This window comes from Phalangium opilio, unplaced genomic scaffold, assembly GCF_054372755.1.
Source record: "Phalangium opilio isolate 3A_F unplaced genomic scaffold, DU_Popi_V2 ptg000391l_1, whole genome shotgun sequence".
Lineage (NCBI taxonomy): Eukaryota > Metazoa > Arthropoda > Arachnida > Opiliones > Phalangiidae > Phalangium > Phalangium opilio.
In genome coordinates, this window is record NW_028324235.1 from 706,947 (window position 1) to 851,125 (window position 144,179).

General features: G+C 43.0%; 1 protein-coding gene across 1 annotated transcript; it reads right to left on the bottom strand.

Annotated features, from left to right (window-relative positions):
• Positions 1-81,703: 81,703 nt before the first annotated feature.
• LOC149594045 (uncharacterized) lies at positions 81,704-82,483 on the bottom strand. Its single transcript, XM_089861598.1, has one exon. It carries the CDS (start codon positions 82,481-82,483, stop codon positions 81,704-81,706), a length of 780 nt encoding a protein of 259 aa, XP_089717724.1.
• Positions 82,484-144,179: the final 61,696 nt, after the last annotated feature.

Sequence of the window (144,179 nt, forward strand, 5' to 3'; positions counted from 1 at the left end):
GGGATTTGAATCGTGCCTTGGGGGCTACTAGTATCTGGGATTTTAAACGTGCCATAGGGGGCTGCTAATACCTGGGATTTGAAACCTGCCGTTGGGGAATGTAAATATCTGGGATTTGAAACCTGCCGTCGGGGGCTGTGAATATCTGGTATTTGAAACGTGACGTTGGGGGCTACTAGTATCTGGGATTTGAAACGTGCCATTTGGGGATGCAAATATCTGGGATTTGAAACGTGCCGTTGGTGGCTTCTAATATCTGGGATTTGATCACCTGCGGTTGGTGGCTTCTAATATCTGGGATTTCATCACCTGCGGTTGGTGGCTTCTAATATTTGGGATTTCATCACCTGCGGTTGGTGGCTTATAATATCTGGGATTTCATCACCTGCGGTTGGTGGCTTCTAATATCTGGGATTTGATCACCTGCCGTTGGTGGCTTCTAATATCTGGGATTTGATCACCTGCCGTTGGTGGCTTCTAATATCTGGGATTTGATCACCTGCGGTTGGTGGCATCTAATATCTGGGATTTGATCACCTGCCGTTGGTGGCTTCTAATATCTGGGATTTCATCACCTGCCGCTGGTGGCTTCTAATATCTGGGATTTCATCACCTGCGGTTGGTGGCTTCTAATATCTGGGATTTCATCACCTGCGGTTGGTGGCTTCTAATATCTGGGATTTCATTACCTGCGGTTGGTGGCTTCTAATATCTGGGATTTGAAACCTGCCGTTGGGGGCTGTGAATATTTGGTATTTAAAACGTGGCGTTGGGGGCTACTAGTATCTGGGATTTGAAACTTGCCTTTGGGGGCTACTAGTATCTGGGATTTGAAACGTGCCTTTGGGGGCTACTAGTATCTGGGATTTGAATCGTGCCTTGGGGGCTACTAGTATCTGGGATTTTAAACGTGCCTTTGGGGGCTACTAGTATCTGGGATTTGAATCGTGCCTTGGGGGCTACTAGTATCTGGGATTTTAAACGTGCCATAGGGGGCTGCTAATACCTGGGATTTGAAACCTGCCGTTGGGGAATGTAAATATCTGGGATTTGAAACCTGCCGTCGGGGGCTGTGAATATCTGGTATTTGAAACGTGACGTTGGGGGCTACTAGTATCTGGGATTTGAAACGTGCCATTTGGGGATGCAAATATCTGGGATTTGAAACGTGCCGTTGGTGGCTTCTAATATCTGGGATTTGATCACTTGCCGCTGGTGGCTACTAACATCAGGGATTTGACCACCTGCAGTTGGTGGCTTCTAATATCTGGGATTTGATCACATGCGGTTGGTGGCTTCTAATATCTGGGATTTGATCACCTGCCGGTTGGTGGCTTCTAATATCTGGGATTTGATCACCTGCCGGTTGGTGGCTTCTAAAATCTGGGATTTGATTCCTGCCGTTGGTGCCTTCTAATATCTGGGATTTGATCACCTGCCGTTGGTGGCTTCTAATATCCGGGATTTGATCACATGCGGTTGGGGGCTTCTAATATCTGGGATTTGTTTCCTGCCGTTGGGGGCTTCTAATATCTGGGATTTGTTTCCTGCCGTTGCGGGGCTTCTAATATCTGGGATTTGATCACCTGCCGTTGGTGGCTTCTAATATCTGGGATTTGATCACCTGCCGTTGGTGGCTTCTAATATCTGGGATTTGATCACTTGCCGTTGGTGGCTTCTAATATCTGGGATTTGATCACTTGCCGTTGGTGGCTTCTAATATCTGGGATTTGATCACCTGTCTTTGATGGCTTCTAATATCTGGCGTTTGAATCCTGCCGTTGGGGGCTTCTAACATCTGGAATTTGATCACCTGCCGTTGGTGCCTTCTAATATCTGGGATTTGATCACCTGCGGTTGGTGGCATCTAATATCTGCGATTTGATCACCTGCCGTTGGTGGCTACTAATATCTGGGATTTGATCACCTGCCGTTGGTGGCTTCTAATATCTGGGATTTGATCACTTGCCGTTGGTGGCTTCTAATATCTGGGATTTGATCACCTGCCGTTGGTGGCTTCTAATATCTGGGATTTGATCACCTGCCGTTGGTGGCTTCTAATATCTGGGATTTGATCACTTGCCGTTGGTGGCTTCTAATATCTGGGATTTGATCACCTGCCGTTGGTGGCTTCTAATATCTGGGATTTGATCACCTGCCATTGGTGGCTTCTAATATCTGGGATTTCATCACCTGCCGCTGGTGGCTTCTAATATCTGGGATTTCACCACCTGCGGTTGGTGGCTTCTAATATCTGGGATTTCATCACCTGCGGTTGGTGGCTTCTAATATCTGGGATTTCATCATCTGCGGTTGGTGGCATCTAATATCTGGGATTTGATCACCTGCCGGTTGGTGGCTTCTAAAATCTGGGATTTGATTCCTGCCGTTGGTGTCTTCTAATATCTGGGATTTGATCACCTGCCGTTGGTGGCTTCTAATATCCGGGATTTGATCACATGCGGTTGGGGGCTTCTAATATCTGGGATTTGTTTCCTGCCGTTGGGGGCTTCTAATATCTGGGATTTGTTTCCTGCCGTTGCGGGGCTTCTAATATCTGGGATTTGATCACCTGCCGTTGGTGGCTTCTAATATCTGGTATTTCACCACCTGCGGTTGGTGGCTTCTAATATCTGGGATTTCATCACCTGCGGTTGGTGGCTTCTAATATCTGGGATTTCATCATCTGCGGTTGGTGGCATCTAATATCTGGGATTTGATCACCTGCCGTTGGTGGCTTCTAATATCTGGGATTTCATCACCTGCCGCTGGTGGCTTCTAATATCTGGGATTTCATCACCTGCGGTTGGTGGCTTCTAATATCTGGGATTTGATCACCTGTCTTTGATGGCTTCTAATATCTGGCGTTTGAATCCTGCCGTTGGGGGCTTCTAACATCTGGAATTTGATCACCTGCCGTTGGTGCCTTCTAATATCTGGGATTTGATCACCTGCGGTTGGTGGCATCTAATATCTGCGATTTGATCACCTGCCGTTGGTGGCTACTAATATCTGGGATTTGATCACCTGCCGTTGGTGGCTTCTAATATCTGGGATTTGATCACTTGCCGTTGGTGGCTTCTAATATCTGGGATTTGATCACCTGCCGTTGGTGGCTTCCAATATCTGGGATTTGATCACCTGCCGTTGGTGGCTTCTAATATCTGGGATTTGATCACTTGCCGTTGGTGGCTTTTAATATCTGGGATTTGATCACCTGCCGTTGGTGGCTTCTAATATCTGGGATTTGATCACTTGCCGTTGGTGGCTTCTAATATCTGGGATTTGATCACCTGCCGTTGGTGGCTTCTAATATCTGGGATTTGATCACCTGCCATTGGTGGCTTCTAATATCTGGGATTTCATCACCTGCCGCTGGTGGCTTCTAATATCTGGGATTTCACCACCTGCGGTTGGTGGCTTCTAATATCTGGGATTTCATCACCTGCGGTTGGTGGCTTCTAATATCTGGGATTTCATCATCTGCGGTTGGTGGCATCTAATATCTGGGATTTGATCACCTGCCGTTGGTGGCTTCTAATATCTGGGATTTCATCACCTGCCGCTGGTGGCTTCTAATATCTGGGATTTCATCACCTGCGGTTGGTGGCTTCTAATATCTGGGATTTGATCACCTGTCTTTGATGGCTTCTAATATCTGGCGTTTGAATCCTGCCGTTGGGGGCTTCTAACATCTGGAATTTGATCACCTGCCGTTGGTGCCTTCTAATATCTGGGATTTGATCACCTGCGGTTGGTGGCATCTAATATCTGCGATTTGATCACCTGCCGTTGGTGGCTACTAATATCTGGGATTTGATCACCTGCCGTTGGTGGCTTCTAATATCTGGGATTTGATCACCTGCCGTTGGTGGCTTCTAATATCTGGGATTTGATCACTTGCCGTTGGTGGCTTCTAATATCTGGGATTTGATCACCTGCCGTTGGTGGCTTCTAATATCTGGGATTTGATCACCTGCCGTTGGTGGCTTCTAATATCTGGGATTTGATCACTTGCCGTTGGTGGCTTCTAATATCTGGGATTTGATCACCTGCCGTTGGTGGCTTCTAATATCTGGGATTTGATCACCTGCCATTGGTGGCTTCTAATATCTGGGATTTCATCACCTGCCGCTGGTGGCTTCTAATATCTGGGATTTCACCACCTGCGGTTGGTGGCTTCTAATATCTGGGATTTCATCACCTGCGGTTGGTGGCTTCTAATATCTGGGATTTCATCATCTGCGGTTGGTGGCATCTAATATCTGGGATTTGATCACCTGCCGTTGGTGGCTTCTAATATCTGGGATTTCATCACCTGCCGCTGGTGGCTTCTAATATCTGGGATTTCATCACCTGCGGTTGGTGGCTTCTAATATCTGGGATTTGATCACCTGTCTTTGATGGCTTCTAATATCTGGCGTTTGAATCCTGCCGTTGGGGGCTTCTAACATCTGGAATTTGATCACCTGCCGTTGGTGCCTTCTAATATCTGGGATTTGATCACCTGCGGTTGGTGGCATCTAATATCTGCGATTTGATCACCTGCCGTTGGTGGCTACTAATATCTGGGATTTGATCACCTGCCGTTGGTGGCTTCTAATATCTGGGATTTGATCACTTGCCGTTGGTGGCTTCTAATATCTGGGATTTGATCACCTGCCGTTGGTGGCTTCTAATATCTGGGATTTGATCACCTGCCGTTGGTGGCTTCTAATATCTGGGATTTGATCACTTGCCGTTGGTGGCTTCTAATATCTGGGATTTGATCACCTGCCGTTGGTGGCTTCTAATATCTGGGATTTGATCACCTGCCATTGGTGGCTTCTAATATCTGGGATTTCATCACCTGCCGCTGGTGGCTTCTAATATCTGGGATTTCACCACCTGCGGTTGGTGGCTTCTAATATCTGGGATTTCATCACCTGCGGTTGGTGGCTTCTAATATCTGGGATTTCATCATCTGCGGTTGGTGGCATCTAATATCTGGGATTTGATCACCTGCCGTTGGTGGCTTCTAATATCTGGGATTTCATCACCTGCCGCTGGTGGCTTCTAATATCTGGGATTTCATCACCTGCGGTTGGTGGCTTCTAATATCTGGGATTTCATCACCTGCGGTTGGTGGCTTCTAATATCTGGGATTTCATTACCTGCGGTTGGTGGCTTCTAATATCTGGGATTTGAAACCTGCCGTTGGGGGCTGTGAATATTTGGTATTTAAAACGTGGCGTTGGGGGCTACTAGTATCTGGGATTTGAAACTTGCCTTTGGGGGCTACTAGTATCTGGGATTTGAAACGTGCCTTTGGGGGCTACTAGTATCTGGGATTTGAATCGTGCCTTGGGGGCTACTAGTATCTGGGATTTTAAACGTGCCATAGGGGGCTGCTAATACCTGGGATTTGAAACCTGCCGTTGGGGAATGTAAATATCTGGGATTTGAAACCTGCCGTCGGGGGCTGTGAATATCTGGTATTTGAAACGTGACGTTGGGGGCTACTAGTATCTGGGATTTGAAACGTGCCATTTGGGGATGCAAATATCTGGGATTTGAAACGTGCCGTTGGTGGCTTCTAATATCTGGGATTTGATCACTTGCCGCTGGTGGCTACTAACATCAGGGATTTGACCACCTGTAGTTGGTGGCTTCTAATATCTGGGATTTGATCACATGCGGTTGGTGGCTTCTAATATCTGGGATTTGATCACCTGCCGGTTGGTGGCTTCTAATATCTGGGATTTGATCACCTGCCGGTTGGTGGCTTCTAAAATCTGGGATTTGATTCCTGCCGTTGGTGCCTTCTAATATCTGGGATTTGATCACCTGCCGTTGGTGGCTTCTAATATCCGGGATTTGATCACATGCGGTTGGGGGCTTCTAATATCTGGGATTTGTTTCCTGCCGTTGGGGGCTTCTAATATCTGGGATTTGTTTCCTGCCGTTGCGGGGCTTCTAATATCTGGGATTTGATCACGTGCCGTTGGTGGCTTCTAATATCTGGGATTTGATCACCTGCCGTTGGTGGCTTCTAATATCTGGGATTTGATCACTTCCCGTTGGTGGCTTCTAATATCTGGGATTTGATCACTTGCCGTTGGTGGCTTCTAATATCTGGGATTTGATCACCTGTCTTTGATGGCTTCTAATATCTGGCGTTTGAATCCTGCCGTTGGGGGCTTCTAACATCTGGAATTTGATCACCTGCCGTTGGTGCCTTCTAATATCTGGGATTTGATCACCTGCGGTTGGTGGCATCTAATATCTGCGATTTGAGCACCTGCCGTTGGTGGCTACTAATATCTGGGATTTGATCACCTGCCGTTGGTGGCTTCTAATATCTGGGATTTGATCACTTGCCGTTGGTGGCTTCTAATATCTGGGATTTGATCACCTGCCGTTGGTGGCTTCTAATATCTGGGATTTGATCACCTGCCATTGGTGGCTTCTAATATCTGGGATTTCATCACCTGCCGCTGGTGGCTTCTAATATCTGGGATTTCATCACCTGCGGTTGGTGGCATCTAATATCTGGGATTTGATCACCTGCCGGTTGGTGGCTTCTAAAATCTGGGATTTGATTCCTGCCGTTGGTGCCTTCTAATATCTGGGATTTGATCACCTGCCGTTGGTGGCTTCTAATATCCGGGATTTGATCACATGCGGTTGGGGGCTTCTAATATCTGGGATTTGTTTCCTGCCGTTGGGGGCTTCTAATATCTGGGATTTGTTTCCTGCCGTTGCGGGGCTTCTAATATCTGGGATTTGATCACCTGCCGTTGGTGGCTTCTAATATCTGGGATTTGATCACTTGCCGTTGGTGGCTTCTAATATCTGGGATTTGATCACCTGCCGTTGGTGGCTTCTAATATCTGGGATTTGATCACCTGCCATTGGTGGCTTCTAATATCTGGGATTTCATCACCTGCCGCTGGTGGCTTCTAATATCTGGGATTTCACCACCTGCGGTTGGTGGCTTCTAATATCTGGGATTTCATCACCTGCGGTTGGTGGCTTCTAATATCTGGGATTTCATCATCTGCGGTTGGTGGCATCTAATATCTGGGATTTGATCACCTGCCGTTGGTGGCTTCTAATATCTGGGATTTCATCACCTGCCGCTGGTGGCTTCTAATATCTCGGATTTCATCACCTGCGGTTGGTGGCTTCTAATATCTGGGATTTGATCACCTGTCTTTGATGGCTTCTAATATCTGGCGTTTGAATCCTGCCGTTGGGGGCTTCTAACATCTGGAATTTGATCACCTGCCGTTGGTGCCTTCTAATATCTGGGATTTGATCACCTGCGGTTGGTGGCATCTAATATCTGCGATTTGATCACCTGCCGTTGGTGGCTACTAATATCTGGGATTTGATCACCTGCCGTTGGTGGCTTCTAATATCTGGGATTTGATCACTTGCCGTTGGTGGCTTCTAATATCTGGGATTTGATCACCTGCCGTTGGTGGCTTCTAATATCTGGGATTTGATCACCTGCCGTTGGTGGCTTCTAATATCTGGGATTTGATCACTTGCCGTTGGTGGCTTCTAATATCTGGGATTTGATCACCTGCCGTTGGTGGCTTCTAATATCTGGGATTTCATCACCTGCCATTGGTGGCTTCTAATATCTGGGATTTCATCACCTGCCGCTGGTGGCTTCTAATATCTGGGATTTCACCACCTGCGGTTGGTGGCTTCTAATATCTGGGATTTCATCACCTGCGGTTGGTGGCTTCTAATATCTGGGATTTCATCATCTGCGGTTGGTGGCATCTAATATCTGGGATTTGATCACCTGCCGTTGGTGGCTTCTAATATCTGGGATTTCATCACCTGCCGCTGGTGGCTTCTAATATCTGGGATTTCATCACCTGCGGTTGGTGGCTTCTAATATCTGGGATTTCATCACCTGCGGTTGGTGGCTTCTAATATCTGGGATTTCATTACCTGCGGTTGGTGGCTTCTAATATCTGGGATTTCATTACCTGCGGTTGGTGGCTTCTAATATCTGGGATTTGAAACCTGCCGTTGGAGGCTGTGAATATTTGGTATTTAAAACGTGGCGTTGGGGGCTACTAGTATCTGGGATTTGAAACTTGCCTTTGGGGGCTACTAGTATCTGGGATTTGAAACGTGCCTTTGGGGGCTACTAGTATCTGGGATTTGAATCGTGACTTGGGGGCTACTAGTATCTGGGATTTTAAACGTGCCATAGGGGGCTGCTAATACCTGGGATTTGAAACCTGCCGTTGGGGAATGTAAATATCTGGGATTTGAAACCTGCCGTCGGGGGCTGTGAATATCTGGTATTTGAAACGTGACGTTGGGGGCTACTAGTATCTGGGATTTGAAACGTGCCATTTGGGGATGCAAATATCTGGGATTTGAAACGTGCCGTTGGTGGCTTCTAATATCTGGGATTTGATCACTTGCCGCTGGTGGCTACTAACATCAGGGATTTGACCACCTGCAGTTGGTGGCTTCTAATATCTGGGATTTGATCACATGCGGTTGGTGGCTTCTAATATCTGGGATTTGATCACCTGCCGGTTGGTGGCTTCTAATATCTGGGATTTGATCACCTGCCGGTTGGTGGCTTCTAAAATCTGGGATTTGATTCCTGCCGTTGGTGCCTTCTAATATCTGGGATTTGATCACCTGCCGTTGGTGGCTTCTAATATCCGGGATTTGATCACATGCGGTTGGGGGCTTCTAATATCTGGGATTTGTTTCCTGCCGTTGGGGGCTTCTAATATCTGGGATTTGTTTCCTGCCGTTGCGGGGCTTCTAATATCTGGGATTTGATCACGTGCCGTTGGTGGCTTCTAATATCTGGGATTTGATCACCAGCCGTTGGTGGCTTCTAATATCCGGGATTTGATCACATGCGGTTGGGGGCTTCTAATATCTGGGATTTGTTTCCTGCCGTTGGGGGCTTCTAATATCTGGGATTTGTTTCCTGCCGTTGCGGGGCTTCTAATATCTGGGATTTGATCACGTGCCGTTGGTGGCTTCTAATATCTGGGATTTGATCACCTGCCGTTGGTGGCTTCTAATATCTGGGATTTGATCACTTCCCGTTGGTGGCTTCTAATATCTGGGATTTGATCACTTGCCGTTGGTGGCTTCTAATATCTGGGATTTGATCACCTGTCTTTGATGGCTTCTAATATCTGGCGTTTGAATCCTGCCGTTGGGGGCTTCTATCATCTGGAATTTGATCACCTGCCGTTGGTGCCTTCTAATATCTGGGATTTGATCACCTGCGGTTGGTGGCATCTAATATCTGCGATTTGATCACCTGCCGTTGGTGGCTACTAATATCTGGGATTTGATCACCTGCCGTTGGTGGCTTCTAATATCTGGGATTTGATCACTTCCCGTTGGTGGCTTCTAATATCTGGGATTTGATCACTTGCCGTTGGTGGCTTCTAATATCTGGGATTTGATCACCTGTCTTTGATGGCTTCTAATATCTGGCGTTTGAATCCTGCCGTTGGGGGCTTCTATCATCTGGAATTTGATCACCTGCCGTTGGTGCCTTCTAATATCTGGGATTTGATCACCTGCGGTTGGTGGCATCTAATATCTGCGATTTGATCACCTGCCGTTGGTGGCTACTAATATCTGGGATTTGATCACCTGCCGTTGGTGGCTTCTAATATCTGGGATTTGATCACTTGCCGTTGGTGGCTTCTAATATCTGGGATTTGATCACCTGCCGTTGGTGGCTTCTAATATCTGGGATTTGATCACTTGCCGTTGGTGGCTTCTAATATCTGGGATTTGATCACCTGCCGTTGGTGGCTTCTAATATCTGGGATTTGATCACCTGCCATTGGTGGCTTCTAATATCTGGGATTTCATCACCTGCCGCTGGTGGCTTCTAATATCTGGGATTTGATCACCTGCCATTGGTGGCTTCTAATATCTGGGATTTCATCACCTGCCGCTGGTGGCTTCTAATATCTGGGATTTCACCACCTGCGGTTGGTGGCTTCTAATATCTGGGATTTCATCACCTGCGGTTGGTGGCTTCTAATATCTGGGATTTCATCATCTGCGGTTGGTGGCATCTAATATCTGGGATTTGATCACCTGCCGTTGGTGGCTTCTAATATCTGGGATTTCATCACCTGCCGCTGGTGGCTTCTAATATCTGGGATTTCATCACCTGCGGTTGGTGGCTTCTAATATCTGGGATTTGATCACCTGCCGTTGGTGGCTTCTAATATCTGGGATTTGATCACCTGCCGTTGGTGGCTTCTAATATCTGGGATTTGATCACTTGCCGTTGGTGGCTTCTAATATCTGGGATTTGATCACCTGCCGTTGGTGGCTTCTAATATCTGGGATTTGATCACCTGCCATTGGTGGCTTCTAATATCTGGGATTTCATCACCTGCCGCTGGTGGCTTCTAATATCTGGGATTTCATCATCTGCGGTTGGTGGCATCTAATATCTGGGATTTGATCACCTGCCGTTGGTGGCTTCTAATATCTGGGATTTCATCACCTGCCGCTGGTGGCTTCTAATATCTGGGATTTCATCACCTGCGGTTGGTGGCTTCTAATATCTGGGATTTCATCACCTGCGGTTGGTGGCTTCTAATATCTGGGATTTCATTACCTGCGGTTGGTGGCTTCTAATATCTGGGATTTGAAACCTGCCGTTGGGGGCTGTGAATATTTGGTATTTAAAACGTGGCGTTGGGGGCTACTAGTATCTGGGATTTGAAACGTGCCTTTGGGGGCTACTAGTATCTGGGATTTGAAACGTGCCTTTGGGGGCTATTAGTATCTGGGATTTGAATCGTGCCTTGGGGGCTACTAGTATCTGGGATTTTAAACGTGCCATTGGGGGCTGCTTATACCTGGGATTTGAAACCTGCCGTTGGGGAATGTAAATATCTGGGATTTGAAACCTGCCGTCGGGGGCTTTGAATATCTGGTATTTGAAACGTGACGTTGGGGGCTACTAGTATCTGGGATTTGAAACGTGCCATTTGGGGATGCAAATATCTGGGATTTGAAACGTGCCGTTGGTGGCTTCTAATATCTGGGATTTGATCACTTGCCGCTGGTGGCTACTAACATCAGGGATTTGACCACCTGCAGTTGGTGGCTTCTAATATCTGGGATTTGATCACATGCGGTTGGTGGCTTCTAATATCTGGGATTTGATCACCTGCCGGTTGGTGGCTTCTTATATCTGGGATTTGATCACCTGCCGGTTGGTGGCTTCTAAAATCTGGGATTTGATTCCTGCCGTTGGTGCCTTCTAATATCTGGGATTTGATCACCTGCCGTTGGTGGCTTCTAATATCCGGGATTTGATCACATGCGGTTGGGGGCTTCTAATATCTGGGATTTGTTTCCTGCCGTTGGGGGCTTCTAATATCTGGGATTTGTTTCCTGCCGTTGCGGGGCTTCTAATATCTGGGATTTGATCACCTGCCGTTGGTGGCTTCTAATATCTGGGATTTGGTCACCTGCCGTTGGTGGCTTCTAATATCTGGGATTTGATCACTTGCCGTTGGTGGCTTCTAATATCTGGGATTTGATCACCTGTCGTTGATGGCTTCTAATATCTGGCGTTTGAATCCTGCCGTTGGGGGCTTCTAACATCTGGAATTTGATCACCTGCCGTTGGTGGCTTCTAATATCTGGGATTTGATCACCTGCGGTTGGTGGCATCTAATATCTGGGATTTGATCACCTGCCGTTGGTGGCTACTAATATCTGGGATTTGATCACCTGCCGTTGGTGGCTTCTAATATCTGGGATTTGATCACTTGCCGTTGGTGGCTTCTAATATCTGGGATTTGATCACCTGCCGTTGGTGGCTTCTAATATCTGGGATTTGATCACCTGCCGTTGGTGGCTTCTAATATCTGGGATTTGATCACTTGCCGTTGGTGGCTTCTAATATCTGGGATTTGATCACCTGCCGTTGGTGGCTTCTAATATCTGGGATTTGATCACCTGCCGTTGGTGGCTTCTAATATCTGGGATTTCATCACCTGCCGCTGGTGGCTTCTAATATCTGGGATTTCACCACCTGCGGTTGGTGGCTTCTAATATCTGGGATTTCATCACCTGCGGTTGGTGGCTTCTAATATCTGGGATTTCATCATCTGCGGTTGGTGGCTTCTAATATCTGGGATTTCATCACCTGCGGTGGGTGGCTTCTAATATCTGGGATTTCATCACCTGCGGTTGGTGGCTTATAATATCTGGGATTTCATCACCTGCGGTTGGTGGCTTCTAATATCTGGGATTTGATCACCTGCCGTTGGTGGCTTCTAATATCTGGGATTTGATCACCTGCGGTTGGTGGCATCTAATATCTGGGATTTGATCACCTGCGGTTGGTGGCATCTAATATCTGGGATTTGATCACCTGCCGTTGGTGGCTACTAATATCTGGGATTTCATCACCTGCCGTTGGTGGCTTCTAATATCTGGGATTTGATCACCTACGGTTGGTGGCTTCTAATATCTGGGATTTGAAACCTGCCGTCGGGGGCTGTGAATATCTGGTATTTGAAACGTGGCGTTGGGGGCTACTAGTATCTGGGATTTGAAACGTGGCGTTGGGGGCTACTAGTATCTGGGATTTGAAACGTGCCATTTGGGGATGCAAATATCTGGGATTTGAAACGTGCCGTTGGTGGCTTCTAATATCTGGGATTTGATCACCTGCCGCTGGTGGCTACTAACATCAGGGATTTGATCACCTGCAGTTGGTGGCTTCTAATATCTGGGATTTGATCACATGCGGTTGGTGGCTTCTAATATCTGGGATTTGATCACCTGCAGGTTGGTGGCTTCTAATATCTGGGATTTGATCACCTGCCGGTTGGTGGCTTCTAAAATCTGGGATTTGATTCCTGCCGTTGGTGCCTTCTAATATCTGGGATTTGATTCCTGCCGTTGGTGCCTTCTAATATCTGGGATTTGATCACCTGCCGTTGGTGGTTTCTAATATCCGGGATTTGATCACATGCGGTTGGTGGTTTCTAATAACCGGGATTTGATCACATGCGGTTGGGGGCTTCTAATATCTGGGATTTGATTCCTGCCGTTGGGGGCTTCTAATATCTGGGATTTGTTTCCTGCCGTTGCGGGGCTTCTAATATCTGGGATTTGATCACCTGCCGTTGGTGGCTTCTAATATCAGGGATTTGATCACTTGCCGTTGGTGGCTTCTAATATCTGGGATTTGATCACCTGCCGTTGGTGGCTTCTAATATCTGGGATTCGATCACTTGCCGTTGGTGGCTTCTAATATCTGGGATTTGATCACCTGCCGTTGGTGGCTTCTAATATCTGGGATTTGATCACCTGCCGTTGGTGGCTTCTAATATCTGGGATTTCATCACCTGCCGCTGGTGGCTTCTAATATCTGGGATTTCATCACCTGCGGTTGGTGGCTGCTAATATCTGGGATTTCATCACCTGCGGTTGGTGGCTTCTAATATCTGGGATTTCATCACCTACGGTTGGTGGCTTCTAATATCTGGGGTTTGAAACCTGCCGTTGGTGGCTTTGAATATCTGCGATTTGATCACTTGCAGTTGGTGGCTTCTAATATCTGGGATTTGAAACTTGCCTTTGGTTGCTGTGAATATCTGCGATTTGGTTCCTGCCGTTGGTGGCTTCTAATATCTGGGATTTGATCACCTACGGTTGGTGGCTTCTAATATCTGGGGTTTGAAACCTGCCGTTGGTGGCTTCTAATATCTGGGATTTGATTCCTGCCGTTGGTGGCTTCTAATATCTGGGATTTCATCGCCTGCCGTTGGAGGCTTCTAATATCTGGGATTTCATCACCTACGGTTGGTGGCTTCTAATATCTGGGATTTGAAACCTGCCGTTGGGGGCTTTGAATATCTGGTATTTAAAACGTGGCGTTGGGGGCTACTAGTATCTGGGATTTGAAACGTGCCTTTGGGAGCTACTAGTATCTGGGATTTGAAACGTGCCTTTGGGGGCTACTAGTATCTGGGATTTGAAACGTGCCTTTGGGGGCTACTAGTATCTGGGATTTGAAACGTGCCATTGGGGGCTGCTAATACCTGGGATTTGAAACCTGCCGTTGGGGAATGTAAATATCTGGGATTTCATCACCTGCCGTTGGTGGCTTCTAATATCTGGGATTTCATCACCTGCGGTTGGTGGCTTATAATATCTGGGATTTCATCACCTGCGGTTGGTGGCTTCTAATATCTGGGATTTGATCACCTGCCGTTGGTGGCTTCTAATATCTGGGATTTGATCACCTGCGGTTGGTGGCATCTAATATCTGGGATTTGATCACCTGCGGTTGGTGGCATCTAATATCTGGGATTTGATCACCTGCCGTTGGTGGCTACTAATATCTGGGATTTCATCACCTGCCGTTGGTGGCTTCTAATATCTGGGATTTGATCACCTACGGTTGGTGGCTTCTAATATCTGGGATTTGAAACCTGCCGTCGGGGGCTGTGAATATCTGGTATTTGAAACGAGGCGTTGGGGGCTACTAGTATCTGGGATTTGAAACGTGGCGTTGGGGGCTACTAGTATCTGGGATTTGAAACGTGCCATTTGGGGATGCAAATATCTGGGATTTGAAACGTGCCGTTGGTGGCTTCTAATATCTGGGATTTGATCACCTGCCGCTGGTGGCTACTAACATCAGGGATTTGATCACCTGCAGTTGGTGGCTTCTAATATCTGGGATTTGATCACCTGCAGGTTGGTGGCTTCTAATATCTGGGATTTGATCACCTGCCGGTTGGTGGCTTCTAAAATCTGGGATTTGATTCCTGCCGTTGGTGCCTTCTAATATCTGGGATTTGATTCCTGCCGTTGGTGCCTTCTAATATCTGGGATTTGATCACCTGCCGTTGGTGGTTTCTAATATCCGGGATTTGATCACATGCGGTTGGTGGTTTCTAATAACCGGGATTTGATCACATGCGGTTGGGGGCTTCTAATATCTGGGATTTGATTCCTGCCGTTGGGGGCTTCTAATATCTGGGATTTGTTTCCTGCCGTTGCGTGGCTTCTAATATCTGGGATTTGATCACCTGCCGTTGGTGGCTTCTAATATCAGGGATTTGATCACTTGCCGTTGGTGGCTTCTAATATCTGGGATTTGATCACCTGCCGTTGGTGGCTTCTAATATCTGGGATTCGATCACTTGCCGTTGGTGGCTTCTAATATCTGGGATTTGATCACCTTCCGTTGGTGGCTTCTAATATCTGGGATTTGATCACCTGCCGTTGGTGGCTTCTAATATCTGGGATTTCATCACCTGCCGCTGGTGGCTTCTAATATCTGGGATTTCATCACCTGCGGTTGGTGGCTTCTAATATCTGGGATTTCATCACCTGCGGTTGGTGGCTTCTAATATCTGGGATTTCATCACCTACGGTTGGTGGCTTCTAATATCTGGGGTTTGAAACCTGCCGTTGGTGGCTTTGAATATCTGCGATTTGATCACTTGCAGTTGGTGGCTTCTAATATCTGGGATTTGAAACTTGCCTTTGGTTGCTGTGAATATCTGCGATTTGGTTCCTGACGTTGGTGGCTTCTAATATCTGGGATTTCATCACCTGCCGTTGGTGGCTTCTAATATCTGGGATTTGATCACCTACGGTTGGTGGCTTCTAATATCTGGGGTTTGAAACCTGCCGTTGGTGGCTTCTAATATCTGGGATTTGATTCCTGCCGTTGGTGGCTTCTAATATCTGGGATTTCATCGCCTGCCGTTGGAGGCTTCTAATATCTGGGATTTCATCACCTACGGTTGGTGGCTCATAATATCTGGGATTTGAAACCTGCCGTTGGGGGCTTTGAATATCTGGTATTTAAAACGTGGCGTTGGGGGCTACTAGTATCTGGGATTTGAAACGTGCCTTTGGGAGCTACTAGTATCTGGGATTTGAAACGTGCCTTTGGGGGCTACTAGTATCTGGGATTTGAAACGTGCCTTTGGGGGCTACTAGTATCTGGGATTTGAAACGTGCCATTGGGGGCTGCTATTACCTGGGATTTGAAACCTGCCGTTGGGGAATGTAAATATCTGGGATTTCATCACCTGCCGTTGGTGGCTTCTTTAATATCTGGGATTTCATCACCTGCCGTTGGTGGCTTCTGTAATATCTGGGATTTCATCACCTGCCGTTGGTGGCTTCTGTAATATCTGGGATTTCATCAACTGCCGTTGGTGGCTTCTGTAATATCTGGGATTTGATCACCTGCGGTTGGTGGCTTCTAATATATCTGCCGTTGGTGGCTGTGAATATCTAGTATTTGAAACATGGCGTTAGGTGCTACTAGTAACTGGGATTTGAAACATGGCGTTAGGGGCTACTAGTAACTGGGATTTCAAACGTGCCTTTGGGGTATACTAGTAACTGGGATTTGAAACGTGCCTTTGGGGGCTACTAGTAACTGGGATTTGAAACGTGCCTTTGGGGGCTACTAGTAACTGGGATTTGAAACGTGCCTTTGGGGGCTACTAGTAACTGGGATTTGAAACGTGCCTTTGGGGGCTACTAGTAACTGGGATTTGAAACGTGCCTTTGGGGGCTACTAGTAACTGGGATTTGAAACGTGCCTTTGGGGCTACTAGTAACTGGGATTTGAAACGTGCCTTTGGGGCTACTAGTATCTGGGATTTGAAACGTGCCTTTGGGGGCTACTAGTATCTGGGATTTGAAACGTGCCTTTGGGGGCTACTAGTATCTGGGATTTGAAACGTGCCGTTGGGGCTGCTATTATCTGGGATTTCAAACGTGCCGTTGGGGCTGCAAATATCTTGGATATGAAACCTGTAGTTGATGGCTTCTAATATCTGGCGTTTGAATCCTGCCGTTGGGGGCTTCTAACATCTGGAATTTGATCACCTGCCGTTGGTGGCTTCTAATATCTGGGATTTGATCACCTGCGGTTGGTGGCATCTAATATCTGGGATTTGATCACCTGCCGTTGGTGGCTTCTTATATCTGGGATTTCATCACCTGCCGTTGGTGGCTTCTAATATCTGGGATTTGATCACCTACGGTTGGTGGCTTCTAATATCTGGGATTTGAAACCTGCCGTCGGGGGCTGTGAATATCTGGTATTTGAAACGTGGCGTTGGGGGCTACTAGTATCTGGGATTTGAAACGTGCCATTTGGGGATGCAAATATCTGGGATTTGAAACGTGCCGTTGGTGGCTTCTAATATCTGGGATTTGATCACCTGCCGCTGGAGGCTACTAACATCAGGGATTTGATCACCTGCAGTTGGTGGCTTCTAATATCTGGGATTTGATCACCTGCCGGTTGGTGGCTTCTAAAATCTGGGATTTGATTCCTGCCGTTGGTGCCTTCTAATATCTGGGATTTGATCACCTGCCGTTGGTGGTTTCTAATATCCGGGATTTGATCACATGCGGTTGGGGGCTTCTAATATCTGGGATTTGTTTCCTACCGTTGGGGGCTTCTAATATCTGGGATTTGTTTCCTGCCGTTGCGGGGCTTCTAATATTTGGGATTTGATCACCTGCCGTTTTTGGTGCTTCTAATATCTGGGATTTGATCACCTGCCGTTGGTGGCTTCTAATATCTGGGATTTGATCACCTGCCGTTGGTGGCTTCTTATATCTGGGATTTGATTACTTGCCGTTGGTGGCTTCTAATATCTGGGATTTGATCACATGCGGTTGGTGGCTTCTAATATCTGGGATTTGATCACCTGCCGGTTGGTGGCTTCTAATATCTGGGATTTGATCACCTGCCGGTTGGTGGCTTCTAAAATCTGGGATTTGATTCCTGCCGTTGGTGCCTTCTAATATCTGGGATTTGATCACCTGCCGTTGGTGGTTTCTAATATCCGGGATTTGATCACATGCGGTTGGTGGTTTCTAATATCCGGGATTTGATCACATGCGGTTGGGGGCTTCTAATATCTGGGATTTGTTTCCTGCCGTTGGGGGCTTCTAATATCTGGGATTTGTTTCCTGCCGTTGCGGGGCTTCTTATATCTGGGATTTGATCACCTGCCGTTGGTGGCTTCTAATATCTGGGATTTGATCACTTGCCGTTGGTGGCTTCTAATATCTGGGATTTGATCACCTGCCGTTGGTGGCTTCTAATATCTGGGATTCGATCACCTGCCGTTGGTGGCTTCTAATATCTGGGATTTGATCACCTGCCGTTGGTGGCTTCTAATATCTGGGATTTCATCACCTGCCGCTGGTGGCTTCTAATATCTGGGATTTCATCTCCTGCGGTTGGTGGCTTCTAATATCTGGGATTTCATCACCTGCGCTTGGTGGCTTCTAATATCTGGGATTTCATTACCTGCGGTTGGTGGCTTCTAATATCTGGGATTTGAAACCTGCCGTTGGGGGCTGTGAATATTTGGTATTTAAAACGTGGCGTTGGGGGCTACTAGTATCTGGGATTTGAAACGTGCCTTTGGGGGCTACTAGTATCTGGGATTTGAAACGTGCCTTTGGGGGCTACTAGTATCTGGGATTTGAATCGTGCCTTGGGGGCTACTAGTATCTGGGATTTGAAACGTGCCATTGGGGGCTGCTAATACCTGGGATTTGAAACCTGCCGTTGGGGAATGTAAATATCTGGGATTTGAAACCTGCCGTCGGGGGCTGTGAATATCTGGTATTTGAAACGTGACGTTGGGGGCTACTAGTATCTGGGATTTGAAACGTGCCATTTGGGGATGCAAATATCTGGGATTTGAAACGTGCCGTTGGTGGCTTCTAATATCTGGGATTTGATCACTTGCCGCTGGTGGCTACTAACATCAGGGATTTGACCACCTAAAGTTGGTGGCTTCAAATATCTGGGATTTGATCACATGCGGTTGGTGGCTTCTAATATCTGGGATTTGATCACTTGCCGTTGGTGGCTTCTAATATCTGGGATTTGATCACCTGCCGGTTGGTGGCTTCTAAAATCTGGGATTTGATTCCTGTCGTTGGTGACTTCTAATATCTGGGATTTGATCACCTGCCGTTGGTGGCTTCTAATATCCGGGATTTGATCACATTCGGTTGGGGGCTTCTAATATCTGGGATTTGTTTCCTGCCGTTGGGGGCTTCTAATATTTGGGATTTGTTTCCTGCCGTTGCGGGGCTTCTAATATCTGGGAATTGATCACCTGCCGTTGGTGGCTTCTAATATCTGGGATTTGATCACCTGCCGTTGGTGGCTTCTAATATCTGGGATTTGATCACTTGCCGTTGGTGGCTTCTAATATCTGGGATTTGATCACCTGCCGTTGGTGGCTTCTAATATCTGGGATTTGATCACTTGCCGTTGGTGGCTTCTAATATCTGGGATTTGATCACCTGTCGTTGATGGCTTCTAATATCTGGGATTTGATCACCTGTCGTTGATGGCTTCTAATATCTGGTGTTTGAATCCTGCCGTTGGGGGCTTCTAACATCTGGAATTTTATCACCTGCCGTTGGTGGCTTCTAATATCTGGGATTTGATCACCTGCGGTTGGTGGCATCTAATATCTGGGATTTGATCACCTGCCGTTGGTGGCTACTAATATCTGGGATTTGATCACCTGCCGTTGGTGGCTTCTAATATCTGGGATTTGATCACTTGCCGTTGGTGGCTTCTAATATCTGGGATTTGATCACTTGCCATTGGTGGCTTCTAATATCTGGGATTTGATCACCTGCCGTTGGTGGCTTCTAATATCTGGGATTTGATCACCTGCCGTTGGTGGCTTCTCATATCTGGGATTTGATCACTTGCCGTTGGTGGCTTCTAATATCTGGGATTTGATCACCTGCCGTTGGTGGCTTCTAATATCTGGGATTTGATCACTTGCCGTTGGTGGCTTCTAATATCTGGGATTTGATCACCTTTCGTTGATGGCTTCTAATATCTGGGATTTGATCACCTGTCGTTGATGGCTTCTAATATCTGGGATTTGATCACTTGCCGCTGGTGGCTACTAACATCAGGGATTTGACCACCTAAAGTTGGTGGCTTCTAATATCTGGGATTTGATCACATGCGGTTGGTGGCTTCTAATATCTGGGATTTGATCACTTGCCGTTGGTGGCTTCTAATATCTGGGATTTGATCACCTGCCGGTTGGTGGCTTCTAAAATCTGGGATTTGATTCCTGCCGTTGGTGCCTTCTAATATCTGGGATTTGATCACCTGCCGTTGGTGGCTTCTAATATCCGGGATTTGATCACATTCGGTTGGGGGCTTCTAATATCTGGGATTTGTTTCCTGCCGTTGCGGGGCTTCTAATATCTGGGATTTGATCACCTGCCGTTGGTGGCTTCTAATATCTGGGATTTGATCACCTGCCGTTGGTGGCTTCTCATATCTGGGATTTGATCACTTGCCGTTGGTGGCTTCTAATATCTGGGATTTGATCACCTGCCGTTGGTGGCTTCTAATATCTGGGATTTCATCACCTGCCGCTGGTGGCTTCTAATATCTGGGATTTCATCACCTGCGGTTGGTGGCTTCTAATATCTGGGTATTCATCACCCGCGGTTGGTGGCTTCTAATATCTGGGATTTCATCATCTGCGGTTGGTGGCTTCTAATATCTGGGATTTCATCACCTGCGGTTGGTGGCTTCTAATATCTGGGATTTCATCACCTGCGGTTGGTGGCTTCTAATATCTGGGATTTCATCACCTGCGGTTGGTGGCTTCTAATATCTGGGATTTGATCACCTGCGGTTGGTGGCATCTAATATCTGGGATTTGATCACCTGCCGTTGGTGGCTTCTAATATCTGGGATTTCATCACCTGCGGTTGGTGGCTTCTAATATCTGGGATTTCATCACCTGCGGTTGGTGGCTTCTAATATCTGGGATTTCATTACCTGCGGTTGGTGGCTTCTAATATCTGGGATTTGAAACCTGCCGTTGGGGGCTGTGAATATTTGGTATTTAAAACGTGGCGTTGGGGGCTACTAGTATCTGGGATTTGAAACTTGCCTTTGGGGGCTACTAGTATCTGGGATTTGAAACGTGCCTTTGGGGGCTACTAGTATCTGGGATTTGAATCGTGCCTTTGGGGGCTACTAGTATCTGGGATTTTAAACGTGCCATAGGGGGCTGCTAATACCTGGGATTTGAAACGTGCAATAGGGGGCTGCTAATACCTGGGATTTGAAACCTGCCGTTGGGGAATGTAAATATCTGGGATTTGAAACCTGCCGTCGGGGGCTGTGAATATCTGGTATTTGAAACGTGACGTTGGGGGCTACTAGTATCTGGGATTTGAAACGTGCCATTTGGGGATGCAAATATCTGGGATTTGAAACGTGCCATTTGGGGATGCAAATATCTGGGATTTGATCACCTGCCGTTGGTGGCTTCTAATATCTGGGATTTCATCACCTGCCGCTGGTGGCTTCTAATATCTGGGATTTGATCACCTGCCGTTGGTGGCTTCTAATATCTGGGATTTGATCACTTGCCGTTGGTGGCTTCTAATATCTGGGATTTGATCACCTGCCGGTTGGTGGCTTCTAAAATCTGGGATTTGATTCCTGCCGTTGGTGCCTTCTAATATCTGGGATTTGATCACCTGCCGTTGGTGGCTTCTAATATCCGGGATTTGATCACATTCGGTTGGGGGCTTCTAATATCTGGGATTTGTTTCCTGCCGTTGAGGGCTTCTAATATTTGGGATTTGTTTCCTGCCGTTGCGGGGCTTCTAATATCTGGGATTTGATCACCTGCCGTTGGTGGCTTCTAATATCTGGGATTTGATCACCTGCCGTTGGTGGCTTCTAATATCTGGGATTTGATCACTTGCCGTTGGTGGCTTCTAATATCTGGGATTTGATCACCTGCCGTTGGTGGCTTCTAATATCTGGGATTTGATCACTTGCCGTTGGTGGCTTCTAATATCTGGGATTTGATCACCTGTCGTTGATGGCTTCTAATATCTGGGATTTGATCACCTGTCGTTGATGGCTTCTAATATCTGGTGTTTGAATCCTGCCGTTGGGGGCTTCTAACATCTGGAATTTTATCACCTGCCGTTGGTGGCTTCTAATATCTGGGATTTGATCACCTGCTGTTGGTGGCATCTAATATCTGGGATTTGATCACCTGCCGTTGGTGGCTACTAATATCTGGGATTTGATCACCTGCCGTTGGTGGCTACTAATATCTGGGATTTGATCACCTGCCGTTGGTGGCTTCTAATATCTGGGATTTGATCACTTGCCGTTGGTGGCTTCTAATATCTGGGATTTGATCACTTGCCATTGGTGGCTTCTAATATCTGGGATTTGATCACCTGCCGTTGGTGGCTTCTAATATCTGGGATTTGATCACCTGCCGTTGGTGGCTTCTAATATCTGGGATTTGATCACTTGCCGTTGGTGGCTTCTAATATCTGGGATTTGATCACCTGCCGTTGGTGGCTTCTAATATCTGGGATTTCATCACCTGCCGCTGGTGGCTTCTAATATCTGGGATTTCATCACCTGCGGTTGGTGGCTTCTAATATCTGGGTATTCATCACCCGCGGTTGGTGGCTTCTAATATCTGGGTATTCATCACCCGCGGTTGGTGGCTTCTAATATCTGGGATTTCATCACCTGCGGTTGGTGGCTTCTAATATCTGGGATTTCATCACCTGCGGTTGGTGGCTTCTAATATCTGGGATTTCATCACCTGCGGTTGGTGGCTTCTAATATCTGGGATTTGATCACCTGCGGTTGGTGGCATCTAATATCTGGGATTTGATCACCTGCCGTTGGTGGCTTCTAATATCTGGGATTTCATCACCTGCGGTTGGTGGCTTCTAATATCTGGGATTTCATCACCTGCGGTTGGTGGCTTCTAATATCTGGGATTTCATTACCTGCGGTTGGTGGCTTCTAATATCTGGGATTTGAAACCTGCCGTTGGGGGCTGTTAATATTTGGTATTTAAAACGTGGCGTTGGGGGCTACTAGTATCTGGGATTTGAAACTTGCCTTTGGGGGCTACTAGTATCTGGGATTTGAAACGTGCCTTTGGGGGCTACTAGTATCTGGGATTTGAATCGTGCCTTTGGGGGCTACTAGTATCTGGGATTTTAAACGTGCCATAGGGGGCTGCTAATACCTGGGATTTGAAACGTGCAATAGGGGGCTGCTAATACCTGGGATTTGAAACCTGCCGTTGGGGAATGTAAATATCTGGGATTTGAAACCTGCCGTCGGGGGCTGTGAATATCTGGTATTTGAAACGTGACGTTGGGGGCTACTAGTATCTGGGATTTGAAACGTGCCATTTAGGGATGCAAATATCTGGGATTTGAAACGTGCCATTTGGGGATGCAAATATCTGGGATTTGATCACCTGCCGTTGGTGGCTTCTAATATCTGGGATTTCATCACCTGCCGCTGGTGGCTTCTAATATCTGGGATTTGATCACCTGCCGTTGGTGGCTTCTAATATCTGGGATTTGATCACTTGCCGTTGGTGGCTTCTAATATCTGGGATTTGATCACCTGCCGGTTGGTGGCTTCTAAAATCTGGGATTTGATTCCTGCCGTTGGTGCCTTCTAATATCTGGGATTTGATCACCTGCCGTTGGTGGCTTCTAATATCCGGGATTTGATCACATTCGGTTGGGGGCTTCTAATATCTGGGATTTGTTTCCTGCCGTTGGGGGCTTCTAATATTTGGGATTTGTTTCCTGCCGTTGCGGGGCTTCTAATATCTGGGATTTGATCACCTGCCGTTGGTGGCTTCTAATATCTGGGATTTGATCACCTGCCGTTGGTGGCTTCTAATATCTGGGATTTGATCACTTGCCGTTGGTGGCTTCTAATATCTGGGATTTGATCACCTGCCGTTGGTGGCTTCTAATATCTGGGATTTGATCACTTGCCGTTGGTGCCTTCTAATATCTGGGATTTGATCACCTGTCGTTGATGGCTTCTAATATCTGGGATTTGATCACCTGTCGTTGATGGCTTCTAATATCTGGTGTTTGAATCCTGCCGTTGGGGGCTTCTAACATCTGGAATTTTATCACCTGCCGTTGGTGGCTTCTAATATCTGGGATTTGATCACCTGCTGTTGGTGGCATCTAATATCTGGGATTTGATCACCTGCCGTTGGTGGCTACTAATATCTGGGATTTGATCACCTGCCGTTGGTGGCTTCTAATATCTGGGATTTGATCACTTGCCGTTGGTGGCTTCTAATATCTGGGATTTGATCACTTGCCATTGGTGGCTTCTAATATCTGGGATTTGATCACCTGCCGTTGGTGGCTTCTAATATCTGGGATTTGATCACCTGCCGTTGGTGGCTTCTAATATCTGGGATTTGATCACTTGCCGTTGGTGGCTTCTAATATCTGGGATTTGATCACCTGCCGTTGGTGGCTTCTAATATCTGGGATTTCATCACCTGCCGCTGGTGGCTTCTAATATCTGGGATTTCATCACCTGCGGTTGGTGGCTTCTAATATCTGGGTATTCATCACCCGCGGTTGGTGGCTTCTAATATCTGGGATTTCATCATCTGCGGTTGGTGGCTTCTAATATCTGGGATTTCATCACCTGCGGTTGGTGGCTTCTAATATCTGGGATTTCATCACCTGCGGTTGGTGGCTTCTAATATCTGGGATTTCATCACCTGCGGTTGGTGGCTTCTAATATCTGGGATTTGATCACCTGCCGTTGGTGGCTTCTAATATCTGGGATTTGATCACCTGCCGTTGGTGGCTTCTAATATCTGGGATTTGATCACCTGCGGTTGGTGGCATCTAATATCTGGGATTTGATCACCTGCCGTTGGTGGCTTCTAATATCTGGGATTTCATCACCTGCGGTTGGTGGCTTCTAATATCTGGGATTTCATCACCTGCGGTTGGTGGCTTCTAATATCTGGGATTTCATTACCTGCGGTTGGTGGCTTCTAATATCTGGGATTTGAAACCTGCCGTTGGGGGCTGTGAATATTTGGTATTTAAAACGTGGCGTTGGGGGCTACTAGTATCTGGGATTTGAAACTTGCCTTTGGGGGCTACTAGTATCTGGGATTTGAAACGTGCCTTTGGGGGCTACTAGTATCTGGGATTTGAATCGTGCCTTTGGGGGCTACTAGTATCTGGGATTTTAAACGTGCCATAGGGGGCTGCTAATACCTGGGATTTGAAACGTGCAATAGGGGGCTGCTAATACCTGGGATTTGAAACCTGCCGTTGGGGAATGTAAATATCTGGGATTTGAAACCTGCCGTCGGGGGCTGTGAATATCTGGTATTTGAAACGTGACGTTGGGGGCTACTAGTATCTGGGATTTGAAACGTGCCATTTGGGGATGCAAATATCTGGGATTTGAAACGTGCCATTTGGGGATGCAAATATCTGGGATTTGATCACCTGCCGTTGGTGGCTTCTAATATCTGGGATTTCATCACCTGCCGCTGGTGGCTTCTAATATCTGGGATTTGATCACCTGCCGTTGGTGGCTTCTAATATCTGGGATTTGATCACTTGCCGTTGGTGGCTTCTAATATCTGGGATTTGATCACCTACGGTTGTTGGCTTCTAATATCTGGGATTTGATCACCTGCCGTTGGTGGCTTCTAATATCTGGGATTTCATCACCTGCCGCTGGTGGCTTCTAATATCTGGGATTTCACCACCTGCGGTTGGTGGCTTCTAATATCTGGGATTTCATCACCTGCGGTTGGTGGCTTCTAATATCTGGGATTTCATCATCTGCGGTTGGTGGCATCTAATATCTGGGATTTGATCACCTGCCGTTGGTGGCTTCTAATATCTGGGATTTCATCACCTGCCGCTGGTGGCTTCTAATATCTGGGATTTCATCACCTGCGGTTGGTGGCTTCTAATATCTGGGATTTCATCACCTGCGGTTGGTGGCTTCTAATATCTGGGATTTCATTACCTGCGGTTGGTGGCTTCTAATATCTGGGATTTGAAACCTGCCGTTGGGGGCTGTGAATATTTGGTATTTAAAACGTGGCGTTGGGGGCTACTAGTATCTGGGATTTGAAACGTGCCTTTGGGGGCTACTAGTATCTGGGATTTGAAACGTGCCTTTGGGGGCTACTAGTATCTGGGATTTGAATCGTGCCTTGGGGGCTACTAGTATCTGGGATTTTAAACGTGCCATTGGGGGCTGCTAATACCTGGGATTTGAAACCTGCCGTTGGGGAATGTAAATATCTGGGATTTGAAACCTGCCGTCGGGGGCTTTGAATATCTGGTATTTGAAACGTGACGTTGGGGGCTACTAGTATCTGGGATTTGAAACGTGCCATTTGGGGATGCAAATATCTGGGATTTGAAACGTGCCGTTGGTGGCTTCTAATATCTGGGATTTGATCACATGCGGTTGGTGGCTTCTAATATCTGGAATTTGATCACCTGCCGGTTGGTGGCTTCTTATATCTGGGATTTGATCACCTGCCGGTTGGTGGCTTCTAAAATCTGGGATTTGATTCCTGCCGTTGGTGCCTTCTAATATCCGGGATTTGATCACATGCGGTTGGGGGCTTCTAATATCTGGGATTTGTTTCCTGCCGTTGGGGGCTTCTAATATCTGGGATTTGTTTCCTGCCGTTGCGGGGCTTCTAATATCTGGGATTTGATCACCTGCCGTTGGTGGCTTCTAATATCTGGGATTTGATCACCTGCCGTTGGTGGCTTCTAATATCTGGGATTTGATCACTTGCCGTTGGTGGCTTCTAATATCTGGGATTTGATCACCTGCCGTTGGTGGCTTCTAATATCTGGGATTTGATCACCTGCCGTTGGTGGCTTCTAATATCTGGAATTTGATCACCTGCGGTTGGTGGCATCTAATATCTGGGATTTGATCACCTGCCGTTGGTGGCTACTAATATCTGGGATTTGATCACCTGCCGTTGGTGGCTTCTAATATCTGGGATTTGATCACTTGCCGTTGGTGGCTTCTAATATCTGGGATTTGATCACCTGCCGTTGGTGGCTTCTAATATCTGGGATTTGATCACCTGCCGTTGGTGGCTTCTAATATCTGGGATTTGATCACTTGCCGTTGGTGGCTTCTAATATCTGGGATTTGATCACCTGCCGTTGGTGGCTTCTAATATCTGGGATTTGATCACCTGCCGTTGGTGGCTTCTAATATCTGGGATTTGATCACCTGCCGTTGGTGGCTTCTAATATCTGGGATTTCATCACCTGCCGCTGGTGGCTTCTAATATCTGGGATTTCACCACCTGCGGTTGGTGGCTTCTAATATCTGGGATTTCATCACCTGCGGTTGGTGGCTTCTAATATCTGGGATTTGATCACCTGCCGTTGGTGGCTTCTAATATCTGGGATTTGATCACCTGCGGTTGGTGGCATCTAATATCTGGGATTTGATCACCTGCCGTTGGTGGCTACTAATATCTGGGATTTGATCACCTGCCGTTGGTGGCTTCTAATATCTGGGATTTCATCACCTGCCGCTGGTGGCTTCTAATATCTGGGATTTCACCACCTGCGGTTGGTGGCTTCTAATATCTGGGATTTCATCACCTGCCGTTGGTGGCTTCTAATATCTGGGATTTGATCACCTGCCGTTGGTGGCTTTTAATATCTGGGATTTGATCACCTGCGGTTGGTGGCATCTAATATCTGGGATTTGATCACCTGCCGTTGGTGGCTACTAATATCTGGGATTTGATCACCTGCCGTTGGTGGCTTCTAATATCTGGGATTTGATCACTTGCCGTTGGTGGCTTCTAATATCTGGGATTTGATCACCTGCCGTTGGTGGCTTCTAATATCTGGGATTTGATCACCTGCCGTTGGTGGCTTCTAATATCTGGGATTTGATCACTTGCCGTTGGTGGCTTCTAATATCTGGGATTTGATCACCTGCCGTTGGTGGCTTCTAATATCTGGGATTTGATCACCTGCCGTTGGTGGCTTCTAATATCTGGGATTTGATCACCTGCCGTTGGTGGCTTCTAATATCTGGGATTTCATCACCTGCCGCTGGTGGCTTCTAATATCTGGGATTTCACCACCTGCGGTTGGTGGCTTCTAATATCTGAGATTTCATCACCTGCGGTTGGTGGCTTCTAATATCTGGGATTTCATCATCTGCGGTTGGTGGCTTCTAATATCTGGGATTTCATCACCTGCGGTGGGTGGCTTCTAATATCTGGGATTTCATCACCTGCGGTTGGTGGCTTATAATATCTGGGATTTCATCACCTGCGGTTGGTGGCTTCTAATATCTGGGATTTGATCACCTGCCGTTGGTGGCTTCTAATATCTGGGATTTGATCACCTGCGGTTGGTGGCTTCTAATATCTGGGATTTGATCACCTGCCGTTGGTGGCTTCTAATATCTGGGATTCGATCACTTGCCGTTGGTGGCTTCTAATATCTGGGATTTGATCACCTGCCGTTGGTGGCTTCTAATATCTGGGATTTGATCACCTGCCGTTGGTGGCTTCTAATATCTGGGATTTGATCACCTGCCGTTGGTGGCTTCTAATATCTGGGATTTCATCACCTGCCGCTGGTGGCTTCTAATATCTGGGATTTCACCACCTGCGGTTGGTGGCTTCTAATATCTGAGATTTCATCACCTGCGGTTGGTGGCTTCTAATATCTGGGATTTCATCATCTGCGGTTGGTGGCTTCTAATATCTGGGATTTCATCACCTGCGGTGGGTGGCTTCTAATATCTGGGATTTCATCACCTGCGGTTGGTGGCTTATAATATCTGGGATTTCATCACCTGCGGTTGGTGGCTTCTAATATCTGGGATTTGATCACCTGCCGTTGGTGGCTTCTAATATCTGGGATTTGATCACCTGCGGTTGGTGGCATCTAATATCTGGGATTTGATCACCTGCGGTTGGTGGCATCTAATATCTGGGATTTGATCACCTGCCGTTGGTGGCTACTAATATCTGGGATTTCATCACCTGCCGTTGGTGGCTTCTAATATCTGGGATTTGATCACCTACGGTTGGTGGCTTCTAATATCTGGGATTTGAAACCTGCCGTCGGGGGCTGTGAATATCTGGTATTTGAAACGTGGCGTTGGGGGCTACTAGTATCTGGGATTTGAAACGTGCCATTTGGGGATGCAAATATCTGGGATTTGAAACGTGCCGTTGGTGGCTTCTAATATCTGGGATTTGATCACCTGCCGCTGGTGGCTACTAACATCAGGGATTTGATCACCTGCAGTTGGTGGCTTCTAATATCTGGGATTTGATCACATGCGGTTGGTGGCTTCTAATATCCGGGATTTGATCACATGCGGTTGGTGGTTTCTAATATCCGGGATTTGATCACATGCGGTTGGGGGCTTCTAATATCTGGGATTTGATTCCTGCCGTTGGGGGCTTCTAATATCTGGGATTTGTTTCCTGCCGTTGCGGGGCTTCTAATATCTGGGATTTGATCACCTGCCGTTGGTGGCTTCTAATATCAGGGATTTGATCACTTGCCGTTGGTGGCTTCTAATATCTGGGATTTGATCACCTGCCGTTGGTGGCTTCTAATATCTGGGATTCGATCACTTGCCGTTGGTGGCTTCTAATATCTGGGATTTGATCACCTGCCGTTGGTGGCTTCTAATATCTGGGATTTGATCACCTGCCGTTGGTGGCTTCTAATATCTGGGATTTCATCACCTGCCGCTGGTGGCTTCTAATATCTGGGATTTGATCACCTGCCGTTGGTGGCTTCTAATATCTGGGATTTGATCACTTGCCGTTGGTGGCTTCTAATATCTGGGATTTGATCACCTACGGTTGTTGGCTTCTAATATCTGGGATTTGATCACCTGCCGTTGGTGGCTTCTAATATCTGGGATTTCATCACCTGCCGCTGGTGGCTTCTAATATCTGGGATTTCACCACCTGCGGTTGGTGGCTTCTAATATCTGGGATTTCATCACCTGCGGTTGGTGGCTTCTAATATCTGGGATTTCATCATCTGCGGTTGGTGGCATCTAATATCTGGGATTTGATCACCTGCCGTTGGTGGCTTCTAATATCTGGGATTTCATCACCTGCCGCTGGTGGCTTCTAATATCTGGGATTTCATCACCTGCGGTTGGTGGCTTCTAATATCTGGGATTTCATCACCTGCGGTTGGTGGCTTCTAATATCTGGGATTTCATTACCTGCGGTTGGTGGCTTCTAATATCTGGGATTTGAAACCTGCCGTTGGGGGCTGTGAATATTTGGTATTTAAAACGTGGCGTTGGGGGCTACTAGTATCTGGGATTTGAAACGTGCCTTTGGGGGCTACTAGTATCTGGGATTTGAAACGTGCCTTTGGGGGCTACTAGTATCTGGGATTTGAATCGTGCCTTGGGGGCTACTAGTATCTGGGATTTTAAACGTGCCATTGGGGGCTGCTAATACCTGGGATTTGAAACCTGCCGTTGGGGAATGTAAATATCTGGGATTTGAAACCTGCCGTCGGGGGCTTTGAATATCTGGTATTTGAAACTTGACGTTGGGGGCTACTAGTATCTGGGATTTGAAACGTGCCATTTGGGGATGCAAATATCTGGGATTTGAAACGTGCCGTTGGTGGCTTCTAATATCTGGGATTTGATCACATGCGGTTGGTGGCTTCTAATATCTGGAATTTGATCACCTGCCGGTTGGTGGCTTCTTATATCTGGGATTTGATCACCTGCCGGTTGGTGGCTTCTAAAATCTGGGATTTGATTCCTGCCGTTGGTGCCTTCTAATATCCGGGATTTGATCACATGCGGTTGGGGGCTTCTAATATCTGGGATTTGTTTCCTGCCGTTGGGGGCTTCTAATATCTGGGATTTGTTTCCTGCCGTTGCGGGGCTTCTAATATCTGGGATTTGATCACCTGCCGTTGGTGGCTTCTAATATCTGGGATTTGATCACCTGCCGTTGGTGGCTTCTAATATCTGGGATTTGATCACTTGCCGTTGGTGGCTTCTAATATCTGGGATTTGATCACCTGCCGTTGGTGGCTTCTAATATCTGGGATTTGATCACCTGCCGTTGGTGGCTTCTAATATCTGGGATTTGATCACCTGCCGTTGGTGGCTTCTAATATCTGGGATTTGATCACTTGCCGTTGGTGGCTTCTAATATCTGGGATTTGATCACCTGCCGTTGGTGGCTTCTAACATCTGGGATTTGATCACCTGCCGTTGGTGGCTTCTAATATCTGGGATTTGATCACTTGCCGTTGGTGGCTTCTAATATCTGGGATTTGATCACCTGCCGTTGGTGGCTTCTAATATCTGGGATTTGATCACCTGCCGTTGGTGGTTTCTAATATCTGGGATTTGATCACCTGCCGTTGGTGGCTTCTAATATCTGGGATTTCATCACCTGCCGCTGGTGGCTTCTAATATCTGGGATTTCACCACCTGCGGTTGGTGGCTTCTAATATCTGAGATTTCATCACCTGCGGTTGGTGGCTTCTAATATCTGGGATTTCATCATCTGCGGTTGGTGGCTTCTAATATCTGGGATTTCATCACCTGCGGTGGGTGGCTTCTAATATCTGGGATTTCATCACCTGCGGTTGGTGGCTTATAATATCTGGGATTTGATCACCTGCGGTTGGTGGCTTCTAATATCTGGGATTTGATCACCTGCCGTTGGTGGCTTCTAATATCTGGGATTTGATCACCTGCGGTTGGTGGCATCTAATATCTGGGATTTGATCACCTGCGGTTGGTGGCATCTAATATCTGGGATTTGATCACCTGCCGTTGGTGGCTACTAATATCTGGGATTTCATCACCTGCCGTTGGTGGCTTCTAATATCTGGGATTTGATCACCTACGGTTGGTGGCTTCTAATATCTGGGATTTGAAACCTGCCGTCGGGGGCTGTGAATATCTGGTATTTGAAACGTGGCGTTGGGGGCTACTAGTATCTGGGATTTGAAACGTGCCATTTGGGGATGCAAATATCTGGGATTTGAAACGTGCCGTTGGTGGCTTCTAATATCTGGGATTTGATCACCTGCCGCTGGTGGCTACTAACATCAGGGATTTGATCACCTGCAGTTGGTGGCTTCTAATATCTGGGATTTGATCACATGCGGTTGGTGGCTTCTAATATCCGGGATTTGATCACATGCGGTTGGTGGTTTCTAATATCCGGGATTTGATCACATGCGGTTGGGGGCTTCTAATATCTGGGATTTGATTCCTGCCGTTGGGGGCTTCTAATATCTGGGATTTGTTTCCTGCCGTTGCGGGGCTTCTAATATCTGGGATTTGATCACCTGCCGTTGGTGGCTTCTAATATCAGGGATTTGATCACTTGCCGTTGGTGGCTTCTAATATCTGGGATTTGATCACCTGCCGTTTTTGGCTTCTAATATCTGGGATTCGATCACTTGCCGTTGGTGGCTTCTAATATCTGGGATTTGATCACCTGCCGTTGGTGGCTTCTAATATCTGGGATTTGATCACCTGCCGTTGGTGGCTTCTAATATCTGGGATTTCATCACCTGCCGCTGGTGGCTTCTAATATCTGGGATTTCATCACCTGCGGTTGGTGGCTTCTAATATCTGGGATTTCATCACCTGCGGTTGGTGGCTTCTAATATCTGGGATTTCATTACCTGCGGTTGGTGGCTTCTAATATCTGGGATTTGAAACCTGCCGTTGGGGGCTGTGAATATTTGGTATTTAAAACGTGAAGTTGGGGGCTACTAGTATCTGGGATTTGAAACGTGCCTTTGGGGGCTACTAGTATCTGGGATTTGAAACGTGCCTTTGGGGGCTACTAGTATCTGGGATTTGAATCGTGCCTTGGGGGCTACTAGTATCTGGGATTTGAAACGTGCCATTGGGGGCTGCTAATACCTGGGATTTGAAACCTTCCGTTGGGGAATGTAAATATCTGGGATTTGAAACCTGCCGTCGGGGGCTGTGAATATCTGGTATTTGAAACGTGACGTTGGGGGCTACTAGTATCTGGGATTTGAAACGTGCCATTTGGGGATGCAAATATCTGGGATTTGAAACGTGCCGTTGGTGGCTTCTAATATCTGGGATTTGATCACATGCGGTTGGTGGCTTCTAATATCTGGGATTTGATCACCTGCCGGTTGGTGGCTTCTAATATCTGGGATTTGATCACCTGCCGGTTGGTGGCTTCTAAAATCTGGGATTTGATTCCTGCCGTTGGTGCCTTCTAATATCTGGGATTTGATCACCTGCCGTTGGTGGCTTCTAATATCTGGGATTTGATCACCTGCCGTTGGTGGCCTCTAATATCAGGGATTTGATCACTTGCCGTTGGTGGCTTCTAATATCTGGGATTTGATCACCTGCCGTTGGTGGCTTCTAATATCTGGGATTTGATCACTTGCCGTTGGTGGCTTCTAATATCTGGGATTTGATCACCTGCCGTTGGTGGCTTGTAATATCTGGGATTTGATCACCTGCCGTTGGTGGCTTCTAATATCTGGGATTTGATCACCTGCCGTTGGTGGCTTCTAATATCTGGGATTTCATCACCTGCCGCTGGTGGCTTCTAATATCTGGGATTTCACCACCTGCGGTTGGTGGCTTCTAATATCTGGGATTTCATCACCTGCGGTTGGTGGCTTCTAATATCTGGGATTTCATCATCTGCGGTTGGTGGCTTCTAATATCTGGGATTTCATCACCTGCGGTGGGTGGCTTCTAATATCTGGGATTTCATCACCTGCGGTTGGTGGCTTCTAATATCTGGGATTTGATCACCTGCCGTTGGTGGCTTCTAATATCTGGGATTTGATCACCTGCGGTTGGTGGCATCTAATATCTGGGATTTGATCACCTGCGGTTGGTGGCATCTAATATCTGGGATTTGATCACTTGCCGTTGGTGGTTACTAATATCTGGGATTTCATCACCTGCCGTTAGTGGCTTCTAATATCTGGGATTTGATCACCTACGGTTGGTGGCTTCTAATATCTGGGATTTGAAACCTGCCGTCGGGGGCTGTGAATATCTGGTATTTGAAACGTGGCGTTGGGGGCTACTAGTATCTGGGATTTGAAACGTGCCATTTGGGGATGCAAATATCTGGGATTTGAAACGTGCCGTTGGTGGCTTCTAATATCTGGGATTTGATCACCTGCCGCTGGTGGCTACTAACATCAGGGATTTGATCACCTGCAGTTGGTGGCTTCTAATATCTGGGATTTGATCACATGCGGTTGGTGGCTTCTAATATCTGGGATTTGATCACCTGCCGGTTGGTGGCTTCTAATATCTGGGATTTGATCACCTGCCGGTTGGTGGCTTCTAAAATCTGGGATTTGATTCCTGCCGTTGGTGCCTTCAAATATCTGGGATTTGATCACCTACGGTTGGTGCCTTCTAATATCTGGAATTTGATCTCCTACCGTTGGTTGCTTCTAATATCTGGGATTTCATCACCTGCTGTTGGTGGCATCTAATATCTGGGATTTGATCACCTGCCGTTGGTGGCTACTAATATCTGGGATTTCATCACCTGCCGTTGGTGGCTTCTAATATCTGGGATTTGATCACCTACGGTTGGTGGCTTCTAATATCTGGGATTTGAAACCTGCCGTCGGGGGCTGTGAATATCTGGTATTTGAAACGTGGCGTTGGGGGCTACTAGTATCTGGGATTTGAAACGTGCCATTTGGGGATGCAAATATCTGGGATTTGAAACGTGCCGTTGGTGGCTTCTAATATCTGGGATTTGATCACCTGCCGCTGGTGGCTACTAACATCAGGGATTTGATCACCTGCAGTTGGTGGCTTCTAATATCTGGGATTTGATCACATGCGGTTGGTGGCTTCTAATATCTGGGATTTGATCACCTGCCGGTTGGTGGCTTCTAATATCTGGGATTTGATCACCTGCCGGTTGGTGGCTTCTAAAATCTGGGATTTGATTCCTGCCGTTGGTGCCTTCTAATATCTGGGATTTGATCACCTCCGTTGGTGGTTTCTAATATCTGGGATTTGATCACCTGCCGTTGGTGGCTTCTAATATCTGGGATTTCATCACCTGCCGCTGGTGGCTTCTAATATCTGGGATTTCACCACCTGCGGTTGGTGGCTTCTAATATCTGGGATTTCATCACCTGCGGTTGGTGGCTTCTAATATCTGGGATTTCATCATCTGCGGTTGGTGGCTTCTAATATCTGGGATTTCATCACCTGCGGTGGGTGGCTTCTAATATCTGGGATTTCATCACCTGCGGTTGGTGGCTTCTAATATCTGGGATTTGATCACCTGCCGTTGGTGGCTTCTAATATCTGGGATTTGATCACCTGCGGTTGGTGGCATCTAATATCTGGGATTTGATCACCTGCGGTTGGTGGCATCTAATATCTGGGATTTGATCACTTGCCGTTGGTGGTTACTAATATCTGGGATTTCATCACCTGCCGTTAGTGGCTTCTAATATCTGGGATTTGATCACCTACGGTTGGTGGCTTCTAATATCTGGGATTTGAAACCTGCCGTCGGGGGCTGTGAATATCTGGTATTTGAAACGTGGCGTTGGGGGCTACTAGTATCTGGGATTTGAAACGTGCCATTTGGGGATGCAAATATCTGGGATTTGAAACGTGCCGTTGGTGGCTTCTAATATCTGGGATTTGATCACCTGCCGCTGGTGGCTACTAACATCAGGGATTTGATCACCTGCAGTTGGTGGCTTCTAATATCTGGGATTTGATCACATGCGGTTGGTGGCTTCTAATATCTGGGATTTGATCACCTGCCGGTTGGTGGCTTCTAATATCTGGGATTTGATCACCTGCCGGTTGGTGGCTTCTAAAATCTGGGATTTGATTCCTGCCGTTGGTGCCTTCAAATATCTGGGATTTGATCACCTACGGTTGGTGCCTTCTAATATCTGGAATTTGATCTCCTACCGTTGGTTGCTTCTAATATCTGGGATTTCATCACCTGCTGTTGGTGGCATCTAATATCTGGGATTTGATCACCTGCCGTTGGTGGCTACTAATATCTGGGATTTCATCACCTGCCGTTGGTGGCTTCTAATATCTGGGATTTGATCACCTACGGTTGGTGGCTTCTAATATCTGGGATTTGAAACCTGCCGTCGGGGGCTGTGAATATCTGGTATTTGAAACGTGGCGTTGGGGGCTACTAGTATCTGGGATTTGAAACGTGCCATTTGGGGATGCAAATATCTGGGATTTGAAACGTGCCGTTGGTGGCTTCTAATATCTGGGATTTGATCACCTGCCGCTGGTGGCTACTAACATCAGGGATTTGATCACCTGCAGTTGGTGGCTTTTAATATCTGGGATTTGATCACATGCGGTTGGTGGCTTCTAATATCTGGGATTTGATCACCTGCCGGTTGGTGGCTTCTAATATCTGGGATTTGATCACCTGCCGGTTGGTGGCTTCTAAAATCTGGGATTTGATTCCTGCCGTTGGTGCCTTCTAATATCTGGGATTTGATCACCTCCGTTGGTGGTTTCTAATATCCGGGATTTGATCACATGCGGTTGGGGGCTTCTAATATCTGGGATTTGTTTCCTGCCGTTGGGGGCTTCTAATATCTGGGATTTGTTTCCTGCCGTTGCGGGGCTTCTAATATCTGGGATTTGATCACCTGCCGTTGGTGGCTTCTAATATCTGGGATTTGATCACCTGCCGTTGGTGGCTTCTAATATCTGGGATTTGATCACTTGCCGTTGGTGGCTTCTAATATCTGGGATTTGATCACCTTCCGTTGGTGGCTTCTAATATCTGGGATTCGATCACTTGAAGTTGGTGGCTTCTAATATCTGGGATTTGATCATCTGCCGTTGGTGACTTCTAATATCTGGGATTTGATCACCTGCCTTTGGTGGCTTCTAATATCTGGGATTTCATCACCTGCCGCTGGTGGCTTCTAATATCTGGGATTTCATCACCTGCGGTTGGTGGCTTCTAATATCTGGGATTTCATCACCTGCGGTTGGTGGCTTCTAATATCTGGGATTTCATCACCTGCGGTTGGTGGCTTCTAATATCTGGGATTTCATCACCTGCGGTTGGTGGCTTCTTATATCTGGGATTTGAAACCTGCCGTTGGAGGCTGTGAATATTTGGTATTTAAAACGTGGCGTTGGGGGCTACTAGTGTCTGGGATTTGAAACGTGCCTTTGGGGGCTACTAGTATCTGGGATTTGAAACGTGCCTTTGGGGGCTACTAGTATCTGGGATGTGAATCGTGCCTTGGGGGCTACTAGTATCTGGGATTTGAAACGTGCCATTGGGGGCTACTAATACCTGGGATTTGAAACCTGCCGTTGGGGAATGTAAATATCTGGGATTTGAAACCTGCCGTTGGGGGCTGTGAATATCTGCGATTTGATCACCTGCAGTTGGTGGCTTCTAATATCTGGGATTTGAAACTTGCCGTTGGGGGCTGTGAATATCTGCGATTTGGTTCCTGCCGTTGGTGGCTTCTAATATCTGGGATTTCATCACCTGCCGTTGGTGGCTTCTAATATCTGGGATTTGATCACCTACAGTTGGTGGCTTCTAATATCTTGGGTTTGAAACCTAACGTTGGGGGCTGTGAATATCTAGTATTTGAAACATGGCGTTGGGGGCTACTAGTAACTGAGATTTGAAACCTGCCGTTGGTGGCTTCTAATATCTGGGATTTGATTCCTGCCGTTGGTGGCTTCTAATATCTGGGATTTCATCACCTGCCGTTGGAGGCTTCTAATATCTGGGATTTCATCACCTACGGTTGGTGGCTTCTAATATCTGGGATTTGAAACCTGCCGTTGGGGGCTACTAGTATCTGGGATTTAAAACGTGCCTTTGGGGGCTACTAGTATCTGGGATTAGAATCGTTCCTTGGGGGCTACTAGTATCTGGGATTTGAAACGTGCCATTGGGGGCTGCTAATACCTGGGATTTGAAACCTGCCGTTGGGGAATGTAAATATCTGGGATTTGAAACCTGCCGTTGGGGAATGTAAATATCTGGGATTCGAAACGTGCCGTTGGGGCTGCTATTATCTGGGATTTGAAACGTGCCGTTGGTGGCTTCTAATATCTGGGATTTGATCACCTGCGGTTGGTGGCTTCTAATATCTGGGATTTGAAACCTGCCGTCGGGGGCTGTGAATATCTGGTATTTGAAACGTGGCGTTGGGGGCTACTAGTATCTGGGATTTGAAACGTGCCATTTGGGGATGCAAATATCTGGGATTTGAAACGTGCCGTTGGTGGCTTCTAATATCTGGGATTTGATCACCTGCCGCTGGTGGCTACTAACATCAGGGATTTGATCACCTGCAGTTGGTGGCTTCTAATATCTGGGATTTGATCACCTGCCGGTTGGTGGCTTCTAATATCTGGGATTTGATCACCTGCCGGTTGGTGGCTTCTAAAATCTGGGATTTGATTCCTGCCGTTGGTGCCTTCTAATATCTGGGATTTGATCACCTGCCGTTGGTGGTTTCTAATATCCGGGATTTGATCACATGCGGTTGGGGGCTTCTAATATCTGGGATTTGTTTCCTGCCGTTGGGGGCTTCTAATATCTGGGATTTGTTGCCTGCCGTTGCGGGGCTTCTAATATCTGGGATTTGATCACCTGCCGTTGGTGGCTTCTAATATCTGGGATTTGATCACCTGCCGTTGGTGGCTTCTAATATCTGGGATTTGATCACTTGCCGTTGGTGGCTTCTAATATCTGGGATTTGATCACCTGCCGTTGGTGGCTTCTAATATCTGGGATTCGATCACTTGCCGTTGGTGGCTTCTAATATCTGGGATTTGATCACCTGCCGTTGGTGGCTTCTAATATCTGGGATTTGATCACCTGCCGTTGGTGGCTTCTAATATCTGGGATTTGATCACCTGCGGTTGGTGGCATCTAATATCTGGGATTTGATCACCTGCGGTTGGTGGCATCTAATATCTGGGATTTGATCACCTGCCGTTGGTGGCTTCTAATATCTGGGATTGGATCACTTGCCGTTGGTGGCTTCTAATATCTGGGATTTGATCACCTGCCGTTGGTGGCTTCTAATATCTGGGATTCGATCACTTGCCGTTGGTGGCTTCTAATATCTGGGATTTCATCACCTGCCGTTGGTGGCTTCTAATATCTGGGATTTGATCACCTACGGTTGGTGGCTTCTAATATCTGGGATTTGAAACCTGCCGTCGGGGGCTGTGAATATCTGGTATTTGAAACGTGGCGTTGGGGGCTACTAGTATCTGGGATTTGAAACGTGCCATTTGGGGATGCAAATATCTGGGATTTGAAACGTGCCGTTGGTGGCTTCTAATATCTGGGATTTGATCACCTGCCGCTGGTGGCTACTAACATCAGGGATTTGATCACCTGCAGTTGGTGGCTTCTAATATCTGGGATTTGATCACATGCGGTTGGTGGCTTCTAATATCTGGGATTTGATCACCTGCCGGTTGGTGGCTTCTAATATCTGGGATTTGATCACCTGCCGGTTGGTGGCTTCTAAAATCTGGGATTTGATTCCTGCCGTTGGTGCCTTCTAATATCTGGGATTTGATCACCTCCGTTGGTGGTTTCTAATATCCGGGATTTGATCACATGCGGTTGGGGGCTTCTAATATCTGGGATTTGTTTCCTGCCGTTGGGGGCTTCTAATATCTGGGATTTGTTTCCTGCCGTTGCGGGGCTTCTAATATCTGGGATTTGATCACCTGCCGTTGGTGGCTTCTAATATCTGGGATTTGATCACCTGCCGTTGGTGGCTTCTAATATCTGGGATTTGATCACTTGCCGTTGGTGGCTTCTAATATCTGGGATTTGATCACCTTCCGTTGGTGGCTTCTAATATCTGGGATTCGATCACTTGAATTTGGTGGCTTCTAATATCTGGGATTTGATCATCTGCCGTTGGTGACTTCTAATATCTGGGATTTGATCACCTGCCTTTGGTGGCTTCTAATATCTGGGATTTCATCACCTGCCGCTGGTGGCTTCTAATATCTGGGATTTCATCACCTGCGGTTGGTGGCTTCTAATATCTGGGATTTCATCACCTGCGGTTGGTGGCTTCTAATATCTGGGATTTCATCACCTGCGGTTGGTGGCTTCTAATCACTGGGATTTCATCACCTGCGGTTGGTGGCTTCTAATATCTGGGATTTGAAACCTGCCGTTGGAGGCTGTGAATATTTGGTATTTAAAACGTGGCGTTGGGGGCTACTAGTATCTGGGATTTGAAACGTGCCTTTGGGGGCTACTAGTATCTGGGATTTGAAACGTGCCTTTGGGGGCTACTAGTATCTGGGATGTGAATCGTGCCTTGGGGTTTACTAGTATCTGGGATTTGAAACGTGCCATTGGGGGCTGCTAATACCTGGGATTTGAAACCTGCCGTTGGGGAATGTAAATATCTGGGATTTGAAACCTGCCGTTGGGGGCTGTGAATATCTGCGATTTGATCACCTGCAGTTGGTGGCTTCTAATATCTGGGATTTGAAACTTGCCGTTGGGGGCTGTGAATATCTGCGATTTGGTTCCTGCCGTTGGTGGCTTCTAATATCTGGGATTTCATCACCTGCCGTTGGTGGCTTCTAATATCTGGGATTTGATCACCTACGGTTGGTGGCTTCTAATATCTTGGGTTTGAAACCTAACGTTGGGGGCTGTGAATATCTAGTATTTGAAACATGGCGTTGGGGGCTACTAGTAACTGAGATTTGAAACCTGCCGTTGGTGGCTTCTAATATCTGGGATTTGATTCCTGCCGTTGGTGGCTTCTAATATCTGGGATTTCATCACCTGCCGTTGGAGGCTTCTAATATCTGGGATTTCATCACCTACGGTTGGTGGCTTCTAATATCTGGGATTCGAAACCTGCCGTTGGGGGCTACTAGTATCTGGGATTTAAAACGTGCCTTTGGGGGCTACTAGTATCTGGGATTAGAATCGTTCCTTGGGGGCTACTAGTATCTGGGATTTGAAACGTGCCATTGGGGGCTGCTAATACCTGGGATTTGAAACCTGCCGTTGGGGAATGTAAATATCTGGGATTTGAAACCTGCCGTTGGGGAATGTAAATATCTGGGATTCGAAACGTGCCGTTGGGGCTGCTATTATCTGGGATTTGAAACGTGCCGTTGGTGGCTTCTAATATCTGGGATTTGATCACCTGCGGTTGGTGGCTTCTAATATCTGGGAATTGAAACTGGCCGTTGGAGGCTGTGAATATCTGCGATTTGATCACCTGCGGTTGGTGGCTTCTAATATCTGGGATTTGAAACCTGCCGTCGGGGGCTGTGAATATCTGGTATTTGAAACGTGGCGTTGGGGGCTACTAGTATCTGGGATTTGAAACGTGCCATTTGGGGATGCAAATATCTGGGATTTGAAACGTGCCGTTGGTGGCTTCTAATATCTGGGATTTGATCACCTGCCGCTGGTGGCTACTAACATCAGGGATTTGATCACCTGCAGTTGGTGGCTTCTAATATCTGGGATTTGATCACATGCGGTTGGTGGCTTCTAATATCTGGGATTTGATCACCTGCCGGTTGGTGGCTTCTAATATCTGGGATTTGATCACCTGCCGGTTGGTGGCTTCTAAAATCTGGGATTTGATTCCTGCCGTTGGTGCCTTCTAATATCTGGGATTTGATCACCTGCCGTTGGTGCTTTCTAATATCCGGGATTTGATCACATGCGGTTGGGGGCTTCTTATATCTGGGATTTGTTTCCTGCCGTTGGGGGCTTCTAATATCTGGGATTTGTTTCCTGCCGTTGGGGGCTTCTAATATCTGGAATTTGTTTCCTGCCGTTGCGGGGCTTCTAATATCTGGGATTTGATCACCTGCCGTTGGTGGCTTCTAATATCTGGGATTTGATCACCTGCCGTTGGTGGCTTCTAATATCTGGGATTTGATCACTTGCCGTTGGTGGCTTCTAATATCTGGGATTTGATCACCTTCCGTTGGTGGCTTTTAATATCTGGGATTCGATCACTTGCCGTTGGTGGCTTCTAATATCTGGGATTTGATCATCTGCCGTTGGTGGCTTCTAATATCTGGGATTTGATCACCTGCCTTTGGTGGCTTCTAATATCTGGGATTTCATCACCTGCCGCTGGTGGCTTCTAATATCTGGGATTTCATCACCTGCGGTTGGTGGCTTCTAATATCTGGGATTTCATCACCTGCGGTTGGTGGCTTCTAATATCTGGGATTTCATCACCTGCGGTTGGTGGCTTCTAATATCTGGGATTTCATCACCTGCGATTGGTGGCTTCTAATATCTGGGATTTGAAACCTGCCGTTGGAGGCTGTGAATATTTGGTATTTAAAACGTGGCGTTGGGGGCTACTAGTATCTGGGACTTGAAACGTGCCTTTGGGGGCTACTAGTATCTGGGATTTGAAACGTGCCTTTGGGGGCTACTAGTATCTGGGATGTGAATCGTGCCTTGGGGGCTACTAGTATCTGGGATTTGAAACGTGCCATTGGGGGCTGCTAATACCTGGGATTTGAAACTTGCCGTTGGAGAATGTAAATATCTGGGATTTGAAACCTGCCGTTGGGGGCTGTGAATATCTGCGATTTGATCACCTGCAGTTGGTGGCTTCTAATATCTGGGATTTGGTTCCTGCCGTTGGTGGCTTCTAATATCTGGGATTTCATCACCTGCCGTTGGTGGCTTCTAATATCTGGGATTTGATCACCTACGGTTGGTGGCTTCTAATATCTTGGGTTTGAAACCTAACGTTGGGGGCTGTGAATATCTAGTATTTGAAACATGGCGTTGGGGGCTACTAGTAACTGAGATTTGAAACCTGCCGTTGGTGGCTTCTAATATCTGGGATTTGATTCCTGCCGTTGGTGGCTTCTAATATCTGGGATTTCATCACCTGCCGTTGGAGGCTTCTAATATCTGGGATTTGATCACCTGCCGTTGGTGGCTTCTAATATCTGGGATTCGATCACTTGCCGTTGGTGGCTTCTAATATCTGGGATTTCATCACCTGCCGTTGGTGGCTTCTAATATCTGGGATTTGATCACCTACGGTTGGTGGCTTCTAATATCTGGGATTTGAAACCTGCCGTCGGGGGCTGTGAATATCTGGTATTTGAAACGTGGCGTTGGGGGCTACTAGTATCTGGGATTTGAAACGTGCCATTTGGGGATGCAAATATCTGGGATTTGAAACGTGCCGTTGGTGGCTTCTAATATCTGGGATTTGATCACCTGCCGCTGGTGGCTACTAACATCAGGGATTTGATCACCTGCAGTTGGTGGCTTCTAATATCTGGGATTTGATCACCTGCCGTTGGTGGCTTCTAATATCTGGGATTTGATCACCTGCCGTTGGTGGCTTCTAATATCTGGGATTTGATCACTTGCCGTTGGTGGCTTCTAATATCTGGGATTCGATCACTTGCCGTTGGTGGCTTCTAATATCTGGGATTTCATCACCTGCCGTTGGTGGCTTCTAATATCTGGGATTTGATCACTTGCCGTTGGTGGCTTCTAATATCTGGGATTTGATCACCTGCCGTTGGTGGCTTCTAATATCTGGGATTCGATCACTTGCCGTTGGTGGCTTCTAATATCTGGGATTTGATCACCTGCCGTTGGTGGCTTCTAATATCTGGGATTTGATCACCTGCCGTTGGTGGCTTCTAATATCTGGGATTTGATCACCTGCGGTTGGTGGCATCTAATATTTGGGATTTGATCACCTGCGGTTGGTGGCATCTAATATCTGGGATTTGATCACCTGCCGTTGGTGGCTTCTAATATCTGGGATTTGATCACTTGCCGTTGGTGGCTTCTAATATCTGGGATTTGATCACCTGCCGTTGGTGGCTTCTAATATCTGGGATTCGATCACTTGCCGTTGGTGGCTTCTAATATCTGGGATTTCATCACCTGCCGTTGGTGGCTTCTAATATCTGGGATTTGATCACCTACGGTTGGTGGCTTCTAATATCTGGGATTTGAAACCTGCCGTCGGGGGCTGTGAATATCTGGTATTTGAAACGTGGCGTTGGGGGCTACTAGTATCTGGGATTTGAAACGTGCCATTTGGGGATGCAAATATCTGGGATTTGAAACGTGCCGTTGGTGGCTTCTAATATCTGGGATTTGATTCCTGCCGTTGGTGGCTTCTAAAATCTGGGATTTGATTCCTGCCGTTGGTGGCTTCTAAAATCTGGGATTTGATTCCTGCCGTTGGTGCCTTCTAATATCTGGGATTTGATCACCTGCCGTTGGTGGTTTCTTATATCCGGGATTTGATCACATGCGGTTGGGGGCTTCTAATATCTGGGATTTGTTGCCTGCCGTTGCGGGGCTTCTAATATCTGGGATTTGATCACCTGCCGTTGGTGGCTTCTAATATCTGGGATTTGATCACCTGCCGTTGGTGGCTTCTAATATCTGGGATTTGATCACTTGCCGTTGGTGGCTTCTAATATCTGGGATTTGATCACCTGCCGTTGGTGGCTTCTAATATCTGGGATTCGATCACTTGCCGTTGGTGGCTTCTAATATCTGGGATTTGATCACCTGCCGTTGGTGGCTTCTAATATCTGGGATTTGATCACCTGCCGTTGGTGGCTTCTAATATCTGGGATTTGATCACCTGCGGTTGGTGGCATCTAATATCTGGGATTTGATCACCTGTCGTTGGTGGCTTCTAATATCTGGGATTCGATCACTTGCCGTTGGTGGCTTCTAATATCTGGGATTTCATCACCTGCCGTTGGTGGCTTCTAATATCTGGGATTTGATCACCTACGGTTGGTGGCTTCTAATATCTGGGATTTGAAACCTGCCGTCGGGGGCTGTGAATATCTGGTATTTGAAACGTGGCGTTGGGGGCTACTAGTATCTGGGATTTGAAACGTGCCATTTGGGGATGCAAATATCTGGGATTTGAAACGTGCCGTTGGTGGCTTCTAATATCGGGGATTTGATCACCTGCCGCTGGTGGCTACTAACATCAGGGATTTGATCACCTGCAGTTGGTGGCTTCTAATATCTGGGATTTGATCACCTGCCGTTGGTGGCTTCTAATATCTGGGATTTGATCACCTGCCGTTGGTGGCTTCTAATATCTGGGATTTGATCACTTGCCGTTGGTGGCTTCTAATATCTGGGATTCGATCACTTGCCGTTGGTGGCTTCTAATATCTGGGATTTCATCACCTGCCGTTGGTGGCTTCTAATATCTGGGATTTGATCACCTACGGTTGGTGGCTTCTAATATCTGTGATTTGAAACCTGCCGTCGGGGGCTGTGAATATCTGGTATTTGAAACGTGGCGTTGGGGGCTACTAGTATCTGGGATTTGAAACGTGCTATTTGGGGATGCAAATATCTGGGATTTGAAACGTGCCGTTGGTGGCTTCTAATATCTGGGATTTGATCACCTGCCGCTGGTGGCTACTAACATCAGGGATTTGATCACCTGCAGTTGGTGGCTTCTAATATCTGGGATTTGATCACCTGCCGTTGGTGGCTTCTAATATCTGGGATTTGATCACCTGCCGTTGGTGGCTTCTAATATCTGGGATTTGATCACCTGCCGTTGGTGGCTTCTAATATCTGGGATTTGATCACTTGCCGTTGGTGGCTTCTAATATCTGGGATTTGATCACCTGCCGTTGGTGGCTTCTAATATCTGGGATTTGATCACTTGCCGTTGGTGGCTTCTAATATCTGGGATTTGATCACCTGTCGTTGATGGCTTCTAATATCTGGCGTTTGAATCCTGCCGTTGGGGGCTTCTAACATCTGGAATTTGATCACCTGCCGTTGGTGGCTTCTAATATCTGGGATTTGATCACCTGCGGTTGGTGGCATCTAATATCTGGGATTTGATCACCTGCCGTTGGTGGCTACTAATATCTGGGATTTGATCACCTGCCGTTGGTGGCTTCTAATATCTGGGATTTGATCACTTGCCGTTGGTGGCTTCTAATATCTGGGATTTGATCACCTGCCGTTGGTGGCTTCTAATATCTGGGATTTGATCACCTGCCGTTGGTGGCTTCTAATATCTGGGATTTGATCACTTGCCGTTGGTGGCTTCTAATATCTGGGATTTGATCACCTGCCGTTGGTGGCTTCTAATATCTGGGATTTGATCACCTGCCGTTGGTGGCTTCTAATATCTGGGATTTCATCACCTGCCGCTGGTGGCTTCTAATATCTGGGATTTCATCACCTGCGGTTGGTGGCTTCTAATATCTGGGATTTCATCACCTGCGGTTGGTGGCTTCTTATATCTGGGATTTCATCATCTGCGGTTGGTGGCTTCTAATATCTGGGATTTCATCACCTGCGGTAGGTGGCTTCTAATATCTGGGATTTGATCACCTGCCGTTGGTGGCATCTAATATCTGGGATTCGATCACTTGCCGTTGGTGGCTTCTAATATCTGGGATTTCATCACCTGCCGTTGGTGGCTTCTAATATCTGGGATTTCATCACCTGCGGTTGGTGGCTTCTTATATCTGGGATTTCATCATCTGCGGTTGGTGGCTTCTAATATCTGGGATTTCATCACCTGCGGTAGGTGGCTTCTAATATCTGGGATTTGATCACCTGCCGTTGGTGGCTTCTAATATCTGGGATTTGATCACTTGCCGTTGGTGGCTTCTAATATCTGGGATTTGATCACCTGCCGTTGGTGGCTTCTAATATCTGGGATTTGATCACTTGCCGTTGGTGGCTTCTAATATCTGGGATTTGATCACCTGTCGTTGATGGCTTCTAATATCTGGCGTTTGAATCCTGCCGTTGGGGGCTTCTAACATCTGGAATTTGATCACCTGCCGTTGGTGGCTTCTAATATCTGGGATTTGATCACCTGCGGTTGGTGGCATCTAATATCTGGGATTTGATCACCTGCCGTTGGTGGCTACTAATATCTGGGATTTGATCACCTGCCGTTGGTGGCTTCTAATATCTGGGATTTGATCACTTGCCGTTGGTGGCTTCTAATATCTGGGATTTGATCACCTGCCGTTGGTGGCTTCTAATATCTGGGATTTGATCACCTGCCGTTGGTGGCTTCTAATATCTGGGATTTGATCACTTGCCGTTGGTGGCTTCTAATATCTGGGATTTGATCACCTGCCGTTGGTGGCTTCTAATATCTGGGATTTGATCACCTGCCGTTGGTGGCTTCTAATATCTGGGATTTCATCACCTGCCGCTGGTGGCTTCTAATATCTGGGATTTCATCACCTGCGGTTGGTGGCTTCTAATATCTGGGATTTCATCACCTGCGGTTGGTGGCTTCTTATATCTGGGATTTCATCATCTGCGGTTGGTGGCTTCTAATATCTGGGATTTCATCACCTGCGGTAGGTGGCTTCTAATATCTGGGATTTGATCACCTGCCGTTGGTGGCATCTAATATCTGGGATTCGATCACTTGCCGTTGGTGGCTTCTAATATCTGGGATTTCATCACCTGCCGTTGGTGGCTTCTAATATCTGGGATTTGATCACCTACGGTTGGTGGCTTCTAATATCTGGGATTTGAAACCTGCCGTCGGGGGCTGTGAATATCTGGTATTTGAAACGTGGCGTTGGGGGCTACTAGTATCTGGGATTGGAAACGTGCCATTTGGGGATGCAAATATCTGGGATTTGAAACGTGCCGTTGGTGGCTTCTAATATCTGGGATTTGATCACCTGCCGCTGGTGGCTACTAACATCAGGGATTTGATCACCTGCAGTTGGTGGCTTCTAATATCTGGGATTTGATCACATGCGGTTGGTGGCTTCTAATATCTGGGATTTGATCACCTGCCGGTTGGTGGCTTCTAATATCTGGGATTTGATCACCTGCCGCTTGGTGGCTTCTAGAATCTGGGATTTGATTCCTGCCGTTGGTGCCTTCTAATATCTGGGATTTGATCACCTCCGTTGGTGGTTTCTAATATCCGGGATTTGATCACATGCGGTTGGGGGCTTCTAATATCTGGGATTTGTTTCCTGCCGTTGGGGGCTTCTAATATCTGGGATTTGTTTCCTGCCGTTGCGGGGCTTCTAATATCTGGGATTTGATCACCTGCCGTTGGTGGCTTCTAATATCTGGGATTTGATCACCTGCCGTTGGTGGCTTCTAATATCTGGGATTTGATCACTTGCCGTTGGTGGCTTCTAATATCTGGGATTTGATCACCTGCCGTTGGTGGCTTCTAATATCTGGGATTCGATCACTTGCCGTTGGTGGCTTCTAATATCTGGGATTTGATCATCTGCCGTTGGTGGCTTCTAATATCTGGGATTTGATCACCTGCCTTTGGTGGCTTCTAATATCTGGGATTTCATCACCTGCCGCTGGTGGCTTCTAATATCTGGGATTTCATCACCTGCCGCTGGTGGCTTCTAATATCTGGGATTTCATCACCTGCGGTTGGTGGCTTCTAATATCTGGGATTTCATCACCTGCGGTTGGTGGCTTCTAATATCTGGGATTTCATCACCTGCGGTTGGTGGCTTCTAATATCTGGGATTTGATCACCTGCCGTTGGTGGCTTCTAATATCTGGGATTTGATCACTTGCCGTTGGTGGCTTCTAATATCTGGGATTTGATCACCTGTCGTTGATGGCTTCTAATATCTGGCGTTTGAATCCTGCCGTTGGGGGCTTCTAACATCTGGAATTTGATCACCTGCCGTTGGTGGCTTCTAATATCTGGGATTTGATCACCTGATGTTGGTGGCATCTAATATCTGGGATTTGATCACCTGCCGTTGGTGGCTACTAATATCTGGGATTTGATCACCTGCCGTTGGTGGCTTCTAATATCTGGGATTTGATCACCTGCCGCTGGTGGCTACTAACATCAGGGATTTGATCACCTGCAGTTGGTGGCTTCTTATATCTGGGATTTGATCACATGCGGTTGGTGGCTTCTAATATCTGGGATTTGATCACCTGCCGGTTGGTGGCTTCTAATATCTGGGATTTGATCACCTGCCGGTTGGTGGCTTCTAGAATCTGGGATTTGATTCCTGCCGTTGGTGCCTTCTAATATCTGGGATTTGATCACCTCCGTTGGTGGTTTCTAATATCCGGGATTTGATCACATGCGGTTGGGGGCTTCTAATATCTGGGATTTGTTTCCTGCCGTTGGGGGCTTCTAATATCTGGGATTTGTTTCCTGCCGTTGCGGGGCTTCTAATATCTGGGATTTGATCACCTGCCGTTGGTGGCTTCTAATATCTGGGATTTGATCACCTGCCGTTGGTGGCTTCTAATATCTGGGATTTGATCACTTGCCGTTGGTGGCTTCTAATATCTGGGATTTGATCACCTGCCGTTGGTGGCTTCTAATATCTGGGATTCGATCACTTGCCGTTGGTGGCTTCTAATATCTGGGATTTGATCATCTGCCGTTGGTGGCTTCTAATATCTGGGATTTGATCACCTGCCTTTGGTGGCTTCTAATATCTGGGATTTCATCACCTGCCGCTGGTGGCTTCTAATATCTGGGATTTCATCACCTGCCGCTGGTGGCTTCTAATATCTGGGATTTCATCACCTGCGGTTGGTGGCTTCTAATATCTGGGATTTCATCACCTGCGGTTGGTGGCTTCTAATATCTGGGATTTCATCACCTGCGGTTGGTGGCTTCTAATATCTGGGATTTGATCACCTGCCGTTGGTGGCTTCTAATATCTGGGATTTGATCACTTGCCGTTGGTGGCTTCTAATATCTGGGATTTGATCACCTGTCGTTGATGGCTTCTAATATCTGGCGTTTGAATCCTGCCGTTGGGGGCTTCTAACATCTGGAATTTGATCACCTGCCGTTGGTGGCTTCTAATATCTGGGATTTGATCACCTGCGGTTGGTGGCATCTAATATCTGGGATTTGATCACCTGCCGTTGGTGGCTACTAATATCTGGGATTTGATCACCTGCCGTTGGTGGCTTCTAATATCTGGGATTTGATCACTTGCCGTTGGTGGCTTCTAATATCTGGGATTTGATCACCTGCCGTTGGTGGCTTCTAATATCTGGGATTTGATCACCTGCCGTTGGTGGCTTCTAATATCTGGGATTTGATCACTTGCCGTTGGTGGCTTCTAATATCTGGGATTTGATCACCTGCCGTTGGTGGCTTCTAATATCTGGGATTTGATCACCTGCCGTTGGTGGCTTCTAATATCTGGGATTTCATCACCTGCCGCTGGTGGCTTCTAATATCTGGGATTTCATCACCTGCGGTTGGTGGCTTCTAATATCTGGGATTTCATCACCTGCGGTTGGTGGCTTCTTATATCTGGGATTTCATCATCTGCGGTTGGTGGCTTCTAATATCTGGGATTTCATCACCTGCGGTAGGTGGCTTCTAATATCTGGGATTTGATCACCTGCCGTTGGTGGCATCTAATATCTGGGATTCGATCACTTGCCGTTGGTGGCTTCTAATATCTGGGATTTCATCACCTGCCGTTGGTGGCTTCTAATATCTGGGATTTGATCACCTACGGTTGGTGGCTTCTAATATCTGGGATTTGAAACCTGCCGTCGGGGGCTGTGAATATCTGGTATTTGAAACGTGGCGTTGGGGGCTACTAGTATCTGGGATTGGAAACGTGCCATTTGGGGATGCAAATATCTGGGATTTGAAACGTGCCGTTGGTGGCTTCTAATATCTGGGATTTGATCACCTGCCGCTGGTGGCTACTAACATCAGGGATTTGATCACCTGCAGTTGGTGGCTTCTAATATCTGGGATTTGATCACATGCGGTTGGTGGCTTCTAATATCTGGGATTTGATCACCTGCCGGTTGGTGGCTTCTAATATCTGGGATTTGATCACCTGCCGTTTGGTGGCTTCTAGAATCTGGGATTTGATTCCTGCCGTTGGTGCCTTCTAATATCTGGGATTTGATCACCTCCGTTGGTGGTTTCTAATATCCGGGATTTGATCACATGCGGTTGGGGGCTTCTAATATCTGGGATTTGTTTCCTGCCGTTGGGGGCTTCTAATATCTGGGATTTGTTTCCTGCCGTTGCGGGGCTTCTAATATCTGGGATTTGATCACCTGCCGTTGGTGGCTTCTAATATCTGGGATTTGATCACCTGCCGTTGGTGGCTTCTAATATCTGGGATTTGATCACTTGCCGTTGGTGGCTTCTAATATCTGGGATTTGATCACCTGCCGTTGGTGGCTTCTAATATCTGGGATTCGATCACTTGCCGTTGGTGGCTTCTAATATCTGGGATTTGATCATCTGCCGTTGGTGGCTTCTAATATCTGGGATTTGATCACCTGCCTTTGGTGGCTTCTAATATCTGGGATTTCATCACCTGCCGCTGGTGGCTTCTAATATCTGGGATTTCATCACCTGCCGCTGGTGGCTTCTAATATCTGGGATTTCATCACCTGCGGTTGGTGGCTTCTAATATCTGGGATTTCATCACCTGCGGTTGGTGGCTTCTAATATCTGGGATTTCATCACCTGCGGTTGGTGGCTTCTTATATCTGGGATTTCATCACCTGCGGTTGGTGGCTTCTAATATCTGGGATTTGAAACCTGCCGTTGGTGGCTTCTAATATCGGGGATTTGATCACCTGCCGCTGGTGGCTACTAACATCAGGGATTTGATCACCTGCAGTTGGTGGCTTCTAATATCTGGGATTTGATCACCTGCCGTTGGTGGCTTCTAATATCTGGGATTTGATCACCTGCCGTTGGTGGCTTCTAATATCTGGGATTTGATCACTTGCCGTTGGTGGCTTCTAATATCTGGGATTCGATCACTTGCCGTTGGTGGCTTCTAATATCTGGGATTTCATCACCTGCCGTTGGTGGCTTCTAATATCTGGGATTTGATCACCTACGGTTGGTGGCTTCTAATATCTGTGATTTGAAACCTGCCGTCGGGGGCTGTGAATATCTGGTATTTGAAACGTGGCGTTGGGGGCTACTAGTATCTGGGATTTGAAACGTGCTATTTGGGGATGCAAATATCTGGGATTTGAAACGTGCCGTTGGTGGCTTCTAATATCTGGGATTTGATCACCTGCCGCTGGTGGCTACTAACATCAGGGATTTGATCACCTGCAGTTGGTGGCTTCTAATATCTGGGATTTGATCACCTGCCGTTGGTGGCTTCTAATATCTGGGATTTGATCACTTGCCGTTGGTGGCTTCTAATATCTGGGATTTGATCACCTGCCGTTGGTGGCTTCTAATATCTGGGATTTCATCACCTGCCGCTGGTGGCTTCTAATATCTGGGATTTCATCACCTGCGGTTGGTGGCTTCTAATATCTGGGATTTCATCACCTGCGGTTGGTGGCTTCTTATATCTGGGATTTGATCACCTGCCGTTGGTGGCTTCTAATATCTGGGATTTTATCACCTGCCGTTGGTGGCTTCTAATATCTGGGATTTGATCACTTGCCGTTGGTGGCTTCTAATATCTGGGATTCGATCACTTGCCGTTGGTGGCTTCTAATATCTGGGATTTCATCACCTGCCGTTGGTGGCTTCTAATATCTGGGATTTGATCACCTACGGTTGGTGGCTTCTAATATCTGTGATTTGAAACCTGCCGTCGGGGGCTGTGAATATCTGGTATTTGAAACGTGGCGTTGGGGGCTACTAGTATCTGGGATTTGAAACGTGCTATTTGGGGATGCAAATATCTGGGATTTGAAACGTGCCGTTGGTGGCTTCTAATATCTGGGATTTGATCACCTGCCGCTGGTGGCTACTAACATCAGGGATTTGATCACCTGCAGTTGGTGGCTTCTAATATCTGGGATTTGATCACCTGCCGTTGGTGGCTTCTAATATCTGGGATTTGATCACCTGCCGTTGGTGGCTTCTAATATCTGGGATTTGATCACCTGCCGTTGGTGGCTTCTAATATCTGGGATTTGATCACTTGCCGTTGGTGGCTTCTAATATCTGGGATTTGATCACCTGCCGTTGGTGGCTTCTAATATCTGGGATTTGATCACTTGCCGTTGGTGGCTTCTAATATCTGGGATTTGATCACCTGTCGTTGATGGCTTCTAATATCTGGCGTTTGAATCCTGCCGTTGGGGGCTTCTAACATCTGGAATTTGATCACCTGCCGTTGGTGGCTTCTAATATCTGGGATTTGATCACCTGCGGTTGGTGGCATCTAATATCTGGGATTTGATCACCTGCCGTTGGTGGCTACTAATATCTGGGATTTGATCACCTGCCGTTGGTGGCTTCTAATATCTGGGATTTGATCACTTGCCGTTGGTGGCTTCTAATATCTGGGATTTGATCACCTGCCGTTGGTGGCTTCTAATATCTGGGATTTGATCACCTGCCGTTGGTGGCTTCTAATATCTGGGATTTGATCACTTGCCGTTGGTGGCTTCTAATATCTGGGATTTGATCACCTGCCGTTGGTGGCTTCTAATATCTGGGATTTGATCACCTGCCGTTGGTGGCTTCTAATATCTGGGATTTCATCACCTGCCGCTGGTGGCTTCTAATATCTGGGATTTCATCACCTGCGGTTGGTGGCTTCTAATATCTGGGATTTCATCACCTGCGGTTGGTGGCTTCTTATATCTGGGATTTCATCATCTGCGGTTGGTGGCTTCTAATATCTGGGATTTCATCACCTGCGGTAGGTGGCTTCTAATATCTGGGATTTGATCACCTGCCGTTGGTGGCATCTAATATCTGGGATTCGATCACTTGCCGTTGGTGGCTTCTAATATCTGGGATTTCATCACCTGCCGTTGGTGGCTTCTAATATCTGGGATTTGATCACCTACGGTTGGTGGCTTCTAATATCTGGGATTTGAAACCTGCCGTCGGGGGCTGTGAATATCTGGTATTTGAAACGTGGCGTTGGGGGCTACTAGTATCTGGGATTGGAAACGTGCCATTTGGGGATGCAAATATCTGGGATTTGAAACGTGCCGTTTGTGGCTTCTAATATCTGGGATTTGATCACCTGCCGCTGGTGGCTACTAACATCAGGGATTTGATCACCTGCAGTTGGTGGCTTCTAATATCTGGGATTTGATCACATGCGGTTGGTGGCTTCTAATATCTGGGATTTGATCACCTGCCGGTTGGTGGCTTCTAATATCTGGGATTTGATCACCTGCCGGTTGGTGGCTTCTAGAATCTGGGATTTGATTCCTGCCGTTGGTGCCTTCTAATATCTGGGATTTGATCACCTCCGTTGGTGGTTTCTAATATCCGGGATTTGATCACATGCGGTTGGGGGCTTCTAATATCTGGGATTTGTTTCCTGCCGTTGGGGGCTTCTAATATCTGGGATTTGTTTCCTGCCGTTGCGGGGCTTCTAATATCTGGGATTTGATCACCTGCCGTTGGTGGCTTCTAATATCTGGGATTTGATCACCTGCCGTTGGTGGCTTCTAATATCTGGGATTTGATCACTTGCCGTTGGTGGCTTCTAATATCTGGGATTTGATCACCTGCCGTTGGTGGCTTCTAATATCTGGGATTCGATCACTTGCCGTTGGTGGCTTCTAATATCTGGGATTTGATCATCTGCCGTTGGTGGCTTCTAATATCTGGGATTTGATCACCTGCCTTTGGTGGCTTCTAATATCTGGGATTTCATCACCTGCCGCTGGTGGCTTCTAATATCTGGGATTTCATCACCTGCGGTTGGTGGCTTCTAATATCTGGGATTTCATCACCTGCGGTTGGTGGCTTCTAATATCTGGGATTTCATCACCTGCGGTTGGTGGCTTCTAATATCTGGGATTTCATCACCTGCGGTTGGTGGCTTCTAATATCTGGGATTTGAAACCTGCCGTTGGTGGCTTCTAATATCTGGGATTTGATCACCTGCCGGTTGGTGGCTTCTTATATCTGGGATTTGATCACCTGCCGGTTGGTGGCTTCTAAAATCTGGGATTTGATTCCTGCCGTTGGTGCCTTCTAATATCTGGGATTTGATCACCTGCCGTTGGTGGTTTCTAATATCCGGGATTTGATCACATGCGGTTGGGGGCTTCTAATATCTGGGATTTGTTTCCTGCCGTTGGGGGCTTCTAATATCTGGGATTTGTTGCCTGCCGTTGCGGGGCTTCTAATATCTGGGATTTGATCACCTGCCGTTGGTGGCTTCTAATATCTGGGATTTGATCACCTGCCGTTGGTGGCTTCTAATATCTGGGATTTGATCACTTGCCGTTGGTGGCTTCTAATATCTGGGATTTGATCACCTGCCGTTGGTGGCTTCTAATATCTGGGATTCGATCACTTGCCGTTGGTGGCTTCTAATATCTGGGATTTGATCACCTGCCGTTGGTGGCTTCTAATATCTGGGATTTGATCACCTGCCGTTGGTGGCTTCTAATATCTGGGATTTGATCACCTGCGGTTGGTGGCATCTAATATCTGGGATTTGATCACCTGCGGTTGGTGGCATCTAATATCTGGGATTTGATCACCTGCCGTTGGTGGCTTCTAATATCTGGGATTGGATCACTTGCCGTTGGTGGCTTCTAATATCTGGGATTTGATCACCTGCCGTTGGTGGCTTCTAATATCTGGGATTCGATCACTTGCCGTTGGTGGCTTCTAATATCTGGGATTTCATCACCTGCCGTTGGTGGCTTCTAATATCTGGGATTTGATCACCTACGGTTGGTGGCTTCTAATATCTGGGATTTGAAACCTGCCGTCGGGGGCTGTGAATATCTGGTATTTGAAACGTGGCGTTGGGGGCTACTAGTATCTGGGATTTGAAACGTGCCATTTGGGGATGCAAATATCTGGGATTTGAAACGTGCCGTTGGTGGCTTCTAATATCTGGGATTTGATCACCTGCCGCTGGTGGCTACTAACATCAGGGATTTGATCACCTGCAGTTGGTGGCTTCTAATATCTGGGATTTGATCACATGCGGTTGGTGGCTTCTAATATCTGGGATTTGATCACCTGCCGGTTGGTGGCTTCTAATATCTGGGATTTGATCACCTGCCGGTTGGTGGCTTCTAAAATCTGGGATTTGATTCCTGCCGTTGGTGCCTTCTAATATCTGGGATTTGATCACCTCCGTTGGTGGTTTCTAATATCCGGGATTTGATCACATGCGGTTGGGGGCTTCTAATATCTGGGATTTCATCACCTGCGGTTGGTGGCTTCTAATATCTGGGATTTCATCACCTGCGGTTGGTGGCTTCTAATATCTGGGATTTCATCACCTGCGGTTGGTGGCTTCTAATATCTGGGATTTCATCACCTGCGGTTGGTGGCTTCTAATATCTGGGATTTGAAACCTGCCGTTGGTGGCTTCTAATATCTGGGATTTGATCACCTGCCGGTTGGTGGCTTCTAATATCTGGGATTTGATCACCTGCCGGTTGGTGGCTTCTAAAATCTGGGATTTGATTCCTGCCGTTGGTGCCTTCTAATATCTGGGATTTGATCACCTGCCGTTGGTGGTTTCTAATATCCGGGATTTGATCACATGCGGTTGGGGGCTTCTAATATCTGGGATTTGTTTCCTGCCGTTGGGGGCTTCTAATATCTGGGATTTGTTGCCTGCCGTTGCGGGGCTTCTAATATCTGGGATTTGATCACCTGCCGTTGGTGGCTTCTAATATCTGGGATTTGATCACCTGCCGTTGGTGGCTTCTAATATCTGGGATTTGATCACTTGCCGTTGGTGGCTTCTAATATCTGGGATTTGATCACCTGCCGTTGGTGGCTTCTAATATCTGGGATTCGATCACTTGCCGTTGGTGGCTTCTAATATCTGGGATTTGATCACCTGCCGTTGGTGGCTTCTAATATCTGGGATTTGATCACCTGCCGTTGGTGGCTTCTAATATCTGGGATTTGATCACCTGCGGTTGGTGGCATCTAATATCTGGGATTTGATCACCTGCGGTTGGTGGCATCTAATATCTGGGATTTGATCACCTGCCGTTGGTGGCTTCTAATATCTGGGATTGGATCACTTGCCGTTGGTGGCTTCTAATATCTGGGATTTGATCACCTGCCGTTGGTGGCTTCTAATATCTGGGATTCGATCACTTGCCGTTGGTGGCTTCTAATATCTGGGATTTCATCACCTGCCGTTGGTGGCTTCTAATATCTGGGATTTGATCACCTACGGTTGGTGGCTTCTAATATCTGGGATTTGAAACCTGCCGTCGGGGGCTGTGAATATCTGGTATTTGAAACGTGGCGTTGGGGGCTACTAGTATCTGGGATTTGAAACGTGCCATTTGGGGATGCAAATATCTGGGATTTGAAACGTGCCGTTGGTGGCTTCTAATATCTGGGATTTGATCACCTGCCGCTGGTGGCTACTAACATCAGGGATTTGATCACCTGCAGTTGGTGGCTTCTAATATCTGGGATTTGATCACATGCGGTTGGTGGCTTCTAATATCTGGGATTTGATCACCTGCCGGTTGGTGGCTTCTAATATCTGGGATTTGATCACCTGCCGGTTGGTGGCTTCTAAAATCTGGGATTTGATTCCTGCCGTTGGTGCCTTCTAATATCTGGGATTTGATCACCTCCGTTGGTGGTTTCTAATATCCGGGATTTGATCACATGCGGTTGGGGGCTTCTAATATCTGGGATTTGTTTCCTGCCGTTGGGGGCTTCTAATATCTGGGATTTGTTTCCTGCCGTTGCGGGGCTTCTAATATCTGGGATTTGATCACCTGCCGTTGGTGGCTTCTAATATCTGGGATTTGATCACCTGCCGTTGGTGGCTTCTAATATCTGGGATTTGATCACTTGCCGTTGGTGGCTTCTAATATCTGGGATTTGATCACCTTCCGTTGGTGGCTTCTAATATCTGGGATTCGATCACTTGAATTTGGTGGCTTCTAATATCTGGGATTTGATCATCTGCCGTTGGTGACTTCTAATATCTGGGATTTGATCACCTGCCTTTGGTGGCTTCTAATATCTGGGATTTCATCACCTGCCGCTGGTGGCTTCTAATATCTGGGATTTCATCAACTGCGGTTGGTGGCTTCTAATATCTGGGATTTCATCACCTGCGGTTGGTGGCTTCTAATATCTGGGATTTCATCACCTGCGGTTGGTGGCTTCTAATATCTGGGATTTCATCACCTGCGGTTGGTGGCTTCTAATATCTGGGATTTGAAACCTGCCGTTGGAGGCTGTGAATATTTGGTATTTAAAACGTGGCGTTGGGGGCTACTAGTATCTGGGATTTGAAACGTGCCTTTGGGGGCTACTAGTATCTGGGATTTGAAACGTGCCTTTGGGGGCTACTAGTATCTGGGATGTGAATCGTGCCTTGGGGTTTACTAGTATCTGGGATTTGAAACGTGCCATTGGGGGCTGCTAATACCTGGGATTTGAAACCTGCCGTTGGGGAATGTAAATATCTGGGATTTGAAACCTGCCGTTGGGGGCTGTGAATATCTGCGATTTGATCACCTGCAGTTGGTGGCTTCTAATATCTGGGATTTGAAACTTGCCGTTGGGGGCTGTGAATATCTGCGATTTGGTTCCTGCCGTTGGTGGCTTCTAATATCTGGGATTTCATCACCTGCCGTTGGTGGCTTCTAATATCTGGGATTTGATCACCTACGGTTGGTGGCTTCTAATATCTTGGGTTTGAAACCTAACGTTGGGGGCTGTGAATATCTAGTATTTGAAACATGGCGTTGGGGGCTACTAGTAACTGAGATTTGAAACCTGCCGTTGGTGGCTTCTAATATCTGGGATTTGATTCCTGCCGTTGGTGGCTTCTAATATCTGGGATTTCATCACCTGCCGTTGGATGCTTCTAATATCTGGGATTTCATCACCTACGGTTGGTGGCTTCTAATATCTGGGATTCGAAACCTGCCGTTGGGGGCTACTAGTATCTGGGATTTAAAACGTGCCTTTGGGGGCTACTAGTATCTGGGATTAGAATCGTTCCTTGGGGGCTACTAGTATCTGGGATTTGAAACGTGCCATTGGGGGCTGCTAATACCTGGGATTTGAAACCTGCCGTTGGGGAATGTAAATATCTGGGATTTGAAACCTGCCGTTGGGGAATGTAAATATCTGGGATTCGAAACGTGCCGTTGGGGCTGCTATTATCTGGGATTTGAAACGTGCCGTTGGTGGCTTCTAATATCTGGGATTTGATCACCTGCGGTTGGTGGCTTCTAATATCTGGGAATTGAAACTTGCCGTTGGAGGCTGTGAATATCTGCGATTTGATCACCTGCGGTTGGTGGCTTCTAATATCTGGGATTTGAAACCTGCCGTCGGGGGCTGTGAATATCTGGTATTTGAAACGTGGCGTTGGGGGCTACTAGTATCTGGGATTTGAAACGTGCCATTTGGGGATGCAAATATCTGGGATTTGAAACGTGCCGTTGGTGGCTTCTAATATCTGGGATTTGATCACCTGCCGCTGGTGGCTACTAACATCAGGGATTTGATCACCTGCAGTTGGTGGCTTCTAATATCTGGGATTTGATCACATGCGGTTGGTGGCTTCTAATATCTGGGATTTGATCACCTGCCGGTTGGTGGCTTCTAATATCTGGGATTTGATCACCTGCCGGTTGGTGGCTTCTAAAATCTGGGATTTGATTCCTGCCGTTGGTGCCTTCTAATATCTGGGATTTGATCACCTGCCGTTGGTGCTTTCTAATATCCGGGATTTGATCACATGCGGTTGGGGGCTTCTTATATCTGGGATTTGTTTCCTGCCGTTGGGGGCTTCTAATATCTGGGATTTGTTTCCTGCCGTTGGGGGCTTCTAATATCTGGGATTTGTTTCCTGCCGTTGCGGGGCTTCTAATATCTGGGATTTGATCACCTGCCGTTGGTGGCTTCTAATATCTGGGATTTGATCACCTGCCGTTGGTGGCTTCTAATATCTGGGATTTGATCACTTGCCGTTGGTGGCTTCTAATATCTGGGATTTGATCACCTTCCGTTGGTGGCTTTTAATATCTGGGATTCGATCACTTGCCGTTGGTGGCTTCTAATATCTGGGATTTGATCATCTGCCGTTGGTGGCTTCTAATATCTGGGATTTGATCACCTGCCTTTGGTGGCTTCTAATATCTGGGATTTCATCACCTGCCGCTGGTGGCTTCTAATATCTGGGATTTCATCACCTGCGGTTGGTGGCTTCTAATATCTGGGATTTCATCACCTGCGGTTGGTGGCTTCTAATATCTGGGATTTCATCACCTGCGGTTGGTGGCTTCTAATATCTGGGATTTCATCACCTGCGATTGGTGGCTTCTAATATCTGGGATTTGAAACCTGCCGTTGGAGGCTGTGAATATTTGGTATTTAAAACGTGGCGTTGGGGGCTACTAGTATCTGGGACTTGAAACGTGCCTTTGGGGGCTACTAGTATCTGGGATTTGAAACGTGCCTTTGGGGGCTACTAGTATCTGGGATGTGAATCGTGCCTTGGGGGCTACTAGTATCTGGGATTTGAAACGTGCCATTGGGGGCTGCTAATACCTGGGATTTGAAACTTGCCGTTGGAGAATGTAAATATCTGGGATTTGAAACCTGCCGTTGGGGGCTGTGAATATCTGCGATTTGATCACCTGCAGTTGGTGGCTTCTAATATCTGGGATTTGGTTCCTGCCGTTGGTGGCTTCTAATATCTGGGATTTCATCACCTGCCGTTGGTGGCTTCTAATATCTGGGATTTGATCACCTACGGTTGGTGGCTTCTAATATCTTGGGTTTGAAACCTAACGTTGGGGGCTGTGAATATCTAGTATTTGAAACATGGCGTTGGGGGCTACTAGTAACTGAGATTTGAAACCTGCCGTTGGTGGCTTCTAATATCTGGGATTTGATTCCTGCCGTTGGTGGCTTCTAATATCTGGGATTTCATCACCTGCCGTTGGAGGCTTCTAATATCTGGGATTTGATCACCTGCCGTTGGTGGCTTCTAATATCTGGGATTCGATCACTTGCCGTTGGTGGCTTCTAATATCTGGGATTTCATCACCTGCCGTTGGTGGCTTCTAATATCTGGGATTTGATCACCTACGGTTGGTGGCTTCTAATATCTGGGATTTGAAACCTGCCGTTGGGGGCTGTGAATATCTGGTATTTGAAACGTGGCGTTGGGGGCTACTAGTATCTGGGATTTGAAACGTGCCATTTGGGGATGCAAATATCTGGGATTTGAAACGTGCCGTTGGTGGCTTCTAATATCTGGGATTTGATCACCTGCCGCTGGTGGCTACTAACATCAGGGATTTGATCACCTGCAGTTGGTGGCTTCTAATATCTGGGATTTGATCACCTGCCGTTGGTGGCTTCTAATATCTGGGATTTGATCACTTGCCGTTGGTGGCTTCTAATATCTGGGATTCGATCACTTGCCGTTGGTGGCTTCTAATATCTGGGATTTCATCACCTGCCGTTGGTGGCTTCTAATATCTGGGATTTGATCACTTGCCGTTGGTGGCTTCTAATATCTGGGATTTGATCACCTGCCGTTGGTGGCTTCTAATATCTGGGATTCGATCACTTGCCGTTGGTGGCTTCTAATATCTGGGATTTGATCACCTGCCGTTGGTGGCTTCTAATATCTGGGATTTGATCACCTGCCGTTGGTGGCTTCTAATATCTGGGATTTGATCACCTGCGGTTGGTGGCATCTAATATTTGGGATTTGATCACCTGCGGTTGGTGGCATCTAATATCTGGGATTTGATCACCTGCCGTTGGTGGCTTCTAATATCTGGGATTTGATCACTTGCCGTTGGTGGCTTCTAATATCTGGGATTTGATCACCTGCCGTTGGTGGCTTCTAATATCTGGGATTCGATCACTTGCCGTTGGTGGCTTCTAATATCTGGGATTTCATCACCTGCCGTTGGTGGCTTCTAATATCTGGGATTTGATCACCTACGGTTGGTGGCTTCTAATATCTGGGATTTGAAACCTGCCGTCGGGGGCTGTGAATATCTGGTATTTGAAACGTGGCGTTGGGGGCTACTAGTATCTGGGATTTGAAACGTGCCATTTGGGGATGCAAATATCTGGGATTTGAAACGTGCCGTTGGTGGCTTCTAATATCTGGGATTTGATTCCTGCCGTTGGTGGCTTCTAAAATCTGGGATTTGATTCCTGCCGTTGGTGGCTTCTAAAATCTGGGATTTGATTCCTGCCGTTGGTGCCTTCTAATATCTGGGATTTGATCACCTGCCGTTGGTGGTTTCTTATATCCGGGATTTGATCACATGCGGTTGGGGGCTTCTAATATCTGGGATTTGTTTCCTGCCGTTGGGGGCTTCTAATATCTGGGATTTGTTGCCTGCCGTTGCGGGGCTTCTAATATCTGGGATTTGATCACCTGCCGTTGGTGGCTTCTAATATCTGGGATTTGATCACCTGCCGTTGGTGGCTTCTAATATCTGGGATTTGATCACCTGCCGTTGGTGGCTTCTAATATCTGGGATTTGATCACTTGCCGTTGGTGGCTTCTAATATCTGGGATTTGATCACCTGCCGTTGGTGGCTTCTAATATCTGGGATTCGATCACTTGCCGTTGGTGGCTTCTAATATCTGGGATTTGATCACCTGCCGTTGGTGGCTTCTAATATCTGGGATTTGATCACCTGCCGTTGGTGGCTTCTAATATCTGGGATTTGATCACCTGCGGTTGGTGGCATCTAATATCTGGGATTTGATCACCTGTCGTTGGTGGCTTCTAATATCTGGGATTTGATCACCTGCCGTTGGTGGCTTCTAATATCTGGGATTTGATCACCTGCCGTTGGTGGCTTCTAATATCTGGGATTTGATCACTTGCCGTTGGTGGCTTCTAATATCTGGGATTTGATCACCTGCCGTTGGTGGCTTCTATTATCTGGGATTCGATCACTTGCCGTTGGTGGCTTCTAATATCTGGGATTTGATCACCTGCCGTTGGTGGCTTCTAATATCTGGGATTTGATCACCTGCCGTTGGTGGCTTCTAATATCTGGGATTTGATCACCTGCGGTTGGTGGCATCTAATATCTGGGATTTGATCACCTGTCGTTGGTGGCTTCTAATATCTGGGATTTGATCACCTGCCGTTGGTGGCTTCTAATATCTGGGATTCGATCACTTGCCGTTGGTGGCTTATAATATCTGGGATTTCATCACCTGCCGTTGGTGGCTTCTAATATCTGGGATTTGATCACCTACGGTTGGTGGCTTCTAATATCTGGGATTTGAAACCTGCCGTCGGGGGCTGTGAATATCTGGTATTTGAAACGTGGCGTTGGGGGCTACTAGTATCTGGGATTTGAAACGTGCCATTTGGGGATGCAAATATCTGGGATTTGAAACGTGCCGTTGGTGGCTTCTAATATCTGGGATTTGATTCCTGCCGTTGGTGGCTTCTAAAATCTGGGATTTGATTCCTGCCGTTGGTGGCTTCTAAAATCTGGGATTTGATTCCTGCCGTTGGTGCCTTCTAATATCTGGGATTTGATCACCTGCCGTTGGTGGTTTCTTATATCCGGGATTTGATCACATGCGGTTGGGGGCTTCTAATATCTGGGATTTGTTTCCTGCCGTTGGGGGCTTCTAATATCTGGGATTTGTTGCCTGCCGTTGCGGGGCTTCTAATATCTGGGATTTGATCACCTGCCGTTGGTGGCTTCTAATATCTGGGATTTGATCACCTGCCGTTGGTGGCTTCTAATATCTGGGATTTGATCACCTGCCGTTGGTGGCTTCTAATATCTGGGATTTGATCACTTGCCGTTGGTGGCTTCTAATATCTGGGATTTGATCACCTGCCGTTGGTGGCTTCTAATATCTGGGATTCGATCACTTGCCGTTGGTGGCTTCTAATATCTGGGATTTGATCACCTGCCGTTGGTGGCTTCTAATATCTGGGATTTGATCACCTGCCGTTGGTGGCTTCTAATATCTGGGATTTGATCACCTGCGGTTGGTGGCATCTAATATCTGGGATTTGATCACCTGTCGTTGGTGGCTTCTAATATCTGGGATTTGATCACCTGCCGTTGGTGGCTTCTAATATCTGGGATTCGATCACTTGCCGTTGGTGGCTTATAATATCTGGGATTTCATCACCTGCCGTTGGTGGCTTCTAATATCTGGGATTTGATCACCTACGGTTGGTGGCTTCTAATATCTGGGATTTGAAACCTGCCGTCGGGGGCTGTGAATATCTGGTATTTGAAACGTGGCGTTGGGGGCTACTAGTATCTGGGATTTGAAACGTGCCATTTGGGGATGCAAATATCTGGGATTTGAAACGTGCCGTTGGTGGCTTCTAATATCGGGGATTTGATCACCTGCCGCTGGTGGCTACTAACATCAGGGATTTGATCACCTGCAGTTGGTGGCTTCTAATATCTGGGATTTGATCACCTGCCGTTGGTGGCTTCTAATATCTGGGATTTGATCACCTGCCGTAGGTGGCTTCTAATATCTGGGATTTGATCACTTGCCGTTGGTGGCTTCTAATATCTGGGATTCGATCACTTGCCGTTGGTGGCTTCTAATATCTGGGATTTCATCACCTGCCGTTGGTGGCTTCTAATATCTGGGATTTGATCACCTACGGTTGGTGGCTTCTAATATCTGTGATTTGAAACCTGCCGTCGGGGGCTGTGAATATCTGGTATTTGAAACGTGGCGTTGGGGGCTACTAGTATCTGGGATTTGAAACGTGCTATTTGGGGATGCAAATATCTGGGATTTGAAACGTGCCGTTGGTGGCTTCTAATATCTGGGATTTGATCACCTGCCGCTGGTGGCTACTAACATCAGGGATTTGATCACCTGCAGTTGGTGGCTTCTAATATCTGGGATTTGATCACCTGCCGTTGGTGGCTTCTAATATCTGGGATTTGATCACCTGCCGTTGGTGGCTTCTAATATCTGGGATTTGATCACCTGCCGTTGGTGGCTTCTAATATCTGGGATTTGATCACCTGCCGTTGGTGGCTTCTAAAATCTGGGATTTGATTCCTGCCGTTGGTGGCTTCTAAAATCTGGGATTTGATTCCTGCCGTTGGTGCCTTCTAATATCTGGGATTTGATCACCTGCCGTTGGTGGTTTCTTATATCCGGGATTTGATCACATGCGGTTGGGGGCTTCTAATATCTGGGATTTGTTTCCTGCCGTTGGGGGCTTCTAATATCTGGGATTTGTTGCCTGCCGTTGCGGGGCTTCTAATATCTGGGATTTGATCACCTGCCGTTGGTGGCTTCTAATATCTGGGATTTGATCACCTGCCGTTGGTGGCTTCTAATATCTGGGATTTGATCACCTGCCGTTGGTGGCTTCTAATATCTGGGATTTGATCACTTGCCGTTGGTGGCTTCTAATATCTGGGATTTGATCACCTGCCGTTGGTGGCTTCTAATATCTGGGATTCGATCACTTGCCGTTGGTGGCTTCTAATATCTGGGATTTGATCACCTGCCGTTGGTGGCTTCTAATATCTGGGATTTGATCACCTGCCGTTGGTGGCTTCTAATATCTGGGATTTGATCACCTGCGGTTGGTGGCATCTAATATCTGGGATTTGATCACCTGTCGTTGGTGGCTTCTAATATCTGGGATTTGATCACCTGCCGTTGGTGGCTTCTAATATCTGGGATTCGATCACTTGCCGTTGGTGGCTTCTAATATCTGGGATTTCATCACCTGCCGTTGGTGGCTTCTAATATCTGGGATTTGATCACCTACGGTTGGTGGCTTCTAATATCTGGGATTTGAAACCTGCCGTCGGGGGCTGTGAATATCTGGTATTTGAAACGTGGCGTTGGGGGCTACTAGTATCTGGGATTTGAAACGTGCCATTTGGGGATGCAAATATCTGGGATTTGAAACGTGCCGTTGGTGGCTTCTAATATCGGGGATTTGATCACCTGCCGCTGGTGGCTACTAACATCAGGGATTTGATCACCTGCAGTTGGTGGCTTCTAATATCTGGGATTTGATCACCTGCCGTTGGTGGCTTCTAATATCTGGGATTTGATCACCTGCCGTTGGTGGCTTCTAATATCTGGGATTTGATCACTTGCCGTTGGTGGCTTCTAATATCTGGGATTCGATCACTTGCCGTTGGTGGCTTCTAATATCTGGGATTTCATCACCTGCCGTTGGTGGCTTCTAATATCTGGGATTTGATCACCTACGGTTGGTGGCTTCTAATATCTGTGATTTGAAACCTGCCGTCGGGGGCTGTGAATATCTGGTATTTGAAACGTGGCGTTGGGGGCTACTAGTATCTGGGATTTGAAACGTGCTATTTGGGGATGCAAATATCTGGGATTTGAAACGTGCCGTTGGTGGCTTCTAATATCTGGGATTTGATCACCTGCCGCTGGTGGCTACTAACATCAGGGATTTGATCACCTGCAGTTGGTGGCTTCTAATATCTGGGATTTGATCACCTGCCGTTGGTGGCTTCTAATATCTGGGATTTGATCACCTGCCGTTGGTGGCTTCTAATATCTGGGATTTGATCACCTGCCGTTGGTGGCTTGTAATATCTGGGATTTGATCACTTGCCGTTGGTGGCTTCTAATATCTGGGATTTGATCACCTGCCGTTGGTGGCTTCTAATATCTGGGATTTGATCACTTGCCGTTGGTGGCTTCTAATATCTGGGATTTGTTCACTTGCCGTTGGTGGCTTCTAATATCTGGGATTTGTTCACCTGCCGTTGGTGGCTTCTAATATCTGGGATTCGATCACTTGCCGTTGGTGGCTTCTAATATCTGGGATTCGATCACTTGCCGTTGGTGGCTTCTAATATCTGGGATTTGATCACTTGCCGTTGGTGGCTTCTAATATCTGGGATTTGATCACTTGCCGTTGGTGGCTTCTAATATCTGGGATTTGATCACCTGCCGTTGGTGGCTTCTAATATCTGGGATTTGATCACCTGCCGTTGGTGGCTTCTAATATCTGGGATTTGATCACCTGCCGTTGGTGGCTTCTAATATCTGGGATTTGATCACCTGCGGTTGGTGGCATCTAATATTTGGGATTTGATCACCTGCGGTTGGTGGCATCTAATATCTGGGATTTGATCACCTGCCGTTGGTGGCTTCTAATATCTGGGATTTGATCACTTGCCGTTGGTGGCTTCTAATATCTGGGATTTGATCACCTGCCGTTGGTGGCTTCTAATATCTGGGATTCGATCACTTGCCGTTGGTGGCTTCTAATATCTGGGATTTCATCACCTGCCGTTGGTGGCTACTAACATCAGGGATTTGATCACCTGCAGTTGGTGGCTTCTAATATCTGGGATTTGATCACCTGCCGTTGGTGGCTTCTAATATCTGGGATTTGATCACTTGCCGTTGGTGGCTTCTAATATCTGGGATTTGTTCACTTGCCGTTGGTGGCTTCTAATATCTGGGATTTGTTCACCTGCCGTTGGTGGCTTCTAATATCTGGGATTCGATCACTTGCCGTTGGTGGCTTCTAATATCTGGGATTCGATCACTTGCCGTTGGTGGCTTCTAAAATCTGGGATTTGATCACTTGCCGTTGGTGGCTTCTAATATCTGGGATTTGATCACTTGCCGTTGGTGGCTTCTAATATCTGGGATTTGATCACATGCGGTTGGGGGCTTCTAATATCTGGGATTTGTTTCCTGCCGTTGGGGGCTTCTAATATCTGGGATTTGATCACCTGCCGTTGGTGGCTTCTAATATCTGGGATTTGATCACCTGCGGTTGGTGGCATCTAATATTTGGGATTTGATCACCTGCGGTTGGTGGCATCTAATATCTGGGATTTGATCACCTGCCGTTGGTGGCTTCTAATATCTGGGATTTGATCACTTGCCGTTGGTGGCTTCTAATATCTGGGATTTGATCACCTGCCGTTGGTGGCTTCTAATATCTGGGATTCGATCACTTGCCGTTGGTGGCTTCTAATATCTGGGATTTCATCACCTGCCGTTGGTGGCTTCTAATATCTGGGATTTGATCACCTACGGTTGGTGGCTTCTAATATCTGGGATTTGAAACCTGCCGTCGGGGGCTGTGAATATCTGGTATTTGAAACGTGGCGTTGGGGGCTACTAGTATCTGGGATTTGAAACGTGCCATTTGGGGATGCAAATATCTGGGATTTGAAACGTGCCGTTGGTGGCTTCTAATATCTGGGATTTGATTCCTGCCGTTGGTGGCTTCTAAAATCTGGGATTTGATTCCTGCCGTTGGTGGCTTCTAAAATCTGGGATTTGATTCCTGCCGTTGGTGCCTTCTAATATCTGGGATTTGATCACCTGCCGTTGGTGGTTTCTTATATCCGGGATTTGATCACATGCGGTTGGGGGCTTCTAATATCTGGGATTTGTTTCCTGCCGTTGGGGGCTTCTAATATCTGGGATTTGTTGCCTGCCGTTGCGGGGCTTCTAATATCTGGGATTTGATCACCTGCCGTTGGTGGCTTCTAATATCTGGGATTTGATCACCTGCCGTTGGTGGCTTCTAATATCTGGGATTTGATCACCTGCCGTTGGTGGCTTCTAATATCTGGGATTTGATCACTTGCCGTTGGTGGCTTCTAATATCTGGGATTTGATCACCTGCCGTTGGTGGCTTCTAATATCTGGGATTCGATCACTTGCCGTTGGTGGCTTCTAATATCTGGGATTTGATCACCTGCCGTTGGTGGCTTCTAATATCTGGGATTTGATCACCTGCCGTTGGTGGCTTCTAATATCTGGGATTTGATCACCTGCGGTTGGTGGCATCTAATATCTGGGATTTGAAACGTGCCGTTGGTGGCTTCTAATATCTGGGATTTGATCACCTGCCGCTGGTGGCTACTAACATCAGGGATTTGATCACCTGCAGTTGGTGGCTTCTAATATCTGGGATTTGATCACCTGCCGTTGGTGGCTTCTAATATCTGGAATTTGATCACCTGCCGTTGGTGGCTTCTAATATCTGGGATTTGATCACCTGCGGTTGGTGGCATCTAATATCTGGGATTTGATCACCTGCCGTTGGTGGCTACTAATATCTGGGATTTGATCACCTGCCGTTGGTGGCTTCTAATATCTGGGATTTGATCACTTGCCGTTGGTGGCTTCTAATATCTGGGATTTGATCACCTGCCGTTGGTGGCTTCTAATATCTGGGATTTGATCACCTGCCGTTGGTGGCTTCTAATATCTGGGATTTGATCACTTGCCGTTGGTGGCTTCTAATATCTGGGATTTGATCACCTGCCGTTGGTGGCTTCTAATATCTGGGATTTGATCACCTGCCGTTGGTGGCTTCTAATATCTGGGATTTCATCACCTGCCGCTGGTGGCTTCTAATATCTGGGATTTCATCACCTGCGGTTGGTGGCTTCTAATATCTGGGATTTCATCACCTGCGGTTGGTGGCTTCTTATATCTGGGATTTCATCATCTGCGGTTGGTGGCTTCTAATATCTGGGATTTCATCACCTGCGGTAGGTGGCTTCTAATATCTGGGATTTGATCACCTGCCGTTGGTGGCATCTAATATCTGGGATTCGATCACTTGCCGTTGGTGGCTTCTAATATCTGGGATTTCATCACCTGCCGTTGGTGGCTTCTAATATCTGGGATTTGATCACCTACGGTTGGTGGCTTCTAATATCTGGGATTTGAAACCTGCCGTCGGGGGCTGTGAATATCTGGTATTTGAAACGTGGCGTTGGGGGCTACTAGTATCTAGGATTGGAAACGTGCCATTTGGGGATGCAAATATCTGGGATTTGAAACGTGCCGTTGGTGGCTTCTAATATCTGGGATTTGATCACCTGCCGCTGGTGGCTACTAACATCAGGGATTTGATCACCTGCAGTTGGTGGCTTCTAATATCTGGGATTTGATCACATGCGGTTGGTGGCTTCTAATATCTGGGATTTGATCACCTGCCGGTTGGTGGCTTCTAATATCTGGGATTTGATCACCTGCCGGTTGGTGGCTTCTAGAATCTGGGATTTGATTCCTGCCGTTGGTGCCTTCTAATATCTGGGATTTGATCACCTCCGTTGGTGGTTTCTAATATCCGGGATTTGATCACATGCGGTTGGGGGCTTCTAATATCTGGGATTTGTTTCCTGCCGTTGGGGGCTTCTAATATCTGGGATTTGTTTCCTGCCGTTGCGGGGCTTCTAATATCTGGGATTTGATCACCTGCCGTTGGTGGCTTCTAATATCTGGGATTTGATCACCTGCCGTTGGTGGCTTCTAATATCTGGGATTTGATCACTTGCCGTTGGTGGCTTCTAATATCTGGGATTTGATCACCTGCCGTTGGTGGCTTCTAATATCTGGGATTCGATCACTTGCCGTTGGTGGCTTCTAATATCTGGGATTTGATCATCTGCCGTTGGTGGCTTCTAATATCTGGGATTTGATCACCTGCCTTTGGTGGCTTCTAATATCTGGGATTTCATCACCTGCCGCTGGTGGCTTCTAATATCTGGGATTTCATCACCTGCCGCTGGTGGCTTCTAATATCTGGGATTTCATCACCTGCGGTTGGTGGCTTCTAATATCTGGGATTTCATCACCTGCGGTTGGTGGCTTCTAATATCTGGGATTTCATCACCTGCGGTTGGTGGCTTCTAATATCTGGGATTTCATCACCTGCGGTTGGTGGCTTCTAATATCTGGGATTTGAAACCTGCCGTTGGAGGCTGTGAATATTTGGTATTTAAAACGTGGCGTTGGGGGCTACTAGTATCTGGGATTTGAAACGTGCCTTTGGGGGCTACTAGTATCTGGGATTTGAAACGTGCCTTTGGGGGCTACTAGTATCTGGGATGTGAATCGTGCCTTGGGGGATACTAGTATCTGGGATTTGAAACGTGCCATTGGGGGCTGCTAATACCTGGGATTTGAAACCTGCCGTTGGGGAATGTAAATATCTGGGATTTGAAACCTGCCGTTGGGGGCTGTGAATATCTGCGATTTGATCACCTGCAGTTGGTGGCTTCTAATATCTGGGATTTGAAACTTGCCGTTGGGGGCTGTGAATATCTGCGATTTGGTTCCTGCCGTTGGTGGCTTCTAATATCTGGGATTTCATCACCTGCCGTTGGTGGCTTCTAATATCTGGGATTTCATCACCTGCCGTTGGTGGCTTCTAATATCTGGGATTTGATCACCTACGGTTGGTGGCTTCTAATATCTTGGGTTTGAAACCTGCCGTTGGGGGCTGTGAATATCTAGTATTTGAAACATGGCGTTGGGGGCTACTAGTAACTGGGATTTGAAACCTGCCGTTGGTGGCTTCTAATATCTGGGATTTGATTCCTGCCGTTGGTGGCTTCTAATATCTGGGATTTCATCACCTGCCGTTGGAGGCTTCTAATATCTGGGATTTCATCACCTACGGTTTGTGGCTTCTAATATCTGGGATTTGAAACCTGCCGTTGGGGGCTACTAGTATCTGGGATTTGAAACGTGCCTTTGGGGGCTACTAGTATCTGGGATTAGAATCGTTCCTTGGGGGCTACTAGTATCTGGGATTTGAAACGTGCCATTGGGGGCTGCTAATACCTGGGATTTGAAACCTGCCGTTGGGGAATGTAAATATCTGGGATTTGAAACCTGCCGTTGGGGAATGTAAATATCTGGGATTTGAAACCTGCCGTTGGGGAATGTAAATATCTGGGATTCGAAACGTGCCGTTGGGGCTGCTATTATCTGGGATTTGAAACGTGCCGTTGGTGGCTTCTAATATCTGGGATTTGATCACCTGCGGTTGGTGGCTTCTAATATCTGGGATTTGAAACCTGCCGTTGGAGGCTGTGAATATCTGCGATTTGATCACCTGCGGTTGGTGGCTTCTAATATCTGGGATTTGAAACTTGCCGTTGGGGGCTGTGAATATTGGTGGCTTCTAATTATTATTATTATTATTATTATTATTATTTATTTCGCACCCAAAGTTACTGGCAACCACAGAGGCAGAAGAGCCTATTTAAGGTGGTTACCCGGACGTACAATACAAATATAGAAAACAATAAATATCAAGTATACAAAAATATAAAAAAATAAAGGAAGTTTAACAATTTTTAGAGAGCCAAGTGTCCAAGAAAAATTTTGAGATATTAGTCTTAAATACGGGTAGAGAAAGGTCGTTTGCTGTTTCCCTAAGACATACGGGAAGATTATTCCATAACCGTACAGACCGAAAGAAAAATGACTCTATTAACGCGAGGCATCTGGCATAGTGTAAGGAATACGTTAGTACGGAGTGTCTGGGATTCTCCGTCAGTATATCGTCCAATTGAAAGTATTGGCAGTCGCGCAGTCGTAATAGGGTGAGGACATCAGACACAGCTCGACGAACACAGAGCGGTTGAAACCCCAAGGCCTGTAGGCGCATATCATAGGAAATATGTCCAGGGAAATGTGGGCGAGGAGACCGTAGGTAAAACCGCGTAAACCCCTTCTGTACCGACTCCAGCAAGGCAACATCTTTGGTAAGGTTAGGGTTCCAAACTGGAGAAGCATATTCGAGAATAGGTATACACAGAGACCGGTACAGGGTCAACGAACCACGGGTATGTTTTGTCGTACGACGAATCAAACCACAAATGCGCTTAGCCTTGTTAGTGACCGTTCGAACCTGCGAGGTCCAAGTCAGATCACACGCAAAAATGACTCCTAGGAGGCGCATAGTGTACACCCTGGTTAAAGGTGTTGTGTATCTCGAGTTTGAAACCTGCCGTTGGGGGGCTGTGAATATCTAGTATATGAAACATGGCGTTGGGGGCTACTAGTAACTGGGATTTGAAACGTACCTTTGGGGGCTTCTAGTATCTGGGATTTGAAACGTGCCATCGATGGCATTTTGGCTTTGGGGGCTTCTAGTATCTGGGATTTGAAACGTGCCATCGATGGCATTTTGGCTTTGGCGGAAAAAAAGTAATTTTTGGATTAAACACCACTAAAATAACGCCTGCATTATTTTACTGGTCAATTGGGAGAGCTAGATGTTGTTCGTAATAACACCAGGTTAGTAGGACATTTTAAACAAAACGAAAATTTAGAAACTTTATTTGCGGTTGGGAAGGTCCTTCTCGCTCCAAAACGTTTCTCGAACTGGTTATTTTTACAGAAACATAAAAGAAACAATATGGCCCAAGGGCTGGGCCTTAATAGTAATTTTACACGTGACCCCCCGTATAGTTGATCTCCAATAAATCGTACAACTAAAAACATTTCTGAAACACAATCGTGTATCCCTTTTCTAATAATGTCACATTTCAAGTAATATTAATGAAAATAAATTGAGCACCCCACTAAAGTATAATTTTTAAAAACCATACGAATCAAATAATGTATCTAAAACAAAATCCTGGATCCCCTAAACCAGAAATCACTATGACCGTAAACCGTCCCCTCTATTTTACGAAACCTATTCTAACCTTCCAGCATAATCTCTGATGTATCACGCGCACAAAATGAAGTAGTGCACGAAAATTATCATCTTGTTTCCCTTCACTCAAAAAAGCCCGCGAGATTTAAACTACCTTTCTTTCCTCTCTCGCCTCTCCGAGCAGGATGCCCCCTCTCCCTCTTCCCCCTCTCACTGATATACCAGGCAGGCAGTTCTCTCTCTACGCGGAGCTTCGTTTCCCTCTACGTATCGCCGTCGTGTACGCTAGCGATCTCTCTCCCCCCGCACACTTTCGTTTCCCCTCTCTCTCATCGTAAGCGTTCGTTTCGCGGACGCGTCCTTTTTCCCTCTCTCTCATCGTAAGCGTTCGTTTCGCGGACGCGTCCGGCACAGGGACAGGGGTTTGGTGCCCTTTCTTAAATTTTACCGGAATAAAATTCCGTGTAAAATTAAAAAGGGGTTGAACGGACCCCCACGACTCGAGCATTACACCGCACCTTCTGGGGGGTTTTCTCCGGGTTAACACAGAGCTCTTATCAATGGAAAGCTCGCGTCGAGAAGGGACTATTTTGGGTGGCCAAAAAAAAAGAAGTTAATTATCAAAGTTTCAAAATAAAAGTGAATTAATTCTAAATTTAATATCAAGTGCCAACAACGATAGACGTGATGCTTTTTCCTATACAAGTTGGAAGTTTCTTTACACCTGAGATGAAATTTCGAATGACGAGCGCTTATGACTCAGTGTCGACCTTAATCATCTCTTCAGTCCCGAAAATGACCAAGTCACCCTCTCTCTCTTTCCTCAACATGGAACGACAAATAACGAGAACTTTTCCCATAGGTTCCCTAGGAATCCAATAACAATTTCTTTCAACATTAACTGTAGTTCTTCATAACTGTTGAAAGTTTCGATCATCTTAGCTTTGGGCACGCCCAAAAATGGCCGACCGTTCGTCATGTCTTTTGTCGAAATGATCTGGAAGAATTTCTTATTTTTTCTACGAACGTAAGCTGTTTCGAATTTAAATGGTGTAATATTATTATACTTGAAATGCAAGCCGTTTCTTTACAGCGTACAGCCGTGGCGAAAAAGCGATCACGTGGCGTCTGGCAGCCATTTCCTGCTTGATCGCGATCACTTTCATTTACTTCGAAATTAAAGTTCAAAGTTCAGCTAGCTAATTGGACCAAGTCATCTTGCGACTTATTGCCACTTATCTAACGCCTTTACAATGCATAGAGGGGTGGTGGCTAGCCCCTAAGCCACAGCTAACCGACAGCGCCCTATACTAACTATTACCGTTAACCTCTGCAAGTTTTGATGGAAAGGAGAAACCGGGTTAGACCGCGGAGGAAAACTCATTTTAACAAGCGGGGAGAGAACTTGCAAACTCTACGCAGAAGGATTTCTTCCCAGATTTTTCACCCGGTGCCACAGTCCGGGATCGAACCCGGGATCCTCTTGCTGCGAGGCGAAAGCGCTAACCGCTACGCCACTCCAAGTAGGATTTCACTGAGAAGGACTACGATACTGTGGACACCGTTGACCAACTCGTCAAACAGGATTTTCAAATCGTGCGGTTCTGGAACGACACTGACGATTTTGTATCTTCTCGAAAAAAGGTAAGAACAGAAATAGACCGACCTATCTGTTATTGAACACGAGCTACTATTTTTCTCAGAATTGTTAGATAAAACCAACGTCGAGTATCGTGGTACAGGTTTGACTTGCATTTTATTATAATTAATTGCTTACACGCATATCATGAGAACAAATTGATCTTGTATTACGCGCTTCTAAAATTGCTGAATGATTTAAACAGAACCATTAATTTCAATTTTAGGTCAACGTGTGCATCCCAAAAAGTTCAATACTTCAGATTGAGAACGGGGTAATCGGAGACGAGTTCGTCAACGTCGCGCAAAACATCGGTGACAAGAGAAAGTTCATGGTCGTAGGGACATTGATAATTCAATTTCTATTGCTTGAAAATCGAAAAATGGAAAATAAAACAAAATACGCGAACAAATACTACTTTTCAGCGTTCATAGACAGTAAGCTTTTGGGTTTTGTCGTTTTGATGTGTCCTCCTAGAATTTAGGAATTAATGAACTAGATGGCACCACTAATTAATGTAAACATAAACACACCCCTTTAGAAAGGTATAAAAACAGGACCCCTTGATTAGATAAGGCATTCGAGTACCGGGAACGCGACTCCACAACTTCGGACTATTATTAATTGGACTCTAAACTCGCGCTAGTATTATTTTAGCATATCTTTTACTTGTTTTTTAATAAACTATAATTATTGCACATTCGGCTAATTATTCACGTTTATCAGTACATAACAGAATGGCGACGGAGGCGAGATCGTAAGTTAACGGAAATATTTTGTATGAACTCTTGATACCGAAAACCGATCCCGCGTAAAAAGACCCCTTAGATCAGTACGTTATAGGAAACCGATAAAATTTTTAGTAGAAGTCGCGATAAAGTCCGCGAACGTTTTTTCACGCGAGAAGCCGAGAAATAGGTATGCGCGAGCCAATCAGAAATAAGCTAGAGTCGGGACGTCATTTTTGACCACGCGTGTTCGGAAGAAGCCGTCCTCGGTCCGCCATGTTTTTATTTATTTCGTTCCTAATCGAGTCAGTAACTAGAGAATTCCGAAGTTCAATGTTGAAAGGTTTATTGAAAAGGTTAGGAACAATACAAGTCTGTATGATATTGGAAACAAAGATTGCAAAAAAGAAAGACAATAGAAGGGCCGCACTTGGAGCAGTGTTCAGTTTATCCGTTAAGCCTTGGTTCCATTATTTGTATGAACTACGCTAGTTGAAAACGCTATAGCGCTGGGCGAAAACGTAAAAAACAAATCTGACGTTTGACGTTCAGCTGCAAAGTAATTTTTTTCGGTCAAGTGAAAACCATGCTTTACCGTCTAATTAGTCGCTACTAAATTTCGGCAACAACGTTCGGAATCATTAAAATATTCTAGAAACATAGCCAAGCAAGTTATAAGCTTGGAGGTTTGTTAAAACTGAAAATTCCGTCGTTACAGGAGGTCCCTTAAATGGGACAACCGAGACCAATTTGAAAGATATACTGTTTGGAATTTAGAAGCGACAGACTAACCAAATTTACAGGGGGAACAGGGGTTGGGGCAGGCTTCTAGCCCGTGAGGGGTTCGGCACTTTGTAATTATCATACCCAAATTTGAAATAAATTACGCGAATTAACAGATTTTAAATTGATTAGAAAAGTTTCAGGATTCAAAACTGATTCCAAAAATATGCAGTGTATCTTGCCGCTTTAGTATTTAATTTTAGCAGTATTAATTAATTAGTTGATTAAATGAAACTGGTTACTAGCACAATCCTTTTAATTTTATTAGTGTGAACCGTAAGTTTATCACGTCTATAAGTACACAAATATGGGTTACGACTGGGCATCTTCCGCAAGCTACTGTGACCTCAGAACTCGTATAGCGCTAAGATCCGAAGAGAGAAAACTTTGAAATTTCTGTCGCGGTGCAGCCACCAAACGGTCGAGACGATTACTAAATGGGTCACGTGAAAAAAAATCATCCAATGGAATAAAGGAGATTTGTACGTTTCGTATGGCAGGAAATCCCTCTCTCTCTCGTGAAATAGAGCCGGTTTCAGTCCCGAAACATTCTAAAGGGGGGTTTTCAAAGGCGCGTGTTGAGGGTATTTTTTAGCGAGAAGCGGACCGCGCGATTTTTTTTTTTCGCCAAGAAATTTTCTTTTTCTCGCTATCGCTTGCGCTAGCGATACTTTTTTGCCAACCGTTTTCATGTGCGCGATAAACGTGCACAGAGAGATCGTTAAGCCTAATTTTTCAGTAAATGTTTTACATTCTTTTCTAAATAATAAACATTTTAGCTGAAGAAAAACACCTTTATCACAAAACAAAACGTACTACTCATCTCCATTTTCGTCTCTACATCCATCCATTTATTCTCTTTAAATCTGTGTGTCCATAAGCTCCATATAATGTCTCTTTTTCAAACTAAATCTATCAATTTTTCTTTCTTTTCATCTAAAACTCCTTTATTCTCAGCTCGAATTAGTCATATAATTAATTGTTTACCCATTTTTATATTCACTTTTAAGTCTCGCGCTGCACTTAAAACACGCGCCAAAGTTTTCGACGCTCCTATTGGCTACGAAAAATATGACATCACAAACATTAAGCGAGAAAGAAAAACGCTTAGCGAGAATATCTAATTGAATCTGATCGGAGCGGGTAGCGATTTTTTTCCCCGCTCGCGGTTTTTACTCGCACCCGCAAAAAATATCGCTTTAATGAAAACGGTTGCTCGCGAAGCGGGTGTGAGATTTTTTGATTTTTTCTCGCACCCGCTCGATTTTTACCCTCAACACGCGCCTTTGAAAATGCACCTTAAAAGGGATGAAAGAAACGCTAAGCTAGGCAGTACAATATTGTATTGAAATTGAGGTGATAAATGATACGGAGAGAGTATAGGGTTTCATTAAAGGGAGCCAGACAAACACTTTTGCATAGGAGTAGCAGCCATTTCTCTACTTAGAGGCATGATAGAATGGTTTGAACAGAGTGCCTGCGCGGAGTGCGCGCGTCTTTCTCTGCCCTCTTATTGTCGGAAACGATGAACCGCGGTGCGTTTGTTTTCCCGTAATTAATTAGTTTCATTAGCGACGTCTAAAATTTGTTAGTTTTTAAATATTCATTGAAAATACTGAGAGGGGGGGTATGGAGTCCATGGACATCTGATTGTAATCACGTACTACTAAGAACTTAAGGTATATCGGTGGGCCATCTCATATATCACCTTAATGATTTATGAAACCTCTAATACTACGTAAGCAAATAATAGGTAATAATACGATAAAAATATGCCACTCTAACCACACCTAGCTAATTCGAAAGAATTTTCGTGACTTGTTTACGTTTCGATACAAAGCGGGGCAAAAGTCGAACAAATACCTCCACTATGGTTTTTTAGGCACGCGTGTATAAATTATTGATAGAGATAGGTTTTTAAACGAGTCTTTCGTGTCATACTTAGAGTATGATAAAGGGAAGGCTTTCACTGGGGTATTGGTTCGTATAATTTAGTACTAGGGTGCGATTATAGGCAGACATAAACTTTAATTTTAGATGATCAATGTATGGTATTACGGAAAAAACTGAGAATGACAAAGCTAAATGAGAACTAAACGGGATGGAAAGGTTTAGGCTAAGAAGAAGAGTAAAAATTGCATCAAGTCTAACGCCCGACATTTTACCCTGATACGCGCTAAAGTTAATATAAAGAACCGAGGACAATTCCAGTTAGGGTAACTATTGGATTAACACGGACATGTTGCTAGCTAGACTCAACTAATAGCCAAGAATAAACTCAACCGGTAACCATTAAAACCTAATGATAACCTAATAAATCTAGCAGTAAAATATACGACCGTGGCAATTCTAGTGGCTTTACATTTGGATATGACTCGCGTATTTGGGGATGAAATTAACGCTTAGATAATAAACCCTACTCACGCAAAACCAGTTTCAGAAGGATTCAGATGACTCGATCAGCTCCAGTCCCCAGAAAATCCACCGTTGACCACGGGCACTCACCTATGCTGACGCGTACTTAAATCGAAAATCTGGTTAACCAAAAACGGGCTAAGTTCATGTCAAACACGGATTAAACAGTGTCCAAATCCGACGAGAGTTCACGGTTGAGAGGAACGTTTGGCGGGTTTGCGTTATCTAATTTGATAACGTATATGTGGTATCGGGGAAGGTATGAGGGCGCGTGCGAAGTAGGCCAATCGAGAGCGCAAAAGTGTCTAAAAAAGGAAGACGTCTACAATGACGCGAAAAAAAATCTACATAAAAATGAAGTTTAATAATTGAAGCGGTTGGAGATTTGTAATTTATATTAGCCTACTTACGCCAACTTATCTCAGTAAATTGGCAATAGTGGCCCGCAGTCAGCCGAAATAGGTTAGAAATAGGTCTACTAACTTCCGTTATTACGCGTTTCTTGAATAAACATCTTCAGCCAATAAAAGCGGTAAAAATGTTTTAGGGAGCATGACCTTTCACATCGTACGAATGAAAAGCTACTAAATATAATGCAAAGAGGATTTTGGCGCCTTAATTTAATTCGAAAAGCTGAAAGATAAAAAATGTGAAATTGAAATTTGGAAAGTGGCAAAGTATGTTTAAAGGAAAAGAACACCTTTCCTAAAATTTGGTCTTAAACGAAAGAGTATAGTTTAATTAAGAAGAGAAAAATGTTAAAAAAATTTGGCTTACCCAAAATTACGAATTATGGGTAGTTAAAGCAACCTAAACTCCACGAATACCGCGAATCCATTTTTAAAAAATGAAACCAAGAAGTGACGTTCCTGGTTTCTCTTCGTCTATTGGATAAAATTGAAAACCAATCTTCGCGCCGCGTTTTAGTCACGTGCCCAAACATTGCAAACGTCTGCTCGCTATTAACACAAAACCAATGCAAGGCTTAGAGAAGGTATGTCCTTAATGTATCTGGTTAAATATTAAAATTGTCATTCATATTTAAATGATCTCAGATAAAGTCTCTTCGTTTTAGCACCACAATCAGAGGGCTAAATCTAAGGCGGGTATGCTTTTAGGATTACTTGATTTAAATTAAAATTTGAACTAGCGTGAAAGAGAAAGCTAGGAAGGATAAGGCATGGGCCTAGGGAAGCTAAACTGAATTAAGTTTGCCTGTGATTAATTTCAATAAATATCGTGAAGTTGTCTATAAGAATTTAATATCTAATATTCACGATTTCAATTTAAAGAATGGCTGGTGCTAGAGGGTCTATTCGAGTACAGCCCTACCAATTTGAGCCAGAGTACACTGATGAAGAATTGGCCCAGAGGGAAAGACTTGATGAAGAAAATATTGAACACAGGCAAGGGGGTTTAAACATTAATGTGACCCAAATTAAGGACAATTGTTCTTGCACTGAATGCATACCCCAGTGGCTGCAAGAAGGCGCTGAAGATTTAGAAGACGTTAATGACCATATAAGGCAACAACTGAGGCATTATATAGGAGAAAAAGATGTTCAAAATGGAATTGTTTGTTGTAAACAAATTCCCGAAATTATAAAATTTTTAAACGAAAACGAATCTGACAGTGAAGTGGAGGAAGGAGATAATATTGCAGCGTGGGTCACCCAACACAGCCTATTTAAGCATTCATGTTTACGGCGTAGGGCTTTAGAAGGCTCGTTTAGAGGATATTATCATTTGAAAAGGGGTGGGGCAGCTACCAGAAGATTAACTAATAGGTAAAATTTTGCTTTTCTAATCGATAATTAAAATTTTTACTCAGTATGTATAGATATACAGCATACCGCAGTTTTACACACATGGTGCATAATAAGCTGGGGTTCAGAAATAGGAGAGTAATCCCGTTTTGCACTCTTTTAAGAATTAGAAAAAAATTTCAAGAGAACAACGCAAACAACTATATAGGCTATAAATCCGCTTGGGAGTTTAAATAAAATTTAGTAACCTGAACATTCATAAACAATTTAAGATAATTACTAAATGTATTTGAACTAAGTAGTGATGATTCTCCATGTTTTTACCAGAGGGAACTACGGGTATTATTCAGCAAAAACAAAAACAATTTTTTTTGTTTTGCTGAATATTACCATGACTTTTTCCTTAGTTAAATCAAAGTGGTATATGGTGAAAAACATTTAAAATAATTAGTCACAAAACAAAAACATTTCAAATAATTAGTCACAAACAAAAACATTTCAAATAATTAGTCACAAACACTTCAAATAATTAGTCAAAAATATTTCAAAACTTAATCAAAAATATTTAAAAAAGTAGAAATATTTCAAAAATTTATTGAAAAATTTTTCAAAACCTAGAAATATTTCAATTTTAGTCTAAGTAGTCAAAAATATTTTTAAATACGTGAAAAATATGTAGAAGTATAATTCTAAAATTCAGTCAAGTCAAATTTTAGAAATATTCACTAAAACGTTTGAAGAAACATTTTAATTTTAAATTAGCAGGTTATCTCTTCAGTATTAAAGAAGTTCCTAGTTGATGGTTATTTGCAAACAAGAATGTGATGCATAGTTTTTCAGTCTCATTGTTAAAAGAAATGTTAAAATTTAAGTTTTACAACTGCAATCTTCTTCATTTTGCTGCACTAACGAGTACAGATTTTTCTGGACGAGGTATTGGGGCTGTATTTGTCGAAAATTTCCTTTCTCTATCCTCTTTGATCTTATTACTATCCAGTTGACTTTCTAAATATTACTAAGTAGATCAAAAACGTACGAATATGATTTTGGTTCCTTGTAGGGTCTGGCGTGCCATTCTCCCGTCGCTTTCGAATAATAATAAAAAAAATCGTCCCTATTTTGATTCTCACTTGCAATTTGATAACGAAAGCTTCTATCACTATTGAAATTGTGATCGAGAATTGTTAGTATTGTTCTGGCTTCCATGGCTTCATAGTCGAAATCTCTTAGCTTAGGACAATACTTATTCATCAAACTATGATAATTTTCCAATGCTGATGTATGGGAGAACTCATTCATTTGCCTTAAATCTTTGACTAGTCGTTGCTCTTTCATTACTGTTGATAAAGCAACAAGAGTAGCACTGCTTGGCTTGATCCATTTTTTGCGACGAATAGCTTCAGAAGATAGTTTATCGTGAACGCACTTTTTGTATTTGCCATTTTTATGAAAAATGTGTCGATTGGATATGTGAAATAGCGTTGAATTCCACATATCGATTAATAAGTCGGGGTCCTTATTGCAGTTTTCCGCGCAATACCACAAGTGACGGGAAATAGATTTCAGCCAAGGTTGAAGTTCTTTATGGTCTTTATTTGCAGCTAGTTTGGCTAATATTATTCTAACAGATTTTGCTAAATGCCAAACATCAAACTGGTGAACTATTTTAGGCCACGATTTCCTTAAGTACGCTCTGACTTGGATGTGCCTATCCGCAGTCAATCGATTTATTTCAATTTTTTCATTTTGGAATTTATTTAAGCAACGCAATGCTTTCAGTTCCATATTTGTTGATTTCTAATCTACTTCTGTTTTTCGTACAATTTCAAAATGGACGCACTTGTAAGTATCTTGATCCATGAGAGTATAGGTACAAAATTTCGCAGAGTGACCTGGGGAATCGCAACGCCCATCAGCCGATAGATTCATTTCATTTTTTTCTTTATATCAGCGATGATATTTGCTTGTTCCTCTTCCCACGCATGCTTTATTCCGGGAATTACAAGTTGACGTTGGTATTTGAAGTAGGTTGTTTTGCCGATTCCTTTGATACCCATAAACTTGAAGAAAAATCCAGCTGTTGAAATACGAGACCTGTAAGCAACGTGCAAGCTGCAATAAGAAGATTTCCAACAGGCATTTTCCCCAGGATTGGTTGGCTTTTCCAGGAGTTTTCATGGCCATTTATACACTCATAAAAAACTAACAACTGGCTACCTTCACTTTCAGATTTTCTAATTGTACTTATATCAATTATACTATTGCATGATTCTTCTTGGCATTTTGCACGCCAAAGTAACTCATCGAGCTGGCAATCAAAAAGTATATATTTCTTTTCCTTGGCAAATCTTGTTGGTAGTGGAATTTCAGATTCAACAGTGGATTCAATGGTCATATCACTCTCTGAGACATCCATACTGGGTTCATACATGGACCCGGTAGCATTGAAACCGTCATCAGTTGGTGTCATAGGAATTGTGGAACTATTTGGCGTTTTAATTGCTGTTTCATTGAGCTCAAAGTTTGAAGCTCTTTTAGAAGTATCAATTATAGCAGATATGAGGAAATTGAACTTGTTTCTAAAAAGCTTTTAGTCACTGAAGTAGTTGCTGCCTTTGGAGTTGAATGCAAAATTATATCCCGATCGTGTTTGACTGTGTAGGTATGGTCTCTCATTATAACCTGCACATTGAAATCTTTTTGGGTTTCCATCTCCTTTCGAATATCCTCCTCTGTACATGTCTCAGTTCTTATTTCTGTAAAGTTTTTTACGCATTCAACTTGAACTGCTATGGAACTTATTTCAATATCTACTTGAGTTGAAACAGATGTTGATGCGCATTTTGAACTCTGGTTTTCAAAAGTGCTTCCTGGAATACTTGAGTTGCATTCACCTTCTACCTCTTTTACAGTTTGCAAATTGACGGAATGTGATGGCAAATTTAGAGTTGGATATGCCTCAGGATGCAATTTCTTATGTATTTTCCAGTTCATTAGGCGCTGTTTTAAATCTGATTCAAAGCATTCTTCAGCGAAATGAACTTCACAAACTCTATATGCGTGATCTTTTAAACTTGTTTGTGTTTCATTTGTTAAATGACAAGATTTAAATTCTTGAAAAGCTTCGTTATACAGTTTTTTTACATCTTCCCTTGCATATTTAATCCATTTCTTAACTCGTTCGAGATCATTTATGAAGTTGGGAACTCGGAAAAAACTAAAAGGCCTCTTCCCTAATATATTTTTACATCCTGAGATTATACAATACCCCATTTTACACGTAGTACTGTTTATAAAAACATCTTTGAAAATTAAAACTTCATAATTTCACTCAACGTTAAGCCTTGCATCGGTTGCCCCAGTAGCACTGCCGACGTAGGGCCTACATGGTCGGCTTTGTGTGTTACCGACGAGTTGGTAAAAAGTCACTAATAAGTCGGGAGAGTAATGGTTTGAAAGTCGAAATGTCCGCCTGGAGGGACGATGGCCCGCCGGTTTTCCTACTGTTTTGAGGCTACTATAAAACGACTGTTGGCCGACTATATGTCGGCGTCATTATGCCTACCTAAAGCCGCGCTCAATCCGACGATTTCGCGGCTTTTTAGTATAGGAACGGTAAATCGTCGGTAAAGGGCTGGTAGAGTAAGGGTTTGAGAGTCGAAATGTCCACCCGGCGGGACGACGGCCTGCCGGTTTTCAGACTGTTATGAGGCGACCATAAAACGACTGTTGGCCGACTATAGGTCGGCGTCATTATGCCTAACTAAAGCCGCGCTCAATCCGACGATTTCGCGGCTTTTTAGTATAGGAACGGTAAATCGTCAGGAAAGTGCTGGTAGAGTAAGGGTTTGAGAATCGAAATGTCCGCCAGGTGGGACGACGGCCCACTGGTTTACCGACTGTTACGACACGAATGAAATAGGACCCTCATCCAACCGTTTGAGAGTCGACTTAACCGCCTGTCAGCAAGAGGTCCGACGCTTTTGCGACGATCAAACCTTAACTCGAGGCTCGACGGTTTTGCGACGATCAAGCCTTAACTCGAGGCTTCATTCGCTTATAGTAGAGGATACTGATACCAAGTATTGAAATTTCTTTAATACATTTTCAATGAAAATCACTTTAGAATTTGTACTTTGAATATTTCAAGTAACATACAGGTTGAGCATCAATTATAACAATTTCAAATATTAAACAATGTATTCGATATTACACGACTAGTCGAATGGAAATATTAGCTGCCTAGCTAATTGGTTTTAACCAAAAGTAAATTTTTTAGGGCGAGTATAATATTTACAACAATTAAAGCATTTATTAATATTCATTGTTAATATCTTCGATGTGGCCAGTTACTTTCTCTTAAATTACAAAAATCTTAATGAAAAATATACAGGGTTGCTACGGAATTTTCAGAACAAAATTTCCGGACTTTTCCAGGTTTTCCCTGACCTTTTTCTCAGATTTTCCCAGACCTTTGAAGGCGGTAGGGTAAATTTTTACAGCACGTTTTAAGTGCTTATAATTAAATAAACCCTCTACATTAAGTTTTCCACTGTATTTGTTGCACCAAAATGAATAAGAATAATGTTTACTATAAATAACAGTCTTAAGAGCTTTTTTGAAGGCATTTACGTTATAAAAACAATTCTAGACATTTTTAAGGATTGCTCATGGAGTTTTCTGTGTTAAGAGAGGATAAGGACAAACTTTCATTACTCTTTCAATGAATACTTTTACCCACTAAAATCAAGTTCCCAGAATTTGCCAAAATTTTTAAAATTTCCCGACTTTTCCCTGACCTTTTGAACCATTTTTAAATTCCCTGACTTTTCCAGGATATCCAGGTACTGTGGCAACCCTGATATACACTTACAGATTTTTTTAAGGAAAAAGAAAAACATACAATTCTAAAGGGTATTATTTCACACATTTTTCTCTGGAAAGGCTAACTTGCTTTCGCACTAGCAGCGCCCTCTTCGATGATGACGTGCATGGCGTTATCTTAGTTACGCCAATAGAACAGAGGCGTGTCACCTGACCCGAGAAATTACAGGAGGGAAAATTCAAACTAGAAAATAAGATGTGTTTTCTTGCTTTGCAGTTTTTTTGTAACCTTATGTTTCTAGTGTTGCCAAAAATATAGTATTATCAACTTCTGCTTGTGGGTCGAAATATAGTATAAGTTAAATATATAACAAAAAAAATTTGGTGGCATATGCGGAATAGTAAAAGTCAAAAAAACCGTCCCACGGAAAAGAAGGCCTATACAACAACTTCGTTTTTCATTTTACTCTTTTATAACGTGACCATACCGACTAGCAGGAAGGAGTTGGTAATCAATTGGCAAAAGTGGGTTACATGTTTAGGACGGTAGGGAAGCCTACTTTAAACCATCTCAGTTCTAACTGTCGGATAAATGTCGGTTACTAAACGGCCTAAGCATAACTTTGCTTTTAATTTTACTCTTCTTAAACGTCACAATACCGACTAGCGCGAGAGAGTCGGTAATCAATTGGCAAAAAATAAGTTGAAATTTTCTAGACGGTAGGCAAGCCTACTTTAAACCATCTCAATTCCAACTGTCAGATAGATGTCGGCATTGCCAACTAAAAGAAGTAGTCGGCTTCATGAGTCGGAAAAGTATCGGAATAAGCATGGTACAGCTGACTGGACCGTAAACCGACTATTCGACCTTTAACCGACTGTTATGCGGAAGGCTTGTGCTACTGGGGATGTGTGTTAATAGCGAGCAGACTTTTGCAATGTTTGGCCACGTGACTAAAACGCGGCGCGAAGATTGGTTTTCAATTATATCCAATAGACGAAGAGAAACCAGGAACGTCACTTCTTGGTTTCATTTTTTAAAAATGGATTCGCGGTATTCGTGGAGTTTAGGTTGCTTTAACTACCCATAATTCGTAATTTTGGGTAAGCCAAATTTTTTTAACATTTTTCTCTTCTTAATTAAACTATACTCTTTCGTTTAAGACCAAATTTTAGGATAGGTGTTCTTTTCCTTTAAATGAATTTGGTCATTTCGATAAGCTATAGGTTGATCAAATTAAACCCAAGATTAAAAGCAAAAATAAAATCGTTATTCCAGCTCATAATTAAGCGAGCAAACGAGTAAAAACGCTTGGAAACCATTAAATATTGACATGAGTTAATAATTGAGTTAGGGAGCTAACATATTATTAACTCATGATATTGACTATTAATTATTATTTAAAAAAAAATTAGGTAAGCTAGTTTACCTAATTTTTTTTGGCTACCGAATTTTGCTAACCCGGCATAACTCTCAGAATTTTTCAGAAAATTAAGCGGCGTCTGCTTATAATAAGATAAGACTTTGAAAAAACATAGGCATAAATGAATATGAATTAAGTCCTTCTGGCACGACGACTGCTCAGACGCTGAACGACGACTCCTCAGACGCTTGACAACACCCGAACAGCGCTACTCGAATTTCTCCGGGAACTTCCCCATTTCCCAAGACAATTTCTGAATCCGCCATACCCAGCACACGAGCACCATTTACACTTTTACAGCAAGTACAAATCAAAAATGTCCAATATCTGTATGAAATATATTTGTTTATTGTGAAAGAAATTAAATTCTTAAGGACACCATGTATTTCCATTTCTATCAGGTGCTTTAGTATGAGGTCTATCCCAAGTCCATGGTTCATCTTAAATGAATTCGTACAAATTAAAAATTTACCCCAAGATGGTGGCTATATCCTTTTAAGAAGCTTGTCCCAATTTTTCCAAGCCAAGCCAAGCCTCTTAAGGACTAGAATTTAATTAAAATTCGTAAACCCTAACCTGTATTTTCGTATTTTTTAATTGGAATATCGTAGGGTATTGGAAAACATCCTGGTTCCCTTCCTAATTTAAATTAATAAAAACTGTCTTTGTAGACAAAGACTCGAAAAAGTAAAAGATAAGTGTTGAAAATTAATGGCCTGAAGTACAGATATTCAAATTTTCATTTTTGAAGACACGATCGTAAAACATCGATTATTTGAAAAATTCTTATCTTAGTTTTTTTTTACCAAATTTACTTAAGAAAAAATATTCTATCATGAAACATGTGCGTCATTTTAAAAATGGTACGCGTTTAAATTTTATTTTCTATCAGAAATTTAGGTTTGAGTAATCGGCCCTTTAAGAAGAATAAAATGGACAGAAAATCGTTGATAGCTGATAAAAAACAGTTTTAAAACTTAACAAATCGTGTTCGTAAATTTTAAAGTTTAATAAGTATCAAAATTAACGTGATAAATAGCTCCCAAAAGATCACTATCAATCAAAAGATCTTTTCGACGCAAAAACCTACATCACAGCCCGACGACCTTGTAATTTTCTGCTTCACAGTATATAAAAGTTCGAGTATTTCAACCTTTTAAAAGCAAATGTTAGTCAAAAGTAAACCCTATTATCAAGGTAACTATTTCAAAATACTTTAAGATGATATTTTTACGAAAACTACTATTTAGAGCAAAATACTTGTATAATTAATGTAGAAAATTATTTTGAGCAAATTTAAATTTGGTGGAAAAAACTAAGATAAGAATTTTTTCAAATAATCGATGTTTTACGATCGTGTCTTCAAAAGTGAAAATTTGAATATCTTTTACTTCAGGCCATTAATTTTCAACACTAATCTGTTGCCTTTTCGAGTCTTTGTCTACAAAGACAGTTTTTAATAATATCTGCCACTTCAGTCTTAATATTAATTAAAATTCTTCAGAAACTTTAGGAGAGTAAGTCTTAGGACATTATTAGTTAACGCGTTTTGAACTAACCAATAAAATCTAATATAAAACTGTCACTCCTGACTGCTTGACTTGACAATGAACGCCCAGTCAAACTCAAATTGCTTTCCATTGGTAGGCGGCTGGTAACTTAATTCACCATTGGTAGGCGGCTGGTAACATAATTCACCATTGGTAGGCGGCTGGTAACTTAATTCACCATTGGTAGGCGGCTGGTAACTTAATTTACCATTGGTAAGCGGGTGGTAACTTAATTTATAATTGGTAGGCGGCTGGTAGCTAAATTCACCATTGGTAGGCGGCTGGTAACTTAATTCACCATTGGTAGGCGGCTGGTAACTTAATTCACCATTGGTAGGCGGCTGGTAACTTAGTTCACCATTGGTAGGCGGCTGGTAACTTAGTTCACTATTGGTAGCGAGCTGGTAACTTAATTCACCATTGGTAGGCGGCTGGTAACTTAATTCACCATTGCTAGGCCGCTGGTAACTTAATTCACCATTGGTAGGCGGGTAGTAACTTAATTCACCATTGGTAGGCGGGTAGTAACTTAATTCACCATTGGTAGTTGGCTGGTATCTTAATTCATGAATGGTAGGCGGCTGATAACTTAATTCACCATTGGTAGGCGGCTGGTAACTTAATTCACCATTGGTAGGCGGCTGGTAACTTAATTCACCATTGGTAGGCGGCTGGTAACTAAATTCACCATTGGTAGGCGGCTGGTAACTTAATTCACCATTGGTAGGCGGCTGGTAACTAAATTCACCATTGGTAGGCGGCTGGTAACTCATTCACCATTGGTAGGCGGCTGGTAACTTAATTCACCATTGGTAGGCGGCTGGTAACTTAATTCACCATAGGTAGGCGGCTGGTAACTTAATTCAACATTGGTAGGCAGCTGGTAACTTAATTCACCATTGTTAAGCGGTCGGTAACCTAGCTAATTTACCAGCAGTCGGTTACCTGGCATAATTACCAGAATTCTTTAACCTAGCTTTATTACCAGCAGATTGTTACCTAGCTTAACTATCAGCAGTTGGTAATCTATCCTAATTGCAAGCGGTTGGTAGGTAATCTAGTTTAATTGTTAGAGGTAGGTAATCTAGCTTAATTGTTAGAGGTCGGTAATCTGGATTAATTGTTAGAGGTCGGTAATCTAGCTTAATTACCAGCGGTCGGTAATCTAGCTTAATTACCAGCGGTCGGTAATCTAGCTTAATTACCAGCGGTCGGTAATCTAGCTTAATTACCAGCGGTCGGTAATCTAGCTTAATTACCAGCGGTCGGTAATCTAGCTTAATTACCAGCGGTCGGTAATCTAGCTTAATTATCAGCGGTCGGTAATCTGGCTTAATTACCAGCGGTCGGTAATCTGGCTTAATTGCCAGCGGTCGGTAATCTAGCTTAATTACCAGCGGTCGGTAATCTAGCTTAATTATCAGCGGTCGGTAATCTGGCTTAATTTACAGCGGTCGGTAATCTGGCTTAATTGCCAGCGGTCGGTAATCTGGCTTAATTGCCAGCGGTCGGTAATCTAGCTTAATTGCCAGCGGTCGGTAATCTAGCTTAATTGCCAGCGGTCGGTAATCTAGCTTAATTACCAGCGGTCGGTAATCTTGTCAAATCACCTTTTTTGCTACTGTGCCAATGCAGTGTGCAACTCAACTTGTTAGCTCACACAAGGCAATGTCCCCTTGTTTTTCAAGCACCGCGAAAATTGAACCAAATAGCTTTAAACGTGCTAACATCATAAACTGACTCTTTATCCCTTCTAAAATATTGCAGATTGGAATGGTTTTAAAAATTTAAATTAAACACATTTAGACTTAATCATGCTTAATGAAAATAGCTTAGCGCCAAGTAAAATGTTGTACCTTTCATTTAAAACCATTTTCACGTCTAACAATTGTATAGTGCCTGGACAAAATGGCTGTTTGCGAAAAAAATCCCATGTTATTTCTATGGGAAATTTCCAGTTTTTCGTCAAAAGGGCTGATTAATTTTATGGAAATGAAAACCACTCTTAGCAACTTTATTTTTTATAAAATAAACTAATTAATGGATCTCTTTGAAATTTTAACCACATATTGAGGGCCCAAATTGTAGTTCTGTGGAAATTTTTCAAAACAGTTAATACAATAGAAAAAAAACTACATCCAAACAAAAAACCCTCCTTATACATTAAGAGCAGTATGAAGTCTTATCTTAGAGAGCTACTCTCATAGAATAGGTTTAAAATGCTGCTATTTTTTATAAGAAGCTATTTATTATAGTACTGAATGCGCATATTACATGCAGGAAAACAAACTACCAGGGGTGAGCCTCCATACTGGATAATTACCCTCACGCCTAGAGAGACACCGCTAGAGTTGGCTAGCTTCTCACATGCAGTGAGCTTGGGCTCCCTCTAGTGGTGTCTCGTGACGTGAGGAATATTGCACAGCATGGAGGCGTGTCCTTGAAAGTTGGTTTCTCTGCACATAATATTAGTATTGGCATAAGTTTATAAGATATGTTCCATAAGTATGACACTGCCTATACTTCGTAATGCTAGAGGTTACTGATAGGTAGTTCGAGAACAACGTGAGTAATATGAAATTGAGAGTTCAAAATAACGGGGTTCTGAGCTCCGTTTACCGAGAGCCCAGAATGTCTACCGGCGTGTCAGTGGACTTTTTACGGCGATACTCTCGAACCCCAAACCGTGCTTTAATATAATGAAAATCAAAAATTTCAACGCCGTGATAATTCTTCGCAAATACCGATAGCATTTTATCAGCCAACGACATAAAATCACCCCCAATTCGAACGAGGAACCCAAGAGAGCGAAACTTTTCCCGGGAATTTGGTGTATCCACAAGCGGTAGCGTGAAAAGTTTATTTCTCGAGGTTATTTATAAATCGATTGTTTATCTATTGAAATGGAACTAATACAGTAAAGGGTGGAAGAATGGTTTTCAGATATTGCGATGGGGCTCTGTAAAGTTGCAGACATATGCGAAAAATCTTATTGACTCCTTTGGGTGTAAAGTAAACAAACGGGGGTATAAAAAGACATGGCATGGAAACTGGAATTCATTCTCTGGACTTGTAAAGAATTAAAAATGTACGTATACGTTATGTATTTAATAAAAGTTTAACCTTTGAATTGTTTTAACTCGGAATTTCTATGCAGGCACACCGCCAAGATATTTCCAATTTCTACACTTAAAGGAATTAGTGTGACTCCGGACTGTAAAATTCAGTTGGGCTGTCTGAATGGAGGTCCCTTTATTACTTTGACCGAACATGAATTCGGTGAACTTTACCAGGAGCGTGGGGAAATTTCAAAGTTCATCTGCCTGGTTTTTCAAGGGGTCACAAACGAAACGAGTTGACTTGACCGAATTTCAAGATACCAGAATCATTAACATCCGAGAAATGCGATTAGGTAGCAGTGTGAACTACGGTAAACACTATCCTACGAAGGTCGGTTTTTCCATCTCAAAACCTCTCTGGCTTGCTTTATTGGATAAATACGACGAGGTTACCGCGTTCTTCGGTGAGGCCAAGTGAGTCTACGAGAAAATACAGAAATTCATACTAGAGCAGTTAACGGAAGCAATCTCAAAGGCGTGCTATGGGTGTGAAACCGACAATCCCTCCCAAATAAAACACGGCTGTATAATGTACGACTGGAATACCCGCGTAGAAGTGAACTTTACATCCGCCACTGGTAAATTAGGGTATTCGGGGGTTACACCTACCATTGACTCGGACCGTTGCCTACGTTAATCAAGGTCTGTGCGCGGTGGCTTCGAAGGGGGGACTTTTAAGAATTTTCTCCCTATTTAAGCGCGAGATTTCATGGAGAGCTGGACCGAAACGCGCGCGAAAATGAGTATTTAAAATTCTAAGCGCGAGAAAATGAACATTTCAAATTCCAAGCGCGAGAAAATGAACATTTCAAATTCCAAGTGCGAGAAAATGAACATTTCAAATTCCAAGTGCGAGAAAATGAACATTTCAAATTCCAAGTGCGAGAAAATGAACATTTCAAATTCCAAGTGCGAGAAAATGAACATTTCAAATTATTTAGGTCCAGCTATTAGCGCCTCAGGTCCAGCTAATAGCGCCTCAGGTGCGAGAATTTGGCAACTTAAATTGCCGAATTAAAAATAAAAATCGGCGCCGCGCACAGGCCTTGATTAACGTAGGCAACGCTCGGGCACATTTCTCGATGAGCAATTCTGTAAATATATGTTTTCTCATATTGTCAGTATTTCGAAGAAATTACTATTAAAATCTGAAGATGTCACACCCTAATAAATCATTATCACACTTTTTTAAATGAGGGTACTGCGGGTTTGTGAAATAAAGTTTTGAAAATACCACTTCAAAACCGATCGTTTGCAGCCATTTTTTCTTCTGCAAATTATGTCGATTAGAAATTTTTCTAGACGACCGTTTTTATTCAAGTTTTTAAAACCTAAACGATCGATTTCAGATGAGAACATCTTCACAAATAATGTTAATCCTATGGGAAATTCATTTGGCAAATGATCGATTTTGATAGAGTTTTTCAAAGGTAAATGAACACTTCTTCGGAGATAAAATTAAACTATCTACTTAAAAACGATGGTTTAGGTTACCAAAATCCGCTATAAAATCGATCGTTTGTATAAACGAATATCCGTTTTGTCTTCGGTCATTTATTCGCTAACAGTAGAGAGGTTTGGTCATGTATCCATTCTACCATACATTTAACGCCATCTTGGCGGGGTCCATCCGGGCCCGGGAAGACTCAACTAGTTCTCAAACAAATTGAGTATAGGGATGTGATCATGTGATGTTCTTGCCTAAATTTAGTGAGATTCATTGGTATTACGCCGAATGGCAGCCGTTTTTTGATAAATTGAAACGTGAAGTTATTTTCAAGGAGGGATTACCGGATTTAACCGAATAAAACGATAGTAATCCCTGCCTCCTGGTAATCGACGATCTAATGACCGAAAACAAAGGACAGATTGGTTCCCTATTTACTAAAGGTACAGAAATGTGAGCGTTATTTTCATCACGCAAAACTTATTTCACCAATCTATTCATGTATCATAAATAAGAAGGTTCATCAATTCAAATTGAAAGAATTTGCGGGGGATACTATCCTCGTATTTCCCGTACACCTCACACCGCACAAAATGTACGGAATGCCAACCCCAAATATTTACCAGCTATGGAGTTGCCATCCTTGCAATGAGGAAGGATGTAAATTTCGTATCTTTTATTACGGAGGATACGAATTTCATTTTCCATACCAGTTCTGAACTTAGCTCTTCATATGTGTATGTTTATGGTATATAAAATTAACCAAACCGTAAGGAAAGATCCAATGACGCGAGTAATTTTTTCGCGAATAAGTATTTCGCAGACTTTCTTTAATTAATAAAACGTTTGTAAGTTTTACATTTTGTAGGCGAAGGATAGTGTTAAATGCTAAACAAAATTTATAGAATCTCGAATAAAAAGAAAATGTTTGAATGATATGGGTTTCTAATTATTTTACGTAGGTTTAATATAATTAATATTTAAGCCCATTTTAAAACCTTATCTTTTGGCCATTTAAACAACCGCCTCCCGTACAAAAATGTTCTATAGAACTTCTAAGTTCTATAGAGGCGTATGGGGCGCGAATGGGGTTCTATTTGGTATAGAGCACTCTACAGAATTTTCTATAGCAGTGGCTGTGTGGGGTCTCTGTGGGGTTTTTATACAGTGTGGAAAAGATCAGAGTGCCCACATTTTTCGGACATTTTATAACAAAAAAAACTCGAGTTCAATGAGGAAATTAATTGTAGTACATTTTCCAGACTCATGGAAATTTAATTAAAGAATTCTCTGGCATCCACTAAAGAAATCGTCCATGTAGTTTCAAATTATCACAAAAATGAGAATTTGTATGAAATCAACACAATAATGTTAATGAAAAATTAGTTTTTGTAAGATATCATAAATTTTGCAAGATTAATCCTGTAACAAACAGGAAATTAATGCCCTTTAGCGCAAATGTTTGATGTCTCTACCATCTTGATGTAGACATTCTTCAAGCCTACTGGCCATTGATTCGCGGGCGTGGCGAAGCATTCCTGGGGTGATGTTGGCAATGGCGATTCTTATTCTGGCTATAAGGTCGTCGGGTGAATCTGGTTCAGTTGCGTATACCTTTCCCTTGAGGAAGAAATCTAACGGAGTTAAGTCAGGAGACCTTGGAAGCCAGGGCGTTGGTCCACCCCTACCAATCCATCGGTTAGGGAACTCGTTATTCAGCCACTCTCTTACGGGTACGGCGAAGTGCGGTGGCGTCATCCTGTTGAAACCACATATCCCTCACTACTGCCAAGGGTAAATTATTAATGGCATCAGTAAATTCTTGACGCAAAAACTTCAATTAACGTTGCCCGGTGATGTTCTCGTCAAAAATGAATGGCCCAATGATTCTGTCGACAATGATGCCAACCCACACATTGGTTTTCAAACGCACCTGATAATAATGCTCCCGAAACCAGTGAGGATTTTGCTGCGACCAATAGTGAAAGTTATGTCTGTTGACTGTTCCATCTTGATGGAATGTAGCTTCGTCAGAGAACATAACCTTGCTAAGTAAACCTGGAATTTCTTCATCGAGGAACCGCATTGGCATACAAAAGTCCTGACGCCTAAGATAGTCATCCCCTGTTATCGCTTGGTGTAGGTGATTTCGATAAGGATGAATCGGTTCCGATGCAAAATGGACAGATGTACGATGGCTAATGCCACACTCGTCTCGTACCGCTCTACTGCTAGTGTGAGGGTCGACTTCAAACCTTGCCACAATGTCCATCTCTCGGGCTTTGTTTCCAACTATCCGGTCAACCCTACGTTGACGTTTTTTGAACCGTAAAGCTACCTTCTGCTAGTAGGTTAGCTTCTAGCTTACCAAAAGTCCTTCGAGCAGGTGGCCTTCGGTTCGGAAAGCGTTCGGTGTACAAAATAACTGTCAGGCGAGAATTTCCTCGGCATTCACCCATAACGTAAATCATATCGAACTTTTCGCGATTAGTAAAACGCGCCATCATAACGAAGTACCAAGCTAATTTAATTCGTAGGTGGGACACACTTCCGAAGTAAACTACCGTAGGATAACCTCGTATCTACGGCCTAGAGGCCACAAACCTAAAAAATAACCCTTAATGCACATTGACCCTTGTTAACAGCCGCAATAGTTCTGCCTTTCATGGCAGTAGGTGTTTTTTTGTTGTCGTTAGAAGGACATTAATTTCCTGTTTGTTGCAGGATTAATCTTGCAACATTTATGATAAAAAGCAAATTTTTCATTAACATTATTGTATTGATTTATTAAAATTTCGCATTTTTGTGATTATTTGAAACTACATGAACGATTTGTTTAGTGGATGCCAGAGAATTCTTTAACCGATTCCATCCTTTTAGAAATCACCTACAGGATGACTATCTTAGGCGTCAGGACTTTTGTATGCAAATGCGGTTCCTCGATGAACAAATGCCAGGTTTCCTTAGCAAGGTTATGTTCTCTGACGAAGCTCCATTCCATCAAGATGGAACAGTCAACCGACATAACCTTCACTATTGGTCGCAGCAAAATCCTCACTGGCTTCGGGAGCATTATTATCAGGTGCGTTTGAAAACCAATGTGTGGGTTGGCATCATTGGCGACTGAATCATTGGGCCATTCTTTTTTGACGAGAACATCACCGGGCAACGTTAATTGAAGTTTTGGCGTCAAGAATTTACTGATGAAATTAATAATTTACCCTTGGCAGTAGTGAGGGATATGTGGTTTCAACAGGATGGCGCCACCGCACTTCGCCGTACCCGTAAGAGAGTGGCTGAATAAGGAGTTTCCTAACCGATGGATTGGTAGGGGTGGACCAACGCCCTGGCCTCCAAGGTCTCCTGACCTAACTCCGTTAGATTTCTTCCTCAAGGGAAAGGTATACGCAACTGATCCAGATTCACCCGACGACCTTAAAGCCAGAATAAGAATCGCCATTGCCAACATCACCCCAGGAATGCTTCGCCACGCCCGCGAATCAATGGCCAGTAGGCTTGAAGAATGTCTACATCAAGATGGTAGAGACATCGAACATTTGCGCTAAAGGGCATTAATTTCCTGTTTGTCACAGGATTAATCTTGCAAAATTTATGATATCATACAAAATCTAATTTTTCATTAACATTATTGTATTGATTTCTTACAAATTCTCATTTTTGTGATAATTTGAAACTACATGAACGATTTGTTTAGTGGATGCCAGAGAATTCTTTAATTAAATTTCCATGAGTCTGGAAAATATACTACAATTAATTTCCTCATTGATCTCGCGTTTTTTTCATAAAATGTCCGAAAAATTTGGGCACTCTGATCTTTTCCACACTGTATAGACATTTCTGTGAAGTTTCTAAAGGCGATTCTATATAGATTATACAGAAACTTTACATCTGTTTTATCAGTTTATATCAGTGGAGTCTTCAGCAGTGTTCTTTATAAAAAGTAGGTAGATACTTTACATGGAGACCTACAACTACGTAGCTCTATTTTTCTGTGATTTAATATAAAATGTTGATAAGTAATTAAGGATTAAATTTTCATAGTTTTCCAACAACATGGTGAAACATACTGTACCAAGCATTCACGGCGGCCATTTTCCAATATGGTGACCAAACTATTGAACACAGAGCTGTAAAAGTTTGCCATGATGTTCATGTGGTTCCAGTCATAATGTATACCAATTTTCATAATTTTTGAAGAAGAACGTGAAATACATTGTAGCTGTAATTCACGGCGGCGAAAGCAGGGGACTTTTAGTATATTTTTTGTTGGGTCAAAAACAACACATGTACCAATTTTTCATCTTTATGTTCAAATGTTCTTTTTTGGCCTATCTTTCCTGGCCTATCGAGGAACCTTGATTTTTAGTCATATATTAATCATTAATAATCTCGGTTTCTTAATGGGATAGAATCAATCTTTTGACTACTAATGAAAAGATTTCATTTTTTTAAATCAGATAGAACCTAAAATTACGTTTTCAGTAATATATAGATATTGATAGTTTTAATAACTTAACTATTTTTAATTAATTTTTAAAAGTATTAGTTTTCGGCGCCGCTCCGATCACTGCCCCCTCTACAGGCGTTATCAAAAACACGAGCGAAAAAACTAAATTACTCCAGCGACCCTCCTTTCGCTCGGAGGTACAGTAAATTTACTCTTAAAAGTAGTTTTCATACTATTCTGCATTTTCGCCAAATTAATATAATTCATTTCGTTACGGATGATTTGAAAGTTATAAAGGCAGGTAAATAATTTCACTGTAATAGTTTTACTATGTTTAATTACACTTAAAAATATGTTAAAACTTAGATTAGGGCCATTAGGCTAAAATAAAGCCATACCATTATTATACACGGAAGCTAAGCCTTTGCCAAAATAGCGCTAAAATGTGGTGTTTGGACATTACCTGTAACAATTTTGACAAATCTCTATCATCCTTACTTTACAACGTAACCGAGAGTTAAGAGAACAAAGGATAATAAACATGAAAAATCAGAATTATGTTTACAAAGGTCTTCTCAAATATGCTCCGCTTCCCCAGTGATAGTGAAGGTGAAAGGCTACTACACTAGACTGGTCTAGAGCTCCCTTCATTCTCCTATTTCCAAACAACCAATGAATCAAGAGGCATTAGCAACGTCACTGTGCGAAAAAGAATTTGGGCGGTATTTCGCGGCTAGTTTAAATTTCAAAATATCTAACGTACTTTTCTTAATTTTAAACGTTTTAATTCGATTTTTTTAGCACCCTTAATTTTAGGCACATTTTTTTAACTAAAACTGCCCTCATCTTGTACTAGTCGGAAAACATTGATTCTATCCCTTTAAGGAAGGGGGTTTGTTGATGTTGAATTTTTACCTTTAAGGCCTTAAGAAATTATAATGAGGGGATGCCTTTCTCGAGGGGCCGGTCGCTCAATATAATCGGTGTACACGGCTGTAACTTTGAGTGCTTAAAGTGATTACGCGTAATCTTTGAAAGCGGTTCCCTTGACAGTGCTAAAATAATTACACGTAATCCATAATCATTTTACATGGAAAGAAGTTATGATAGGTAAGGTAGTACAGCTCTATTATAAAATGCAAATACGAGAAACTATTGGTTGATGGTGTTATTCCACCAAAGAAAAATGTTTGTTTGTGAAGATTGAATCAATGATGATTGCCGAACGTTCTCAATTTATTAAGTCAGTAGTATGCAGGGCTCCCACCAGGTCCCTAAAAGTCCCTAAAGTCCCTATTTTCCTACAAGGTCCTTAATCTACCCTAAAATTGGTATTCGGTCCTTAAATCACCCTATTTTTATAAACCTCAGAAAAAGTATAAGGGTGACCTGAAAATGTCTTGTCTGAGATTTGACCAGAGCCCCAAATTTGCGGAGCTCGCTTCGCTCGCTCCGGTTATTTATGATTTACTTAATGTTAAATTTAAATGAATTAATTGGCTTATTTTTATAACAATAACAACTCGTGCAAAAATTATTCGAGTGGTTTTAGATTGGTTTTCATATATGTTCGCTATGTACATTATTGCAAATGGTCAGAGAAATTTGTTCAAGTTAGTCAGGGAATTTCATTCCAAAAATTTTGTACGAACCCTGTAAAGGTCCAAATTCTAGTTCAGTGGATTTTTTAAAAAACAGTAAACATGATAACGAAAATAGTTACTTCTAATCAAAAAACATTCCTTATACATTAGAGCCAGTATCAAGTCTTACCTACCGCTCCCTTAGAATAAGAATATAAACAAAACATAGTCAGAAATAATATCCTATTTTGTCGAAATAAATAGAAAAGAGTAATAGGTTCCTAACTGTTTGTGATATTTTCACAGAATAGATATCATTTTGTTTTATCAGTGGTCCCTTTTTGGTTCCTACTTTTAGAATTTAGGTCCCTATTTTACCCTATTTTTATCGTGAAAAGTCCCTTTTTCCCCTATTTATTTTTGAGATTTTGGTGGGAGCCCTGTGTAGTAATTACAATTAAGCTTTATCTACTGATTGCACTTACTAACTTTAATATTAATCATATTATTACGGATTTTAACATATTAGGCATACAATTACGTATTTTAATATATTAAGCATAAAATGACGGATTTTAATATTAAGCATAAAGTTATTAATCTTATAAATAACGGAATTTCATCTTATTAATTGTAAGCTTATGTGTACTTGTTGTGTAGGCAGTTCTAGAAATTTTGGTTTTACTTATTACAAAGTAATAAGAACATGTCTTTGTTGCTGATGCGTGTCGGATTAGCCATTTACTATTTTTACTCTTTCGGTATCGTATCGATTCGACGATTATTAGATCATAACAAAAACAGGCAGATGTTCTTTACTTACACGCAAATATCCTCACCCGTGGTCACTATCGTAAACTGTGTAAGCCAGGCATACTTTTAGAAATAACCCAAGTGATAGGCCCATCACGATAGAACTGACTCAGTCTGACTGACGCCTCCGCGTTTTTTTTTGGTTTTTTTTCACAATCTACAGCATTTAATTAAAGACTACAAAAATAACGAAATGAGACTCTTTCCACCCCTCGGCCTTAATTCCGCAGATATTCTATTGTCGTGACTAATAACAATAATAATGGAAGACAGGAATATGAAAAGAGTACAAATGAGTTTTGAGCCTTTTGTAAGGTATGAATGTCAGTAGTCAAGACCAGATGTTGCAGCAGTAGTCGTATATAGGGACAAAATTCTGTAGGGCTTTGTTAAGGATTTCGGGAAACCAACTTCCTGTAGACTGTGATTGGTTTAGCTTTAGTTAAAGCAAAGCCACGACTGTTTACAACGTACGTGACCTTCACCGGAAGTCGTTAACCAACCTAAACTAAACCACGACGTCTGCATTCCTTTATTTTATATTCTTTGATTCAATCACCCCACAGACTTGCAACCCCCTCGACCCAGCCCGATTTTCACTGTCTCCTCTAGCTTGTAAACGGTTGGATGATTTAAATTAGTATAGAATAGTGTCGGTAGAGAGGGGAGTAGACTTCTTCTATAGACCCGCTTTTGTAAGAGGGGATACTGTACGCGCCTGGTAGGGGGATGACACTGACCTAAGAGATAGAAGAGTATGACGTTTGCAAACGTAGAACTGACATGACTCTATCTTAAGGGGGAAGAGTACCAACCCAAGGTTCGAATGGCGCTCAGGTATTTTAAATGTAACAATTGATTAAAGTGTGTTTCAGTTTCAAGGCGGAAAAGCCCAACTTTTTTTAGTTTATTAAAAGTAAAAGTAAAATGATGTTACAAACATAAATTTTGTTAGTCTTGTTAAACAATCTTTTGAAAAGTTACGGCAGAAAAGATAGTTTCGGACATAGCAGAAAAGCGGCCGAGTGGACGTCACAAATCAGCAAACTGGTTAGTAATTTCGGCCTACACGTTCTTTCCAGAGGGATGTGCAGCGATACCCAGAAATATAATTTAGCTTTAACCATTGACGTGGTAGCATCAAAGCTTAAAACTATATTAAATTCCAAGTATCTAATGCGCAAGGTCTTAAAAACGAATCCCAGCAGTGGGTGAATCCAGAACCATTCACTGACTGAAAAAAAAAAGTTTTATTTGGTCTTAAGCCTGACGTGACGGTGTCCTTCTTTAGACTAAATTTAGTCGGTATATCATATTAGGAAGGCAATTTTAAGCAGGTAATGTTCCAAACCTAAGTTTAAGACGCCAATATTGTAAAGTTGTAATCCAGAGATGAGCACCCAAGAAAAGAGAGAAAAAAATCTACCCTATCGTTTCCACGTCACCCATGAGGTACGATAGAGTCGAGTAGTTTAATCATAGGAACGACGTGGCGGCGTAGTTCTCAAGATTAAATTTTTTCGATGTATGACGCGTTTTTGTTTGGACGAAGTGTACCGGGTACGCGCTTCACTCCGACGGGTTTCGCCAGTAGCCCTAATCCCCTCTTTACGCAAATGCATGGCTCGACGACGGAGCCCTGATAAGAATTAGAGAAAGAAGATAGTAGGTTACTTATTCGTTGCATGTACAACGGGGGAAGCGGAAACTCACCTCTGGCTCATCTATTTTCTTTCGTCGTTGAGCGCTTTCATTGTGAGCAAGGCTGCATATCATCTGCCGAATGGCCTGATCGCTCGTAACAATGTAAAATCCTGGCCATTTCAACAACACGGTTCGTCAGACTGATCAGACCAGATGAAACGGGAAGACCCAAGTACCTCTTGCCGATTTTGGCTAATTTTGGCATTCGGATTTCTTTCGATCTCCAAACATCCAGCGGAGTCATATTGCTTTTCTTATCCACTTTCGGGGACAGAACTTCCTTCATGTAGTCTGTATCCTCTTCGCAAGGTCTTTTGCTTGTTGAACGGGGAGTTCCACCAACTGGGACTACAGATGGAAATATGGAATCCCCGGCTTCATCGTACTCAGGATTCAATTCTTCCGGTCCTGGCATATCTTTGACTTGGTCTTGGACCATTTCTAGGACCTCGTTGAGGCTTGGGACGCAAAATTCAGGATACTCATCCTCCTATTCAGGGTGCACGTGACTACCTTTAAAACCATAAATACACAACCTTTGACACGTCCAAAAGTAAAACAGAGTATACCTGAGATACACGAACAATTTACATTAAGCAGTTTTCTTGGAAGAAAACTATATAATCACAATCCTAATCTAGTTACTTCTGATGTTTCAATGCCGTAATCCTGAAGGGCACCCTTAATTTTGACCCAGTTACTTTCCGAAGAAAGGGGCTCCGATTTATTTACGTTCCCAAATCAAACTGTTAGGCAAAGGTGGTGCCATTTAACGTCGATGAATTTCACGCAAAATTCCACAACAGCACTCCAGCAAATTACTACCAGGTGCTTTTCATCCGCGTTAGACTAGAATTTCAAAAACATTTAATAGTAGTGAGAAGAAAATGAAAATTCTTTATTAATAACGGTTATAGAAGGATAGGAAACTAACCATTTCGAGACGCTTCTTTTTGTTCAATAATTTCATCCCAGCTAGAAGTTTCGACGACGATTGTACCGTAACCTGTGGTCCACCTCTGGCGATGGCTTGGTGGAATTCCGATAGGTCTATTGTTGAAAACGGAACGCAAACCTTGGCCACCATGGCCATCAAAGAGACTTCGAAGCTCTTCTGATGGACACAGGCCGCTTTGAACTTGACAACCTTCTTGAGTGGTGCCAACAACTCATCTGCAGCTGACCTTTTCGGACACTTTGCTCTGACTATTCTTCCATGCGTTTTCTTTTGACATACTGAAATGGGATTTAATTAATCGAATTTTCGTATAACCTTAGTTTGGTAATTACAAACCTTAATATGACGCTCCAAATTTCCAGCTGTGCTCTGGTTTACTCTAGTCCACCCCAGGTAGCAATTCACCATGTTAATTACTTGTATGTTGAGTGTTATTAGTGTATATAACGTGTTTGGGTTTATCATAAGTTAGGGCCCTGCGAATCGTCGATTTACTATTCGACAACGAATATTTGCCGAATAGTAGGGTTCGACTCGTTAGTTTTACACCTCAATCGAAGTTTCGAAAAATAGTTACATTCGAATCGAATACCCGATTGACATGGTTTCGAAATATAATTACGAGACGTATATTCGCCTCGAACTTCGGAAAGATGATATATCGCATCGAATATCGAATATTTTAGTTCAATACCGTTATTACCATAATCACAATGTCCTGGACGTTCTAGGATTCAAACCATCCTGACGGAGTAGGTACAATTACAGCCACCGGAATACTTATGCGCGGCACATCCTTGCCACTTCACTCCCAAAAGTCGTGCGGTGCAGGGCATCGAGTTAGTTGTATCTGTGGTAGAGAAGAACACTTGTGATAGGTCTAGATTATAATGCTTCAACTGTGTCCTTATGTTTTCAGTTGCCGCTGACGTATGATAAGCATCTCGAATTTCCAAGTTCGACACTGATAAGCATTTGGAGTACAAAACCCATTCATTCTCGTTGATATAATGACATGTAACGACCAAGTAGCTACTACCGTTACCACTTTTCCAGTGATCAAACGTTATGGAAAATCGTGAACTACCTATATCGGTCTTCAACGTTGACTGCAGCTTCTTTTCCAGATCTATTCTTGTGTCGTTTAATTTTCGAGAGAGTGTTGTGGGATGTGGAGGACTGTATCGACCTTCAGTTAGTACAGAGCATAGGTACTTGAACTCGGAACCAGCGAGTGCCTCAAACGGTCTCGCATCGGCTGCGACGTATGTTATTATTATTATTATTGTTGATGAGGCGGGGCTCACGCCCTAGCACCGATGCCAAAGGCATATTGTGCAACCTCATAATCAGGCCTTGAAGAGGCCCGTAGCCGCAGCGTAGCGAAGAATTCGCTCCACCGTAAAGGAGGAGACCCGCGAGGGCTCCACAGTGTGTGAATCAAAATGTTCTAGTCTAAGCGAGGCGAAGAAGTCGCACTCGCAAAGTACGTGAGCGGATGTTTCTTCCTTCTCCTGGCACGACCTGCAGAGGGGGTCGTCAGCAAGACCCATCAGATGGAGGTGCCTATTTAGCCGACAGTGTCCGGTCAGAAGACCGGTGGCCAGCCTAATATCCCATCTGCTGAGCGAAATTAGGTCTCTAGCACGAGACCTGCAGGGACCATTGACTAACTGTTTTGTCTGTCTCTGGCCATCCATGTCATGCCAGAGCTGGTTTTGTATGACAGTCATCCTGTCATGCAGACTCCGTTTGACATGCCCGTAGGGGATGGGGACGGCCGGCTCCGGCCCCAAGAGCTTGGCCTCCGCGCCCCTTTTCGCAAATCTATCGGCTTGCTCATTGCCATAATAACCGCTATGCCCTGGCACCCAGTACAACAGAACCCTGTTGCAGGACGCCAGTTGCGCTAGCAGATCAAGGCAGCTACGCACCAGTTGAGAGGTAATCTGACACTGGTCCAGCGCATTCAGGGCGGCCTGACTGTCAGAATAGATCCTCACAGTCCGTCCGTTATACCCTTTGTTAATGCAGTAGTCTGCGCAATAACAGATCGCGGCAATTTCCGCTTGGAACACACTAGCAAAGGTGCCCAGGCAAGCAGAAAAACCGACCCTTGTAGTTTGGCAGTAATAGCCGGCGCCAGCGCCGGAATCAGTCTTGGAACCATCGGTGAACCAAATAGTTTCACCCCCAGTGCCAAGAGGCAGCAGGTTAGTCCACTCGGCCCGACTGGGAAAGTGGATGCTGAATGGCTTAGTGAAATCAAAGCTGGTAACGGTTTTGTCAGAGCACATCGTTAACGACGGCTCAAGTGCAGCGTACTCCCGAAAGAGCTTCGTATGGCTGTAATCCCAAAGTCTTGGAACCCAACAGCCATTAATGTGGAGCCTGTAGGCCCCCATGACAGCCTCCTCCTCAATGAAAAGATGAAGAGGTAGCATGTCAAGAAGCACCTCCAGGGAAGCAGTTGGGGTCGATCTCATGGCCCCTGTAACACCAATGCAGGCAAGCCTTTGAAGCTTGCGCAGGGCAGCCTGCACCGTCTTCAGCCGGACCCTTGTCCACCAGACAAGTGCCCCGTAAGATAGTATGGGTCTGATGATCCCAGTATAGAGCCAGTGTACAGCCTTGGGGTTGAGGCCCCAAGTCTGGCCGACTGAGCTCCTGGTCCTCCAGAAAAGCATCTTGGCCTTCTTGATACACCGATCAAGATGCGGCTTCCATGTGAGTCTGCAGTCAAAGGTCACCCCCAGGTATTTCACCTCGGAGGACTTTGTCAGGACCTGGCCAAAGAAGGAGATATCATTGAACAGATCCTTAGTATTCTTCCTCGTAAACGGAACAAGGACAGTTTTATCAGGATTAACGGAAAGGTTAACCGCCGTTACTGCGACGTATGTTAGTACAGCTTTATCATACGGATCCTTGTCTAATTGTGGTAAAGGTTTACGTTTCTTACGTGGTGATGCAGTTGACGTTGACCCTGAAGATAGTGACCGTTTCGCTAAAGATGTTTTAAGCATGGTTTTCACTTGGCGTAAATCACGACTTTTCGCCCGACGTCAAGCGACAACCAAAAAAAAAAAACATTGTTACGCTGGACAGAAATTACGTTGAGTGTGGCGATATTAGCTTTCTATTTTTTCGGCCGCGTTCAACGTTAAAGCTCTGCGCGAGCCAATCAGCAATGAGCTAGAGTCGTGACGTCATTTTCGACCACGCGTGTTCGGAAGAGGCCGTCCGCGGTCCGCCATGTTTTTATTTATTTAATTTCTAATAATCGAGTTGGTTAGTACGAACAAATGCCGAAGTTCCACGCAGAACGTTTCATTGAAGGGGTGCGAAACCACCCTTATCTTTATGACATGGCCCACAAGGATTATAAAGACCAGAAAAAAAAACACAATAGATGGGCTGCAATTGGCAAAATGTTCAGTTTATCGGGTAAGCCTTGGTTCCATTATTTGTTTTCTTGTGAAGTTATGCTTGAGGTTGATTGTATTTTTAAATAATCGTTACATGGTGTTATTCCTATGGGGACAGAAGCTTATAAGAAATGGAAGGGAATTAGGGACCGTTTTAAAAGGGAAAAGAATCTGTTAATTTCAAAGAAGAAAAGTGGGTCAGGTGTAGACGATGACTCTGCGACACTTCCCAAATGGAAGATTTACCCTATTCTTTTGGGCTTTCTCAGTGCCTTCACAGAACAAAGACAGTAGGTGTTTACTGTTTAAAACCTTTTTATCAGTCAAAATTATATGTATCATTATTTAAATCCTTATATCAGACATGGGCGAACCCTCTGCCTCTCCCACTCCCACTCCTCAAAGTTTTTTAGCGGGGAACGAGTAGCTCACTCCAACTGATTTTCCATAGTAGGCCTTTCCAGTAAACCTCGCTCCTTTCCCAAACAAAACATCACTGTAACTTTTCACTCCTCTCACTGCTCATTTTATCTCGTAGTTTTAATAAACCTCCTCTCATCTCAATTAGGATAAAAATTAAAATGTTTCACTCCTCTCACTGCTCATTTTCTCTCGTAGTTTTATTAAACCTCCTCTCATTTCAATTAAGATAAAATTAAAAGTTTTCCACTCCTCTCACTACTCGTTACTAAACCTCCTCTCATCTCATTCTCAATTAAGATAAATTACCATTAAGATAAATTCGATTAAAACCTAGGCCCAGCAAAACTTCCGTGTCACTGCAATAATTATGGCAACAATTATTGCAACATATGCTTTTGAGCTTCATTAGTTGTTGAATCAAAATAAGACTTGTAGTGTAAAGCCCGACTACCTATTTTGTCCAGAAACTTCCGGAACGCAGTGATTCTTGAACGATAAGCCTGAAGACGAAGCCGCTGGAGTTCTACCTTAGTTTTGATAAGGTCCTACACTAAAGCAAACTTTGTTTCTCGATTTATTTTCTAATTTTGGCATTTTAAACTAAGTTTAATAAGTATCACCCAATAAAACACAGCTCGTCAAGGCACACCACTGGTGAGAGAAGCGGAAACTGTCAGTGTCAAAATTTTCTGCAGCTTAACTCTCACACTTCGTTTATTCTATTGAATCTTGTGTACCAGCGTTTCCCACACTACCAGCCTAGCAACGTTCCTCGAACATTATCAAAGTTTTGGTTCAGCCAATAAGCATTCGTATTTCACTAGGCTACGTGACTGTAGCCTTTCAAATACAATTTGTGTTTACAGCATGTTCAAAGCTAGAGAGCCTTGTCTCCACCTCTATGAATCACTAACCTTCGCCTTGGCTTAACAATATACCCCCGTTACTATTTCAAAGCACAGTAAGGTTTACAATTTGTGTTTACAGCATGTTCAAAGCTAGAGAGCCTTGTCTCCACCTCTATGAATCACTAACCTTCGCCTTGGCTTAACAATATACCCCCGTTACTATTTCAAAGCACAGTAAGGTTTCTTTATTTCCCTCCCTTGTCTCCCTAACCCCACCCAGAAACAGTGGATAGTTTTTGATTATCTCTCCTCTCCAAAAGCCTGAAAGAAGGAGAGAACCCCCTCTCGCAAAACATTTTTCGTCCCACTCATCTCTCACACTCACGAGCCATTGCTAAACGTTTGGTTTTCAAACTCACCCCCTTTTACACCCCTTTTACGCCGCCCGTAGAAACTCGCGCTCTTTTAAAATTTGTATTTTGAATTGGCCAAGAGGTTCACTGCAATGTTTCATGATATTAAATCGTGGCACTCATTTTCTTGCCATTTATTTTGTTAGAGGCCTACCACTCCCACTCACCCTCCACTCACAATAGTATAATTTCTGATTCTCTCCTCTCAAAACGCTCATTTCGCTCCAAAAGGAGAGGAGAGCGCCCATGTCTGCATATTAGAAGCACCACAAACATGGATTTAGAAATGTCTAAGACCATGTACGGAGGAGATGCTAGCACCGAAGACGAAAAGAGTCAAGGAGAGCAGGCTTCCGAGATATTTCATCAGATTATGGATCCAAGTGATATTTATGGCTAATTAATAACAAGTTTTGGGCAATGGATCAACCTTTAAAATTTATAAACTTCCTAATGGCTATATTAATTAATTTGCAGTGATTTGTCGGAAGATGAAAATGATGAGTGTACGAAGAGAATAATAGCAGCAGATATAGCCGACAAAAACTTAACCAGTGCATAAAACAGTACTAAACCAAACTTAAACTCTTCTAAAAAGCGAAAATCGGAAGATTTGGATAGGAAAATGTCAGAAGTTTTGAAAGAAACCACTTCTAGCTTATCGAATTTCGTTAACAAGCAAGGGCCTAAAGATGATATTTTTCACTTCTTTATCTCAAGTATGGGAAGGTTTCGCAAATTAAATGCTAAATATCAAAGAGAATTCAGACTAAAAACGGAAAATTTATTCTATGAATTGGAGGAAGAACAAGACAAATGAGAAATAAAAAGATTTTCATTTTAAGCGTTTGTCTGAGATTAATTGTTTATTTAATTAAGTGGGGTAAATTGTGAGTTATAACCTAGTGCTAGACGTGTTATTTTACAATAATTATCAATTATTTTTTAGCTTTCAATGCCTTTTTAAACTTTAAAGTAATTTTCAAACAATTTTTGGCTTAATTTTGGGTTTAAAAATTTTGGTCATTCATCGGAGATTTTTTTTCTCCATCTTATTTTATTTTTATTTAACACGGGAAAATAAGAGGCTACAACCGAGGGGTTGACGTTTCTTCTAAAATAATTATCACACTTTAATCTCTTATTTAATTTGGCTTTTTAAATAAATACGTAAAATACACCGTTTAAACTTAACAGCGGAGGACAAAGTTTTCTTGCCATGAAACTTTGCCTTCATACCGCAAATAATTTGCAAGAGTAGTTCTGTGAACACCTGCAGTTACTCCGCTACGATTCGCTTGTCCCATATCAAAATCCTGCAAAGCTTCATTTTGTGAACATATAACTCCATCTGCCGTTATTCTGATCTTCTCCACTTTGGTCAGTGTAATCAGCTAGTTTTTTGTGGTTATACTGAGTTACATAGTTTGGATCATCCTTTTTTCTTTTCATTTCTTCAGTAATTAAGAAATTGTGAAGGCAAACACATACTTTAACAATGCTATCAACATTTTCGGGTTTTCCTTTAATGGGTTTGCGGAAAATTCGCCACCTCGAAGCCATTATACCAAAAGTATTTTCAATTACCCTTCGAGCTCTGCTGAGACGGTAATTAAATATTATCTTTTACAATGTTAGCTTGTTACCAGGATTTCTCAACAACGGAAACGCTTCATCTCCCACATAAAAGTACGAAAATGACAGATTCGAATTAGGCAAGTCTTGGTTTTCAGGCAACGGTAATTTTCCACTCTTTAGTTTGCAACCGAAGTGTGATGTAGAAAATATACCTCCATCACTTTGGCTACCGTTAGCGCCAATGTCAACCATTTGGTAGCGATATTCACCATCACAGACAGCGAGTAATACTGTACTAAATGAACCCTTATAATTGTGATATTTTGATCCAGATTTTGGTGGGCACTCTATTAACACGTGCTTCCCATCTACTGCCCCTACGCAATGAGGAAGGTTCCACCGTTCTTCAAACACCTTCGCAAAAATTTCAAATTCTTCAGGGCTTGATGACATATTTAGATATAAAGGCTGTAAAGTTTTCCACAACGCTTCGCAGGTATCCTTTACAATGTTACTAACGGCTGTTTAAGATATTCTGTATGCAAAACTCAGAGATGTTTGCATATCACCAGACGCTAAAAATCTAAAATCAAAGGTTTAATTAATAACAAATAATATTGTAATAAAAATAGCATACATTAGAGTTAGAGAGAGTCTTTCAGCGGCAGGAATAGCGGCCCGAAACTTGGTATTTTTTTTTTTTTGAAATGAGAGGCTCGACTATGGTCAAGAGCTGGTCAAAGAGTTCTTTTGACATACGAAAGTACCTGCGATTTTAGTACAAAAATACAAATCGAGATTAATGCAAATAGAAGATGTATTACAAAAATTAGGTAATTACTACTTACCAAAAATGGTTAATTTCGTCCCCATCACGCCTTTCTTTCACTAGGTTCTCCTGATAACCAAGTTCGCGTCTTTTTTTAAATATACTTCTAACCCAAAACGATCTCATAACCCATGTAGCGTTGAGCTCGATAATTCATATAAAATAGTATGAAATTAACTATGCATACATGCGCATTTAAAATCAAATCTGTCTCGTCATCCATTTTAATGTTTACCCTCGGGCCTCGTCAGAAATTCTAGAAAGAGAGGGTAGAAATCAGCCAGTCCTTTCTGCGCAAGCGCGAGAGAGGACCACGATTTCCGTACGTACTTCCGCTTCTCGAATATTGCACGGGAGCTACGCTAAGTGAAAACGCTGGGCGACAACGTAAAAAATAATTTGACGTTCGACGTCCAGCTGGAAAGTGGTTTTTTTTCGGTCAAGTGAAAACCATGCTTTAGCTTTGTGAGCTGTGTCTTCTTTGGCCTTTGCATACTGAACGGGATGCTTCCTTTGCAAGTGACTCCATAAATGAGAGGTTGTTCCACTAGACTGTATTGTAGCAAGAGGGGGAGATCTTTATCTTATATTTGGAAAGATTGTAAATAAAGTGTCCCTCCTCGGTACAAAGCAAATCCTACGCTGGGTTTATTTATTTATTTATTTATTTAGTGGAACTCGAGGGATAGGGTTGTGAAGCCACCAGGGCTTGGGTACAACCCCCCTCCATGGTAAAAACAAAAACAGCATAGTAGCACATAAAAAAGAACAATATGAACAGACAGAAAACAAAAACAAAAACCAACATAATAAATTAACTAGAAAAACACTAATGGACACACGGGCACTGGCGGTTAGGGGACGGAAGAGAGCCAGGTCGAGACGGCGAGTCGAAACGACTTTCGGCCAGGAGAGTCGAGGAGGGCGGGGGGAGCGCGTTCCAGTCATTCACCACACGGGCAGTGAAGTGTTGCTGGCGATGGCGAGTGCGGGCGCGAGGTTTTCGGAGTTTGAGGCGATGGCCACGGGTACGCGTCTCAGAGGCAAGTGCGAAGTACTTGGCGACCGGAGCGTCTACGGCACCGCGGAACAGGTCGAACAGGTAAACGAGGTCGTTAACGCGATGGCGGAGGACCGGCGGCAAGACACGAAGCCGAGAGTCACGCCGGGCAGGGAGTAGGCGCTCACAGCCCTTGGTAAGTTTCGTGAATCGATTATGGGCTTTGGTGAGCGACGTCTTGGGCCCCGCCTGCGGAGGAGACCATATAATCGACGCGAAGTCGACGGATGGGAGAACCAGGGAGTTGTAAATGGTACGCATGAACCGTGGGGAGCGAAAGTAAAAGTTACGTTTGACCAGCCCTGAGATCGAGTTCAGGCGGCCGACTATTTTAGAGGTGTGGCGGCGGAAAAGCAGGTCCTCGTCGACCAGGGTGCCGAGGTCGGCAGCAGACGACGATGGCGGGAGGGGGGTACCGCCAACATGGTATTGGTGGCGTGAGTTGCGCGTTCCAAGGTGCAGGACCTCGCACTTCCCGGCGTTAAAGTGGAGGCCGTAGGCTGCGGCCCAGGCGAGGACAGCGTCCAGGTCAGCCTGGAGGGCAAGGCAGTCGGCCGAGCCAGAGACCCGTCGGGAGAGTTTACAGTCGTCCGCAAACAATAAAACCAGGGAGTCGTTGACTACAGCGGGGAGCGAGTTAATGAACACCCCGAAGAGGAGCGGCCCCAGGACAGACCCTTGCGGAACCCCACTGTGTAGGGGCAGAGGCGGGGAAGATTGACCCTTGAGGACAACACGCTGCATGCGGCCGGATACGAACGAGGTTAACCAGCTGAGCGCCGAGCCGGATAAGCCTGCACTGATGAGACCCTCAGTAATGCCATTCGTTGGGATGGTGTCAAACGCCTTCGACAAATCGAGGTAGATGACGTCTACCGGCTCGCCGTCATCTAGCCAAGTAACCCACGAGTGAGATGCCTCCAGCAAGTTGGTTTCGCAAGAGCGACGGGCACGAAAGCCATGTTGGGAGGGGTGCACGAAGTCCGTGGCGGCAAGATGGGCATCGAGGATGGCTTTGGTGATACGTTCACAGACTTTGCAAACCACGCTGGTAAGGCTAATCGGACGGTAGTTGGCGGCCTTGGAGCGACCACCCTTCTTGTAGATGGGAGTGACGTGGGCCAGACGCCAGGCTTGCGGAACGGTGCCTTGAGCGAAGCTGGCGTTGAAAATCGTAGACAGGGGACCGCACAGTGTCGGGGCCAGAGCGCGAAGCATGTAGGGGTGAAGGCCGTCGGGGCCAGCCGATTTGGAGGGTTGAAGTCTGGTGAGTTGGTGGAGCACGTCCAGTTCCGAACAGGAGAACCGGGTCAGTGTAGCGCTGGGCAGGGCAGAGGGGCATCGTGGATGGAGTTGGGGGAGCGAGTTCGAGGCGACTTGGGCGAAGTGGCTGTTGAATATGGTGGCGATTTCGACGGGATGGGTAGTGAGGGCACCATCGGCGCGTTCCAGTGCCGTGATGGTGAATTTGCTCTTTCGTTTACTGTTCACGTGAGCAAAGAAGGCCTTCGGATTGGACCCTATCAGCGACTCCAAGTGAGCTTCCTTTCTGCGCTTAAACTTGCGTTGGGCCTTGGTGAGGGCAGAGCGGGCGTCGCGAAAGTCACGGTAGGCTTGCTGGACCAACAAGGGACTAGCCTGGCGGCGCTTTAAGCGGCAGTAAACGGGACAAAACAGTCAACACCCACCATGATCACGGCGAGGAAAGCATCCCAGCAGTCATCGAGAGAGGCAGCCCCTAGGACCGAGCCCCAATCGGTGGCAGCAAGGTAGGCGTTGAACGCCACATAGTCCCCTTTGAAAAAATCGCGCATCGGTCTGAGCGGCGGCGTAGCAGGCGAGGTGGGGAAAGCGACCTGGAAGAGCAGTGTGTCGTGGTCGCTAGTTCCCAGTGGGGCCAAGTTGGTGACGTAGAAGACCAGATCGGGGTCAGACGCAAGCACAAGGTCCAGAACACTGGGACGAGAGTCAGCGGAGACACCCTGCCTAGTGGGAGACGTGACCAGCTGGGTGAGATGAAGGTCTACAACGTGTTCGAGGAACACCCTGGCCTGAGGTGTAGCGAGTGTTTCGGGCGCGAGCGAGGACCAGTCGAGGCGAGGGTAGTTAAAGTCCCCGACAATTAGGGAACTACAGGAGTGGGTGGTGCAGTAGTCGTTCACCCGAGACAAGAGCCGCAGAAGTTCCCCGTGGTTGTCAAAGGATGGGGACCGATAGACTACACAGACCAGGAGGCTAGACTGGGTGTTGTGGCACAAGACCGTGAGGGCCTCCAGCCCACAGTCCGAGGACCACCCCGAGAGCTCCTGAGGGGTAAAGAGGCAAAGGTCACGGGAGTCGAAGGCAGCGGAGACGTAGAGAGCGACACCACCGCCCCGGAGGGAAGGGTGACGATCCTGGCGATAGAGGACCAGCGACGCGACGGAGAGTTCACAGTCGAGAGTGGCAGGGGTGAGCCACGTTTCCGTGAGGGCAACGAAGCGAGCGCCATGGTCGCGCACTAGAGCTGACAGTTCGTCCCTACGGTACAGACTGTTCAGGCTTCTGTCGTTGGCAGAAAGCACAGAACAGGAGCGAGAGAGGCGAGGGGAGCGATCAGCGGGAGAAAACGGTAGGGCCAAAGGATTAAGGGCGGATCGAGGGAGCCGCGCCTCGCTTAGGACCGGAAGCGCGGGGGCAGTAGGTTTTTTGGAGTCGTGGCGGGCGAAGGGCGGTAGATTAAGTTCGGCGGGAATGGAATATTACCGGGACCACGAGTGGGAGGCGGACGATAGGAGTAGGCCTGGGTAGGCGGTGGCGGCTGAAAGTGGCGGGTGGGGCCAGCAAAAGGCGGGACCGACTGGTCGGCCGAACCAGTGGGACTGGGCAGAGTGACGACGGAGTCGTTCCGGATGGCGAGATTTGTCTCACCGTTGCGAAGGCGCGTTGTCAGTTCGTCACAGGCACGGCGGTGGGCCTCCATTTGTTGAGGCGTACGGTCGATACGCGCCGAAAGGGCGTAAGAGGGATCGCTTCCACGGCGAAATTTTATGAGCCCCAAGAAGGTCCATTTGGCGTCGGTGTGCGGAAAAGTAATTAGTATGGGTCTGGGGCGACAACCGGCGCCATAGGGCACCGGCCCGAGGCGGCGAAACGGAGGCGAGGGAGCGACGTCGCAGGAAGCGAACAGCTCAGCGAGAAGATGCTGGTCGTTAGCGGGGGACTGACCTTCGGGCACCCCGAAGAGGATGGCATTCAGACGCCGGTCACGTTGGTCAAGCACCTCCGGAGTGACGAACTCCCCGGTGGGGGCAGAGGGCCTCATTAGGGAGAACTTCTCCAGGAGGGAAGCCTCAAAAGTTTTAAAGTTGTTTTTGAGGTCTGACTTGAAGGAAGTGATCGACTCGTCAAGGTGGTCTATCCGATGGGTGAGGGTCTGGAACGAGCCCTGTAGGGTATCCTGTGCAGAGGAAAGGCTATCGTAAGCCTGTTTGAGGTCAGCCTGTAACTGAGCTATGTCTTTAGTGGCAGTGGCGAGTAGGGCGTGATCGGAGTCACAAGCCGACTCGAGGCTCTGCAGCCGGGACGTAAGGTCAGAAACCGAGGCGCGAAAGGAAGCCAAGTTAGCGGTAGATGGCGCTATCTGAGTGACTTTAGTTTCAAGTTCATCTATCTTATCCTGTAAAGAGCGGAACGAGAGTTTCAGGAACGGGTTACACTTGGAGCACAGCCAATGGAAGCGCGAGTCATTGGTCACCCCTTCGTACACATCGTCGGGGATATCGACACAGGGGGCGTGAAACCAGTCCCCGCAATCCTCGCACTGTATGCTGTTGGAGGGCTCTTCTATTTTCCTCCCGCAAGGTGGACAGAGCGAGGGGGAAGCAGTGGAGTCCCCTCCTCGGCCTGCTCGGAAACGCGCTTGGCAGGTTGCTGGGAGCTCGTTTTACTTTGTTTAGGCATATTGCAATAGGGGGGGGCCAGAAGAAAAAACCGACTGGGGGAGGGGGCGAGAGAGCAGCGAGTAGCCCGACCCAACACGAGGCGCCAAGGCCTATTCGGAATCAAGTAATTAAAACAGCGAGCACGATAGCTACTAAACTATAGAACGCAGCGAAAAACAAAGCTTACCCTCGAAAAGCCCGTGGAAAACCGATGAGGAAACGCGACCGAAAGGGAAAGTTAGAACCGAAAAATACATAAAAAATTAAGCAGCAAGCGGAGCGGCGGGATAACACGACCGTCGTCGACATACGCAGCCTAATCTTTTGGTCCGGGTCTTTCTTTAACCTTCACTATTGGGGGTTGCGAGTTCAAAGAGAGAGTGGGTGTCTAGGGGAATTGTAATGGTCACTCAGTTGTCTAGGGGATTTCGATTTTAAGATAGGTAGACTCGGGAAAGAAACGATACTGGTTTATATTTAAAGAATGCAATATTATTTATTAAATCGGGTGTTCATTAAGTTAAGCGAAACGTGCTTTAGGAGCAGTTTAAGACAAGGAATAATATAAAATTGAACAACAATTAATTACCGCGAACCGCGTACTTAATTGGACATTTAATCTTTTATGTTATATTTCATCAATTAATTATTTATTTAGTTTAATTTTAGTTTACCAGAGTAATATTGTTAATCTTTTATGTTATATTTCATCAATTAATTATTTATTTAGTTTAATTTTAGTTTACCAGAGTAATATTGTTATAACTTTTAAATTAAAATTACCAGAGTTTATTTAAATGACAAGTTGGGAAAACCAAAATATTACCTCTCCGAGTCAAGACGACTATTTACAAACTTATTTACCCAGATATGGAAATGTTTCTTAAGTTAAAATTTATGAAATATTAAAGCAGTATACAAAGCATAGCAAATATACTGTAAATCAGACGACATTTTACATCCAATAATGATATACTTGTACACATTAAAATCATCCGATGGGGGAAAAACGGGAAATGAAGAGATAAAACTTTGGAGGGATATTACCTTTACGTGCTTGTAAAGGCCCAATTTTCTACTCCTCAACTGTATGCCCTCTATGTTCAAAGCCATATTCACAACAGCGTTGCATATAAACACTATCCTCTCGTTTCACCTCAACGATTTTCTTAGTTTGTCAACATGACTGTTAACGTTACATAACACCAAAGCTTATTTGTGGCTACACACACTGAAAGTAAATGCGTACCATAAAAAGCATGAAAACACGAAGCTATTATCCGATTACGATCAGACCTTTCACTGGTCTGGGCTGCGTTCAGCAGAGCTCACCAAAAAAGACAGCGGATTTTGGAAATGTTTACCGGTGAGCTCTGTCGTCATAGCTTTTCTCCGGTCATGGGCGTTTTATAAATGACGCAAGGTACCAAGGCTTAACAAAAATTGTATGATAACATATTTATAGAGATAGATAACAACTTTTATAATTAAAATTAGAAACTATCATATCTCTTAAAACTCTCGCGTGATCAACCGGTTTCACGCCAATTAAATAGATATAGTCCCATAGAGCTATTTGTATTAATTCCTCCATGGTTTTTTCGCCAAGCTGAGAACTATGCGTTTTACGTCACGTTATCCAAAGAGCGGACTATTTTCTTTGAAGACCGCGCTAGCTCAGCGCTAAGCACCGTGACGTCAAAATTCAAAAACAAAATCCCGTTATGTAGGACACTGCTAACAGCGCTGGGCTCTGCTGAACGCGGCCCAAATTTCCACCATGATTATATAATCTAAGCCTAATTATTTAAAAGTGTATTTAACTTTCGGCCCACTCTGAACCGTTAATGTCTCTGCATTACAGAAACGAAAACCAAACCCAAGCGTTTACTTTTTGGTTCACTAGGCCTATTGACAAATCAAAGTTCATATGATCGAAATGGTAGCGTTCTTCTTGTTATCAATAACGAAAGGATTATGCTATAAACAGATGTAGTATAGCTTAAGTAATATATAAACATCAATTTCAAATAATAATATAAAAAAATATTCTTGGGATATCAAAATGAAATAGAGCTTTAAAGCTACAAAAGTACTAAATGCATCATAATTACGAAAAATATTTCCACATATTCACTTTATATTAAGGATAAAGGGAAAATTATGGTTCTGTAGGATTCCTTTACACATCAAAACAAAACGAACTTCTAACGCAGCGCACTACTGTAACAACGGACGGACACACACAGACAAAAACATAGACTGCTTTTTAACTCTTTCCGTATTAATTTTGAATTGAGAAACAAGATTATCTTAAATATTAAAATGAATATAATTAATATTTAATATTTTCTTCGTTAGTTATTCGCCTTATTGAACGTTACATCGTTTTAAAAAAGAACAATTAAACATTCTTGAGAGACTTGACTAATATTGGCGTTTGAAATGAAGCATACGCCGGTTGCTTCGCCTTACACAAATAGGTAGTATATAAGGGTGTCGAACTACAGTTAAAAGCAAGAACAACCGCAATTGCGAAAACCTATCGTGGACAACCCACCTTAGGGAGGCTAGACGTTTCTCGTAACCCTAGCTGATCGCCGCGAATGTCTTAAACCAAACGATGACGACGGAGTAGAAGCCAGGTGTGCAGACTGGTGTCCATGTGGTATGGACAAAAACAAAGACCAGAAGATGGTGGTGATAGAAGCCAGTGTGTACAAACTGGTGTCCATGTGGGATGGACAAAAACAAAGACCAGAAGATGGTGGTGATAGAAGCCAGTGTGTACAAACTGGTGTCCATGTGGGATGGACAATGACCATAAGATCGTGGTGTTAGAAACCAGTAAGTATAGACTGGTGTCCATGTGGGATGGACAAAAACAAAGACCAGAAGATGGTGGTGTTAGAAGCCAGTTTGTACAGACTGGTGTCCATGTGGGATGGACGAAGGCCATAAGATGGTGGTGTTAGAAGCCAGTAAGTACAGACTGGTGTCCGTGTGGGATGGACAAAGACCAGAAGATAGTGGTGTGAGAACTCAAGTAGAGAAGCCATTTCCGTGACTGTGAAAGCAGTTCGGAAATGGCGAACACGTTTGCTCCGATTTGGAAACTGCGAACGCGGTCACGTGGGTGTAACAACAGACACACACACAGACACACCGACACACAGACACACAGACACACACGATCGTTACAGAACCTCTCCGTGACATACGTCACTCGGAGAGGTAAAAATAATGAATACGGCCATGGCCATGGTACTTAAGTGTTTGGCAGAGTCCTTTATTTTCAAAGTCCGGGGACTTGCATGGTGCTTTTTCGCCGGCACCAAGAGCTCGACCGGTTGCCTTGGTCAGGAAGTGTGAAGGTCTTGTTACCTTCAAGTCAAAAAGAAATCTCTCTTCTTCTGTGTAACACCGTGGTTTTTACAGTCTCTTTCTTTTGGGTGCTAAGGCTAGTGCCAATTCAAATCGAGAAAGTCTGATCACACGTGACTTTTGTCCATTCCTATTGGTGAATGTTATAGCAGCGTCACTTTGTCACATCTCATCTTTATGATACCGTTTTAAACTCCACGCCTTTTTAGTTTGTAAAAGATACGAGTACCGCGCACCAATTTCCATTATCCTTAATTGCATCCTTAGAGCCATGCCGCGAAAAGGTCAGCCAACGATGACAATTTATAACACCAATTGTCAAGGGCGAAGGGAACCCTTGCCCGCAATAAAAATTAGGTAGTTGAAGGAGAGTGCCTGTCCAGCAGGGCTTTCTTTTCTTCGAACTACAGGGGGCATATCTTTTACGCCGCTTTTGATGTTTGGCGCGACCACCAACACACACATATATATATTGATATTTTCAACTCTGGTAATGGTTCTTATATTTTCAAAAGTAAACCTCTGGTAATGTGTGTTAAGATAAGCTTATGTACAGAAATATATTTTTAATTTTGGTTGTAAATCTTATTAGTATACAATGTAAAAGAGAAACTTTTTCGTATCGCATCTTTCCAAAGAGTTATTGATGGATATCGCATATGGGGAAAGCAGTCATATAGTTAAAGGGATGGTAGGTAGCTTTTGAACTCGTTACTCCCCGTCGACAAAGGTTTCGCGAGTATTGAAAGAACCCTAATTGGCAAAATTCTACGAAATTACTAAATTTCAGTCAAGGTTCACGTTTTCACGTTACAGTATGGCAAATGTCTGGTGACAAGTGTTACACCGAAAGTCGGTGGCAGATCGAACGAAATGTAATTTCACGCATGACATTGTTGTAGGTTTATTTATAAGAATACTCATTTAAGCTGGCATAATTATTTATTTATACTTCGATGTGTTACACGCGATTACAATCTGAACTCTGACATACAGTATTTTGCGTAACCTTTTATATCAGACTTCCAGTAGGCCTAGATAAAAAATTGATGTTTTTTATTCCTACTATAGACCTATGCCTATTACAACAGACATAACTGTGAACCGTGGGTTGAAGTTTCGCACAATATATGTTACCTTCAGTGTGCAAAACTAAACTGCAATTTCAAACATTCAATGTCTTCAATTGACCGTTTATGGTTTCACCTTACTTGTTGACTTCGATTTGTAAGTAATCTTACAAACAAAACACAAATTAGCCGTACGAGTGGCTTCAATTTCTAAACTGAGCCATAAAATGTTTTAGTTATAGATATGGTTGGTAAGGCATGAAAGCTAAAAAACTAATAGTCTACTAAACGTTGAGAACATTAATTTTTTAATATAATATGTGTACCAATTGACGTTACAATTCGACGTAATATTTAACCGAATAATTGAAATGATTCGATTTGGGATTCGAGGGCCACGTCCGGTTCGATATTCAAATCGGTGGACGTTGCATTACGCTTTCCGATTCTTTGATTTGTATTCGACCTTAACGAATACTTATATTTTCGATTCGGCTAATGTCCTTCACGATTCGAATATCCGATTCGATATTCTAGTTTTGCGAATCATGCCGATTCGCAGGGCCTTATCATAAGTGTAAAACAAGTGGAGTATTGTTTGAATATATCACGATAATAGAGCCGATGATTTAGGGCGTGTAAAACACGTGGAGTATAGGTGGATAATATGACGTTAATTGTGGTGTTGATTTAGGTGTAAAACATGTGGGGAATAGGTTGAAACAATCACGTTAATTGTGGAGTATATTTAGACTTGTAAATCAAGTGGAGTTTGGTTTGAACACATCACGTTAATTTGGTGGCGATGTAAAGCGTGTACAACACGTGGAGTAAAGGTTGAATATATCACGCAATTGTTGGTAATGATTTAAGGCGTGTAAAACACGTGGGGCATAGTCTATCACGTTAATTTTGGTGAATATTTAGACGTGTAAAACACGTGGAGTTTTGGTTGAACTCGTCACGTTAATTTGATGGGGATTTAGGGCTTTTAAAACATGTGGAGAATTGTTGGACAATATCACACTAAGTTTGGTGGTGATTTAGGCCGTGGAATACACGTGAACATGAAGTTGAATTTAACAGTTACTCAATATGCCTAAATCACGTGACAATGAGGTTGAAAAGAACAAGATATTTGTACGTGTGGTTGAAGTTGATTCAAACAAAGTAGTTGAAATATATACTATTTCTAATATTTGAAATTATTACTTAATTTATAGTATCACAATGTATTTAACTTTAAACTTCTAGTAAATAAAATTTCCACACATACAATTGTATTAATATAATTTTTAGAAAGGCCAGCACATGTGATATGTATGGGTACAAATAAATAAGTGATTATTGTATAGAATTCTCCGTTGGTATTCACCGTTGTTAAGACCAACCGCCATTCACAGCAGATTGTTGAAGCCCACATTTGCTTTCTCCAATATGGCAATGACACCTACCATCTAGTACCGTTTTCTATTGACATTTTCCCTGGAGTAATATTATAGGATTAAAAATGAACGTTGCCTTATAAGTGCTTTAAAATACAGCTACGTCTCCTTCAGTATAGTGCTCCTAAAAATAGGTAGGGTTCGGCCGTTCGCTTTTTTAAATCTTTCATTTTAAATCGAGGTCTAAAAAATATTAGACCTTATGTATCGCAATGTTTTAACCATTAGTAACAACAACGTGATCTTCACTGTTGGTTAACGTGAATACGACGGTGCTTAGAGGTGACATGGTATGGGTATTTTACACGTTGATCATTAGGTTTACCGTACACCGCTTTTAAACCTGTAAATCACGGGTTTTGGGTGCCTGAGAAACGTTGGGTACACGTGCTACCCACGTAAATTGCACGTTACGAACACTTAATTACCTTATATTATTTTCACGTAAATTTTGATTGAAAATATTGTTTACATATATAATAAAAACAATTTTATCTTCACTATTTGTTAACGTGAATAAGACGGTGTTTAGAGGTGACATGGTATGGGTGCTTCACGCGTTCATAATTGGGTTTACTGTACACCGCTTTTAGACGTATAAATCACGGGTTTTTGCTACCTGGGAAGGTTGTTACAATTATTAAAATAACCCTTAGACACCCGCTGAGGGTGGGATATATTTTTCAACCAATAATAAAATGGGATCTTTCCGGCGTGAGATTCCAAAAAATCTGTATTTTACATGGCGAGGGGCGATTTTTTGGCCTATTCTAAGAAATATAATTTTAATAAAATTTAAATAAATAATCATGATTAAAACGAATCATTAATTTTCTAGAATAATTATCAACCGTTTCCAAACAATATAGCAATCTCGACTATAAAAGTCATTAAAGTATTTAATGAAATATACTTTAATTTCTGTTTTCACCATTGAGTCACTTGTGTTTATTAGGGGGGAAAACTTGAAAGGTGTTTACAGAAATAAAAAGTGAAAACGTTCTATAGAATGAAAACCTAGATGGCGCGAAGCGTCCACGAATTTTACTATGGATGATATTTTCCGAAGCTCTCCCACCTGAGAGAATTCAAGTTGGGAATAAAAACTTACGTTGATAGACTGTCTAAAAACCACATGGTCAGAAATTAGAGACCAGTTCCGGTAGGAGTCAACTCTAATGTGACCGAAGTCCACCTGAGAGTTGACTCTAGGCTCCCCCGCTCGTTTGAGATCCAGCGTAATATGTAAAGTAAAAGGCGAAAGCTTCCATTCCCTTCATTAATTTTTCTCTGCTCTACCACTCGCCGAAGAGCGGAAAAAATTATTCCGGTCAGAATCTGTTTGGCGTGTAGGACCTCCACACATTGCTTTCGTATAGGTTGTCTTATAGCTTTTGAAAAGCCTTTTTAGAGTGATTCAGCCAAACACGATTCTTAATAGGAGGTCCAAAACGCTTTAATTACAAGCGATAAAACCGTACGCTGTTTTCAACAGTATGTTAGGTTAATTTTCTAATCGAATCAGAAAGATTCGTAGAAAAAATGAGCCAAGTATAAATTTTGTACGTTTTTCTTGGCAAAATTAAAAAAGGAGAGCCAAAGTGCCTCTAAACTGAGCCTTTCAATAAAGAGCCAGTTTTCACGGATTTAAAGAAAAACAACAAATTGATCCACAAAAATCCAGGCGAGTTGAAGTTTAGTTTTTTCTAAATTTTAAAACTGAGCCTCATTAAAGAGCCAGTTAATTGCATTGCGTTTTAAATGCTCAAAGGCTCTAAGCTATAAGGAGACTCCCGGAAACGAAACAGGAAGCCAAGCGTTTCAAACGGGAGAAGACGAAGGCACTGTAGACCGAGAATTCGCTTTAAATATTTTCAAGAGACAGATTGACGGGTCTTTTAAAGGGAAGTTGCTTTCTAGCATTCCCAAGGAAGGTGTAAAGGGATGTTACGTCTATGTTTTATCAAACTAGACATTTAGTGAGAAACAATTGTTAATGGGAGATGACATGTCTTGGCGACTAAAGCAGACAATTGCCAAGAACGATAACAGTTCAGTCATCCAAAGGTACTATTATCTCAAACTAGGCAAAGGTCGTGACAATTACACAACTGAATTTAATAGAAACGTCTTCACATTAAAAGACTCGAAAGATCGCCCCGCAGTGTACCTCGTTCACTATTTAGGAAACCAAAGCCTAGGTTAAAGATCAACTCCCGAAAACATCCCTCAATAAACTGATAAAAGAAATGGTTCTATCAAAAATGACCAACAACATCTTTCTGTAGCAAACGAAGATCTTTTGCTCAGAAACGAGGAAGAGTTATTTGTCAAAGAAAACACGGAGTTACCTGTCGATAATCGGTCAGAGACACGTTTTCCTCAAGATTTAGAAAGCAACGATAAAAGGGAAAATATTGAAGACATTCCAGATGAATGCAGTTTATCTAAACCCTGGATTAGTGAAGACTCTCTCTGTTCATTGATGTCCTTGAGATCTACCGTTTTTGGAACCACAATAAAACAAATTAAGATTGACCGTGAACTAGGGGTTATAATTGCAAACCCCCAAGGAATTGAGTTGGCAAAACGACTTTTAAAGAGAAAAACGTTTGTCAGTTTGCAATGCATTTATTGCAGTACATCTATGAACTTAGGGAGTTTCTATATCACCACCTTTTCAATGCGAAATACAGAGTTAGAAACCGATCCGTGTTTTGACTTTTGCTACGTCCTTCACGAAAACATATATCCCGAGAACACGTTGAAAAACGTTTGGGAAGATTATTTGTGCAAAGAGTTACAATTGTTTCAATGTGGGGTTGTCGAAGCTGATATTCCTATTCTCATGGAGTACAGCAATCAAAAGTTTTTAGAGTCAATCAAAAACAATTTGACCCAAAATAATTTGTTGTTTTGTCCAACGCAAATTAGGGATGACATCCGCAACTTTTTGACACAAAATGATGTGTTTAACTCCTCGCTAATTGAAGAACAAATATGCGAATTTATCGAATGCGAAACGGTGCAGCATTTTGACAAGCTGTACGAAACATTTTCTTTGGATTGGCCATTAGAATTTGAGGTATTTGCTGAGTCAATCTTGAAGAATGATCTAAAAAATCATGGAATCGCCGCCCATTTCAAGAAATTTGGAGCTTTTCAAGATAAAATTCCAAACCTGGGAGAAGATTCCGAAGCCTTCTCGGCAACTTTGAAATTGTTGCTCGAAGACATTGGGAAACTCACGTACGAACAAACTGCGCTGATTTACATCATGAAACAGCTTTCGACTTTGGTGGAATTTAACAAAGCTTACCAAAACGAAGAGCGTCGCGTACATTCTTTAAAACCCAAAGTAAAACCGAAACCGCTTGACCTTGCAGTGCGAGTCAAATTTGGATCTATCAAAGCCACCGTAGAATCGGTCATATCGGGTACATACGTCTACCCCGAAAATACAGAGAAGCATTCTGAAGCACCCTTAGTGTCAGATGCCACCTTAGCCAAACTGTGCCTTGAAAGGCACTTGGTACATAAGTGCAATGACGTATATATGGTTCAAGATCCAAATAAACCGTACAGAGTAAATGTTGCAAATTTCGAAGATCGTGAAATGCCTTGTAGTTGCGGTTCACGTAAAAAAAATTGCTTTCTCTTGATAGCAGTTACAAACTTCGAAAAAGATAATCCTCCTGCGGTTAAAGAACCGTCTATTATTCCTCTTAGCGAATTGAGGAAGAGAAAGAAGAAAAACCCGAAAAGGGACTCTGTACTTCCTTCCCTGGGTGACGGTGCTGGTTTAATTGATGAAACTGTTGATAAGTCGAAGAATCAGCTATTTTCCACTCTGCGGAGTGAAATGGGCGATGACAAGTATCCGTTCATACCTAGTGGCTCATCTGTTGATGACGTTCTGAACAATTATAAATCTAAGAAGGTCAGTTTTCATGACTTTGAATTGAAAAGTGATTTTTGTGATGCGAAGGAGGAAATCAGCGTTCAACCGAACGGTGGAAAAGAACAAACTTGTGACATTCATAGCTTTTATAGCGACAAAAATCTGGGTGAAATAACTAGGGACACAAAGTATGAGACCCTAGAAGTCGGAAAACATATATCGGCTTTTATACTAAACAACACAATGACAACATTAATCAATGAAATGAACGCGAACGAAGTAGTAGGGACTACCTAGATTCGCAGAGATCCAAGATGGCCGCCACCCCAAGATGGCCGACCTCTCCTCATCCACCAAACTTGCAAACAAAGATTAAGCTAAATTCCTACCTGATCAACCCTACCTTCCAGCATGCTATGACTCTTTAGAGGGGTTTTACCCACTTTTCCCCCAAAACAAGCTCGGCTAACCCTCGGAGGGTGAAGTTCTTTTTGCAAGATCCCCGTTTAAATTTAAGACCCAAGATTACGTTATTGTATGAGAAAATCTTACCTGACATACCCTGCATTCCACCGTGCTATGTCACCGTCTATGAATATTAACGGAGGTCGGTTTTACCCCATTTTTCCCCAAACAAGCCCGGATTAACCCTCCAACCAAAGATTGAACCATAAAAATCCTACCTGACTTACCCTGCCTTCCACCATGCTATTAAGGGGGTTTTACCCCCCTTTTAATAGCTCCAGACTACCACGAGTTCCTACCTTGTGTTATTTTCAACACCCATGACGTCATCTTCTTAATCAAAACAAAAACAAGCTATATTCAACCTTGGCGTCATCCTCCAATCTTACCCTGCCTGCTAGGGTGCTAGTAATGGGCGGTACCCCTTTAATAAACCCAAACCAGCCCGGACTTTAAAAAAGCTTACCTCCAGTCCTACCTTCCAGCGTGTTATTAAGGGTAAATGACCTATTTAATAACCCTCCAAACAAGCTCGGACTACCGGCCCTACCGGTAAAGCTGCTTTCAACCTGGGCATCCATGACGTCATCCTTCCAACTCAAACTAATATGAAATTATTGGCGCCATATTTAAAAAACTTCTCTCCAGCCCCGCCTTCTAGCGGACTATTTTAGTAACCATTAATAGCCGTAACCCGTTCAATGGACATAAACAAGTTGGGACCATCCCTACTAGTAAAGGATGTTTTTTCCCTGGCCAACTATGATGTCATCCTCTCAACTAATATTAAATTATTGGTACCATATTTATTGGCCTTCTCGTGGGCTATTTTAGTAACTATTAAGGTAATTCATCCATAGAATCAATTAAAACAAGGCCGGACCAGACCTAGTCAGAGAGGGTGCTTTCAACCTGGGTGACTATGACGTCATCCTCCAGACTATGACTCAAACCAAAACTTAATTATACATGACCTCAAGCCCTGCCTTCTAGCGGGCTTTTTTAGTAACTATTAAGGGAATTTACCCATGGAACAAATCAAAACTAGCCCGGATCAGTCTAGGTTTGCCTATGTAGAGGTTGTTGCCCACGAAAAAAAAAACCAAAACAAACAATCCCTGCCAGCTTGCTATTTTACGCCTTTGACTGTACTTTAATTTAAGGGTTTCCAAACAAGTCAAAACACGCCCAAACTTGTCCGGGCCAACCAAGTTTTGTCCAGACAAGTTAAAACTAGCCTAAACTAGGCTGGGCCAACCAAGTTTCGTCCAAGTATAGATCTATCCCCCCGTTGATTGGACTAATAATGGGTGGATTACTAATGGTTCAGCTACCGTTTGATTACTTACCCATGTAGATGTTCCAACGATGATGTTTTAACTAGGATACCCCGTTGGCTTAGCGAAAATAAATGTTGTAAGAGGTTAGTTGGCAAAAAGCAAGGTTTTTTAATGCGATTAACGAAGAGGTAGCGGGTTCGAATCCCGGTGGAACAATAAATAAGCCCGGATTAACCTGAATTCGTATTCAGGGTGTTACTGTTTTATTAATTGTACTTAGATTGGATTATTTACCCTGAGTACGCCATTAATACGGGTACCCAATTAACCAGTCTTAACTAACCGGGTTTACCTTGACTCGAACACGTACACAACGTCGCTGTTTAAATTTTCCCGCCATCAATTTAGTGTCTTTTATTATTCGTCGGCAAAAAAAACTTGATTTTGAGACAAATCAACTTTGTTTCCTTCTAAGTCAAAAGTTAATGAAAAAACAGACACACATTTTAAAAAAAACAAAAGATATTTACTCTTGCGTCTTGTACAAAAATTAAATACAAAATAAACAAATGAGTAGCCAAACAAAGGCGTTATTTGCGTTCTTAAAGTGTCCATATATTTATACAAAGGAATTCATTTCTAAATACCTAAATTTTCCATTTAGCCGTTAAGAGAGAGAAATTTGGAGTGGCGCGAGTTTTATTCGCCTCAATATAGCCAGGGGCAAAAAAAAGAGATTCTAAAAAAAGAAGGTCATTCTTCGCGTCTTCAGTGAGAAATATTTCCGGAAGCGTTTTACCAATTTTAACGAGACTAGAGTTTTAAACTAGATACAGAACAAATCTTTATACATTTTTTAGCTTTAACAACGACAAATAAGACGGGAAAACTAATATTTTCATCCTTTTGTCAGGCGAAAAAAAAAACCTCAAATATTAGCCAATTAGTACGATCTTTAAGGGAAGATCCTGCTCCACATTCCGAAAACTCAAAACATTTAATCTGCATCAAGAATGCGTAAGGCAGAGCAGGATCCCCCCTTATTTTAGCATTCCTTAACTACTTTACGAGAGCCACCAAAGAACCCTCATCAGACCCCCCTGGATTATGAATCTCGACAAGTAAACAAGCGGGTTTTTTGTCGCATATAAAAAGATTTCCTGTAAAGCTTTTACAGAAAAACCCCATTATGTGACAAGAAACTCGCTTCCTTGCCTATTGAAACTCATAGATTAAAGGTAAATGATAACCCATTGGGGGGCCCGCGTAATTCCCGGAGAAAAAATCCGAGCCACATCTCGACAAAATATTAATAATCCTCAAAAAGCGGGCTGCAACAAAAAGAAGAAATTAGCTAGAGTCTGGTACGTACCAAGTGGCTGTACATACCTAGTCACGCTTCGGAACTTAGCCATCAAAAAATCCCTGTTTTTTTGAAAACTGTTAATATAGAAAACATTTGGCTGCGAATCCATAATTTTGGAAGTGACGAGCCCCTCTTTATCGCTTTTTACGGGCTAACGATGGTATTAAAGTATCGCCAACAAGATTCGCGATACCGCCGTCGAATTCAACTTAAATATTCAAGAAAATTTTCTCACAAATATATATTGCTAAGCCTAAATATATTTCTATAGTTTACGCGCCAAAAAATAAGAGATTCTACCCCGTTACTCACCGATTGTAAAGAGAGACGCATTCAGGGTTTCAAAAAGTTTAAATTGTTAACATTTAAAAAACCCGTATATATACCGGCAAAAAAATTAGGTTACCCCACCCTTTTTTACGTCTAGTCTTGTACTCGCCTTGATTTTCTTTTTTTCCCCACTACAGAAAGCCAGTTTTTTTTTTTCGGAGTAATTTACTTTCTCTTTTAGCGGCGAAAGACTCGCAAATAACCCTGAAGGGAGGAGTGAAATATTTTCGTAAACGTTTACCTTACTACAAAATACCTAGGAATGGTTTAAAGTTACATGTTGGGTGGGTCAAAGAAATGGATAAAATAAGGGAAGGATGTGTCTCGATTTAAAAAAAATCACCCATAGATTGCTTACCTGTCCAATTTTTTCTATTACAAGGAATCCCAGTTGGATATTATGCTAGAGGCAAACCTCTGAAATTGATGCCAATGATAATTACGTCAATCATAGAGGTGATTAAATTGAATATACTTTAGAGAGTGGAGGGGGGTTTAAAAAAACTGTTGCTTAGTAACTCATTTTTTAAGCTGTAAAATTAACGTGTTGAATAAATTTGTTTCCTTTTCTATTTTTATACTAGAGCTATCTTTGGAGTCTGTAATAAGTATACATGTCTCTAAGTAAAAAATATTATAGATATTATAGGATAATTCATTTAATCTTTTGTGACTTAATTATAGTCCTTCTAGAGATTATGTTTATAAATATATCGAAATAAGCAACCGTTACTCTTCCAAACAAATAAGAAACATAACTAGAAGCGTAGATAAATATTAAAATAAGCTAGCCAATCATTTTTGACAAGTTATGTACTTTGAAATATAACTCTAAGGTAACGCAAAAGAAAAAATCCTAATGTATTTATGGCTGAAAGGTGAAAAAAAAACAAAGCGACTATAATAGAGAAAATTCTTGACATGTCCTATATGACAAATTAATTGTAACACTGTTTCGTGTGTTTCTCAGGTTTTCGAGTATTAACTCGCACATTTTGATTTATGGCAAGCGAAAAAACACCTTGTATAATGGGAGGAGAAGATGTTAAACTTTCCGCTAATAAATTTATAATTGACTTTTACATATATATTTATAAAGTTAGAAATCTATTTAGCTCAAGGTCCTAGTTTTTTGTATGCAGAAGCTTGTTTGGGCGTGTTTTGAATAATTAAATTTGAATAAGCCAATACTTTCAAGATTTTAAAATTCAATAAATAGGAAAAAGTTAATTAGGCATAAAATTAGAAATCTCTCCGAGGTCTAAGATTTTTTCGTATGCAAATAATTCAAAGAGATCGTGTTATATAAAAGGTTAAAAAGGAGTTACTTTGATAGAAGCCCGAGGGGACAAATATTATTCGTATGCAAAAGCTTGTTTGGGTGTGTTCTAAATAATTTAATTTGAATAATTCACATAAGATCGCATTATATAAAGAAAAAATTTTAATGAAGGTTAAAAGTAATTATTTTGGGAGGGAGAAAAGGGGTTTTTTAATATGATATAAATCTAAATAATTGTATATTAATATTAAACTATAGGAGTATTTTTTATATAGGCAGGTATGGCATCATCCTTTATAATTTTTAGTATCAACTCCACAATAAATAAAAATGTATTTTTGGGGGGCATAAATAATATCGATTTTTTGGAGTATTTAAGACCAGAGTCTCGATACTTTCTTCATTCGAAAATTTTCTAGACGCTTTCTGTCGCTTTACAAGCTCTTAAACACTTGTAAGTAATGTCTAGTTTAATTCCTTGCGGTCGCTCTATGATATGGAGGGTGAATAGAAAGCTCTATGACAATCCTGATTTAAAGGATTTTACTTGGGATGATTTATTTAGAGATGTTTGGGATAAAAATACTTTAACGGACGCGCAGAAAAGGAACATTTGGCGTAAAATGACAGGGGCATACAATGCTTCTTTCTTAGTGTTTACGATTCAAGACGTCTATAATCACCATTATAGACCTGACGCGAATTTACTCCACGCTCTCGTTAGAGGTTGTTCCAATTACACGGACCATATGTTTTTTAAAGTCGAAAACGATGGTATCTTTACTAGCTGGTGGTTCAGCCCCAACGCGAACAAATTTTGGTTTTCAAACCCATTTTGCATACAGGAGCGAAAAGAACGCGATAGAATAGAAAGCTACGAAATACAATACGATATGGCAGTTGATTATATTTTCAATGCTCTGGAGGATTTATGCTGGTTGAGACTATTTCGCCAACACAGAATCTTGGAAAAACCCCATGTCCAGTTTGCATTGCGGCTCATTTCTAAACACCTTTTCCAAGCTCGCGTTTTTGTCAGCGTAACCCAATTTTTTACGACTATTAACAACCCCCAAAACAATAGCTCGGTCCGAATAAGTAGATTTACAACGTGGATAGTTCCCCCGCAAACCTTTTCTAAAATAGAGTGTCCGTACGGACCCATACATCACGCTTCGGTGAAATGTACAGCGCGTTATTGGTATTACGGGGGCTATTGTTTTCACGAAGAAGCGTTCTATAGACGTGTCTTAGACATGTGTTTTAAATTATGCTTGCTGCAACTCACGAGGATAAATAGACCGTGCCCTAAAGAAAAGACTCACTTTCGACAGTCCTTAGCTAGATGGTATTTAAAGAAAGCCATGTATATAGCGGGCGTAGCTCGCCTATATTGCAATACCACCTGGTGTTTAACATTATCAGGCATTATGCAAGGACTGATAGACAGCGACGCGTTACCCTTTTTAGTAACGTTGATTTAAAATAATTGAATGGTCAAGCGACGGTGAAGATTTAAAACGGCCGGCGGATAAAGACAAACAGTGAGCTCAAGAATTACAATAACAAACTGGTCCTTAGATTTGATAATTACCCGAATTATATGTTTTTTAATATTAAGGCTGTTAATTTATTCTGTAGTATATTAGAATAGGGTTATAATTAACTTTGCGTAGTTATATATAAGTTCCAGTTTAAATAGTACAGAGACTAGTTGCGATAATACAATTGTGGTGAAATTTTTTTTTATTAGAAATTCTAATCCATCTTTAAAACGCCTTTATTCTCCAAAAAAATGTAAGTAATATATTTGATATAAATATATTTGATATAAATATATTTGTATGTATTTCTTTTTAAAACTTTGGTGATAATTTAGGGCCAGCGTCGAGAGCTTTGTGGACGTTATTAAGAAGCAAGGCTCTGCCCTCATGCCCCGTAACGGGCATCTTTATTGTCCACATTGCGAAGGGACATTAAAGGATATGCCCGACTATGGCCAATTAAATTACTATTGCACGACGCGCGAATGTAATTATTTTAGAAAATGCGTTTTAGTCCAGTGCAAACAATATATCAGTTTTGCCAAGCGTAGCGACCAGCGGCATTTGCTTAGCACACGGAACTTTTGTTCACTTTGCGGTGAATTTAAGTACCGTGTAAAAGACATATGCCCGTGTTACGAGTGGTCCTGTGATTGACAGGTAATTCTCAATTGGTACTATTATTTGTTTTAAAAAGTGTAAATTTTTGACTGAATGTTACTGTATAAAATTTAGGTTAAGTCTCAACACAAGGATGCTGTTGTTTTTTATTTTTTAATTAATTTTATATTTTTTATGTTAATTATTTTAGTTATTTAAATTCTATTTTTCTATGTTAATTTTTTCAGTTATTGAATATTTTATTTTTCTATGTTAATTTTTTAGTTATTTAATATATTATTTTTGTTAGTGATTAAAATAAATTATTTATAAAAATATGGTTTTATCATTTTAATTATTGTATTTTGACATGCAAATGTATACATAAAAAAAAAAGGTTCATATTGATACAAGACGTATTAATTCTCATCTAAATTACCTTTATAACCTCAAAAAAAATAATCGCACTAAAGTTTACTTTAAAATTAGACAGATCTTAATGTCTGGAAGTTTTAAAAAACCTTTAATAATCTCTGAATAGCGGGAACAGGCAAGAGGTCTTTAAAAAACCTGTTCTCATTTTTTAAAGAAATGTCTGGAAATTAGTTTAGCCTAAAGTGTTTAAGAGAGTAGTAATGCGGTAAAATGTTGTGTCTCGTGTGATGATTTCATAAGCGAATAATATTACAGCCATTTATAAATACTGGACGACATAACACAGCGATGCATCAGCAATTTGACCCATCATATTAGAAGACGTTTAAAAAAATCTCCAGTTTAAGCAACAAAATAAGCAATTAAAACAAGCCTAATGATTCTCTTTCGGGGACAAACAACTTGGAACTATTTTCTGTAACGAATTGCCTTCAATAATTTAAGCGAGGTCAACTTGGTCTAAATTATTTCGATGCTGGAAAAATTAAATATTAACATTGGATTTCATTTAGAAAGCTTTTCACGCTTCAAAATTTGAATTTAGTTCACAATTGGTCAGTTATCTAGGGTAAAAGTTAAGTAATACTTCAGGCCTTTTCACGCCAGCGAATGTTTGTAAATTTGTTCTAGTTTAGACCGTGCTGCTGACTTGGGTGTAACAATTTTTTCAAATATATTAGTACTTCTTCCGCCACTTAGATGTACAAAAACAACTAAATTCAATTTGATAAAATACGTTTTATGTTAACGGAACATTTATATTCAACAGGGCTCGTTCGTTAAGGTGTTAAAAATTTAATAATAAATGCATGCATTTTTTAAAAAATTGAAAATAGGCAGAGATTTTGCATGACTTTTTTTCCTTCATTACATTTGCAAGTGTATTTGGAACTATCTTGAGACACAGAACAAAAAATATCCGTACATTCGCAACTAATATCCAGAACACAATGCGCGTTATTTTTGGCTCAAATTTCCTTCCCCTCTCACTCGCAACCATCCTCGCATTTTTCCGTTTTCACTTAAGACCAATCCCGGGTAACACTCGCATTTATAAGTACTGTTATCGGAAGAATTGGGGTTGCAAACGGTTTTGATGTCGGAAAAATTATCATTTCCCTCGATTTCGCATATATCGACGCACTACAAATCGGAATCAGGGATCAAACCAATGGAACATTGGCAATAATACGTGGCGTTATTAGATTCATTAACGTGACATTCTGCATTAAGATTCTGACATTCAATATCCCCTTTTGCTTCGCCAATGTCAACGCAAATGCTAGCCTGACTATCATAGTGACCAGCTGAGCATTCGCAGTAAAATGTAGTATTTTCATGACTCGATACGACGCATTCGGCTTTAAGCTCTGAGCAGGCATTATCTCCCATAGTTTTACAAATATTTTCGCATGTTTGGGTATTATCCTCGAACAGTCCAGCATGACATTCGCAGTAATACGTTGAGTTATTAGTTTCATCAACACGGCATTCGACTTTAAAATCCTGGCATTCACTGTCACCTTTTACTCGGTAGATATCACCTCAAATTAGGTTTTTTTCATCTTCGAATAGCCCGGCGGGACATTCACAGTAATAGGTTGATGTGTCAGTTTGATTAACGGCATTTTGCTCTACGATTTTGCCACTCACTTTCTTTTAAAAACATTAAAAATCCCCAGCGATTTTTAAAATGCATGAATTTTTTAGCGTGACATTCGGTATTAAGATTATGACATTCAAAAGCTGCTAAAAATTTTATAACAAAGGCATGAATTTTTTTAAGAAAAATTTTAAATTTTAAAATTTTTTAAAATTTTAAAAATCACCGGGGATTTTTAAAATTTTTCTTAAAAAAATTCATGCCTTTGTTATAAAATTTTTAGCAGCTTTTGAATGTCATAATCTTAATACCGAATGTCACGCTAAAAAATTCATGCATTTTAAAAATCGCTGGGGATTTTTAATGTTTTTAAAAGAAAGTGAGTGGCAAAATCGTAGAGCAAAATGCCGTTAATCAAACTGACACATCAACCTATTACTGTGAATGTCCCGCCGGGCTATTCGAAGATGAAAAAAACCTAATTTGAGGTGATATCTACCGAGTAAAAGGTGACAGTGAATGCCAGGATTTTAAAGTCGAATGCCGTGTTGATGAAACTAATAACTCAACGTATTACTGCGAATGTCATGCTGGACTGTTCGAGGATAATACCCAAACATGCGAAAATATTTGTAAAACTATGGGAGATAATGCCTGCTCAGAGCTTAAAGCCGAATGCGTCGTATCGAGTCATGAAAATACTACATTTTACTGCGAATGCTCAGCTGGTCACTATGATAGTCAGGCTAGCATTTGCGTTGACATTGGCGAAGCAAAAGGGGATATTGAATGTCAGAATCTTAATGCAGAATGTCACGTTAATGAATCTAATAACGCCACGTATTATTGCCAATGTTCCATTGGTTTGATCCCTGATTCCGATTTGTAGTGCGTCGATATATGCGAAATCGAGGGAAATGATAATTTTTCCGACATCAAAACCGTTTGCAACCCCAATTCTTCCGATAACAGTACTTATAAATGCGAGTGTTACCCGGGATTGGTCTTAAGTGAAAACGGAAAAATGCGAGGATGGTTGCGAGTGAGAGGGGAAGGAAATTTGAGCCAAAAATAACGCGCATTGTGTTCTGGATATTAGTTGCGAATGTACGGATATTTTTTGTTCTGTGTCTCAAGATAGTTCCAAATACACTTGCAAATGTAATGAAGGAAAAAAAGTCATGCAAAATCTCTGCCTATTTTCAATTTTTTAAAAAATGCATGCATTTATTATTAAATTTTTAACACCTTAACGAACGAGCCCTGTTGAATATAAATGTTCCGTTAACATAAAACGTATTTTATCAAATTGAATTTAGTTGTTTTTGTACATCTAAGTGGCGGAAGAAGTACTAATATATTTGAAAAAATTGTTACACCCAAGTCAGCAGCACGGTCTAAACTAGAACAAATTTACAAACATTCGCTGGCGTGAAAAGGCCTGAAGTATTACTTAACTTTTACCCTAGATAACTGACCAATTGTGAACTAAATTCAAATTTTGAAGCGTGAAAAGCTTTCTAAATGAAATCCAATGTTAATATTTAATTTTTCCAGCATCGAAATAATTTAGACCAAGTTGACCTCGCTTAAATTATTGAAGGCAATTCGTTACAGAAAATAGTTCCAAGTTGTTTGTCCCCGAAAGAGAATCATTAGGCTTGTTTTAATTGCTTATTTTGTTGCTTAAACTGGAGATTTTTTTAAACGTCTTCTAATATGATGGGTCAAATTGCTGATGCATCGCTGTGTTATGTCGTCCAGTATTTATAAATGGCTGTAATATTATTCGCTTATGAAATCATCACACGAGACACAACATTTTACCGCATTACTACTCTCTTAAACACTTTAGGCTAAACTAATTTCCAGACATTTCTTTAAAAAATGAGAACAGGTTTTTTAAAGACCTCTTGCCTGTTCCCGCTATTCAGAGATTATTAAAGGTTTTTTAAAACTTCCAGACATTAAGATCTGTCTAATTTTAAAGTAAACTTTAGTGCGATTATTTTTTTTGAGGTTATAAAGGTAATTTAGATGAGAATTAATACGTCTTGTATCAATATGAACCTTTTTTTTTTATGTATACATTTGCATGTCAAAATACAATAATTAAAATGATAAAACCATATTTTTATAAATAATTTATTTTAATCACTAACAAAAATAATATATTAAATAACTAAAAAATTAACATAGAAAAATAAAATATTCAATAACTGAAAAAATTAACATAGAAAAATAGAATTTAAATAACTAAAATAATTAACATAAAAAATATAAAATTAATTAAAAAATAAAAAACAACAGCATCCTTGTGTTGAGACTTAACCTAAATTTTATACAGTAACATTCAGTCAAAAATTTACACTTTTTAAAACAAATAATAGTACCAATTGAGAATTACCTGTCAATCACAGGACCACTCGTAACACGGGCATATGTCTTTTACACGGTACTTAAATTCACCGCAAAGTGAACAAAAGTTCCGTGTGCTAAGCAAATGCCGCTGGTCGCTACGCTTGGCAAAACTGATATATTGTTTGCACTGGACTAAAACGCATTTTCTAAAATAATTACATTCGCGCGTCGTGCAATAGTAATTTAATTGGCCATAGTCGGGCATATCCTTTAATGTCCCTTCGCAATGTGGACAATAAAGATGCCCGTTACGGGGCATGAGGGCAGAGCCTTGCTTCTTAATAACGTCCACAAAGCTCTCGACGCTGGCCCTAAATTATCACCAAAGTTTTAAAAAGAAATACATACAAATATATTTATATCAAATATATTTATATCAAATATATTACTTACATTTTTTTGGAGAATAAAGGCGTTTTAAAGATGGATTAGAATTTCTAATAAAAAAAAATTTCACCACAATTGTATTATCGCAACTAGTCTCTGTACTATTTAAACTGGAACTTATATATAACTACGCAAAGTTAATTATAACCCTATTCTAATATACTACAGAATAAATTAACAGCCTTAATATTAAAAAACATATAATTCGGGTAATTATCAAATCTAAGGACCAGTTTGTTATTGTAATTCTTGAGCTCACTGTTTGTCTTTATCCGCCGGCCGTTTTAAATCTTCACCGTCGCTTGACCATTCAATTATTTTAAATCAACGTTACTAAAAAGGGTAACGCGTCGCTGTCTATCAGTCCTTGCATAATGCCTGATAATGTTAAACACCAGGTGGTATTGCAATATAGGCGAGCTACGCCCGCTATATACATGGCTTTCTTTAAATACCATCTAGCTAAGGACTGTCGAAAGTGAGTCTTTTCTTTAGGGCACGGTCTATTTATCCTCGTGAGTTGCAGCAAGCATAATTTAAAACACATGTCTAAGACACGTCTATAGAACGCTTCTTCGTGAAAACAATAGCCCCCGTAATACCAATAACGCGCTGTACATTTCACCGAAGCGTGATGTATGGGTCCGTACGGACACTCTATTTTAGAAAAGGTTTGCGGGGGAACTATCCACGTTGTAAATCTACTTATTCGGACCGAGCTATTGTTTTGGGGGTTGTTAATAGTCGTAAAAAATTGGGTTACGCTGACAAAAACGCGAGCTTGGAAAAGGTGTTTAGAAATGAGCCGCAATGCAAACTGGACATGGGGTTTTTCCAAGATTCTGTGTTGGCGAAATAGTCTCAACCAGCATAAATCCTCCAGAGCATTGAAAATATAATCAACTGCCATATCGTATTGTATTTCGTAGCTTTCTATTCTATCGCGTTCTTTTCGCTCCTGTATGCAAAATGGGTTTGAAAACCAAAATTTGTTCGCGTTGGGGCTGAACCACCAGCTAGTAAAGATACCATCGTTTTCGACTTTAAAAAACATATGGTCCGTGTAATTGGAACAACCTCTAACGAGAGCGTGGAGTAAATTCGCGTCAGGTCTATAATGGTGATTATAGACGTCTTGAATCGTAAACACTAAGAAAGAAGCATTGTATGCCCCTGTCATTTTACGCCAAATGTTCCTTTTCTGCGCGTCCGTTAAAGTATTTTTATCCCAAACATCTCTAAATAAATCATCCCAAGTAAAATCCTTTAAATCAGGATTGTCATAGAGCTTTCTATTCACCCTCCATATCATAGAGCGACCGCAAGGAATTAAACTAGACATTACTTACAAGTGTTTAAGAGCTTGTAAAGCGACAGAAAGCGTCTAGAAAATTTTCGAATGAAGAAAGTATCGAGACTCTGGTCTTAAATACTCCAAAAAATCGATATTATTTATGCCCCCCAAAAATACATTTTTATTTATTGTGGAGTTGATACTAAAAATTATAAAGGATGATGCCATACCTGCCTATATAAAAAATACTCCTATAGTTTAATATTAATATACAATTATTTAGATTTATATCATATTAAAAAACCCCTTTTCTCCCTCCCAAAATAATTACTTTTAACCTTCATTAAAATTTTTTCTTTATATAATGCGATCTTATGTGAATTATTCAAATTAAATTATTTAGAACACACCCAAACAAGCTTTTGCATACGAATAATATTTGTCCCCTCGGGCTTCTATCAAAGTAACTCCTTTTTAACCTTTTATATAACACGATCTCTTTGAATTATTTGCATACGAAAAAATCTTAGACCTCGGAGAGATTTCTAATTTTATGCCTAATTAACTTTTTCCTATTTATTGAATTTTAAAATCTTGAAAGTATTGGCTTATTCAAATTTAATTATTCAAAACACGCCCAAACAAGCTTCTGCATACAAAAAACTAGGACCTTGAGCTAAATAGATTTCTAACTTTATAAATATATATGTAAAAGTCAATTATAAATTTATTAGCGGAAAGTTTAACATCTTCTCCTCCCATTATACAAGGTGTTTTTTCGCTTGCCATAAATCAAAATGTGCGAGTTAATACTCGAAAACCTGAGAAACACACGAAACAGTGTTACAATTAATTTGTCATATAGGACATGTCAAGAATTTTCTCTATTATAGTCGCTTTGTTTTTTTTTCACCTTTCAGCCATAAATACATTAGGATTTTTTCTTTTGCGTTACCTTAGAGTTATATTTCAAAGTACATAACTTGTCAAAAATGATTGGCTAGCTTATTTTAATATTTATCTACGCTTCTAGTTATGTTTCTTATTTGTTTGGAAGAGTAACGGTTGCTTATTTCGATATATTTATAAACATAATCTCTAGAAGGACTATAATTAAGTCACAAAAGATTAAATGAATTATCCTATAATATCTATAATATTTTTTACTTAGAGACATGTATACTTATTACAGACTCCAAAGATAGCTCTAGTATAAAAATAGAAAAGGAAACAAATTTATTCAACACGTTAATTTTACAGCTTAAAAAATGAGTTACTAAGCAACAGTTTTTTTAAACCCCCCTCCACTCTCTAAAGTATATTCAATTTAATCACCTCTATGATTGACGTAATTATCATTGGCATCAATTTCAGAGGTTTGCCTCTAGCATAATATCCAACTGGGATTCCTTGTAATAGAAAAAATTGGACAGGTAAGCAATCTATGGGTGATTTTTTTTAAATCGAGACACATCCTTCCCTTATTTTATCCATTTCTTTGACCCACCCAACATGTAACTTTAAACCATTCCTAGGTATTTTGTAGTAAGGTAAACGTTTACGAAAATATTTCACTCCTCCCTTCAGGGTTATTTGCGAGTCTTTCGCCGCTAAAAGAGAAAGTAAATTACTCCGAAAAAAAAAAACTGGCTTTCTGTAGTGGGGAAAAAAAGAAAATCAAGGCGAGTACAAGACTAGACGTAAAAAAGGGTGGGGTAACCTAATTTTTTTGCCGGTATATATACGGGTTTTTTAAATGTTAACAATTTAAACTTTTTGAAACCCTGAATGCGTCTCTCTTTACAATCGGTGAGTAACGGGGTAGAATCTCTTATTTTTTGGCGCGTAAACTATAGAAATATATTTAGACTTAGCAATATATATTTGTGAGAAAATTTTCTTGAATATTTAAGTTGAATTCGACGGCGGTATCGCGAATCTTGTTGGCGATACTTTAATACCATCGTTAGCCCGTAAAAAGCGATAAAGAGGGGCTCGTCACTTCCAAAATTATGGATTCGCAGCCAAATGTTTTCTATATTAACAGTTTTCAAAAAAACAGGGATTTTTTGATGGCTAAGTTCCGAAGCGTGACTAGGTATGTACAGCCACTTGGTACGTACCAGACTCTAGCTAATTTCTTCTTTTTGTTGCAGCCCGCTTTTTGAGGATTATTAATATTTTGTCGAGATGTGGCTCGGATTTTTTCTCCGGGAATTACGCGGGCCCCCCAATGGGTTATCATTTACCTTTAATCTATGAGTTTCAATAGGCAAGGAAGCGAGTTTCTTGTCACATAATGGGGTTTTTCTGTAAAAGCTTTACAGGAAATCTTTTTATATGCGACAAAAAACCCGCTTGTTTACTTGTCGAGATTCATAATCCAGGGGGGTCTGATGAGGGTTCTTTGGTGGCTCTCGTAAAGTAGTTAAGGAATGCTAAAATAAGGGGGGATCCTGCTCTGCCTTACGCATTCTTGATGCAGATTAAATGTTTTGAGTTTTCGGAATGTGGAGCAGGATCTTCCCTTAAAGATCGTACTAATTGGCTAATATTTGAGGTTTTTTTTTTCGCCTGACAAAAGGATGAAAATATTAGTTTTCCCGTCTTATTTGTCGTTGTTAAAGCTAAAAAATGTATAAAGATTTGTTCTGTATCTAGTTTAAAACTCTAGTCTCGTTAAAATTGGTAAAACGCTTCCGGAAATATTTCTCACTGAAGACGCGAAGAATGACCTTCTTTTTTTAGAATCTCTTTTTTTTGCCCCTGGCTATATTGAGGCGAATAAAACTCGCGCCACTCCAAATTTCTCTCTCTTAACGGCTAAATGGAAAATTTAGGTATTTAGAAATGAATTCCTTTGTATAAATATATGGACACTTTAAGAACGCAAATAACGCCTTTGTTTGGCTACTCATTTGTTTATTTTGTATTTAATTTTTGTACAAGACGCAAGAGTAAATATCTTTTGTTTTTTTTAAAATGTGTGTCTGTTTTTTCATTAACTTTTGACTTAGAAGGAAACAAAGTTGATTTGTCTCAAAATCAAGTTTTTTTTGCCGACGAATAATAAAAGACACTAAATTGATGGCGGGAAAATTTAAACAGCGACGTTGTGTACGTGTTCGAGTCAAGGTAAACCCGGTTAGTTAAGACTGGTTAATTGGGTACCCGTATTAATGGCGTACTCAGGGTAAATAATCCAATCTAAGTACAATTAATAAAACAGTAACACCCTGAATACGAATTCAGGTTAATCCGGGCTTATTTATTGTTCCACCGGGATTCGAACCCGCTACCTCTTCGTTAATCGCATTAAAAAACCTTGCTTTTTGCCAACTAACCTCTTACAACATTTATTTTCGCTAAGCCAACGGGGTATCCTAGTTAAAACATCATCGTTGGAACATCTACATGGGTAAGTAATCAAACGGTAGCTGAACCATTAGTAATCCACCCATTATTAGTCCAATCAACGGGGGGATAGATCTATACTTGGACGAAACTTGGTTGGCCCAGCCTAGTTTAGGCTAGTTTTAACTTGTCTGGACAAAACTTGGTTGGCCCGGACAAGTTTGGGCGTGTTTTGACTTGTTTGGAAACCCTTAAATTAAAGTACAGTCAAAGGCGTAAAATAGCAAGCTGGCAGGGATTGTTTGTTTTGGTTTTTTTTTTCGTGGGCAACAACCTCTACATAGGCAAACCTAGACTGATCCGGGCTAGTTTTGATTTGTTCCATGGGTAAATTCCCTTAATAGTTACTAAAAAAGCCCGCTAGAAGGCAGGGCTTGAGGTCATGTATAATTAAGTTTTGGTTTGAGTCATAGTCTGGAGGATGACGTCATAGTCACCCAGGTTGAAAGCACCCTCTCTGACTAGGTCTGGTCCGGCCTTGTTTTAATTGATTCTATGGATGAATTACCTTAATAGTTACTAAAATAGCCCACGAGAAGGCCAATAAATATGGTACCAATAATTTAATATTAGTTGAGAGGATGACATCATAGTTGGCCAGGGAAAAAACATCCTTTACTAGTAGGGATGGTCCCAACTTGTTTATGTCCATTGAACGGGTTACGGCTATTAATGGTTACTAAAATAGTCCGCTAGAAGGCGGGGCTGGAGAGAAGTTTTTTAAATATGGCGCCAATAATTTCATATTAGTTTGAGTTGGAAGGATGACGTCATGGATGCCCAGGTTGAAAGCAGCTTTACCGGTAGGGCCGGTAGTCCGAGCTTGTTTGGAGGGTTATTAAATAGGTCATTTACCCTTAATAACACGCTGGAAGGTAGGACTGGAGGTAAGCTTTTTTAAAGTCCGGGCTGGTTTGGGTTTATTAAAGGGGTACCGCCCATTACTAGCACCCTAGCAGGCAGGGTAAGATTGGAGGATGACGCCAAGGTTGAATATAGCTTGTTTTTGTTTTGATTAAGAAGATGACGTCATGGGTGTTGAAAATAACACAAGGTAGGAACTCGTGGTAGTCTGGAGCTATTAAAAGGGGGGTAAAACCCCCTTAATAGCATGGTGGAAGGCAGGGTAAGTCAGGTAGGATTTTTATGGTTCAATCTTTGGTTGGAGGGTTAATCCGGGCTTGTTTGGGGAAAAATGGGGTAAAACCGACCTCCGTTAATATTCATAGACGGTGACATAGCACGGTGGAATGCAGGGTATGTCAGGTAAGATTTTCTCATACAATAACGTAATCTTGGGTCTTAAATTTAAACGGGGATCTTGCAAAAAGAACTTCACCCTCCGAGGGTTAGCCGAGCTTGTTTTGGGGGAAAAGTGGGTAAAACCCCTCTAAAGAGTCATAGCATGCTGGAAGGTAGGGTTGATCAGGTAGGAATTTAGCTTAATCTTTGTTTGTAAGTTTGGTGGATGAGGAGAGGTCGGCCATCTTGGGGTGGCGGCCATCTTGGATCTCTGCGAATCTAGGTAGTCCCTACTACTGAACGAAACCGTATTAGCTGTCAGCAGTGACCAATATGTTAAAGCGTTCAATAGCTTCACTAAAAACAAAACAGAATTGAACGATTTATTTGAACACTTCTTCGTCAATGAAGCCTGGAGAAAAGAAATGATAGTCGTCCTAATTCCTAGTACACCCGGCATTACAGGACATTGGATGTTAGGGCTCATTTGCCTTAACGCAGAAGAGATACATATATTGGATTCCTCAAAAACGCCGAAAGAAAATTTTAAAGATCACTTTGAAGCATTGGCTGTTTTGTTTTTGTTAGCCATGATAGCTATAGCTACGGGGAATCAGAGCAGCTCGGAAATGAGTGATTGGAGCTACTTTGTTCCCTCGGACACTTTAAAGCAAAGGAACCCTTTTGACAGCGGTTTATTTACTCAGTTAGCTTTATTTTACCTTCTTAAGGGTGAAAAACCCCAGCCAATATCTAGTGAAATGGGAAGAAAATGGTTATATAAAACGTCTAAAAACCGATCGGCCTATTTGGACCCCGAAAATGATTCGCAAAAGCCGGAAGTTTTTCCTTCTTTAGCTTTCGGGTCTCTAATTGATTAAGTGAAAACCAAAAAAGTCTCGATACTGACACAATATAGCTTAAAAAATATAATTGTAATTAAACTTATTAATGAGGGGCGATTTTTTGGCCTATTCTAAGAAATTCAATTTTAATAAAATATAAATAACTAATCGTGATTAAAACGAATTATTAATTTTCCAGAATAATTATGAAACGTTTCCAAACACTATAGTAATCCCGACTCTAATGGTCATTAATGTAATTAATTAAATAGACTTTAATTTCTGTTCTCACCTTTGAGTCACTTGTGTTTATTAGGGGGGAATACTTGAAAGGGGTTTACAGAAATAAAAAGTGAAAGTGTTCTATCGGATGAGAACCTAGATGGCGCGAAGCGTCCACTCCATTCATTTTCTCTGCTCTACCACTGGCACTGGCCGAAGAGCGGCAAAATTATTCCGGTCAGAATCTGTTTGGCGTCTGGGACCTCCGCACGTTGCTTTCGTTAAGGTTGTCTTACAGCTTTTGAAAAGCATTTTTAGCGTGATTCAGCCAAACACGATTCTTAACAGGAGGTCCAAAACGCTTTAATAACAAGCGATAAAACCGTTAGCTGTTTTCAACAGATTTTCGTTTAATTTTCAAATCGAATCAGAAAGATTCGTAGAAAAATTGAGCCAAGTACAAATTTTGTACGTTTTTCTTGGCAAAATTAAAAAAGGAGAGCCAAAGTGCCTCTAAACTGAGCCTTTCATTAAAGAGCCAGTTTTCACGGATTTCAAT

Excerpts from the sequence above, each read along its gene's own strand:
- LOC149594045 (XM_089861598.1), bottom strand. The coding sequence starts at position 82,483 with ATGGAACTGAAAGCATTGCGTTGCTTAAATAAATTCCAAAATGAAAAA.